This window comes from Podarcis melisellensis, assembly GCF_964234715.1.
Source record: "Podarcis melisellensis genome assembly, chromosome: 7".
Classification (NCBI taxonomy): Eukaryota; Metazoa; Chordata; class Lepidosauria; order Squamata; family Lacertidae; genus Podarcis; species Podarcis melisellensis.
Window position 1 is genome coordinate 31745758 of NC_138539.1, and position 144179 is coordinate 31889936.

The 144179-nt window shown below is 41.2% G+C and overlaps 2 protein-coding genes across 5 annotated transcripts; one reads left to right on the forward strand and one right to left on the reverse strand.

Annotated features, from left to right (window-relative positions):
- Positions 1–27301: 27301 nt before the first annotated feature.
- Positions 27302–40350, reverse strand: GDAP1 (ganglioside induced differentiation associated protein 1). 2 transcript variants are annotated; one of them, XM_081919830.1, is made up of 9 exons: positions 40265–40350; positions 37111–37148; positions 34908–35004; positions 33345–33607; positions 32380–32572; positions 30989–31162; positions 30220–30314; positions 29493–29607; positions 27302–29099 (listed from the first exon to the last, which is right to left on the reverse strand). In XM_081919830.1, the coding sequence occupies exons 4-9, from the start codon at positions 33459–33461 to the stop codon at positions 28717–28719; spliced, it is 1077 nt and encodes a 358-aa protein (XP_081775956.1). In that variant the 5' UTR covers positions 33462–33607; positions 34908–35004; positions 37111–37148; positions 40265–40350; the 3' UTR covers positions 27302–28716. The 2 variants fall into 2 exon arrangements, with proteins under 2 accessions (XP_081775956.1, XP_081775957.1); XM_081919831.1 differs by lacking the exons at positions 34908–35004; positions 37111–37148; positions 40265–40350 and having other exon boundaries at positions 33345–33609.
- Positions 40351–48652: 8302 nt separating this feature from the next.
- On the forward strand, positions 48653–112952 carry JPH1 (junctophilin 1). 3 transcript variants are annotated; one of them, XR_014170647.1, is made up of 7 exons: positions 48653–49173; positions 55533–56289; positions 97519–97637; positions 103314–103954; positions 107311–107392; positions 110376–110471; positions 110659–110887. XR_014170647.1 is itself a non-coding variant. In XM_081919738.1 (6 exons), the coding sequence occupies exons 1-5, from the start codon at positions 48795–48797 to the stop codon at positions 110454–110456; spliced, it is 1977 nt and encodes a 658-aa protein (XP_081775864.1). In that variant the 5' UTR covers positions 48654–48794; the 3' UTR covers positions 110457–110471; positions 112286–112952. The 3 variants fall into 3 exon arrangements, 2 of the variants coding, with proteins under 2 accessions (XP_081775864.1, XP_081775863.1); XM_081919738.1 differs by lacking the exons at positions 107311–107392; positions 110659–110887 and adding an exon at positions 112286–112952 and having other exon boundaries at positions 48654–49173; XM_081919737.1 differs by lacking the exon at positions 107311–107392 and having other exon boundaries at positions 48654–49173.
- The last annotated feature ends 31227 nt before the right edge of the window (positions 112953–144179 follow it).

A 144179-nucleotide genomic window follows, 5' to 3' on the forward strand; every position in this document is an offset into this window, starting at 1 on the left:
AGCCTGGACCTGTGCCTGGAAATGGGGGGAAAGTATGGATGAGCCCTTAGAGTAGATCTTTATCTGTATGATGTCAAAAAGGTTGAAAGAATTTAATTTTCAAAAATTGAAAGAGTTGATCTACTGAAATCAATGAGACTTAAGTAAGCCATGACTAACATATTTATTTCACTGGGTCTACTCTAAGTATGACTAAGCCATCTGGATCAAATATACAAATCACAACCTTACAATTTAACCTCTATCTCTGAAGGTTAGTTCAGTGTATCCCAAAAGCTTGCTTCCAGCAGAATAATGGATCCAGTAAAAGGCATTATCTCACGTCTTCAAGGTTTCAGATTTACAAAAAAGCATTTTATTTATAATATAATTTGTAGCCCACCCTCCAGAGCTGATTACAATCAATAAATTTGTATTTACTGCCTTTATATTCTTGCAACCCTTTTATTGTACTTGAGTAAACAGAACTTCTAAATAAGGTAGTTGAACTTATCAACAGATATATAATTTTTTTCATTTTATGGAGACTGTTGGCAGATGTTGGTTTTTTAAGCTAGCAGGTATATCTCTAGAGCAGTGTTTCCCAACCAGTGTTCCGCGGCACACTAGTGTGCCGCGAGACGTTGCCTGGTGTGCCGCGGGAAAAATTAGAAAATTCGAAAGATATCCGGAGAGGCGGCCTTCAGGCGAGTTTTAATTTTAATTTTCCTTCTCCCACTTAATGCCCCACGCTCGCCCGAGCAGCTTGCAGTCCTTGGTAACCACGGCGACCCGAGGGAGGGGAGGGAACAGGGAAGTCGAGGGCGGCGGCGAGCCGCGATGACGTCAGTGGGCCGCGCCGCCTCGCCCTGGCACGGTGTGAGAGCCCCGGCTAGTGGCGCGAGCTTCGGAATAAGGGGGATCCGCGTGCGCGAGACCGAGATTGCGGGTAAGGAGCTCAGCCCTGGGCAGGAGGAAGCGGGGCCGCGCGTGCGGGCCACATCCCTACAGAGAGCGAGCCTCCCCCGGCCCACCACTCCGGGCAGGTCCACTCGCATGAGGGGGCGGCAATGGCGACGGCCGGCAGCTTGCCTGCAATGCCATCCCTCGAGCAGGCGAGGAGCCCGGAGGCTACCAGATGCGAGTCCTCTTTCCCACCCTGCTCGGGAGTCCAGAGCACTTGGTCGCATTCAGGATCTAGAGTGGGGAAGCGGGGCTTATGTCTGGGCTGGACACATTGGGCTGCCTGTGCCGCTCGACCTGCGGGGAGAAATCAGGGTGGGAGTCACGACCGTGAGGCAGGGCTGCCAAGTGTGGCAGAAGAGGACACGGCCGTCGCACCTGTCCTTAGGTAGGAGCTTCTTCCGTGTCGACCTGCTGCCCTAAAGTCTTGGCTTTTTTCTTGGCTTTTTGGTGGTTGGCACAGAAGGAAGGCAAGGGGGAGGGGGAAAAAATTGAAACTTACACTTTTGTGCGTCCCTCCCAGCGTGACGCTGCGCGCTGACGTCACGGGGCTGTAATGGTGGTGTGCCTCGAGATTTTTTTCATGAAACAAGTGTGCCTTTGCCCAAAAAAGGTTGGGAAACACTGCTCTAGAGGATGTAGATCATATTACTTTAGTACTGTATCAGTGTTTTTCTATCAGTTAAAATAAAAATCAATTATGTGGAGCTGTTTGCACAGAGGGAACTTTGGGTGAACGAGAAAGCTGATAATCTGATGTTACTTTTGGAATAATGTACAAAAGCACAGCACTTGGCTTAAAATTCTCAGCTCAATAACACAAGAAGTGAACAGGTTGTTCCTTGCATGACCACAGCCAGAACTTTAATACTCTAGGAACCCCCTCCATTTAAACAAGTAAAGTTTAGAGTTCATTGGGTTTTTTATTATTAAATTATAGGTGGTTAACTTTTTAAACTACCTTTGGAGTGTTTTTATTATGGAAAAGCTGGTTTCAAACTAAGAAAATATTAGACTCTAAAGTGCTTGCCGAGAACAGTCAGACCTAGATATCTTCCTGATTACTTGTTTATCGGGCACCCATTCAACAGAGAGATTATACAATATTTTGATTCCATACCTTCTAGTGCTTTTCCTCATCACTTACCTTACTGCAAAAGGTCCAATGTTTTTTGAAACATGGAGTAGGAGAAGGGAGTTGGCAAGGTGTAAAGGGAAGGGGCTTTGAGCAAGTGTAAAAGGAGAGGGTTGGCAAGGGGTGGAGGTGAGTAAGCGTGATTGGAGAGCAATACAAGCAGGAGTGCAACCCCTAGTAAAATATAAAGACTAAATTGTCAAACCAAGCACAACCATATTCTGACCTTCATACAGTAAGCAATGGACAATACACCTGACCTGACAGGACTTAGGTAAAAATACAAAGGAAAACATCAGAGTCCATCTCCTTTAAAGCAGTCTTCCTCTACTTGGGGCCATGCAGATATTTTGAACTGCAAATCGTATCAGCCCCAGCCAGCATGGTCTGTTATGAAGAGAACCCTCTTTGCTCCTCTTGCTATAACACACTAACATGGCTAACCCTCTGTAAAAGAATCCCCATGTAAAGTGAAAAGGAAATATAATAAATGCACAGCATTTTTTCATCATTCCTGTGGGGTGAAGCCAACAACAAACCTGGCAGACTACAGTTTTATTAATGCATCAGATATGAAATACTTTAATGTGTCGACATGTTAAGAGGTCTGCATAGTGCATAGTGGTTTTATTCATATTTTATTGTCATTTGTAAGCCATCCTTACCCCCCAAATGGTCCAAGTGAAAGTATACACGTTTTTTAAAAGTCCTGTCCCTTTAAGGATTTGCCTGAGCTTTATTCTGTGCATGCTGCTCTATTTAGGGGGCTCCTCCTATAAAACAGGGAAGCTCTGACATTATCATGTATGCCACATTGTGCTTGTAATTTTTTTGCTTTCACAAACAAAAGATCAACTCCTTGTCTCCAGATTCTCATTTGTTTAAAATGGTGTGTCTCTCTCTGACACCAGGGGCTCAGGGGGGAAAACACACACGCTGTAAACGTTTCATGCAGCTTCATTCTAGAAGGTTGGCACCCCAGCCAAGATAGCGCTGGCTCTCTTTCCTTCTCCTCCTTTTTTTGGCAGCAGTTATGTTGCATGTTATGGTCCAGTTGCAGATGGGCTCCTTCCAACACTCTTCAAGAGCTGTTGGCTTATTTGCCTGTACTTCCAAGATCTCTGAAATCACCCACAAGGCCATTTGTTGCACAGGAAGGATTCTGAATGTTGAAGCATACATTGCTCTGCTCAAAGAGAAGGGAAGGGACGAAAGGGCAGGGGTTAAGATTAAGAGAGGTGCAATATGTCCTGGCAAACAGTCATGTTTCTTGCACATTAATCTGAGATTCAAGTAGATGATGTGCTGTTTTGAAATACTTTCCCCCAGCTGTCCAGAACTGTATTTGACAGTTTGCTAAAGCCATGAGTATTGTATTTAATTATCTAAATAAAGGACTGCTATGTCTTAAAATTAAGACTTTGGGAACAAAACAGAGAGGTTCAAAAGGAAATGGATTGTCTCAAAGTAGGATGACAGTATCCTGGACTTCCTGGATATTACAGCAGTGCTAAGCACACTAGCAGATGGGTGGATTCCTTTTAAGCCAGTGAGTCCTATTTCTAAGGAACAATGCTGAGGCTTATTCCCATCAGAGCATCGTTTTCACCATGCCACCAATGAACTAGTGATGCAATTGAGTTAGGAGCATTTGACTTGCACATTCTTTTTGATGGAGGACATCTGGTGATCAGAGACTTGGAGGTTAAGCCAAGGAGGCTGGTTTCAGATCCCAGCTTTGTCATAGATTCCACGAGTGATAATTGATTGTTCATTTGTTGTTTATTGAAATCTCTTGTAATCTCTCTCTCCAGCAATCAAGGCAGCATTCAGTAAGACATGAAACAAAATGAGCTCCCCCAAACCTGCTCTGGTGCATTAGGAGAACCCCAGACAAAAATCTGAAAAGGCAGCATTGGTGAAAACAAAGAAATATGCCGGCTAAACCAAAAGCCAAAGGAAATGAATGCCTCTTGCTCCTAGCCCTGCTGAAGTTTAATAGAGAGCAGGAATTATAGATAGAGGGAAGTACATTCTACAGTGTTGAGTGGAAGACCCACAACAGAGGGGTTTGAGGAGGTCAGAGCTGGTGCTGAGAAGTGGACATGAAGGATAGTATAGACAGAAGTGCTATCTGAGATTTGTGGAGCCTAGGCCATGGACACGTTTATAAGGAAGCACCAGGACCCTGAATGATGCTGTCAAGAAATGGGGGTTGAACTAAATGGTTCTCGCTGTCCCCTTCAACCCAGTAATTATATATCTGTAGATTTGATTCTGCAGAAAAAGAAACTGCTAAAGAAGTCAAACTGGTTAGGCAAGTTTAAGCAGGCATTCAACTAACCAGGTGTGCTACGAGAAGCCAGTGCAAGGTTTCTCACTAGCACAATAGGGCCTTCCTCACCTCCCCAAAACCTGCTCTGGTGCATTAAGAGATTCCCAGAACAATGTATGTTGGGAGGAAAGGGGAAATCATTCAATCTGACAAAAAGGAACACTGGTCAGAAGAATGCAGTTTTATATTTCCTCTTTAACAAGTTCCCTTTTGTTGGTGGAATGGGTCTTTGCAAAACTAAAGAGACGGCCAAGTACAGGTAATGTTATGCCATGGAAATTAAATAGCTTGAGATCTTTTTGGGGAGGGGATTATGTCTCTCTTTCTCCTGTCTCCTGTCTTCCTACCCCACCCAACTGGAAGTGCTTCTTTGTTTTGGGGAAAGTTATGTGCTTGTATAATGTGAATTTGAATACGTAGTGCTCTTGTGATTTTGCATTGTGTGCTTTGTTAGCACTTGAATGTTAAGCAACTAGGAAGGTGTATCTACAAATGGTATTTGCTATATATATGGCATTCATCTTGATTGACAGAGGCTTGCAAATTGGGAGTTCTCTTAGGCCTGCAGTTTGGATTCACCTTTGGTACTGCAGTGGATATACAGTACATTAAAGCACTCATATATCTTCTTGAGTAAAACCAGTGCTATTTTTGCTATTTCTCTTGGAATGGCAATGGTGCCTACCTGAGAGGTGCTGGAATTGAGTTCCAGTGAGTTCTGACTGAAAAAAAAGCCCTTCACGTGATCCATGATCTGGGAAGAAAAGATAAATCCCTTTTCTCAGGCACTGTTGTTCCAATTTTCCCCTCCCACCACTCAGTGTTGTCTTGATGCTGCAATCCTATACCATTTACCTGGGAATGAGACCAACTGTGGGACCTTCTGAGTAGACATTATAGGACTGAGTTGGTAGCGTCACATATTGCTTGGTCTGAAGTCCAACAACTTTCCCACCATTTTAAAAAAAAAATCCATGTGAACATTCAGTGTGATGGGTGTGTCATCTCCTATCTTCAACCACAAATCCACAGACATCTAAACAAACCTTACAGACCGTTGGTGGTCCACGGACCATACTTTGTGAACCTTTTCTCTGAAAACCATGCTAGTCCTTTGCTCTGATGTTTAATGTTTTGTTTCTCCACCTTTTATATGTTTTACTTTGGGTTATCAAAACCTGAAAGAGAACTGTGTAGTGAATGCAGAACAAATCAGATTGGGGTGGAAGGAGAGAGAAAAGAAGATAAGAAAAAGAAATGATGTAATTGACACAATTATGCCAAACTGTTTATTAATGGCTTCATGGTTACAGTATGAAATCAATAGCATAACATGCATACTTGCTCTCATGTCAGTGCCAGTATTTAATTAGTTGTGGTAAAATGTTCAGATTGAAGGACACGGAGCATACATTTTTCTGATGCCAGATATATTATTACTCTAGGATCGAAGTTTTAACAAGGCCTTTAGTAACCTCATACTTAAAGCATTTGTTTTGGAAGAAACCCTGCAGCTTAAAGTATATGTTGGAGAGATGGGATTTTAAAAATATACACTCCATAGTTTATGCATAATCACTGAAATCAAAATAGCCCAGCATATTTCTTTGGTTCACAACCTAGTTGTACAACATTGCTATTTACTGTGATTTACTGTTGCTTATGTAACCTTTATTGCCAGAGGTCAGCGATTTTCAGATGTTCTATGAAGAGGAGGCAGTCATTTCTCTTTGCCCAGGACACATGTGCCAGCTCCAACTCTTTAACATAGAAATCGCTGATATACGGCCCCAATCAATGGAACTCTTGTCTGTCTGCTGCAGATGACATCATGGTTCCAAAGCAATTGAGGGGCTACAAGAGTCTCCCCACCTTCCCTTGCCAGTGACATATTATTCTGCCACCTTCAATACGGTCTACTCTGCCCAATCGCTCTAACCCTAAATGAGATGTGTGTGTCATTGTCAAAATATGGGCTACTGGAGACAATAAGAAATCATCCTTGGCCTGAGAAAATTGAGCACACACCAGTCAGCCATGTATCCCACTATTGGAAACATCAGGTGAGTGATTAAATAGATGTGGACATATATCATGCTTTGCCAAAGGCATTCCTGCTTGGTTTCTGAGAAGGTGAGATGCATATTTTCTGCAATGCCTAGTGTGGAAGAAAAAAAATAATATGTTCAGCTGTTTTACAGATCAAAGAGCAAGACAGATATTTCTGGGTCAATCCCAGAAATATCTGCAAAACAGTTAACTCCAAGAATCAGTCACCCAACTAGGGATTTCAAGCTATAGTGACTTCTCTCTCTCTCTCTCTCTCTCTCTCTCTCTCTCTCTCTCTCTCTCTCTCACACACACACACACACACACACACACACCCCTCACTGTCTCTTTCTTCTTAATATTTTGTAGGTGCAATCCAAATATAAAATAACACTTTCAAAGGCCACAGTCCAGACGGTCAAGGCAAGTGCCCTTCATTCTTGTTGAAAGTCAAGTAAGGTCAAAATAATCCCACTCCAACATCATGACCGGAGTATCAGTAGTACGAGGCTTCCCAAAAGACAATAAATTGAATGCCAAGAAGATGAGAAGCATCTTTTTTCCAGGCTTTACTAATATTTCCTCAGAATATTAGAAGAAAGGGGATTTATTGGGTCAGATTCCTGGATGACAATTAACCTCTCTAGATGTTATTGGACTTGGAAGCAGTTCTTAAATTTTCCACCTGAAACAGTGAAATTCTGGGCAGTCTTCTGCTGTTAGTCCTTAGTCCTAGTCAGCCATTCTTCTCAGGCATACTTCTGAGGGCAGAGTAGGGTCATGTTTTCTGGACCTGCCTCCAATGTCAAATCCTTATTTTCCACCCCACCCACCCCTACACCATCCCTGTATGGGGGATGTTCTAAAGGGGGGAGGCTGGTGTACATACTTAGGAACCCTGCACTATTCAGAGTAGCGCAGGGTTTTAAATTGTGCAGGTCTGTCTTTAGGATTTAAAACACAAATCTTTCCCAGTCCTACTTGGAGATGTTGGGGATTGAACTTGGGAATTTCTGCAGGCAAAACCACTCAGCTGCAGCCCTTCCTCTTTGGAGATGAATTACCTCATAAGCAATTTCCCTTGAAATGAAGAATTGTGCAAAATAACCAATGTGACCTCCAAGTTCAGTGTTTTGATGTGTTGTATATGTTGCTTAGTAGTTTAAAGAACTTGGCAACTTACACAGCAATTTATCTATTTTATTTTATTTTGGTATGTTTTCAAAGTTGTAAATAATGTAATGGTGCTTGCTGTTATCTCAGTACGGTAATTCCAAACATCATCATCATTATTATTATTATTATTATTATTATTATTATTATTATTATTATTATTTCCCCCACAATCAGGACTCAAGGTGGTCCATTACCTTTTTTATGCAACTCTCAAAACTAATACAGTTGATTTTATTAACTCTGTTTCTCCATGATACAAGCAGGATTGTTCTAAAATGAATTCCTATACTGTATTAAAGTTGGATATTGCAGTACAGTATATGCAACCTTACTTAGCAACAGCCGCCGCCAGAGGGAGCCCAAAGATAGAGTGACAGCAAACATTCATTCAAACAAAATCCAGCAAGGGTTAGAGTTGGTGATGAATTATGGAGCTACATAGAATTCCGCCCCATTCCTGCCAATTTGGAGAAGGGTTTAAGGAGCTTGTGGTTGTCGGAAGAGTCGAGAAAGAGAATCTCAGGACTGTATTGCAGCATATCTATTATTTAGTCGAGGTTCATCCATCAAAGTGAACAGGACACTCCCCCAGCAACGCCATCCAGCATGCCTGCCTCCTTCTTATAACCACTCCTCAGCTATCAGCTTTCTCCTCCTTCCTTTGTGTCCCCCTTGTAAAACTCAACAGAGGAGAGGATGGGGGCAAACCTAGTATGAGTTGGCTGTGCCTGGCTATGGCTCTACCTTCTTTTGGCCTGCCAGTTCCAGTTAGCACTAGTCACCACTACTATTATTTACATATTTCTGATATTTATATCCTGCCCTTTCTCCAATAAGGCTTTCTCCCACCATTGTTTGTTGTTGTTGTTGTTGTTTCAATTTAGATCCTGCCCTTCATCCCAAAGGAGCCCAGGACAGCAGACACAGCAACACCCAAATTTATCTTTACCCTGTGAGTTGGCTTGGACGTTAGCGCTACCTAGGGATTTGTATCCAGGTCTTTCAACACATTCAACCACTATACAGTGGTACCTCAGGTTAAGTACTTAATTCGTTCCGGAGGTCTGTTCTTAACCTGAAACTGTTCTTAACCTGAAGCACCACTTTAGCTAATGGGGCCTCCCGCTGCTGCTGCTGCTGCTGCTGCTGCTGTGCCACCACTCAATTTCCGTTCTCATCCTGAAGCAAAGTTCTTAACCCGAGGTACTATTTCTGAGTTAGTGGAGTCTGTAACCTGAAGCGTCTGTAACCCAAGGTACCACTGTAGCAGGAATGGACAATCTCCCCCCAACCCACCCCCATCAAGGAAAATCTGTCAGGGGTTGCATGTTGATTGTGAGCCTGGCTAATAGCCAGAGCCAAAAAAAAAATTATTCTCTCTCCCTACTCACCTCTCTTTCCCCCCACTCTTCTTCTTCCAGGAGGCTGTCAGAGAGGGGACAGTTCACTCTTAACAGAACTGACTACTTGCAGAGGACTTTGGGAATTATGCTGCAGGCCACAAAAATCCCTAGGGCTACAAACTACCTATCCTTGCACTATGCCACCAGACTGCTGTTCTTTGTGCAAAATTGCAGCTTTTAGTCAGTATGTTCCCAAGCAACAATCCATTTGTTGAAAGATATGCACATCTAAGAAAACGTACAACCCAATTCAAAGTGGTATGTGTGCACTGATGTATATGTAAACTGCTGTATGTTCAGCAAGCATCCCATTTAATCCCGGTGGATGGAACCAAACTGGCATTACAAAGAAATAATATGTGAATGGATTGCTCTTCCAGCTGAAATGAATGGCAAAGCTATTCTGAGCAACACAGGTGTGTTTGAACTTATGGATCAGGAACAGATCACTTGACTGAATTGGAAACTTTCTGGATATCAACCATGTTTTCTACAAAATGCAACTGAGATGATTGCTACTTCAGTATCTTGAAAATGACATGCCTACTTGTCAACGGTGAGAAGGAGCTATTTAGCTATTCATCTGAGGTAGTATTGCACAGGAGTGGGAAGGCATGAGTTAAGTTAGTTTCACCCTTTGTCAGAGGATCACTCGGAAAACAATAGTCTGTTCTTAAAGCTAATTTTGAGGCCTTGAGCCAGGAGCCACACAATAAATTTGTAAACTCCCCAAAGAGGAGATGTTGCCATTGAAATATGCTATTTTTAAACGATTTGGTCATTTTAATTTCTGCAGTGACTAAGTACCTAGATAGACGAGGAAAAACAATGTTTTCAATAGCTATCCTCATTGGCACCATATGGTTCATTTATTAGGAAAGAAAGAAACCCTCAAGTTTCAGGGTTCTAGGCCAAAATGGGTAAGAGCCCATTGGCACAGAAATCAATCCTAACTCTTTTTTATTATTACTGCCCCAGAGCATCAGGTTATAAACTGCTGTCAGCAGAAGGTTTTGGGTTGGTTACAACATTCTTCAGGGAACTGTTATAGGTCTCAAAGTCAGAGACCATCAGCCAACCAAGAGCAGCAACAATTACCTCAATAGTTCTTCCTGTTGAACCACAGCACGATTGTGATTAAACAATAATTGCAACAGTGACAGCTCAACGGGACTCCTTAGTATTCTAAAAGGTTTCCATAAATGCAGATTAATTGGATAAGGTTGTGAATTAGGAGGCCAGTAATTCAGCCTGTGTATCTTTGGTGCCTGACAGGTTCATGGAATTATTTGCAATGTTTCAGAAAGCCCCAGGGTCAGGCCAAAGTAGTGTCTTGATTCCCAGCCTTCCAGTACCAAATACGATGCTTATTTGGGCTGATCAAATATGTTAGATATGTAGGAGTCCTATAAATATGTAGTATCAGATCCTATGGGCATTTTGGTTTATTTATTTATTTTGTATCCCCCATAATTTTCCTCTATGGAGCTGAAGGTGGTCACATGGTTCTCCTCATTTAATCCCCACAACAATCCTGTGAGGTAGGTTAGGCTGAGAGAAGTGACTGGCCCAAGGTCACCCAGGGTCAGGCGTCAGGGAATCTGATCCCTTCCACGGTGGCAGCCAAGGAGCAGATAAACAAGAAGAGTTCTTACCAAGTAATTTATTCCATAATTCACAGAGAGACACGAAGGAATGCAGTCTCCCTAAGATAGTGGCATTGCTCTGAGTAAAGTCCCACCCCCTCCATCTCTCCTATTCTGTGTCACCCCTGTGTTGAGCTTTCTGCCTCTGAGCTTTCTATTCTACTACCCTCAATGCCCACCTAGTCCTGGAAGCACTGGTGGAGGAATGGGGGGGCGGGGAGAGCCCACCACCCCCGGCACCGTCAGGGAGGGGGGATACCATCACGACTGCCCCCCAGACATGCGCCGTGCACCCCACCACCATGCTGGGCACCACACTCTCACCTGCCCTCCGCCCCCAGTGCCAGAGCATACAGCTTCGCCACTGCCTGGAAGGGGGGGGTCAGGAATGCTCTCCAAAGACACTGAGTCTATCCACTGTCTCTCCCCTGGTATTTCTTCTTCCTGCTGTTCCTCTCCCAATATTTCCCAGCTTCTCCCCTCTGCAGCCTCTGAACCTTCTGCAAACCACTGTTTTAAATTTATACTGTCCTCCTGTTCTCGGAAGGCTCAGGAGAAGGGGGCAGCCCCCACCATTCCTCCTCAGTCCAGCCCCTGACACCCAGTGAGCTTTATGTTGAGTGGGGATTTGAACCCTGGTCTCCCAGTTCCTAGTCCAACACTTCAACCACTACACCACAATGACTCTCAATCTGAGCCCCAGGTTGTTGTTTTTTATCTCTTGCCTTGATCCATGAAACAAACATCTGAAGGTTTCGTGCTTTCTGCCGGCGCAAAATTAGCCCACATGTGTGTCTTTGCTCACTCAGTTGGGCCAAATTCATACATTTCTCACCTGGGGACATCCTAGTAAATTAAAGATCTGTACAGCACAATGAATCCACCTCCCAAGGAAAAGACGTTTAAAATTAATAATATGCAGTGCTTTTTCCTTTAAAAAAATGTTTAGGGGTACTCTCGTTTTCCTACTCATATTGAAATCCTGCCTCTCAATGAGGCCAAACTTAGATTCACAAAATGTTTAGGGGTTTGTGTACCCCTGCGTCCCCCCAGAAAAAAAGCACTGATAATATGCAAAATACATATGTGCATTCTTCCGTAAAATATATTATAATGAGTTTGGAATTGGGCTGGACATCTTCTTGGGTTCCCTTCCAGCCTTTTTGGTTTTATAGCTGTAAGACTCTAGCCTGCAGGAAAGGGGGACTGCTAAAATAATCAAGCCAGTCTGTTTGCTATGTGAATAGCCTGGCCAGGTCCATTAACTATCTGCTTTGTAATGTAAGCTAGGGCAATGAATTGCCACAGAACCAAGCCAGAGATCCTTCTAGAAATTGAGCAGAGGTGGGAGCATGTGTTCCTTCTTCCTGTCCCTGGTTGGAGACGATGTCATTAAGGTATTTCTGTGTGAAGTAGAGCACAATAAACAGCAGTATGCTGATGACACTCAGCTCTATTTCTCCTTTAGATCTGCAGGTGAGGGAGTGGAAGTGCTGGACCAGTGTCTTGCCTCAGTAATGGACTGGATGAGAGCCAACAAACTGAAGCTCAATCCAGAGAAGACTGAGGCACTTTTAGTGGGTGGTTCCTCAGACAGATGGCTGGATGGTCGCCTGCTCTGGATGGGGTTACACTGCCCCTGAAGGAGCAGGTTCATAGCTTGGGGGTACTCTTGGATCCTTTGCTGTTGCTTGAGGCTCAGGTGGCCTCAGTGGCCCAGAGTGCCTTCCATCAGCTTCGGCTGGTGGCCCAGCTACACCCCTATCTGGACAGGGATGGCCTAACTACTGTTGTCTATGCTCTGGTAACCTCAAGGTTAGATTACTGCAATGCGTTATGCAAATGGCTGCCTCTGAAGACGGTTCAGAAATTGCAGTCAGTTATTTAAATTGACTGCAATAGCATGGTCTGTATACAGGTTGTTTAAAGTGCAGCCGGTGCAGTTTGACTCAAGGGGAGTCAGAATAATCACTACCTTGCCTTTGGACCTTTTCACCAAGATATGGTAGAGTACTATTGTTCTATATTCAGTAACATGCCATTTGGCTATTCTACTGTGGATTTAATATCAGTGTGAGACACTTAGGTAAATTGCCCAGATAAACTGCTAACCTGGGCAAACCAGTTCTTCGTTTAATGAATAACTCAGTCAAGGTATAAATTAAGTATATGCTTTGTAACGTAAGCTAGGGCAATGGGTTGCCCCACGGAAATTAAATAGGTAGAGATCCTTCTAGAAAGTGAGCAGAAGAAAGCGTGCCTCCCACCCCCATCAACAGTGGGTTTTTCATGAGGGTACTCATGGGTACATAGTACTGGCACCTGTTTTTTCTAGAAGAAAAGCTCTGCCCACACCCTTAGCTGTAAGTGATGTCAGCAGGGTGTTTTTGTATGAATGAGAATAGAAGACCATTCCATCTCAAAACTGGGCCTGGCTTCCTTTCTGTGCATAAGAACTTAAGAGCTGAATGAAGCCAGTGGCCCATCTAATACAACGGCCTGTTCTCACAATGGCCAGGCAGATGCCCGGGACTTGAATGCAACAGCAGTCTGCTATATGAATCAAGTTCTATGGCATTAGGGAGAGGAATTCCCCTAGAATCCTAATAGGAATCTGTTGGACTATTCATGTTGTGAGCCTTCCATCTCATGCACAGCCTGTCTATATGTTGTAAGCAATGGCATCGGTTTCTCCAGAGATTCCAAGGAACCTGGGACCCCTGAAGTCTCCCACTACTTGGTGATTGGGGTGTGCAATATAAATAGAGTCATACACACACACACACACACTGCATGCAAACATCTCACAGCATTCTAATATCTGGCTGAAGAATGGGTTGACTTGTCTCCTTTGTAGCTCTGTTGAGCAGACTGGGAATCTGCCCTCATTCAACTCACAGTGGATTGAGCCCATTGCTTTGCTCTGGAACAGTATTTACTTTTACTCAATACTGCACATGATCCTGTTGCTTTATCACATATTTCTGAACTACAGGTCCATTGCATTCTTTTTTGGAAAAAAATGTACACACATTTCAAGTGTGTTCTCAAAATGTCAAGTGTGTGCACTCCTAAGATAAGGACTGACTCAAGACAACTGTCAAGTGTTTGTTGATGTGTGAATGCCCCTCAACTAACCACTTCCATAGGATTACAGAGTTTGCATGACTTCAGGGTTTGCCAATGCATTTAGAATTCTGATTTGCCTACAGAGCTTGGCATTGCCTTCCAACGAGTCTGTTTAATCCTTCCCATGTTAACTAGTCCCAGCTGTTCCTGCTGGCTCACGGAGTTATTCTTTCTGAACTTGGGGTCCTCCTACAAAGAGCTGGACCATCCCTGGAAGACAATTTGCAAATTATCATTTATCATCTCTCTGTCCAAGAAAGTGTAACTGTTGATAAGTATCAGACTGCATTTCAAATGGCACATGTTCTTGCTCTCTGCTCTGAAAGAGGGTGGGTGGTGAAACAAACATTATTTTATAAGAGTATCCTAATCAACAGGCATAGTAAAGTGCAGTGGTTAGACCTAAACCCTGGCACTTCAAGAGATCCATCACAGCAATTATTATGCGGATAGGTTTGGTTCTAGGGAAAACCCTGTGAGAAAGAGATCTCTAGTAAGTTTAGAGGTTTAAAATGTAGAACTTTATTTTAGGTTTTAGTAGAACTTTCCTTTAGAAAGAAATCTATCCCTCTTCCGACAAATTTTTAGGTATTGGTTATTCATTTTTATGGCATTTCTTACCCGCCCTTCACTGTAAGGTCCCAACGCAGATTAAAAAATATATTATATACTAATAGAAAAGCAGATCAATCCAAAACAAGGAAAGCCATTCCAGACAGAGGAGAACAAATTGCATTCAATAGAAGAGTTGAGTCCCATAAGGCAAAATACCTTGGTCAAAGGCCAGGGTAAAGAGGTGTGTCTTTAGCATTTTGTGAAAGCTGTACAGTGAAGATGCTGGTCACACCTCTGTTGGGAGAGAATTCCACAGTTTAGGGTCTGCCACGGAGTAAGCCCTCTCCTGGACTGCCCTTCCCTGCACTTCAGAACGTATAGCTTATATGGATGCAGATATGCAGCCTAATTCACCCTCTGCGTAACTGTCCAAGGGCACGGTCTAAAGCTCTTGGATATCTCTGTATGACTAGTGCTGGACTGGAGCCCTAAACTTTGCACAGATGTACTTCATAAACCAAAGTTTGCAAAATTTGAGATCTAAGACATATGCACAACACATGCAAATGACCTATTTCCAGAAGCAAGCAGGCATATAAACTGTTACTGTGCTCCACACAAGCCCTTGTATGCGTTATGGAAAGCACTGTGCATATTAAAAGCTGCAGACTTTCTGTAATACCATGTTCACATGCAAACGTTTGCCTTTGGAGATAATCTACAATTCAAAGATGAAAAATGAGCACAGAAAATATTCGCTTCCATGCTTCGGAATAGGACTGTCCTGACTGTAGGGGTCAGGTGTTGGAAACCTGTGGTCTCCAGATGTAGTTGGACTCCAACTCCTATGAGCCCCAGCCAGCACAGCTAATGGTGAGGGATGGTGGGCGTTGGGACTCCAGCAACATCTGGGAGCCCACGGATTGCCCATCCTTCCTGTAAAACAACTCAAGCAGTTGCCTTGGGGGGCAATATGGGGGGCATAAGAATATAAGAAGAGCTTGCTGGATCACAACAGTGGCCCATCTAGTCAAGCTTCCTATTCTCACAGTAAACAACCAGATGCCTATGGGACGCCCACAAGCAAAACCTAGGGATCGTTCACACTTCTGCTTATCCCACCATTTTCCTCCAGGGAAACCCACTCTTTCACACTGAATCGGAACAAACATCAGATAGGTTTTCCATGACGTTTGTTCCAATTCAGCAGTGAAGAGACGGTTTTCCCAATGAAAGGAATGAGGCAAATAGAAAGCCGCTTGGACTTCTGCCTAGAAAGCATGGGACAAGTGGAAAGCCAATCAGATCCATGCCTTCTAGGCACAGGACAAGTGAATTTTGGACAACCCCCTAAAGCACAAAAGCATGCTCCCGTCCAGCAGTTTCCAGCAACTGATATTTAAAAGTATACTGCTTATAACAGTGGAAGTACAACATAACTATTAGGATTAGCAATCATTGATGGCCTTATCATCTGTTGATTGGGCCACTGTGAGCAATGTTTATCAGAAGGACACGTACCTTGAAATGTTCCAGATGGTGCCAGCATCAAATGCTCAGCAGCAAATGTTGTGTTTCCTCATCTGCTGTGGCGCTGCGAAAGGTTCTGGGGCACACCAAATGACCCATGTGGTGTATTTCCTTGAGGTGACAAAAATTGTTGAGGTACCCCCATTTTTGAAACTGACAGTGAAAATGCTTTAGAAAGAAAAGTTCCATCTTCTCAAGATGTGGGACTATTTTTGAAGTAGGGGAAATACTTTGTCATTCAGCAAATTGCAAAATCCAGCTGATCTAATTGGTTCCGAAAATGGTGAACAACCAAGGCAAAAACTTTGCACTACAGAGATTTCTGATAGATCTGTGTTTGAAAGGGCTCCATACCGTAATCAGGCTCAGAAAAGTTGCCTAATTACCACATTTAATCATTTACAATTAATTATACCTTGTATAGTGAATTAAAGAATGGTGGAAGATGTTGTGTGGCTTCTATCATTATGCTCCACCAGGGTCAGGGTGAGAACTGAGCTCATTTTTGGCATCCTTTCAAAATGGCCTCCAAAATGGCAGCTTGCGCGTGCAGACTTTATATCTACAAATGTATACAGTATAGAATTGTCTTCTTTAGGAAAATTCACTTTACTTTTTAGCACCCTTTTACTTTTTGATGTTAATTCTGTGCTTTTCTGAAGAGCAGTCCTATTCCCAGAGCAAACCATTTTCTGCACATGGCGTGAGCTTTTCCGGCAATGCAAATCACTTGTGACTTGCACTCAATTTAGTTTCCTGGCTGGATCTTGCTCAATATCTAAGGGAATTATAATTTTAGATGAGGATCGTTGGAGCTGTCTGTGCGTTTATATAGAAGCGTCCAAAATAAATTCTCAGGAATAGTAAATAAACAATGTCACAGAATCCCTGTTTTTCAATTGCCACTAATATAGACTCCATTTGGCAACTTGGATTGAAACAGGACTCCTCAGGTTGAGTTTCATTTCTAAGCATTTTGTCTCTGTTGTATTCATAAAAATCCATTGCCCTTCTATTTTTCTATGCCTTTTCCCATAACGATAAACAAATAATTAACAAATCTGTTTTATTAGCAGAAAAGAAGTAATCTGAGATGATGATTTACTGGACATCCTTCCCATCTGGGGAGAGTCTAAATAAATGGATTATAAGCCATCCTATGTTGGGGAGGGAAATGTTCTCAATAATCACTGCAGTTGATGGGATTTTTTCCACAAAACAATAACTTCATCCTGGTGGCCCAGTCCTCAAGAGTGCCATTTAGTTGGGATGTTGCTCTGCCATGCAAATTTGCTTCAGAAATGACAGCATCACTGGCCATTACTCTCTACCCCACAAAAAAAAATTTAAAATCTTACACAATGTTCTGGATTAGTGCTGTGCCGAACATTTCTCCCGCTTTTTTTTAAAAAAACAAACAAACCATTATCCATCAATTTATGAGAAAGGAACTTACATTTGAAAATTACAAAGGGAGGATATAAATTTCTGCAAAAATCTTGCCCACGGGATAAAGGATTTCTGTAGCGCTCACCTTAGTTTCGGGATGGCTAAGGGGTGTTTATGAGTGCATTTCCTTTCATTCTGCATTCTGGAATTGGTGGGGAAGATCTGCCATAACCTCTACATTCAGTGAAGGGATAGTATTTGAGAAAACTCATAAATACATGAATTTAGCAAGGGCTGGAAATAATACCAGCTAGCTTCCTCATGAGGCCAGCCTGGTAACATCTCACTTGAAGAAACCAAAACTTGATATGTCCTGGTTTGTTTGATAATGACAGTGCTTTTTTTCTTGGGGTACTTGAGGGTACACAGTACCAGCATCTTTCTATCTAGAAGAAAAGCACTTGATCAAAGTGCATCACTTACTATAACAACTTCATGGTGAGTACCAGCACCTTTTTGTCTAGAAGAGAAGCACTGGATAATGGTAAGCCACTGGAAAGACATCAGACTCTCTGCCCAGTAGATTTTGGAGTAGGATTACCATTGGCAACAAAGGGGGGAATGCCTCTGGCAATGGGTTAGAGACAATGGGCCAAGGAGACTGACAGGGTACTGGAAGCGGAAGGTGGGGAGCTGTTTTCTGCAAGTGTTGTTGGGAAGGAGGAAGTGGGCAGAACTCCATGTGGGAACTGAAGGGCAGCAGCCATGCTGGCTGGCTGGAGCAGGCTGTTACAGAGTCACAGGGGTGGCACTCAGGATGCCCCTGAATCCAATGCTATACTGCTGGGTAGAACATGCAAGTCTTCAGATGCAAATGCTGTGAAGTCTCTCTCCATAAAAACTCAGGTTAAATATGTGTGAACAAAGCAATATTTCATAAAGAAGCTAGTGTCCATTGTGCCTCATTTCCCCCCAAGGAAGCACAAACACCAGTTAAGTACCAAGCTCCCTTGAATCTTGCTACTGCTCAGCAGAGATTGAGGGGTGGGTGGGCAGAAACACTATATTCTCTAAAGTGGTCTGCACTCTGCAGACTTCCTGTGTGCCTGTGTGCCTGTGTTGCCAGGGAAAAAGTCATGGCATCTCCAGCTGGGCTTTCCTGTAAGCCCAGTAACGGAAAGTGACTCCCATGTGTTCATTGTTTTTGTTTTTAGGTGGTATTTTTATTGACCATCTTTGCTAAGGCGGATGGGAAACATGCTTTAGCAACATCTGGAGGGCCAAAGGTTCTACATTCCTGAACTCTATCTTCCTCTATACATAAAAATGTAAGGCTGTCATCATGCAGCCCCCATTAGATTTGTAGTGCCACATCACAATCCTGGATTTGCATGAAGAAAAACCCAAGAGGCCAAGAGAAATAAGCTTCATGGTTACATGGAGTCGGAAGGGTATCAATATAGGGTTTGTAGAGGCGAGGGCTATCAATTGCTATTAGCCATTATGGCTATTCTTGGCTTACACAACTGGAGGCAGAAATGCTTCCAAAATCCAGTAGCTGGATACTACAAGAGGGGAGAGTGCTTTTGTGCTTGAATCCCCTGCTTGCAGTTTCCCCACAGGCATCTAGTTGGCAACTGTGAAACCAAGATGGTGGACCATGGGCCACTGGCTTGATCTCACAAGCCCTTCTTGTGTTTTTATGGTCTTAATGTTGAGGAAATGGCAGTGGGGTTGGCAAGCAAGTGAGCTGGGACACCACCTAGTATATCTATAAAAAAAAAACACAACGGTGGCAATTGGGTAATGAAGCCTCTCAAGTACAAAGAATACTCTTCTGGATTGCATGAAGTGAATTCAACACAGGGGGTGCAAACCAGATGTATCCCTTGGGATTGTGTCAGGTTTTTGTTTTGTTTTTAAAGTCTTTTGTTTGTTTTGTTAGCTGTTAAGTACTCCATGCTGAAACCTTTGCTGAAACTTTAGCAATGTGCCATTATTTATTTTGATATTCTTCTCACAAGCATTTCCTGGAAGTTTTGAGTGGATCTCTCTACAAAGAAATCAAGGCCCTTCTCCCTGTGCATGACTACTGCTAGTACAAATTTTTTAAAAAGCTATAAACTACAGGATTTTTCTTGACAGCTGAAATCTCCCATTTATAGAGATTAGAGGTCTAGGATGCAGGTGGCGCTGTGGGTTAAAGCCTCAGCGCCTAGGACTTGCCGATCGAAAGGTCGGCGGTTCGAATCCCTGCGGTGGGGTGCGCTCCCGCTGCTCGGTCCCAGCGCCTGCCAACCTAGCAGTTCGAAAGCACCTCCGGGTGCAAGTAGATAAATAGGGACCGCTTACCAGCGGGAAGGTAAACGGCGTTTCCGTGTGCGGCTCTGGCTCGCCAGATGCAGCTTTGTCACGCTGGCCACGTGACCCGGAAGTGTCTCCGGACAGCGCTGGCCCCTGGCCTCTTGAGTGAGATGGGTGCACAACCCCAGAGTCTGTCAAGACTGGCCCGTACGGGCAGGGGTACCTTTACCTTTACCTTTACCTTAAACTGTAGCGTTCTGCTGTCTTAAAACACACAAAACACAAAATTTATGATGCTGTTCTGGAGACAATCCTAAACATACTCCGCAAACTCTTTATAAAAGGAGTCATTTTCCCAAAGAAATAACTCTGTGTTCCAAAAGTTTGGTTCAGTACATGATGCCCATGTTCAAAGCTTAAATGAGTTAAAAGCATCACAGTTCTATGCTTACCATGCAATCCCCATTTTTAAAAGAGACTATTATGTGGCTCTTGATGAATTACAAACAACTGGGCTGTTTTTAAAGGATGCTTTTTTCATGTGATGCTGTACTTTATGGTATAAATACCATCACCAGTCACATTCAGGCTTGTTGTAAGCAAATTCAGAAGGGGGGGGGGGAAACGAAGTTGCGTGAACATGTTCCAGATCTGATTATGAAAGCAGGAGATGTTCCGTGTCTCGCTGAATGTTTTACCATCACTGAAAATTGATTAATTAGGGATGTTGGTGGCTTTGACAATTCCCCCAAACACAGCATTCTGTCTTTCTTTTTGTCTGTTTCTGCCTGCCTGTCTGTCTGTCTGTCTGTCTCTCTCTCTCTCTCTCTCTCTCTCTCTCTCTCTCACACACACACACACACACACACACACAAAACTACATATTATGTCCTTTTTCTTTAACTTTTAACAAAAAGGAAGAAATGTTATGGCTTTGTCCTTAAATGTTAACCTACAAGAGGGGTGAAAGTGACATGAAACAGCCCAGAACGATATTCTGACATGGCACAGGCAGGTAGAAAGTTTTGGCTCTTTAATATCTCTTTTCATTTTAGTTGTTACACTCCAATGATGCTGCGGGGGGAGGGGGAATTTGTAGAAACCACTTGAATTCAGCATGGCTGGATAAGAGTCCCATCCATTACTTTGCCCACTTTTGCACCTAACCCCACACCTATCACTGGCACGGTGTCCCTGGAAAGTTTCCCACATCAGGATGTTGCCCTCCAGCTCAAAAGAATTCCTCACACCTGGATTAAGTGATTGATTTGTGGACTGACATCATCCCCACATAGCTTTCAAGTGACAGGCACACCACTTCAGTACACCTGACACCCACAAAACTTACCTGATGTGATATGAGCCTCATGGAGAACAGTGAGAGGACCTCCAAGAGTTGGAGCTGGATGCCCTGGGGGAGAGCCCTAGAAGGTTGGGGGAGCCAAGAGCGGGACCCCAATACTGTGGTACCTCAGTTTAAGAACAGTTTAAGCCCTATTTAAAAACTATTCGGTTTACAAACTCCACAAAACCAGACCTTTACCTCGGTCTAAGAACAGAATCCGAACGGTGGAAGTGCACCAGCAGCAGAAGGCCTCATTAGGGAAAGTGTGCCTCGATTTAAGAATGGTTTCAGTTTAAGAACAGACTTCCAGAACAGAATAAATTTGTAAACTGAGGTACATGTCTGAGCCCAAGGAGGGGAACAGTTTAACTAGACAGTAAGGAGCTAAATATAGAGGAGGTTTGACAGTGAAGCAGTACCAGATTTATGTATAAGCTAAACAAACTATAGCTTAGGGCCCCACTTTCTTGGGGGGAGGGCAAAAAATTTAAAGGGGAAAAAAACTTGGATAAAATACATATTTTGTTATGTGCAAAAGGCTTTAGGTACCTATTAGGTCCATAAATTACCATATAGCATATAGGTAAAGGGACCCCTGACCATTAGGTCCAGTCGTGGCCGACTCTGGGGTTGCAGCGCTCATCTCGCTTTACTGGCCGAAGGAGCCAATGTACAGCTTCCGGGTCATGTGGCCAGCATGACTAAGCTACTTCTGGCGAACCAGAGCAGCACACGGAAATGCCGTTTACCTTATCTACTTACACTTTGACATGCTTTCAAACTGCTAGGTTGGCAAGAGCAGGGACTGAGCAACAGGAGCTCACCCCGTCACAGGGATTTGAACCACCAACCTTCTGATCGGCAAGCCCTAGGCTCTGTGGCTTAGATCACAGTGCCACCCACATCCCATATAGCATATATTCAACACAAAAAGCAGTAACAATTTGTTGTTGACAAAGGACAGCTGGACATATAAAGGGCCCTATTAGCTTCAGTAGCTTAGGGCCTCATCAAACCTAAATCTAGCCCTGCAGTGAAGGGTTCTGCTCCTGCGATATCAGGTGCCTCTAGCCAGGCACCTACGAGAGTGGAGACACTACTGCTTCCCCTGGCATTGAGGAGCCTTCCCCTTTGGGGGAGGCAACAAAGTAAGTTGGATACTGAGTCACTGCCAACCCCACCTCCATCACCCAAGGCATGAAAATGCCAACACCAGTGCGAACAAACCTCAGAGATTCAACCCATTCCAAATGTGCCTGTTTGCTTGCCTAGTCTGGAGACTCTACCCACTTGCCATATTAAGAGCTGTCTCCTGCCCACTCTTCAAAAGGAAGCAGGGCAAGGGAGCATGTTGCTGTTGGATCAATGTCTTAGCTTGCACTTAGCCATGAAATTCACTTGCTGGGCCCAGCTTTATGCTTCCAAACGATACTGCCCTGTTATTGTTAATATGATTTTGCAGCCCTGCAGCTAAGATGGGAAGTGACTAGTCCACAAGAATTTTTTAAATGACCTTCATTTGTGGAACAAAAATGGCCATAGGAGCAGGGAAAGAAACTTAATGGCTAGCTGGAGAGGTAGTAGCCAAAGGTAAGAAGCCCATTGCTGTTGAGATTCAGGACACAAGTTACTCTTATTTCCTCTCTTTTTTCCTATTGCTTGTTATTGTTTGTGACTGGAAGATGGCTCAGGCCTGACCAACCTGTATATATGTTCTTGATAAATTAATGTACTCTTTTAATGAATTGCCTTGATCTGACCTGCCACAAAGAGGCACTTCTATATGCCTTTATGAAGATGTGCTGTATTGCTTTGGTGATTCCCTAGCCACTTCCCTGTATCTATTTTCAAAACACAAGGAGAAAGTAACAGCAGCAGCTGCTTTTAAAAAGGTCCCAAAATTCTGCGAAGCTTTCCGGCAAATGTAGGCTTGGAAAACACTGCCATCTGGTGGTATTTGGGGTTGTTGTTTTTTCAGAGAAGACAGTAAAGGTCACGATAAGTGAAATGACATTGTACACCCAAAGAATTAACTTTCACCGTCCAGAAGAGTAAACACCCTAACACAGAAGGAAATTGACTCTGGACAGATTTAGAAAGCATGAGAGAGGGCGCATGAAGTGTCTACTTTCACCACTGATAGTCAAATAGTAGATTTGCCATAGCAGATAATATTTGAATGTTGCATTTCAGAATCACATCAATATGGTGTGTCATTGTGGCTGTCCAGTTCCAGAGTTTCTGCTATGCATATGTATAGCAGAATGTTACAATACACTAAGTGCTGATTCACTGCAGTATATTAGCAAGAATGTTAAAGCAAAATTTCAGTCATTCATAAGGGCTTTTCTCCGGAAGTTTGGTCCATTGAAAATAACTAAGGTTACTTCCAACTAAAGCCAGTTAGCACTGGAGGGGAAAGATGCTACATATAAACAGTGTTGTGTGGTCAAATTAAACTATGTTTCTGCAAACAGAGCATATCCAGTTCATCAGTTTTGCCAAAATAACTGGGTCATGGAGTTAAATTATATTCATCTGTTTCTTACAGCCTCCAAATGTTTCCTAAATAAAAAAAGAAAAGAGTGTTTCTCATTATTGCGACTGAGCAGAGACTCAGAATATATTGTTAAATCATTATTTCTATGAAATAGTAACCAGAAATTTCAGCAAGTGAATTGCCATTTCGGTGTTGACAGTAATTTTAAATTGGCAGGGTGGTACCTCCCTGATTACATCTGGTACCTTATGAGTTGATCATCAGGCTCCATAACAACTGTTACAGAGACAATGGCCCATTCAAATTAATGGGTATAGACACTCAAGAATCTAACACTCCAATCCTATTGAATTTTAGGCAACAAATGTTTACCTAAGAAACAAGAGTTTCTCTGTGTTTGATATTTGGCTGGAATTTAGTTCCATCTGGGATTTAGTCCCGTCAAAACTAATTTCTTAATGTCTTTAGATGAGGTTAGGAGGGTTCAAAAAGTTCCGAGGAAAGGCATGATGCCAATAAATTTGGCATTTGAAAGGAAGAGGAAAATGCTAGATTATTGGAACAGTTTGGAGATGTGATTGGTGAAGGGACTGCTCATGTAAAACTAAGTCCTGCCCTTTTGCAGGCGTTGAAGAGTATCAATAATATTTGTTATTGTTTTGGCCCATTTTCATATACAGTGGTACCTCGGGTTAAGTACTTAATTCGTTCTTGAGGTCCGTTCTTAACCTGAAACTGTTCTTAACCTGAAGCACCACTTTAGCTAATGGGACCTCCTGCTGCCGCCGCACCGCCGGAGCACGATTTCTGTTCTCATCCTGAAGCAAAGTTCTTAACCCAAGGTAATATTTCTGGGTTAGCGGAGTCTGTAACCTGAAGCGTATGTAACCTGAAGGGTATGTAACCCGGGGTACCACTGTATGACTATTAGAAATGCTTTCCAGTTATTGGTACAATATGAAGCAATAGGCATTGTTGTGCCTTGAACCACTGTCCACAACACAAAACTTCATTTGAGACTTCATTTGAAACTTTGGTCATTTGGTAAGGAAGATGGTGGGGATGGATTCTTCATAGAATTGTAGAGTTGGAAAGGGCCATGAGGGGTATCTGGTCCAGTTCCTTACAATGCAGGAATCCTCTGCCCAATGAGGGGCTCAAACCCACAACCCTCAAATGAAGAGTCTTGTGCTCTACTGACTGAGCTAGATAAGTATGTAAGCTAGCATGTGGTGCCTATGTGCCCCTCCACACTGAGATTACATTGGAAAGAAGCCTCCCATTGTAACCAATAGAAGGCTTTTCTCAAGCCTAATTGCAGGACAGTGGTGGGTTGGGGGACTCACAGATGAGAATGGTTAACTCTCCCCTCTGAAGCTGTGACTGCCACTCCCACTGCCAAAAATAATCCTCCAGTCGCTGCATTAGGCTTCCAAAAAGCCTTTTACGGTAGCCAAAAGAAGGCTACCTCATGCCTAATTGCAATGGGGAAGAGGCTATTTTGGAGGTACTAATGGCTGCAGTGCTTGTGCAGTACCCATGACAGTTTCTCCAGATTGTAAATGGGCTCCAAAAAGGTTGGCAACTCTTGCATTATATGCTGACTTGGCTGAAAACCAGTATGGTCTTATGTGTCAGCTCGTGTATCCATGGCCAACACTGGCAGTTTCCCACAGCTGTTGCATGATAATGATGATGATGATGATGATGATGATGTCAGGTCCAAGAGAAGGATACAACAATTTAAAATACTGTATTAAATGTTTAAAAGTTTGCAAAGAATACAATCACCAAAAAATAGGGAAGGTCCTAAAACTACACAAGTAAACCTCAAGCACTCACAGAACAGGCTGCCCAGTTGGAAAGGCTGGGGTGCTCTCTCCTAAGTAAACCTGATCAGAAGCCCTGGTATATAGAGGGCCAAGAAACACAGGACCTTGAACAGCTCTAAGTGAGCCCTGCTGGCTGAAACGCTATCCTACTAAGGTAGATGTAGAAAGGTGTCACAGCAGTGAGATGAAGCCAATTGGAGCCTTATGCGCAGTGGCGTAGCGTGGGGGGCGCAGGGGGGCCGGCCGCACCGGGCACAACATCTGGGGGTTAGGGTTAGGGGGCGCAAATCCATGGGTTAGGGGGCACAAATTACTTGCCTTGCCACGGGTGCTGACAACCCACGCTACGCCACTGCTTATGTGGACTGACAAAACCTGTGGCATGGTTGCCTCTGCCCTTCTAGAGGAACCACATGGGTTGTTAAAGGATGTATAGTAGTAGAATTTGTGCTTCATTATTGTGCGTGTGTGTGTGTGTGTGTTTGTGTGTGCCATATTGCTTTAGAACTGTGTATTAATAAAGCATTAAAAATATGTCCTGAGTCTTTCTTGGGTCAAAAATAAGAGGGCTTCGTGTTCTTGGGCTGCCTAAAAAGAAGAAGACACCGTGCTGGGTAACATACACTGCAAGGTCCCAGGATCATGAGCCATTTACACTGCTCATCGATAGAAAGAGAACACTATACCAGCCTATCTCAAGTCTTTGCTTTCTGCTGCTTCAGTTTCTGTGTGCCTGCAGTACAAGAATACAAACTGGTCTGCCAGCAAGGTCTCTTTCAGAACCCCCAAAGGATGTCACTTGACAGTGACAATCCAGCCAAACCACAACCGCCCACCTAGAATGGAATAGGATATGTGACTAGCTAGCCCAAAATGAAATAAACAGCTGTCAGGAGTGGGATTTTTAAAATAGCTAAATCCTATCTCCTTTTCTGATTCTAATCATTAGTGAATTAAATTGGAAGATGTAGGGATGGGATCCAAAGTTTTCTCTGTAAACTTAGTCAGGCTGGTCATTATGGGACTAGCATGCTGGACTACATGGGCCATTGGCATGATCAGCAGGTTTGTCTAGGATGAGGAGCTTCAAAAAGCAGAGCATATGTAGGAAAGTCAAGTTTGATGAGTTGAAGAAACAACTAACAGTTGTGTGTGTGAAACCTAAGTTCACCTATGAAACCTGTAGGTGGCTTTGGGAAAGTTGCAATCTCTCCACCTTAGCTGTCTCAGAAGGTTGTTATGAGGCTACTGTTATATTTGGGAATAATTCCCATATCGAAATTGGTGATATTTACTTCTGGAGGTAATATAAGCTCTTGGAAGGAGGGTGGGTGCCTAATAAAACAAATATATGGTGTCATGCCTTAACAATGCCCTTTGTTAGAGCAAAGATTAGTGCAACTGAACATGCAGTATTGAACAAAAAGGTTTGGTGTAAAAATGCTGAGAAAACTTTCTCTTGGTTTTCGCACATACAGTCTGACAATGCAATGTTTGTGATCTGAAAACGAACTCTTTTCTAAATCAAATTTGCTGCAGGAGGATGGGGATTTGCATTTCCCTGTATCATATGGCACAGTATGCTTTCCTTGAGTCATCTGGGTTTGTTTTACTCAAAACAAACAATTTGTCCTACAGCCACCTCTGACACTGTGCATCTTGGTTCAACCTGCTTTATTTATGTAGCCTAAGGGTTACATACATATGTGTGAACACTTCCCCCTCCAGGGGAAAAGGTTGGGTAATACAAGTGGCTTCTTCTGATGTCCTCTGGAGATAAGGGCTGCATATTTGGAAGACCTGTGCCACAGAACAGAAGATCCTGTCCCAGGGTTGAATTCAACTGAGTCCTACTCAAAGAAGACCCACTGAAATTAATCAGCCGAAGTTAGCTGTTTCCATTAACTTCAGTGGGTCTACTCTGAGTAGGATTAGCAAGGGATATCAGACCCCAGTGCCAGATAGCCTTCACACCCTTTCCAGATCTAAAATATAATTACCCCACACTAATAAGACTTCATAACCAAACTGTTGGTTGGTAAACCAATTTTAATCAGAAAGCAAAATACAGTTCATTGGACACAAATCTGTTTACAAATGTGTGTGTGTGTCTTTTCTGAAGAAATTATATTTGTGGAGAGGACATTTTCTGAGGCACATTATGGGCTACATTCATACACAGGCACAGAAAATATGCTTACATTAAAAGAAAAGCAACACACCTATTGATTTACACTCACAATATCCAATGCATGATGCACAGTGCTTCAGAATAGACTGATGATGCATGACACTCCTGTGCGAAGAATAATCAAGGCACAAATTCCATCAAGGTGTCTCCTCCTAATGGACAATCCACAGAGGTCCAGTGCCTAACTGTTATTTGTGCCTTGGAAACCCGTCTGCTATGTTCCTAATAACAATCTACTTTTCATGTGCTTTCCTAATGTGATTTAAATGTGTGCTGCTCTGACAAAGTACATTCAACTAACTGGTGTTTTAGGAAAATGTGTTTCAATCCAGCCATGGTGCAACATATAATTGATGTAAAGCTCCTCATTTTTAGAAGGGCCAAATTTACATAATATATAAGTGGTGGATTAGCAGAGGGCTGATCACACTGAATGATGAGAAATGTTGAATTGCCAAAAGACCACATAAAGTAAAATATTAAGGAATGGCTTTTGAGAGAGAGAGAGAGAGAGAGAGAGAGAGAGAGAGAGAGAGAGAGAGAGAGAGAGATGGGAGAGGGGGGGTTGTGTATTCTTTCCAACTGCATATTGCCATATGAGCCACAATTTGAAAAGGAAGTTATATCAGCTAGAATCTTGAGTACTAGAAGCAGAAAGAAGCCTGGAGATTATCCCATAATTTTACCCCCCTGCAGCTCCAAATGCCCTCCTGAACAGCATGAGTTGAGAGGATGAGAAGTTGACCCAAATCATGTGGAAGTTAACCCAAGTCATTACATGAGCAGAGCACCATTTGTGCAATGTGTATGGTCCTTTCCCCTCCCACAACTTTGGGTAATCCAACCTTCTTCTGGCACTATGCCCCATCCTGTGCTGCTCAGAAGGGTCCCTCAACCATCCAGAGAGATTTTTTTAGCAGTAGAAAGGGAAATCCCATTCCATAGTTTTCTGCTCCCAGTACTCCAGATCCAAGCTATTCTTTCATTTTTCTTCAAGATTTCATTTCTATAAGTACCTGTGCGACAGCAGAAATCTACTCATATGGGGTAGCCAATATGGTGCCCGCTGATGTGGCTGGACTACAACTCTCATCATCCCTTACTAACGGCCATGAGAGTTGGCTGATGAGGATTGTAGTCCAACCACACCTGGAGGGTGCCATGTTGGCAACCCCTGTACTAATATATAACAATATTGTGGCCCATTACATCCTTGGTGTAATTGGTGGTCCTTTCACAGTTTGGCAAGAAACATCTACAGATAACTTTGCCTTGCTCTAATGGATGACAGCACATTGGGAAACCTCCTCCGGAGACACACCAAAGCAAAATACCCAATTCCAGCTAAGAAGCCAACCAAAAGAGTGGTGCCAAAAATCCTTGGTGCCCTCTTCTTGGCCACTCGAAATGCAGTTGGAAGAACTGCAGAGATTAATATGTTGTTGACATGTCCTAAAACCTTGTGGAATGCTTTTCTCTTCAAGACACGGTCATAATAGGCTTCCAAGTTAGGCCGCTTTCCGTTCCCCCAGTTTCTCCTTGCCAGTCCAATGAACTTCAGTCGATGCAATGTAACAGCAAGGGATACATCGGCCAGGCTGAAAAACTGACCACAGAGCCAAGGCTGGTGTCCATTTTCTAATCAGAATGAAGGTTAAAAAAAAGTTAGGGGTTAATAAAAAGTAATAAGATGAGAAGGACCTTGGGTCTTATGTTTCTGTCACTGTTTTCTCTATTATGCTCAAATAGCCACCAGCCCCAGATTGTTCCTGGAAAAAGCATTCAATTATTTGTTTATTTGCATTTCTAAATCTTCAATCTTAAAGCAACAAAAGTGCTTGAACAAGAAAACACTGGGAACCTTTGACTTAACCAATTGCAGTGCTTGGAATGAACTAGTTTCTTTTTTAAATGAACTTTCCATGTGCTGATCAAATGTCTGATGTGCAGTGCCAATATATCGAACAACATGCAATGCTTTAACTGAGACAGCTACACACTGACCAAGAACTAAATATGAAAATTTCCTACCTGGAGTCTCTTCATTCCTTCTTTGCAGCTCAGTCTCAACTTGATCCAAAACTTTTTCCAGCTCATCCAATATTTTCTGTAAATACTTTATGTTATCATGATCCATCAGTTTAGACTAAGGAAAATAAATAGATTATATATTTAATCTGCAGTCCTATTTCCTGGGAGTAAGCCCCATTGAACATATTGAGATTTACTTCCGAGGAAGCATGCATAGTATAGTGTCATAAACCAGGCATCTATGCATCCAGTAGTGATCAGTGGAGTGTCGTAGCTAGAATAGCACTGCTCACCTGACTTCCAAACACAGAGTGTTGTTGCTGGTTCCTGAGAGGTGGAGGGACAAGATATGGGCAGTGCAGTGTGGATGCAGCAACAAGAGTGTTCGTTTGGCATGATCACCAGGCAACACTCTGCTGAACTCTCCAGGCCTTGCCCCTCTCAGGAACCAGCAGCAATGCTCAGTTTTGGAAAGAAAGTGAGCAAAACTGGAACCCACTACTGGTTGCATAACAACACCAATACAAGCATAGAACAAACAAGCAACAGTAATAGCAAGGAGTGTGGCCACAAAAGCAGAGCTATTACAAAACATTTCCCTTAACCTTGACTTCTTCTGAAGATACATACATGCAATGACAAGAAATATATCACATTAATATCACATCCAAAGGAACAGTAGCATTCTAAGTTGGGTTTTTGACTGTCAGATATTGTCCATTCTTACTTTAAGACGTTTCTGCTTCGCTATATAGGCATCTTGAAGATCTGGGTTTTCTTCTGCAAGTTTCTTTAATTCAGACTCAGTATTGCCTATTTGGCCTGAAGAAACAATGAACTCATTAAAAGCTAATAAACCACATCCATCAAAATACTTCAGCACAGCTATTTTTTAGAACAGCTCGGTTAGAAACTCTTTGATTTAAGAACTTGCCAAATGTGCGTTGTCTGCCTGCTCCAATATCTGACATACTTTAGTATAAACACCTCTCTATCACTGATGCAGATTTAACCCCTAAATACACTATAATTAATTTGATGGAAAACAGTATTTAAAAAAAAAATGGTTTTGTTATTGTCAACGGAAATAGTTTTATGATAAACACACAAAAATAGAGTTAAAGCATTCTATCTAACACTGCGGTCGGCGGTTCGAATCCCCGCGGCGGGGTGCGCTCCCGTTGCTCGGTCCCAGCGCCTGCCAACCTAGCAGTTCGAAAGCACCCTCGGGTGCAAGTAGATAAATAGGGACCGCTTACTGGCGGGAAGGTAAACGGCATTTCCGTGTGCTGCACTGGCTCACCAGATGCAGCTTTGTCACGCTGGCCACGTGACCCGGAAGTGTCTCCGGACAGCGCTGGCCCCCGGCCTCTTAAGTGAGATGGGCGCACAACCCCAGAGTCTGTCAAGACTGGCCCGTACGGGCAGGGGTACCTTTACCTTTACCTTTATCTAACACTGCACAAGCAGAGTTCTCATCAGACAATGGTACATACTACGAATTCTAGTTGTGGCGTAAGCTGGGATCATAGAATCTACTGCTAATTCAGGATGTAGGATGCATCCGTGTGTATAGGCATCCATTGGCAAGGAATCCAGGAGCTCTCTGTAGTGCTGAACCCTGGGATAGTACATGCTCCCTTCTTCTGGAATCAGCCTTGGAATGTTTTCTGGGGTGAAAAATTAGATAGATTAGATGATAGATAGATGATAGATAGATAGATGATAGATAGATAGATAGATAGATAGATAGATAGATAGATAGATGATAGATAGATAGATAGATAGATAGATAGATAGATAGATAGATGATAGATAGATAGATAGATAGATAGATAGATAGATAGATAGATAGATGATAGATAGATAGATAGATAGATAGATAGATGATAGATGATAGATGATAGATAGATATAGATAGATAGATAGATAGATAGATAGATAGATAGATAGATGATAGATAGATAGATAGATAGATAGATAGATAGATAGATAGATAGATAGATGATAGATAGATAGATGATAGATAGATAGATAGATAGATAGATAGATAGATAGATAGATAGATAGATAGATGATAGATATAGATAGATAGGTGATAGAGAGATAAAGATAGAGATAGAGAGATAGAGAGAGAGATAGATGATGATGATAGATAGATAGATAGATAGATAGATAGATAGATGATAGATAGATAGATAGATAGATAGATAGATAGATAGATGATAGATGATAGATGATAGATGATAGATAGATGATAGATAGATGATAGATAGATGATAGATAGATAGATGATAGATATAGATGATAGATAGATATACAAAGATGATGGTGAGAACAAAATTACAGGATCAAAGTTTAAAGTCTTAGTCATTGCAATACTGTGATTGGAGAAGGCTCAATTGCAAACCTTTATGCTTTCAGGCAATAGTAGGAGAGCACTATTGCCTCATTCAGTGGTACTGCACAAGCTTTCTTTGCAGGAGATCCCAGGTTCAATCCCTGTTGCTTCTAGTTAAAAGGATCAGGAAACAGCTGATAGGGAAATCTCCTGCCAAAGTCCCTAGAAAGCTACTAGTCACAGTAGACAATAATGGGCAAATGAACTATGAGAGAGATGGGAGTAATAAAATTATAACCCGTGTCAAAGAGTGGCTATAATTTTTATCCCAAACCCATCCCACAAAGTTTCCTAACCCCATTTTTCAGTGTGCCACAAGGACTAAACTGCACATTATGTGACCCTCCTGGAAGCATTTGGGCATCTGTAGACAATCAGCAATATTTGGGCAATCGTTTGGGCACCTGTAAACAAATCCTCATGCAGCAAGGTGTAATTCACACCCAACATTTACATTACGAAAAATCACCAAAGTACTCTTCTTACCATTCACAAAAGTTTCTTCAAGATAGTCAACAATCTGAGTTGCATCACAAATTATGTTTTCTCTGTGGACGAGTACAGGGACTTCTCCAGATGCATTTAAACGCATAAACCAAGGCTCGTTGTGTTCACTCAGTGGAAGGCTTACATCATGCTCTTCACATTTCAGTCCCTTTTCAGCAATCACCAAACGCACCTGAAAAATATATATGAACATTCCTGTTGAAGATTTACAGCTGTCCTATTAAAAATACGCATTTCCTATTAATAGAGTTTGGAAATACACATGAAGAATCTGAAACTAACAGCATTATTAAAACATTATACATATAACATTAATTAATTTATTGTTGTTGCTGCTGCTGCTGCTGCTATTTTGAAAATGAGTAACATACTATTTAATTTGGTTCAACATTGCAGGTGGCTTCTGGTAGGGACATGCTCACAACATGGTACCCATTAATTTCCTAAGTGCACTCTGTGGTCTCTGTAAAGAAAACCATATATGAAGAAGCAAGCAAATATTGTTTCTTCCTTTTGCTGTCCATTTATTTATTCTTGGAAACAGCTAACCGTTTTAAAATGCATAAAATTCTATGACAGGTAGTCAGTGTGGTCCATTCTAGATGTTGTTGGGACTACAGGTCCCATCATCCCTGACCCTTGGCCATGCTGGCTTGGGCTGGTGGGAATTGAAGTCTAATAACATCTGAAGGGCACCACATTGGCTATCCCTAGACTATGACAATTGTAAGGGCTCTGAGGCCTGTTTAAGAAGCACACTGGCCTGACCTTTCCCTACTCTCCCCTCTGCCTGCTTTCTTCTCCAAATGCATTCTTACAGCTGCATTTAGATAAACAGAGTGTCCACACCCAGCAACCACCTTTTAGGTGGGCAAGACATACAGAGGGAGCTGTCCGGGTTCTGAAATCTGACATTCTTCGAAACAGCCACACTAGCTACTCACCTTTTGGGAACTGAAGGACTGAGTCCAATGATAGAGGATCAGTTTGTCATCTGTCTTCAAATATACTTCAGCTGGAGGCATTTCCCCTGCAGCCTGGTCCTCTTTCTCTTCTGCCATTTCACCTTTTCTCTCGGCTCTGCTCACCACTCCGAGATTCTACCTATGAGATTTTGTTCTCTCGTCGTTACTGAGTCTGCTCCATGGACTGAGCATGCTCACTGCTGACAGATGAAGCTGCTGTTCTGACGATGCCCTTAGACTCCCTTGGAACCCGAAATAGGAGAAGTGTTGAAATTGCCATCAGTTTGAACCTAGGGAGATTTAAAAGAGGCACAGAGGGAGAACATCAACAACAGAGGGAACCTATATAAATGAAGAACACAAAGAATTGGAAGAGGGTTCTCTTGTATCCTATTTTCTAATTTGCAAAAAATAAAAAATAAAAATTAAGGCAAGACATTGTGATTCCAGCCAAGAATTTAAATTTGAGGCAGCAAAAACCTGATTGCCAGACAGCCCTCCAAGAATTATTTGATTTGATTTTCACAAGTTGAGAAAGGAGGTAAGTTCCACAAAGAGAAGATTTTTAAAGAGCACAGGAGGCTACGCTAATCCCTTGCAAGCTCAGCCTTCCATTCCTCTACTTCTACAATTTGATTAAACTCTTTCCTTGAATTTTAATGGTTCCTCATTACACTCCATGTTGATTAATTTACCTTGCTTTTGTCAAAGATGGTTGCATATATTTTTTTTTTCATATTTCAGCATTAGCATGCATTTAATGATGTCAAATAAAATGTGCACTGCTGACAGCAGGGTGGAAATTACAAACAAAAATAAATATGTTTTAGAACCTAGGGAGCACAATTGTTTGTGTGCATGAATGAGATGTTTTCTTTTCTGTCGGCTACCATAGCCAGCCTATAAAGAAAGGTGGGGAGCCCTTCAAGAATATTTAAAAAAAAAGAAAAAGAAAAGTTAAGTAATGTTAAATAGACTATATGCAAATACAATAGGGGATGTATTGTGAGACATTGTCTATATTTGGCTACTACCAATGTTCTGAATAAGTGCAACATTCAGAAAGTGAAAAATGGTCATGCAAAATCTATAAATACAAGACCAAAATTTGGTGATAGAACTCCATATTAACCAACTTCCTTAATAAGAGTGTCAAACTGCAATCCTGTACTGAATTAATATGGGAGTAAGTCCTATTGAAGTCAATGAAGCTTTCTTTTGAGTAGATATGAATAGGATTGCATTGTCAGAATCAGAATTTATATTATTTATATTTATATTTATATTTATATGCAAGGGTATCACTAATCAGACACATTAAATCAAGATGAATAAATGATAGAAACGTAGCCAGAAAAAGAAAGAGTTCTACAACAATTTTAAACAGGGATTGGGAACCCTTGGCCCTCTGGATGTTGCTGTACTACAAGTCCCATCAGTCTTGACCACTGAGCATGCTAGCTGGAGCTGATGTCCAACAACCTCTGGAGAGACATAGGTTCTCCATCCCTGCCGTAAAGACAAATACATATATTGTGGCACTAACTTGCTTTGAGAGGAAACAGCTTCTGATGAAGTACACTCTTGTCTGTTATCAAGATTCTTCGAGATTTCTTGCTGTTTCTAGAAATCACACAGCCTGTAGGAGTGATGAACATGCATCCAGTAAACAACATGTCCCTGGATGACCACAAGAGGTCTCCATATTTCGAGAAATGGTTGGGGAAATGGAAGGGATTTGGGAGTTTTTTATCTGTGTGAAGTTCAAAATGAATGAGTTTTGATTTTTGTTAACCAATTATATGCTTTTTGAATCAATATATCTTTGTATCTTCCTCTAACTCAGGGTGAATTACAACAATGTAAAATCATAATACAATAATACATATATTAAAATGCAAGGCATACACACAAAGAGGAAAGTTTTACTTGAAACCCCCAATGTGCATATAAACTATATTATGTGGCATAATTATGAATCATGTGTATATGTGTAAAGCAACAACAACAAAACCCTGCAACTCCAAACACATCTCTATTCTACATGACACTGACCAATGTGGAATCTGCAATCTGCTTGGCTCTTTTCCCATGTTTCCCATGGGAATTTTCCTGGGGAAGAAACCCCAGCCATTTTGGAAGGTGCTTCCTGTATTCCCAGTTGTACATAATTCTGTACAAAAACAAATGCCTAGAGTAATGAACAGACCGAAGTTCTGGAGCAAATTGAAGGCACCTGTGATCATGATTTCTCTTTAAGGACATAAGGGCACTGCTTTCTCCCTCAGTGCCTCATTCGTTGGCAACGAAGGTGGCAACCATTTCAATTTAATACCAGAAGTGCCGAACAAATTGGACTGTCATATTGTGTGCTATCATATTGCACTAGGAGCGTAAGAAGTCACCATCAGATAAGTTCTTTAAAAAGAAAAAAAGGCTACTTTTACTTCTACTCACTGCTCCACTCAAATCATAAATGTGAAAATGTGATCTGGAAGCAGGGGAATACAAGGATGGACATGGAGAAACAACAGTAGGGCACACAAATACAATACAAAAGCCATTTAGCTGCTGTTATGAAACTTTTGTATCCCTCGTGATGCATAACATGACTTAAGTAGCATAATACTTTCCTAGTTGTCCATATTCAAAGTTAAGACCCTACCCTTCAAGTCCTAAATATACTTAGTAGTGAGATCCACTGGGACTAGGACTTTACCATGTGTTGTTGCCTTTAAGAGAGGGGCCAGGCAATTGCTTGGGATTTTTCCAAACTCCCTTACACACTTGCTTTGTAATCTCGGCAAGTCACATAAGGTCCTGTTATATCTGCAATGTGAGAGTGGTATGTAAAACTGGACATATTACCTACAGATCTGCTGCCTGTGTGAATTGAGCCTCAGATCTGATTACTAAGTACAAAATATGGGGACTGCTACAGTTTGTTTTAATAAAGAGATTTTATTTCAAAGACTACAACTGAAAAAGGATTTATAATGAAATTACATTAATGATAAATGCATTCTGCTATTCTTACCTTACTTTATCCTAGCCTTCTTTTTTTAAAAAAAATAATAAACACCCCAAACAACTACTGTACTCATTATGGCAAAGCTTCAAATTTAGATTGCATTTCATCTTAGAAATGCAGAACAACAAAAACAGAGTCATCCTATACATGTTTCCTCATGAGTCTCAACAAGTTCAGTGTAACATATTTCCTGGAAAGTGTGGTAAGTATTGCAGGCTGACTAACCAGACAAATGAATGCATGTTCTCTTAAACTAAAACATCGTGATTATAGTTAGATGAAAAACCATATGAGAGAAGTGACTATTGCGATTTAATTCTTATAGCAACTCAGCAGAAAACAGTTATGATCTCTAGGAGTCACCCTGCTCTGAAACGACTCATTTAGGGTGACAGTCTAAATTAATCCATGGATCTACTCTGTTTACATGCTCTCCCACTGAAACCCCATTGAGCTGTGTAAGTGATTTTCATGTTGCTTGTGTTATTATTATGCTTATATTAAAATCACACTGTCCACAGAAGAATCAGAGCTACCTAAAAGGACAAAACACTCCACTACCCCACAATTTTTTTATTTAAAATGTAATCACCACAAATCAGCATTTTCATTTGCAAATGAAAGTTAGCTAATTCAGATTTACTAATGCAGCATTTACTGAAGACTCCTTAGATTAAAAATATCCAGTTGGAAAGAGACAGTGAAAATACAAACCCTGGACTTGTAAGTGAGAATGACGTTGACTGTGTGCCCTGTGTGAGAATGGGAGGGAGAAATTAATAGAGCAGGCAACAGCATGTGTCTGAAATAACAACGTGCATTCAGCAATGCCACAGTAGACTATTATATCAGCATAGAAAGAAGCAAAGCAGAAAATCCTCAAGAGAACATCTAGCTATTTTTTTTTTCAAATTACATAGAGAAAAGTAAACCCAAAAGGGAAAACATTTTATCATATGCATTGTATTGTATTGTATTGTATTGTAAACAGTGAATTTTTATACATTATTTTATACACCAGGGAAAAGAAAGTTAGCAGGAGGAGAGAGGGAAAGCAAATCCCAGTTCATCCACTATCAGAAGAGGCATCTGCCCCCATCTTTCCCTCTGAGAAAGAATGAACTGTGTCCATAGGAGCTAACACAATAAAATATTTGAGGGTGATGGCCATTCCCGACCCTTGAAGTATCCCTATTCTCCAGGGACATCCCTGATTTAGAGAAGCTGTCCCAGTTTCTGATTTGATTCCAGAATGTTCCACACTTCCTTAGGATGTCCCTATTTTCATTGGATAAAAGTTGAAGAGTATGGAGTTATCTGACCCCCCCCCGAGCCATCTGAAGGCAATCCTATATAGGGAAGTTTAAAAAAATGTTTTATTATGTTTTTATATATGTTGGAAGCTGCCCAGAGTGGCTTGGGCAACCCAGTAGTAAGATGTGTGGGGTATAAATAGTAAAATTATCGTTATGGAAGGGGACGTCCCTATTTTCAACAGAGAAATGTTGGAGGGTATGCCATTCCCATTTAAATGGTTTGCGTGCACTATGTCATGTGATCATTTATGTGGGGCAGGGCTTACCCGAGCCCCCACAATATTTTATTCAAGTTGGCACCCGTGGCTGCGTCCAACAATGATGCCCACTTAGGCCAAAGCTTCATCTGTTGGGGAGGGGATGATGGAATTATGCATCCAATGCCTTTATTTGATTGTGTGTTGACAGAAGAGGAGCCCTGCTGGGTCTAATCTTGTCCAGCATCCTGATTCCCAGCACAGGCCGGCCAGGATATTCCCAGGAACCGGAGTAAAGTTACACCAGATCCAAACTCTATTGTTTGACTTACACCACCTTTTTTGCTAGCTTAATTTATGCTGGGTTTCCAGGTCACATGACCATAGCTGTCAAGTGTCCCTTATTTGAAGGGACAGTCCCTTATTCCAGTGCCATGTCCTGCTGCTGTCCCTTATTGATTGATGTCCCTTCAATGTCCCTTAAATGATGTCCCTTCAATTTCAAAGGAAGCAGCTCCTCTCCCTCCCTCCCTGCCAGCCAGGGAGGAGGGAGGCTCCAGTTGTGTTGCTTGGCTGTGTTGCTCACCCAATAAGAAGTCTAAGAACGACTGGGGGGTGGAGCTTGCATGCCTTGTGTGTGGCTAGTTAATGCAAGCTGAGGGGTTTTTTGAATGCTGGACGCCATTTTGTTGCACGTGCTGTTGCAAACTTTGCAGTGCAAAGCCAGGCCGGGGAGCCATCTTAAGTTGAGGCTGCGTAGGCCTTGTGGTGCATGTGATTCAGATTCTATTCAGTTGAACCTCTGGTTACAAAGTTGGTTGGACAGTGTTCTCGAAGCTACCAGCATGAGTTTGACCAGACTGCAGGAGGACAGGAAGACTGGAGTGCCTGGAACAGGTGAGGCTGCAGGTCCCTTATTTTGGCTGCTGGTCCCTTATTTTCAAATCTGTAAGTTGAGAGCTATGCATGACAGAGCTGAACAGGGTTAGAATCCAGCCTAAGTCCCCCCACCCCCTCTGGTCCTGCCCTCACCACACTCCTCTTTCAGGATTAACACCAGTTTGGGATCCACTGGCCCAACTCAGCCAGCTGAGTCAGGATGGGGGAGATATGCCGGCACGTGTCTGGCTGAGCCAAGAAGGAGAGAGAACATGAGAAAAGCCCTGCTGGATCAGTTCAAAGGCCACCATCCGGTTCTGACAGTGGCCATCCAGATATCTATGTGGGGCTATTTGTGATTCAGAAGCTGCTATTCAGAGGCATACTTCTGGCAGTGGAGGGAAGTCCACCCACGATTTCCTTCCATATGTAACAGCCAGTAACATTGCCAAAGAGCAAAGGAGACCAAAGCAGTGTGAGAAGATGGATGAGGAGAAGAAAAAAGACAAACAAGAGAGATAGCAAGGCTTATGGGCAAGACTGCATCATGACTGCATCCAGTCAAAAATTTGAACTGCATGCCATCAGTAAGTTTTGCAGTTTGTTGCTAAGAGCACATATGTTTCAAGGAAGATAAGCACGTCTTATCCTGCCCATTCTACAACAATATTGCTGAATGTCCATTTTCCAAATAGGTGAGATGAAAACATGTCTAGGCCACTCAGTGAGTCTGCGGCTGAACCAGGAATTCATTTGACATCAATTGCCAAAATGCTATTCACAAGACTAATTTCCTCTTCCAAAAAAACCCCCCAAAATAAAGGCAGCCTGCCCTTTGAAAAGTTGTCAAAAACCAAAATCTTTTCTCATGTATCACTGATCTCATGTATCATTGCTCCAAAGTCAATGCAGCTATGCTCTGTAATTTTCTGTTTACTCAGGGTTTTGTCTACACAATACAACTATGCAAAACTGCAGGTTGTATTTAAAAAAAAATCAAAACAAAGGAAGAGTTAGTGATTAGAGGTGGTGATATTTTAAAAAGACATATATTTCATCTTTATAGAATTTATATTTCACAGGCATTTCTCAGCCACCTGAAAAGATAGCTGGAAATATTTGTGCATGGTGGATAAATATAGTGCTCTCCAGTGCTTTTTTTCCTTTTTTTAAAAAAATGGTATTTGAAGAAGTGTGCATGCACATGAAAGCTGATACCAAGAACAAACTTAGTTGGTCCTAAGGTGCTATTGGACATATATATATATATATATATATATATATATATATATATATATATATAATCTCAAAATGGCTACCTACCTGAATCTTTAAAAAAAATGTTTAGGGGTACTCTCACCATTTTATACAGTACTTCAAATCGGGGAAAATAAAAACAGTAAATGGACAAAAGTACAAAGATTCACACTGGTGCTCTCTCATTTGAAAGCATTTTTAAATTAGTGAGAGAGATACATGGAATATTGAGAGGGTTTTGCCTACTCCATTTTGTGTTAACACTTTCATACTTCCACCACAGATGGTTGTGTAACACCAAAGAGAATATTAGAGGCAGAGAAAGAAGCCTTTCAGTCTTCGCTTTTCATTATGCAAGGAGTTGCATGCTTCTGTCAGTGCCACAAATAACAGCAAGCTCTCACGCAGAACACACTCCCATATCTTGAAACACTGAGTCAGCTGCTGCTTTAATATATGGCCCAAGAAGTTAACACTCTCTGCTCGGGGACCATATGCCCTCCTCCCGTTTTTGCTTGATGTCAGCTTGATCAGGACAGGAATTAAGTCTCTCTTAACCACAGCTACTTTTGCAAATGTTTTATCAAAGCCTTTGAATGCCTGGCAGCCAATGGCCCCACTGGGTACTGGGAATGTGATCTGGGTCTCCGAGTGGAGGAGCAGCATGACCATATTTACGGCTGTTGCTATTCTGGGGCAAGCATGCTGCCTCCTCTATCCTTGGCACCAGAAGCACATTGCCTGTCCCTTCGTCTTTCAACACTCACTTCTAGCAAGAGAGGATGAAGTGAAACATACAGTTTACTTGGGAGGAAAATTGCTTGCATGCATCAGTCTTTTTAATGGTGGGGGGGAGGGAGAATCTTAACTGGATACCCTCCCTAGGTATCCATTGTACACAATAACATGGTTTAGTGGCAATTTAATACACTTCTTATATTTAGGCATTCTAGATCTATAACTCTTGCAGCCTGTTCTTTGCTTATAAAATACAGCTAATCTCAAGTGTTGGGTCATACAGGTTCAAGGCTGTGTTGGGTTATCATCACCTACCACATCTTGGCTTGCCGTCATATTTAGCAAACTGTATAAAGCAAGCATCAGCATGCTTGTTGGGTGCTGCAAACACTGCAAAATTCCTACATGTGAAACACTTTTCTGTAGGTATTAGCATGCAGCACCATTGTAGATTTGCCACTGTTGATGCTCACCTGCACATCTGTTTTACTGGAAAGTTGCAGTGAGCAAGAGCTTCAAAAATGAGGTTCAGATCTGTGTGATTGCCATGTCTCATGCTCTGTTTAGAGGTGGAATATTAATTATTATCCCTGTTTGCATTTCATTTCATTTCATTTACAACTTCAACTTTACCACCAGATGAAGTGTAGCTGATGGGTCTCAAACCTTTGGTATTTGCCAACATGTGAATATAGGCTCCGGTGGATTGAGTCGAAGAGACCAATTGTGGGTGCTGTAGAGGGAAATGAGGGACAGATGGGACTCGTCAACCTGGGAAGGCAACACATCTAGAAGAAGGAAAACTCTGATCCTAAACCTTTCTGCCTTGTGGCTATATTCATTCATGAGAAAGGCTTGGGAAGTAAACTCTGAGGAAAAATCTGTACATGCTGCCAGGTGAATCTTCTTTGGGAGAAGAAAAAGCTAAAGTGTAAGTCTTACACAAATCCAGACTGGAGTCCCTAAAACAACGTCTTGTATGCCTCCTTCCGGCAACACCTTCAGCGAAGCTACTGCCAAACATTTTGCTCTGCTATCCTTTGGACCACATCAGTGAGACCGAGAAGGGGATACTGTTATCTGGGCAGCCCAGGACCTCCATACACACTGTCCAGGCTTGCACCCCAAATAGGTCACTTTGGTGCTGCTAACACAGCAAAAACAACACAGGAGGCAGCAATTATAAGTTACTGGTCTCCACAGACACAGCAGGCACTGTGATTCTCCAGCGGTTTGACTTCACCTCCAGAGGTGAATTCCATTGCCTCTTGAGACAGGTGAATGCCAACAAATTTGTGTGTGTGTAAGAGAGAAGGGTGTGTGAAAGTTAATGAGCTAGAAACCATGGTCCCTCATCTTCTTTTTCAGAAACCTCCACTGAATAGTAGAAGTGCAATGGACTTGTGTCTGTGTGGGTGCAGGAGGGGCAGACTACACACTTGCCCTATATCTTGACTTACTGGTGTATATATCTTATCTCCTCAAACCTTTTATTAGTGTCACATGCAACATCCAAAACAAATCAATACAGAATTACCACTTCCCCAGTGGCACAAAACATTTGCTAAAAGAAAGGAGGCAGAGCAGTCTATCGTCACATCTCTTGGTCTCCAGGGAGATCAGACGTCTGCAGTGTATTTCGACGACAAAAAACCAAATAGAGATATTTAGCCACTAACTTGGTGTGCTCCTGATCATTCCCCAATAATAGAAAATGTATGACCTCTGACTCTGGTTTCCATTTGGGGATACAGAGTTTATCTAGAAATTCCTGGTGGAGATCAGCATATAGTTTACAATTGAGAACCATATGTGTAAGGGTTTCCACCAGCTGGTCTTCACATGGGCAAGTTCTTTCTCCTTCCACCCTGCCTGAGAACCTTCCCCAAAGGAGGTTTGATGGATTTGAATTAAACTTGGCCAGTGAAAATGCCCTTCTTTCTTGAGGGTTAAGCAGAAATTCAAGATAATTATGGTTAGTTTCATGTGCCCAAGAAAGTTGAAAATAAAGAGAGGAACGTGTTTTCTCTGATGGTGTATATACCCATCACATCCTACAGGTTCAGTTCAGGACGTTTGTGATTATATCAAATTTAGGATGCACAGACAATCCCATGTTGCAAAGGACAACTGGCAGACTTTCAAGCACAGCATTAAGCCACCCTGCAATCATATGCACATTTATGTTCTGCTTGAGGGCTTCCCATAGGCATCTAGTTGGCTGCAGTGAGAACAGGATGCTGGACTTGATGAGCCTTTTAGTGTAATCCAGAAGGGCTCCTCTTATGTTCTTATAGGGCAGCACGGAGACAGTGTTGATTGCAGGATGCCAAACAGGCCTCATGTGCCAGAATAGAAGTGGACACACCTGCAATAAGGCATGTCATCCCAGCCCAGGAAAATTGGCTTCACATCCAGTAAGTCCCATTGAAGTAGCAAAATATACTTCTGAGTAAGCATGCTTAGGACAGTACTATTAATAAACAATGAAACTTCCTATGCACTAAGTCCTGTTGAATGCACGGGGGCTCAACCCAGAACAAGCATGTCAGTTCTCAATGTCAGAATACTTCTGTTCCATGTTTTCTAAAAAGCCTGTCGTGGCTGGGTCTTGGATATAATCTAACAAGAAATTAGATATTAGTGTCTGCAATGATGTATAACCATCTGCTCTCTGTGTAACCAGATGTTGTAAACTCAAGTGAAAATGTTGAGTATTAGCTTTCTGCATCACACAGAAAGAGAGTAAATATGATGAACTAGATGGTATAGTTCAATGCTACATATTTCTTTTCTTTTTTAAAGAATATTTATTAAGATTTTACAAAGTCATAAATACAAAAATCCATAAAAAATAAAAATAAAAATACAAAATACAGAAGACGAAGAAATAAGAAAAAAATTAGAAACAAATCCATTTTTTATAACTTTAAACTCATTAGCTTGTTTCCTTGACCTCCTCACACCTCCCCTTTTTGTGTTCCCATTTACATAATCCATTCAGCAAATCCTTACCCTCTCATTTATCTTAACTCTTTATCTTAACATATTATAACTCTATATTTTCATACATTATCAATTCATTTTTGCATATTCTTATTAACTTTGTTGCTAATGCCACTTATTTTCAATCCAACATCATTTTAACATTCATTAATTTTACAGTGTTGCAGAAACAATGCTACATATTTCTATCCAGTATTTATTGCTAACAGGTAAGTATCCTTAGGGTATTAGCCTCAATTGGCTCTAGAAAGCTCAATTATTGTTGCCCATCTCCGCTCATGAGCTCACCTGCAGAATCAAAGAGAAAAATAAGGGTTTGGTTCTTCCCCGCATGATATATACATGTGGGCAAACTGGAGGAGAGGAAAACAATACTTAACAAAAAGCATATGAAAACAGCGGGATAGCTGAGTGGTTGACATGATGGTTGATGCAAAAGTAGAACCCTATGTAATCAATGTGTTTGAACACAGTTGGCAGAGCAGCTGCCTTGCATGCAGAAAGTCTCATGTTTAACCCCCAGCATCCCCATGTAGGGCTGAGAGGGATTCCTGCTTGAGACCATTGAGAGCTGCTGCCAGTCAGTGCAGACATTACCGAGCTAAATGGACAGGTGGCCTGATTTTGGTATAAGGCAGCTCACTGTGGTTCTTATGTAATAAAAACAAATGATACTCATTTGACCTCGCGAGTTACTTCCCAGTTTTCCACCTGTGTAATTCTCCGCTCAAAAAACTTCAAGAAATATATCTGAATAAATATGTGTTGTAGTCAACTAGGTTCTACTCAGAGTAGACTCATTGAAATTAATGAAATTAAGTTCGTTATGTCAGTTACCTGGATGTAACCATGTTGTGCATAACCTTGGCAAGACCTGCCTTTCTGAGGAAAGGTCTTAAGTGCTACACTAATTATCTCTGTTTCCCTTATTCAAGACTTTTGTTTTTATCATTCTACTGCAAGAGGAGATGAGACTGATGCTGGCTTTCCTACTAAGTTTGTGACTAAGGTAAGATTTGAACTGAAGACTTCCTCGCAGCCCACACTTCTGGGAAATAACAATGCCAGTTCACATTGTTCTACAAAATACACATGTCTTCAACAGGGACTCTATTGTTTTTCCATTTGTGAGACTATCATTTAACCCTGGACACTGCTATTCCTCCTTGGAGAGAAGGACTGACATTTGACTGTCATTCCACTTACAGGACTGTCATTTAACTGCCATCCTACTCTGAACACTCAATCCTTCTCGTTCCCATGGCAACCTACATTCCAATGTTTCTCCAAGGCCCCCTTCCTATAGTTTTTTATTTCCATTTTCCCCCTTGCCTGTCATAGTGTTCCCTACCTTCCATTTTGGTACCCCAGTGCCTCTGTAATACCCCCTCTATTTTTTCTCTGACCCTTACCCATTCCTCAAGTCAATTCATCTTTCCATTTTGCATCAATTCATTTTTGCAGAATAAGCTCTGACTTCTGCAAAAATATTTGCAGTCCCAGAAGGAAGTACCAATGAGGTCAAGGTAGACAGACAGGTACTTTATGTTGTTTTGGCCATAGGCCACCATCAACAGAGGTTATTTCCAGTACTTATAGAAAGCCTTGTTCTCCTGACTTATCTTTTTTGTTCTACAGTCACTGTTCTAGCACCAAGTTGTTTATCAAGCCCTGTTTCGTGGGAATGCTAAAAGCTGACTTTCAATTGAGACAGAAACTATACTTCATCTATTTATTACTTCCAGATCTTACCTACATATGTAATTCGCCACCTGCCACCATGTGATTCTCACAGCAACCACTTAATTTTTTAAAAAATCTCTAAACAGTTTACTTGACAGTCATTTCACATGGAGAATGTTATTTTTAAATGGTCCCCATCATAAGAAACAACTGTGGATCTGTCCTGCGTGTTCCTATACATTTTACAGTTTGGACTTTCTTACTGTAAAACACTTTGATAAACTTCTTACATCAAGCAATTTTAAGAATGTAAGCATCTCAGGGGCGGACCTTGGTAATATGCTGCCCTATGGGAGGCCATTTGACACCCTCCCCCACCCCCAGCCCTCACAGGCTTTGGGAAGGAGGTGCAAGGCTCTGGCAGGGTCCTAGAGCCCTCCTATCTCCTTCCCAAAGTCAGGTAAGTGCCCCCTCCGCGTTGGTACAGAGGACTCTAGGACCCTGTCAGAGCCCTGGCACCTCCTTCCCCAAGCCATATATGCACCTACTGGGCTTTGAGAATGTGCTCTCCTCAGCTGCAGGCCCTGTACAACTGCACTGCGGACACTGCCCTAAATCCGCCTCTACCCATCTTGTTTAGCATACTGTTGAATCCCACAGGACATAAATGTACCGTAGATATGATTACAGGGTCCGATGCAGTGCCAGAAAGTCTGCAAATTGTTCTCTTTGTGGCAACTTTGGACTGTCTGTATATACTAAGTTTGTTAATACAGCGGTACCTCGGGTTAAGTACTTAATTCCTTCAGGAGGTCCGTTCTTAACCTGAAACTGTTCTTAACCTAAAGCACCACTTTCTTAACCTAAAGCGCCACGCCGCAGGAGCACAATTTCTGTTCTCATCCTGAAGCAAAGTTCTTAATCTGAAGCACTATTTCTGGGTTAGTGGAGTCTGTAACCTGAAGCGTATGTAACCTGAAGCGTATGTAACCTGAGGTACCATTGTAATCACAACCATTTCATGGTTTTCCCACAGCAAAGGACTCTACTTCCTACATTGCTCCATTGGGAGAACTACCTCTTCATTCCTGCTCTCTATTTGAGAACACATTTAACCCCTGACTGCTAAGTTCACTCAGGTTCAGAAGACACACTCATCCAAATATTGGTTTAACTGCTGCACCATGCTGAGATAAAAGGACTGGGAAGGAGCAAAGTGGGTGTGGGTCCTCTTCAGGAGCCCACACTTTGGCTTGGCTTATAAGAACATGAGACTGTTGGATCAGGCCAATGCACCTTTTCTAGTTCAGCACCCTGCTCTCACAGTGGCCAGCCAGATGCACCTGGGAAGCCCCGGCCAAACCAGGACCTGAGCATAAGACCACTCTCATCACTTGGGATTCCCAGAAACTGGCATTCAGAGGCAGTGGATCAAGAACAACATGGAGGCAGAGCATTTTCACCAGGCCAAGGCCAATTGGGGGACACGGGTGGCGCTGTGGGTTAAACCACAGAACCTAGGACTTGCCGATCAGAAGGTTGGCGGTTCGAATCCCCACGACAGGGTGAGCTTCCATTGCTCAGTCCCTTCTCCTGCCAACCTAGCAGTTCGAAAGCATGACAAAGTGCAAGTAGATAAATAGGTACCACTCCAGCGGGAAGGTAAACAGTGTTTCCGTGCGCTGCTCTGGTTCACCAGAAGCGGCTTAGTCATGCTGGCCACATGACCCGGAAGCTGTATGCCAGCTCCCTCGGCCAGTAAAGCGAGATGAGCACCGCAACTCCAGAGTCGGGCACGACTGGACCTAATGGTCAGGGGTCCCTTTACCTTTACCTTTAAGGCCAATTGGATCACCTCTGCTCCTATATTTGTTGACGCTCTCAGAGAATTAGTGCGATGGGTAACTGATTAAATAGTCAACAAAATGAGCACAGCAGGTAGAAGAGTTTTAGCCAACACAATCCCTGCTATACTCATTTTCTACTTGCAAGGAGGTGTGTTGTTTGTTATTTTAAACATTGGAGACCTTCACAAATGGCATACCTCACCTATAGAGTGAAGTGAGATACAGTGCATTCTGCTACCTCACCTTATTGCATCAGATACAGCGACTGGGGCACCTTCCTTTGTTGGGAAGATTGCAAGTGATTACTGATAGAGGTTAAAGGCAATGGACGGTTTAAGGTACGGTAAACAGAAATCGCTCTGGAATGTATGGAAGGGAAAAACCAGGCCATTGACAGTTTGGCTCCAGGGCTGGTGAACTTCCAGCACCAGTCCCCACCACAAGCTATCTTCACACAACTGGGGATTAAGCAGTAGGAGGATTCAAAGCAACTGTGAAACCTGTCATTTTAGAAATTAGCAGGTTGCTTCAAAAACCACACACAGACAAGTTCTCTCAGATGAAGGGAGGAGCCTATTTAGGATCAAGCTTGCTTGTGCCTAAAAGCTTCTGAACTGAAAGCTTTCCTTTTTGAGTCTTAGATGAGTGAAGAGAGGTTGCAGAGTGCGCATGGTGAAGGAAATGCACTCTGTGCATGCTCAGAGCTCCTAGCTTATTATTACTTGATATGCTCTCAGCCCAAACAGAGTCGTGCCCAGCATTGCAAAGCAGCTATGGGGGTCGAACCCACAGGTTGTTGTTTTTTAAGTGCTGAACAACTTTCCACAAGTGCATCTTCCTAGCCCATAAAGGATCTGCATCCACCATACATTGCAAGCACATTGAAAGCACCTGTCTCCTCGCCTCCAGAGAATCCTGGGAACTACTAGTTTACCTCACAAAGCTACAGCTTCCTTTGCAGGATGGGAGGCGGGGTTATGTGCTTTAAATGTGGTTTAAACGTATGGTATTATGGCTCCCCCCCCCCCGTGGTCTCCTGGTCGCTCCCTCACACCTTTGCCTGTGCTGAGGCGCCGGCAACACCCCCTTCCCCCTCAAGCCGGATCCGCCTCACGCGCGCACCGGGTTTTTTGTTTTTTAACCTCGTTTCCCCCGCTTCAAGAGTTCCGGAAACTGCGCGGCTGCCTCGCTCGCCTGAGGCACCTGCCCCGCCTCGCCCCCTCCCCTTCCCGCCTTTTTCCCTCTCCCGGGGCAGGAGCCGGCCGGCGGCCGGGCTTGGGTGGGGCAGGAGGGGAGGGCGGAGGGGAGGAGCGCGGCTGAGGGCGGGCGCCAGCGCCGAGCCGAGGAGCGCTGCCTGGGACGGAGCGCTGGCATTTGTCGCGGGAGCCTCAGCAGGGGACGCAGCGCAGCGCCCCGAGAACAGCAGCAGCGGCGGAGGAGCCGAGCTCGGCCCGGGCGCGCCCCGCTCCCCCTGAATGACGGGCGGCAGGTTCGACTTCGACGATGGCGGCACCTACTGCGGCGGCTGGGAGGAGGGCAAGGCCCACGGGCACGGCATCTGCACCGGGCCCAAGGGGCAGGGCGAGTACGCGGGCTCGTGGGCGCACGGCTTCGAGGTGGTGGGCACCTACACCTGGCCCAGCGGCAACACCTACCACGGCTACTGGGCGCAGGGCAAGCGCCACGGCTTGGGCGTGGAGACGAAGGGCAAGTGGATGTACCGCGGCGAGTGGTCGCACGGCTTCAAGGGCCGCTACGGCGTGCGCCAGAGCCTCACCACCCCGGCCCGCTACGAGGGCACCTGGAGCAACGGGCTGCAGGACGGCTACGGCGTCGAGACCTACGGCGACGGAGGTGAGTGCGAGAGGCGGGCGAGCAGCGGCCGCCAGGGGGCGCGCGGAGATGGCGCGCCACGGCTTCCACACGTGCGCGTGTCCAATCCCCGGTCGCCGGAGTGCAGCGCTTCGCTCGGCAGCTTTCCGAGTTGGTGCGCTCGCTCCCTCTTTCACTTTTTATTTTCCCGATCTTATGGTTTGACAAACGCGGGTAGCAGGTGCATTCTTTGAAGCGCCCCGCTTGCGAAAGAAAACGCGCGGCGCTCTAGGTTCGAGGAGCAAACGAGGAGGAAGAGAGCCTGCAAAAGTTTCGCCTTCCTCACCGCGAGGATTGCTCAGAGTCCCGTTTTCTGTAAAAAGTATAGATCCCACCACCGTGCATAGGTGGCAACCGCCGCGAAGCCGATGGCCTTTTGTAGCTTCATGCAAAAAGTGAGAGGCGGCTTGACACCCTGCTGCTGCTGTTGATCTTCCGCCTTCTGGGAATGAAACAGGCGCCGATAAGGGAGTATTAGCATATTTGTACGGCTTGTCTTGCACAGGCGGTTTGCAGCGCAGACAAGAGATAATGCCCCCCCCCCTTTCTTCTTTGCTACAATCGCACAGTTCAGTTCATCAGATACATCCGAGTGTGGGCTGTTGTCCACCAAAGCCTATGCCACAATATATTGGTTAGCCTTTAAGCTGCCATAAGGCTCTTTGTTGTTTTGGCCGCAGCATGCTAACCACAGATATTCCTCTGGAATTTCCAAATTGAATTAGATCCTCCCTTCAATTCTCCTATAAGCTGACATTAAAAGAGTGAGGAAAGTCCACCCTTTCTGCCACTCTGATTGTTTTGACAGTATGTTAAGTTGCTAAGGGGGATCTAATCTGCATTAAATCATTTTTCAGTAAGCACCCTGTTATCTGCTTGGGCACATAATTGCAGTAGGTGTTGTGGGATGAACTGAGTATGGGCTGCCTGACTTAAATTTAGATGGTTGCCTAGGTTGCCTTCAGACATCCTTTCCCCACCTCAGCATTTTCGTGCAATACAGTTGCTTAGGTCTGTCCTGAAAACCCTGAACGCAGTTTTTAGCTTGCTCAACATCATGAGTTTGAGGCTGCATGTATACCACACGTTTAAAGCACACACGCTCACACACCCCAAAAAAGAATTCTGGAAACTGTAATTTACCAATCACAGAGCTACAGTTTCCAACACTCTGAACAAACTACAGTTCTCGGGATTCTTGGAGGAGGCAGATGCATGGGGTATTTAAAATTAACTTTTACAAAGGAGAGATTAAATGTTACGGTACTGTGTTTTCAGGATTGTTACTTTTCTTCACCAGCAGATAGAAATATTTCCAATATTTTACCTTTCTGGAATGCAGAACCTTTTTGCAGTTTGTTCTTCTGTGCATGATGGCCAATTCACACAGTAGTGGTGGTGCATTAGCCCTTGACACCATGCTACTGGGTAAACCTCATTTTGGTTTAAACAGAAGCTGCGTCAAGATAGCGCTGGTACCCCAGAGTGGCATCAGGCTAGTTATCTTTTCTAGGCTACCCTCCCTTATTTCTTCTGGGGTGTTCAATCAATAATTAAATCTCAACAAAAGCAAGGATCAAATAAAAAGCTGTTGTAAAACAAATAAAATCCAAAACAAAACAGAAATGTGATGAAATGACAAACAGGAGTAGCTTGGGGCCAGGCAAGCTCACCAGGAGAGTGCATGCCATAGGCAGGGTGCAAAAACCAAAAGACCCCTCTCTGCAATTGCCATCCAGTTAATCTTGGGTAGTGGGCAGAAGGTCCTCAAATGAAGAATAGAGGGCATAGTCATATTGGTGTGGAACAAGACCATGTTCCCATGGCATTTAGGGATTCATAGGTGGTAACCAGGGCTTCAAATTGTACATGGCAATAGGCTGTCAGCTTGTGTAGATTTTTAACTATTGGTGGGATGTGATCACTATAGATGTTTACAGTCAGCAGCCTAGCAGCTGAATTCTGAAGTTCCCAATAAATGTTTTAGTAGTCCAACTGAAAGTTTACCAGGGTACGGAAGCAAACTGTGAGCAGGGCATCTGTATCAAAAGAAGTTGGTGCACCAGCCATAACTGATGAGTTTGACAAGGCCGAATAGTTATATTTTGAGAGCAGTGAAGATGGTTATTGTTCTGAAAGCACTTACAGCATATTTTACCATCGATATCTGAAATGTGAACCAGCCTTGCATCTAGGGGGGAAAGTTCCTAATTTCTTTTGGCAGCAAAGTGAGCATAACAGGGGGCATGAAACAGGAGTTCATTTAGGTCAGTTAAGAGTACATCTTGTCCATATAAATTGTTTCACTGACATACTGTACTTGTGTCATATTGAGCACTGTACAGAAAACAAAAATAGGCTGGATCCTTGCCATTTACAATTACAAAACTCATCTAAAGCTGTTGAGCTGCTTTTGATTTATTCCAGCCCAAATGTATAATTGGATCAATCTATTTAAAATTTCAGTGCACTGCATACATTAATCACACAACCACCTCAAGCTATGGGAGAGGCAGGATTTAAAGTAAATAAAACTTGGGCACGTTTATCTTGCTTGTGTTAGCAATTAATGCTGCATAACTAGTATGTAGGAAGTTTGCTGTGGTACATTATTCTGCAAAATGTGGTCGGCAACACAAAAAAGTCAGTGTTTTAATATCCTAATCCAATTGCCCTTCATTTGGATAGAATTGCCATTGATTTCAACAGAACTTGCTTTCAGGGAAGTATGGTTAGATCAGTGGTTCTAAAGCCTTTTTTTTATGAGCCACAGTTTCAGAATAAAAATTTCCTCATGCCACACCATTTTTAATTGATAAAAGTACACTGGAAAACAAAAGAAAACAACTCTTATAGTGCTTGATTAATAATAATAATAATAATAATAATAATAATAATAATAATAATAATAATAATTTATTTATACCCCGCCCATCTGGCTGAGTTTCCCCAGCCACTCTGGGCGGCTCCCAATCAGTGTTAAAAACAGTACAGCATTACATATTAAAAACTTCCCTGAACAGGGCTGCCTTAAGATGTCTTCTGAATGTCAGGTAATTCTTTATCTCTTTGACATCTGATGGGATTTAGAACACAGCTGCTTTATAACATGATCAGGGGGCATCCAGAAAGTATAAAACAATGCAGCTAGCTACAGAAGAACATGAATAATTCCCAAAACATAATTATAAACAAGCCTCTTACACATGTACCTTAAGAATGTATACAAAGGTATCACTTGATGCTCTCATTTCGAAAAACTATCCATATTTCGCAAATAAAAATAATTATTTTGATAATATACTACACTACACTGAAATGTTCAAATGTTTCTTTGATTGTCCTTGAATCTTCCTGCCACATTTGCTAGCCTCTCCTGCCACACCCTTTGACAACCACTAAGTTAGGGTATTAGAAGAAGATAAGAGTTTGGATTTGATATCCCGCTTTATCACTACCCTAAGGAGTCTCAAAGCAGCTAACATTCTCCTTTCCCTTCCCCCCCCCCCACAACAAACACTCTTTGAGGTGAGTGGGGCTGAGAGACTTCAGAGAAGTGTGACTAGCCCAAGGTCACCCAGCAGCTGCATGTGGAGGAGCGGGAAAGCGAACCTGGTTCACCAGATTACGAGTCCACTGCTCTTAACCACTACACCACACTGGCCTAACTGCCCTGTTCTCTGCATGTTTATTGGCACACAGTGGGACTTACGTAATTCAGCGAAGAAGCGAACTGCATATTGCATATTAATGCACACAACATTCCCCAGAACTTCTTCAAAAAAGAAAAGGCTGTTTCTGGAGCAGGAAAGTGGCCATTGGGGGGGGGAGGGCATATGGCTCTTCACTTGCCCATCATTTTCCTGCTCTACATCATTCCCTACATGCAGCTAGCCTACCTGGCCAGTGTGGGTTGTTTTCATCATCACTCAGGGAGAATGAGTGGTAGAAGAAGGACAAAAGTCCATATATTTCCAGCTTCAAAATATGACCTTTTATTTTAACATTGCAAGACAAAACCTACATCAATTTTCTGGCAGATATCTCTAGATTTAGAGCATAAATATGAGTGGCGCTTCAGCATATCCTTTGTGTTAAATAGAGACTAGCAACATTTTTAATGGAAAATGTTCGGCACAATCCTCTGTGCAGGTTTACTTGGAAGTTAGTTTGACTGTAGTAAGGTTTTCTCAGTGCAGGACTGCAGCGTCAGAGTTCTTTTGTCAAAAGACCAATTCCTAATTCTCATCCAACTAGCTATGCAATTTTATTTGCAAGACTGGATTGTATAGTCATCTGCAGGGTGGGATGTTGTGTGCTTTAAAATCTAAGGTTCGTGTGTTAGACGTCATTAACGAGAAGTACCAAACATGTCTTTCTGTCGTATTTGTGGGTGGCCGCTTTTTCTCAGCTGTTGGAAGAACAATATGTGAGAATAAAAAGTAAATATTAACTATGAAAGATAAATATTTTATTCCTAAGGAATACATTTGCTAAAACATCAAATGTTTATTTCAAATGGGTTTTTGTAGTTTGTTGACATTGTTTTAAACAAAAAAGAACCCTAATCTGCATCTTGCTTGTTTTAATATTTGTAGTTCATATATTTTATACACTATATATATTATAATCTTTAAACTATGGATTATATCCAACTGAGGTATGGATATTGAAATCAATTGACTTATTTGCATTGTTAGTTATTTCAGTGTGTCTGCTTTGAGTATGATTCATAATTGGCCAGGAGTGTTCAGATCTGGGTACTGGAATGTTTCTTAAAATACTTTTCAGGTGACACAAATTTTATTTTTTTCTGCACCTAGGATATGCAATAAAATATGTGTGCTGTAATCCTAAAGCCTGCTGTATATTAAGTAACAACTTAAAGAAATGAAATACAAAATGTATAGCAAAAACATTTTAAATATAGGCTGAAACTTTTTTGATAAATGTTGTTGCGTTGATTGATGGTTTTAAAAAAATGGGAATGATAAATCAGCACTGTCAACAGAAAATGAAATAGGAAACCATATGTAAAAAATGTACGCCAAGATATGCCGAAGCTAATTGTATGACCACTCAAAATCACAGGCAGAGAGGCTTCATTGCTCCAAGAAAGTGTCCGACAATACATGTTATCCCCAAATTGTCGAAAGTTTGGGATGAGTAAGGCTGCAATTGTATGCATGCTCATATGAGAGTAAATCTCTTTTAAAATCGATGGGCCCAAGTGAACAAGTGCAGCATTGTCTTTCACATATCATTGAAGGCAATAGAACATGTTAGTTGCAACTAACTTAAATCCCAGTGCTTTAAATTAGTTGAATTTAACGGCATTGGGGTTTAGATGCAAGAAGCTTACTCAATGGCCTTGGGAATGAAGCTTCAGACATGAAGCTCACTGAGTAAATGTAATTACTTACTTGCTGTTACACCATGATGCTGTTAACAGCAATGGTGATCCTGTGGCCCATGGTTCAAATTAGGCCTGCCAGGCCTCCAAATTTGGCCTGTGAGGCTCTTTGGGGCAAGCCATGTGTTAGGTGTGGAGATCTGTTATCTCAGATCTTAGAACTTACTACTGCAGTGCTAAGATGAGAGATAAGCCCCTGCTCTTTGACAGTAAAAGGCAGCAGGCAAAGGCTTATTTCTTAATGCTGTGGTCCCATAGCCAAATAGGGTTGTTATGAGGGCATAACAAGTTAATGGCTCATATACATTCACTAAGTTCTATGAAGGGTGCCTTTGTACATGAGTCATTCCCAATGGATGCAAATATGATAAATTTGATACCTCATTATCATTTGCCAACATCCAGTGAGATAATTTAGGGTAGCCTGTGGATTTCTAACCTGGTGGCATGTGTCGTCAGGAACAGGAAAACTGGTAGGCCTCGCTATACCATAGAGTTCAGCCTGTGATGCTACCATTAGACTCAAGGTAAAACCATCCCAGGGTTCCAGACTGGGGACAAAATAGAGTGAATACTATCTTCTGGTGGGCATGCTGAAATGAATGTCCACCAGTTGAATTATCTCGGGTTTGTGTTTGTGCTTATCACATAGGAAATAATTTTAAATACTTTGATCAGCATATTCCATGCCACATTAGAATAAGCATTTGAAGCAATGTATATGATATATATAGATCATGGATCAGTTCCTAATTTGTTTAGGCTCTTTGTTATTTTCTATTTAAATCACTGGGAGGGGGGAGAAGCCTTTTCAGGCTGTGCTTATATAGTGGTGAAAATACGCAAGATGAATTTCCAGGGCTGCTGACAAACTAAAATCGTTAGATGTTTATTCATTTTCCTTGTTTTTTCTTATTTCTTTGGAAAGGTACATACCAGGGACAGTGGACAGGAGGGATGAGGCATGGCTATGGCATGCGGCAAAGTGTCCCCTATGGCATGGCAACTGTGATCCGTTCTCCCCTCCGGACATCTCTAGCGTCACTGCGTAGTGAGCAGAGCAATGGCACTATTCTACATGATATTACTTTGGACAGCCCTGCTGGAACAAGAGGAGGGTTTGTGTTGAATTTTCACAGTGATCTCGAAGGAATTGGTGGTAAGAAGAAAGGAGGCTTGTTCAGAAGAGGATCCCTTCTTGGTAGTATAAAACTTAGAAAATCCGAATCAAAATCGTCGATTTCTAGCAAACGCAGCTCTGTCAGGAGCGATGCTGCTATAAGTAGGATTAGCTCTAGCGATGCCAATTCTACCATTAGTTTTGGAGATGGGGATTGTGATTATTGCCCAGCGGAAGACCACGTTGATGCCACCACAACAGAAACGTACATGGGCGAATGGAAGAATGACAAGCGCAGCGGATTTGGTATTAGTGAGCGCTCAAATGGTATGAAATACGAAGGGGAGTGGCTAAATAATAAGAGGCATGGATATGGATGTACCATGTTTCCAGATGGCACCAAGGAAGAGGGAAAGTATAAAAACAATGTTTTGGTCCGTGGAATAAGGAAGCAGCTTATACCCATAAGAAACACAAAAACTAAAGAAAAGGTGGAGCGTGCCCTCGAGGGTGCCCAGCGGGCATCTGCCATGGCAAGAACTAAAGTGGAAATTGCAATCTCAAGGTAAGTCATTTCAAAGCATTTTATTCCTTGCTCCAGTGACACAAGCCAGAAACATTTTGTTAGCTAATATTCATATTGGCCAAAATGGTGCAAGTGCAGGTTTCAATTACATTTTTTTTACAGTGGAATTGCATAGTGTGACCCTTGGAAGATAACTCGGTTGAATAGTTTTGAGGAGGCACTGGAATGAAACAGGCTTATTGAATTGAACTAGATTGCTGTGGCACTATAAGCATTTATTTTAGTGTGTCTTGAGTAGACAGATCCAGTTAGGAACCATATATGCATTCCCCATCCACTGATTCTCAAATATTCTTGGAAATGTTTCTAGCTACTGGCCCCGTGATCACCTATGAATGCAAAGTGTATCTCATCTTTTTTTTTTTTTTTTTTTTTGAGGTGCAATGGTCTATTTCATAGTTCTTTTTTTTTTTTAATATAATTTTTATTAAGTTTATAGTATACAAAATCCAACTTCCAAACACTTATTTCCATAAATCTAGTGGACTCCCCCCATCTTCCGAACACTGCATTCTCTGTAAATTTAAAACCTCAGCAAATTGTTAACTTATTTTAAACATAATAATATATCTTCCATTTTATCGTGATATCTGGTCTCTAGACATTTCAATCCAATTCCATTGTTTTAGTTTCAGCACAATAAAATTATTTCATTACACCACTTCTGTCTTATAGTTCCTTATTTTCCAATTCAAAAAATTAACCGATGCTGAAGCTGTAATTTCCTAAAAAGGAGCATTTTTTAACATTCATACAACTTATAATGCTTTTTCAAATAATCCTTGAACTTTTCCCAAACTTCCTCCGTTTCTTCTTCTCCCGAGTCTCGGATTCTGCCAGTCATTTCAGCCAGTTCCATATAGTCCATCAGCTGCGTCTGCCATTCTTCCAATGTGGGTAGATTTTGTGTCTTCCAGTGCTTTGCCATCGAGATCCTTGCTGCTGTAGTAGCGTACATAAAGAAAATTCTATCTTTCTTTGCCACCCTCTGGTCCACCATGCCCAGGAGGAAGGCCTCCGGTTTCTTGGGTAAGGTAAATCTAAGCACCTTTTTTAGTTCATTATGTATCATCTCCCAGAAGGCCTTCACCTTCGGGCAGGTCCACCAGAGGTGTAAGAATGTCCCTTCCTCCTCTTTACATTTCCAACATTTGTTGTCGGACAGGTGATATATCTTTGCAAGCTTGACTGGGGTCATGTACCACCGGTATGTCATTTTCATAATATTTTCCTTCAGGGCACTACATGCCGTAAATTTCATTCCGGTGTTCCATAACCTTTCCCAGTCTTCAAACATAATGTTGTGCCCCAAATCCTGCGCCCACTTTATCATGGAGGATTTAACAATCTCATCCTGTGTATTCCATTTAAGCAACAAGTTGTACATTCTCGAAACTAACTTAGATTTTGGCTCAAGCAACTCTGTCTCTAATTTCGACTTTTCCTCCTGGAAACCCACTTTTTTGTCCGCTTTAAAAACTTCCTGAATTTGAGCATAATGTAACCAATCTCGCACCTTGTTTTTTAACTTTTCCATACTCTGCAACCTCCAATTATCTCCAATTTTTTCAATTATTTCCCAATATTTAGGCCAGTGGGCCTCCATATTGAGTCTTTTCCGTGCTTTGGCCTCCATCGGTGAGAGCCACCTCGGAGTTTTACTCTCCAATAAGTCTTTATATTTTGACCAGACCATAAAAATTGCCCTTCTGACAATATGGTTTTTGAATGATCTATGAACTTTAACCTTGTCATACCACAAATATGCATGCCACCCAAAAGCATTATCAAATCCTTCCAGGTCGAGGACATCAGTGTTCTCCAATAAAATCCAATCTTTCAACCAGCAGAGGGCTGCAGATTCATAATATAACCTCAAGTCCGGCAGGGCAAACCCCCCTCTTTCTTTCGCATCCGTTAGTATTTTAAACTTAATTCGGGGCTTTTTGCCCTGCCAGACAAATTTAGAAATATCCCTCTGCCATTTTCCAAAACATTCCACCTTGTCCACGATCTGGAGGGCCTGAAACAAAAATAGCATTTTCGGCAATACATTCATCTTTATAGCAGCTATTCTACCCAACAAGGAAAGTTTCAGTCTTGACCATGTTTCCAAATCTCTTTTGATCTCTGACCAACATTTCTCATAATTGTCCTTAAACAAATTCAAGTTTTTGGAGGTCAAGTGCACCCCCAAATACTTTACTTTTTTAACCACATTTAATTCCGTTTCTTTTCTGAACTCCTCTATTTCAATAGTTGTCAAATTTTTTGCTAGAACTTTAGTTTTTTGTTTATTCAGCTTGAATCCCGCCACCCGACCAAAGTCAGAAATTAATTCTAACGCTCTTTTAGTACTAGAGGCTGGCTCCTGTAGTGTTAATACCAAGTCATCTGCAAATGCTTTCAGTTTATATTGTTTCTCTCCGACCACAATTCCCTGTGCCAACCGGTCATTTCTAATCTTGTTCAATAGCACCTCCAGGACTGAGATAAACAACAGAGGAGACAGAGGGCACCCCTGTCGTGTCCCTTTTTCAATTTTGAACTCCTCTGTCACCACGTTGTTCACTATCAATTTAGCTTTTTGTTCTGAATAGATTGCTTCTATTCCATTTTCAAACCCCCGCCCTACTCCCATCCTTTCCAAATTTTTCTTCATAAACATCCAAGAAATGTTGTCAAAGGCTTTCTCCGCATCAATAAAGATCAACACCGCTCTTGTATTTGAATTTGTCTGTAAAAATTCCAGAATATCAATGATGTTTCTTGTGTTGTCAAATAAATGCCTACCAGGGAGAAAGCCTGCTTGGTCCTTATGGATCACTTCATTTAATACTTTCTTAAACCTACTTGCCAAAATGTCTGCAAAAATTTTGTAATCCACATTTAGGAGTGAGATAGGACGGTAGTTTTTAAGTTGAGTTTTTTCAGTTTCTAATTTTGGTATCAACGTGATGAAAGCTTCTTTCCACGTTTCCGGTGCCTTCCTCCCCTCCATAATCTGGTTGCAAACTTCCAACAGTGGTTGTATCAAAGAGTCCTTCAATACCTTATAGTATTTGGAAGTGAGTCCATCTGGTCCTGGAGACTTGCCTAGTTGAAGATTCTGAATGGCGCATTCAATTTCTTGGAGCGTAATGTTACAGTTCAGGGTTGCTCTCATTTCCTGAGGTATTCTTTGTAATCCATTAGTTATGAGAAATTGATCCACCTCCGAATCTTTTTGTGGCCTTTGTGAATAAAGTTCTCTGAAATATCTCTGGAAACACTTTCTAATTTCCTCAGGTTTCTGAACCATTCTCCCTTCAATCTCTAGATTTGTAACTGTATTAAGCTTTTGTCTCTTTTTCAACTGCCAAGCCAACAGCTTCCCACACTTATTAGCTGATTCAAAGGATCTTTGTTTCATTTGTTTAATTTTCCATTCCACCTCTTGATTTATCAATTTCGAATATTGTGCCTGGAAAAACTTCACTTCTCTCAACACTTCCTTCGATTTAGGCCTGGATCTCAGTTTTTTCTCTCCTTCTCTTATTTTCTCCAAAATCTTCTCCTTCTTTTCATTCCAGAGCCTTTTTTTAATCGTGTTCTGCTGTATTAGAAACCCTCTCATAACTGCTTTACTTGCGTCCCAGATTGTTCTTTTTTCCACAGTTGTCTTTAAATTTATTTCAAAATAATCCTTTAAAACTTTTTGGGCCTTCTTAACAATCTCCTGATCTCTTAACAAAGCGTCATTCATTTTCCATCTGAAAGATCCGGTTGTGTTTAATCTCAGTTCCATTCTCAAAGCATTGTGGTCGGAGCAGGTTTTTGGGCAGATTTCCACTTTTCTGGTCTTAGGTGCCAGTCCTCTAGTTATCCATATTTGGTCGATTCGCGTCCATGTCATGTGGGCCTCAGAAAAGAAAGTTCCTTCTTTCCCTAGAGGGTTCTTGATCCTCCATATATCAGTCAAGTCCAAATTGTCAGTCATTTCAAAAAAAGTTTTTGGTAGTCTGCCGTCTTTCGTTATGTTAGCACTTTGCGACTTATCCATATTCACTGAGGCGACTCCGTTCATATCTCCCAACATGATAATGTTGTTGTAATCCAAATAGTCCAGCATAGTCTCATGCAGCCTCTTGAAAAATTCCGATTTCCCTTCATTTGGGGCGTAGATTCCTAAAATTAAAAACTTTTCTCCTTGTGTCTGAATTTCAACCGCCAAAATTCTGCCCTGTTCATCTTTAAATACAAATTTTGGTGACAAGTTCTCCTTTGCATATATCACCACTCCTCTTTTCTTGACTTTGTCCGATGAAATAAATTCTTGGCCTAACCTTTTATTAATTAACACTTTTCTGTGGAGTCTTGTCACATGTGTTTCTTGCAAGCAAATAATGTCCAATTGTTCTTTTTTCAAAATATGAAATACTTTTCTCCTTTTTTCTGGAGAGTTCCCGCCATTTATGTTCCAACTAAGAAGCTGTAGAGACATCCTGGTCTAGTACTTGAGTATCACAGTTGGGTATCTATGTTATCCTCCGTTCCCGAAGGATGTGGTGCCGGTCCGCCTCCAGATGGTACGTGTCCTGGTGGTAATCCCGGTGGTGGAGGCCAAGAATCTGCGGCTCTCTTTTGGAGGTCCTCCTCGTTGTCGTACAGGAACTTCTGCTGGTCCTCTAGTGTTTTAATTCTTACCTTCTTTCCTTTATAGGTGAATGATAAACCTTGAGGGAATTCCCACCTGTAAGGAATTGCGTTGTACCTTAACAGTTTGGCCAAGTCTGTATATGAGGCTCTAAGGTCTAACAGATATTTGGGAATGTCTCTATAAATTTCTGCTCTTTTGCCTTCAACTTCCAGAGATTTTTTAAAATGTTGGCCTAGTATCTTGTCTCTTTCCTCTCTTGTTCTCAAGCAAACCAAACAGTCTCTGGACTTGTCTTTCTTAGCCGATCTTCCCAATCTGAAGGCCGTCACAATTTTGAAGTCTTTGTCTTCCTCAACCCCCCAAAATTTAGAAAATAACTGCGTCAAAAATTCCTCTAGGTTGCCCTGCTCCAGTTCTGGGACGGCCCTCAGCCTAAGATTGCATTCCTTACTTTTCAGTTCCACCATTGACAGGTAGGCTTGCTGTTCTCCTACCTGTCTTTTCAGAGGTCTTACTTCCCCTTTGATCTCCTCAACCTTTTTGCACGCTTGCTCAGCTTTTTGATTGGCTTCCGCAGCTAATTTATAGTTCTCAGCCGTGGCTCCTTGCAATTTCTCAATAGCCTGAGTGTGCTGGGAAACCTGATCTGATAACTTACTGATAGTAGATGTAGCTCTATCAATTTTAGATGACTGATCGTCCACCTTCTTATTCAAAAGTGCCAATTGTTCCAAAATTTGTTTCAAGACTGGATCAGTTCCTCCAGTTGCCATTTCTTCTGTAGCAAGCGTTTCAACTTCTCCCTCCTGTGCCGTCAGCACAGTTGGTACAGAGGATCTACGTTGATGTGTTAACGTTGTTTGAACAAGCTGCCCAGCTCTCTTACCTTTTTCTTTAGCTTCCTTAGCTTCCTTAGCTTTGGCTGCTCTTGTTTTCCCTGGGCCGCTCATTCCCCAGCTGCCTCTGTTCAAGGTCAAGTAGTCTTTCAATCCATGAGAAAGGCAAGTCCGGAATGTAAACAATTAAACCACAAAAAATCTCGATATAATACAGTTCCCAGGCCTCTATACCTCTGCAAATCCACCAGGGGGGGGTGTTTCATGAGAAGGAAAGTTTCTTTTCCGCCATCAAAGTTCCTATCAACTTTTATAATCCCCAAGTTCAAAAAGGAGGTTTCCAGATAGTTCTGTTTCAAAATAGTGCCACAAGGTGACAGAAAGGTTCCAGTATCAATATTAAAGCGATAATGTATCCATCCATGCAACAATTTATACTTCAGAAGAAGTTTCAGCAGCCTGACAGTTCTCCTTTGCAACACTGGCAGCCCGACAGCTCGGTTGTCCCCTTTAACTCCACGTCACTCCGCAGTAGGGGGAAGGTTCCGTAGCAAAATAAACCAAATGATTTAATCCTTCATTCCTTTTAATTTCTAAAAACACAGTCTATTGATGCCCCTTCATACTGTTTTCAAAGTCTCTTTTTAAACGCTTCAGCCCACATCAAATTCTTTGCTTTGCTCTGATTAGCAGGGTCGGGAGACGGACTTCCTGTTACTCGCCTCCCGTTTTCAGCCGAATTAAATAAATTTAAGTCAATCTTTAGTACCCCTTACTCACGGGTAAATTGCAGCCAATTCCGATACTTTTCAAGAAGAAAGGTCGACGCTCATCAGCAGCAGCAGCGCGGCTTCACTTCCGCGAAAAGAGCGATGAACTCACAGCGCCGCTCCCCCTTTCACGTTCCGGAGCCTCTTACGAGGTCCCTTCCTCGCTTCTGGGGGGGCTTCTGGCACCCGCCGAGTCCCACGGCCGCAGGCTCGCTCTGCCTGCGGTTTATCTTAATGGGTCTCCGCTTTGCCGTAGCGGACGACCCTTTTTCGCGGAGCCCCTCTTCACTGGGTAAAGAGGACCGCCATTGCCGTTTTGCGCCGCCTCCGGAAGTCCGTATCTCATCTTGATCAGATACCATAGGATCCTCTAAGGATTCTCCATATGGGCAAGGCCCATAACTTCTGAAGGAGACCCCATCATGACAAAAGTAGTGGGGAATTGGTTTGACATTTGGATTGGTTTGCTATGCTGTTTCAGGAAGTATGTGGGACGTAGGTATTTGCCATAGATGTGACCTGACAAAAGTATCTCTTGAAAGCCATATTGATTTGTTACATGAGGGCTCTATAAATGCAACATTGTATTGGTTTTTAATCTTTTATTTTGTAAGCAGCTGCTTTGGAAGCGTTATTGCTGAAGAGTGGGATACAAAATGAAAAAGAAATATATTTGGTGTACAAATTAATACAAAGCTTCCTGAGTATTTATTTCAATACAAATTGTTTTTGAGGGCCAATTCATGCTTCTCTCTAGTTGCAGCTGCCACCTGCTGGTTTTATTTATTTATTTCATTTTCCAATAGCTTTCCCATTCTTTTCTCTCTTTCAAATTCCCTTATGTAGGACAATATTTCCATGATTGTAGAACCTATTAATGGAAGATAAACATTTCAAACCATAATCCTACAATGCTCTAACGGTATTCTCAATTGTAAATTAATTCTTTGGTTAGGAACATGGAATTGATGAGTTCTAGGAAAACCCGTTTTGCAAGAATGATAAGGATAGATTGCTGGAAAATGATACGGATTGCACTATCCAAAACATATTTTCATAATATTATGTGAAATTATATGGTGGGGAATATTATGGAGTACTTGCATTTCAATCTTAGCAATAAAATATTCTATAACTGAATATGAAAGGATGTATTTGTATTGCACTATTTTAAAAAATGACCTTGTACAATTGACCCCTGACATTTAGAGTAAATCATCTTGCTTGTGGGTAATAAATCTTTAGTGGTACACTCACTGTACATGCAGCAATGGGTTTGGGGTTTTTTTAAAGTAAGAGCTAGGCAGAAGGTTCATATTTGAATTATGTGATGAAAAGCAATTTTTAACAAATCTTAACAAGCAAGTGCATATAGAACTCTGGTTTAAAAGTCTGCACCTTGAAAGGAAATGTACACGATTATGCAATTTGCCCTCCAAGGAATGTTGGTACTTGATTCCCTAAAGAAGTAAGGAAGAACTTGGCAAGCATTATCAGCTAGCAAAGTGTTGCATCAATAGCTTAGTCTAAAATGTGTTCAAGGAACCATCTTATTAGACTTCAGATTAACAGCTCAAACCACCTTTTTAGTTTTCTCTTAGTAATGTATAATTTGAAAAATGGCCTGCTCTCCCATTACCTTTGTAATGTTTGCATTTTTTAAAAAGAGGAATTCAGTTTTTGTTGCAAGTTTTTTAAATTTTTGTCACCAAGGATTTGTGATGGAAGGCCACATTTGCAAGTAACACTAATGTATGCTTTATCAAGCTGCGCTGTGGATGAATTCAGTGCTGTCCCATGTAGCCTGAGCAGTCCCACTTCAGTCCTCCCTTTGTGATAAATAAATTACAAAGAGGCTAGCTTACAGTTGCATCAGAACCCGAAGTGTGGTAACTATGACCACTAGCCAGCTTGAAGTCATGGTTTGTTGTAGACTTAGCAATCCTGGATTTTTAGGGCAAAGCAAACCACAGTCCTGGGTCTGGAAGTTACACTAAGCTACCCTCTGCAAGGTTTGTTTACCTGCTCATGGAAGGGAAGAGCAAAGTGTGGCTGCATGCACAGTATGGTGCAATAAATCATGTTTTTACATCTTAGTTTTGTGTACAAATGCAACCATTATTAGTTTTATATGTCCTGAATCAGGTCATTAATTCATCTAGACCACTGCTGTCTGCTTTGACTCACATCCACACTCCTGGGTCTCAGTTAGTCTATGCTAGTCCTGCCACAAATGCATCTCTTTCAAGTGGATAGGTCAGGAGTTGGAACTGTGGACCTCTGTATGCAAAGCATGTGCTCTATCACTGAATGATGGTTTCTTCTTCCCAAAGACATAAAAGGTCCCCCTATGGACTTACTTTTGAAAATACTAGATATACAGAAGCAGTATTCAGTGGAGCAGCAATCCTTGAATGTATTCCATACCTCTGGTGTGAGACAGCTTCTTTAGTGCTAATAATGGGTTGACTTGAAACAGAATGATTATAGATGACTATTGAAAAGTTGAATTGAGGGCCAAACTAGATGTTGCACTGTGTCTAGTTTTTGACAGGTATCTGTGTGTGTGTTATTTTAAAAAGCTGTATGCCGCATGCTGAGAGTTTGGCCAAAGGAATGGCAGGGGTGCTGATTAACCCTTTCACACCTAGCTGTTGTTTTGCTTGAAATTGCTTGTGGAAGAAGATATGGAAGCTGCTTTTATATCTATCAGTCACTTTTCTATGATGTCTGGAAAAGCAGCATGGGGAGAGTTTGTTTCTGACTGGGTAAAAGGGCAAGTGGGTGAAGGTGTTAGTAAGAGTAATAATCTTAGTAATAGGAAGATAAGAAGTAACCAATTGCTTCATTAAAAAAGTAATACTAGGGCACTTTTCCATAGCCTATGAATATGCATTAGTTCAGGGGTTGCCAGTATGGCTCCCTTCAAATGCTGTGTGTAGGAACACTCCTCAGCCCTTGCCAATGGTCAAGGATGATAAAAAGCTTGCAGGCCTTGCATTATGGCTTGCAGATTTTGGAATGTAAATGTGTATACTTTCAGCTCTTGTCTCCTTCATTACGTATTTGCCGAGTATTACAGTGATAGGCATATTACACAAGCTGGTAAAAATAACTTTACTGGGCATCTTGGCCCAGTAAAGTCCAAGTAAGTTTGAAACATGACTACAATATGAAATTAAATACTGGGGTTTAACGGGATTAAAAAAAAGAATCTTTCTCTGATTGGAGTGTTCCATATGCAGGCAGGTGTAGAGTACAGCCAGACAGAAGACATTCTGAACCCAATTCACTAGGGGTAATAGTGGAGGATGAAGGGTGCTTTATGCAATAATTATTTTTATTTCTATAACTGTCGTCGGCATGGATATTCTAGCCTTGCAATAACAGTTCTTGCTCACACAGAGACCAGGAGATGGAGTGACATTAATGACGGAGAAAGACCCCCAGTTCTTTGCAGTTGGGGATATGTGAGCTGTGTGTTCACAGTTTTGTGGCAGTGCAAAGATTCTTACTGCTCTGTTAGGTCTTGGTGCCAGCTCACATATTAAGCAGAAGTCCAAGATTGCCACAGAGTGAACACTCAACAGGAAGCTGCAGCCAGTCACAGGTCTCTGACAACGGCACTTATATAGCAAGTGTTTGCCTTGTTCACACAGAACATAATTAGGTAGAAACATAAAAATATCTTAGGTGTACATCTGTAAGAAATAGTGTGCAGATTTACCTGTGAACATGACATGTGAAATCATCAGTTTACAACTTATGTGGCAGTAGATTCTAGTCAGCTAGTATATAATATTTTTGCAAAGAGAATATATAATATTTATTTGGAAGCCCAGATCTGTAACTTCAAGACCCTGCAGCAAGTTGATGTAGATCTTGTTACCATATAGCTAAGAGAGACCACAGCACCACCCACAACCAAACCACTGAGCCTCGTGGGCCTGACAATCAGAATGTTGGCGGTTCAGAATCTGCGCAACGGGGTGAGCTCCCATTGCTCTGTCAGGGCATCTACCAACCTAGCAGTTCGAAAAAAAGCATACCAGTGCAAGTAGATAAATAGGTACCACTTCAGCAGAAAGGTAAGTGGCATTTCCATGTGTTCTGGCACTCGTCACGGTGTCCTGTTGCACCAGAAGCAATTTAGTCATGCTGGCCACATGACCTGGAAAGCTGTCTGTGGACAAACGCTGGCTCCCTCAGACTGAAGCGAGATGAGCGCCGCACCCCATAGTCACCTTTGACTGGACTTAACCATCCAGGCGTCCTTTACCTTTACTTTTTACCTTATAGCTAAGACAATTACTATATGTAAAAAGTGAACCAGGATGAAATATTTAGTGGTAAAAACAGGATATATTAAGGATCACCTGATTCCTTATATCCTGGTCTGATCACTGATTTTTTTTTGGGGGGGAGGGATCTTAAATATCCTTAGAGCAGGATAAAAATATCCTAAATTATGGTTAGTATATTAGTATTCCTTAATATACCGGTATATATAATTACTGCACGTTTTATGGCTCTTTAACATCTAAGATTTTAAATAAATGTGCACTTTTTATTTCAGAGCAAGTAAACCATGGACACTAGCTTTCATTAAAAAGATCCTTCTCTGTGGTGACACATACCTGTAAGGCTGGAGAGAGAAAAATACTCCACCAAGCAGTGGAAGCAGAAATTGCAGAGAAAACATACTGTCTGAACCCAGCACGTTACACTAATTTGCATGTTGGATAGAGTTGCACTTTTGTGTTTTAATGTAACTGTAGTAGGTACAGTGGTACCTTGGGTTACATACGCTTCAGGTTACAGGCTCCGCTAACCCAGAAATAGTACCTCAGGTTAAGAACTTTGCTTCAGGATGAGAACAGAAATTGTGTTCCGGCGGCACGGCAGCAGCAGGAGGCCCCATTAGCTAAAGTGGTGCTTCAGGTTAAGAACAGTTTCAGGTTAAGAACGGACCTCCGGAACGAATTAAGTACTTAACCCGAGGTACCATTGTATAAAGTAATGAGCAGAAATATGACTAGGCCACTTCTGCTTTCTCACTCAGTAAGAGTGCTGGTGCTAGTTTGCCCCAAACATAACTGACCCCTAGTGGAGCAAGGCTCGGAGAGCTGGTGTTTTTCTCTTTGTGAAGGAGAGAAGATTGAAGGGCTGAACTAGTCTCCTGTTGAATACTACAATTACTGGCTGAAACACTACTGGCTGAATTCATTATTGTTGAAATCCACCTAGGAGGGGAAGCTTGGAGCCCCCCTTGGACCTTGCTTAGCAATTCCTTTTAGCTTGGAACTTGCAGAGCCACAGAAACCATCCTCTCTTGCCACCTGCTGAGGTCTCCTCTTGAGGCAAGCCCTACTGATTATACTACTGCTCCCTCCCTGCTTCTTTATGGAATAATCTCCCCTTGGTGATTAGGCAGGCATCAGTCGTAGAGTACTTATAGCATGCTATTTGCTCAGGCATTCCCAGGCCATTAGTGCCAGTTTTAGCACCCAAATATTAATATATTACTAGCATGTTTTTATGGATGTGTTTGATGATTTGTTATATTGTTATATAACAATATTTCTTATATTGTTTTGGTTGTAAATTACGTTGGTATTGTCAGGAGTGAAGGGGGTATAGAAATAGTTTTGTAAGTACATAAATGTAAGTTTGCCAACTTTTTTTTTCATTTTTAGAAAAGAGGCCTTGTTCCTTCACTTTTGTACAGATCCTATATTAGGCAATTAATAACTAATTCAGCCTTTGGCAACCTGGTGCCTTGCAGATGTTTTAGACTACAATTCCCATCAGCCCCAGCAGGCACATGCTGATGCAAGTTGTAGTCCTAATTAGGAGGGCACCAGATGAGTGAAATGTGTTTAGCACAGCCCTTAAGCATGATGGTTGGCTAAAATGAAAAGAAAATGGGTTTGAATCAAGCCATATTTATTTTAAGCATCCCCCTACACAGCTTTTAATATAACATTCCTAAGGCAGCTAACATATTTTAAAACCAGTAACAATTGTTTAAAGCAATACAATGCTTGAGACATTTAAAACCCCTAAAAGTCCAAACGAAAAAAAATTGTTTTTTTACTGGATACTGAAAGTCATCAGGCATGGTGTCAATGACAGGAGCCAGGATGAGGTCAGTAATAACTCACATGGTGTCAGTTGTTAAGTCTTAAGTCAAAGAAACAAACAGCTCAGGAGGCCAGGTCTAGTGAGCACAGCAACTCTTTGCGTTAGCTCTTGCTTCCCAGTGCTCTTTAAGACTACTCCCCTGGTTCCTTCCCAAGCAATCTGAGACTCCTCCATCTTGCTTGTCTTTGCTCCACCCTCTTCATACCTCTTTGGGTTCTAGTAGACCAGGGGGGAGGGGAGCTGGTCACCGCAGGAGTGGGAGACAGACTGACTTCTTTACCAGCCTGACTTTTCTCTGCCTCTTGGGCCCCTTCCTCTCCAGCCTCTTCTTCTGTCTCTGATTCTTGACTGCTTTCTGCCATAGAGTCTTCCTGCTCAATAAACCCCGTTACCTTTTCAGCTTCCAACAGCTCCTCCCAGTCTGCTCCCTCTTCTCCCTCTGACCACTCATTGTCATCCCACCACCAATCCCCTGGCTCTGAGCCTTCTTCCCTTTGGGGTTCTCCAGCTAGTACCTGCCACCACCACTCCCTGATACATGGAGCCAAGTAATTAGATAAGAGTGGGAGCACCATGAGTCAGTCCTCTAGCACAGCAGGTGCATATTGAAGCAAGACATCTGTCAAATGTACATGTCTTAGACCAGGTGTGTCTAAATTGTGAGCTTCCAAATGAATCCCCTCATCCCCTAAAATTGGCAATTCTGGCTGGGGTTGTTGGGGGTTGGAGTCCAACAAAATCTAAAAGGCTTCTGCTTCTCCACTATTGTCCATTTGTGGCTCTCATAATTAAAACAAATGGGTTGTATTCAATGTGGTGTTAAGTAGATCATTGCATAAGTACAAGGATTTCTTCTTGCACTATTGAAACATCTCCCTATCTCCTCCCACGTATGTCCCTTAAATCTGTTCTGGGGGTTCCTTCAACCCTCCAAAATAGATTTGGGGGCGGCACAGGAATTTTTGTTGTGCTAGTGGTAATCCTTGCATTAGTGCAACCTTTTACTTACTTCTTGAAAGCAAGCTGTTAGTCAGAACAGACAAAATGTACTCATTTCTACATGTTTCAGTTAATTCCGTTAGCAGTTGCAGTTAACATATGAGCCAAAATTGGTTCCAATGCTCGGAATGTCAGCTGCAAAGCAGAATCAAAGTTATGGACCTGAACCCCGATTTTCTGGTCAACTCCATTACCAACCAACTATACTTCAGTCTTGTGTGGAGTGAGCTTCAGTTTGTTGGCCCTCTTTCAGAACTTTACTGACTTGGACACCTGTTCAGAACATCTTCCTCACTTGAATTTGATGTAAATGAGAAATAGAGCTAAACATCATCAGCATACTGATGGAACTTCAAATCCCCAAACGACCTCTCCCAGTGGTTTTATGTAGCTGTTAAACAGCAGGGGAGCCAAGGTGGAAACCTGCTGAACCTCGCAGCATTAATGCCATCAGGCAGAGCAGAGCAGCTGTCGTGCAGCACCATCATCTGGAAACTATCATTCAGGTAGGAGTGGAGTCATGGAAATGGAGTGCCTGCAATTACCGGTATTTGGCCCTCCATTCTCAGATGTGGTGTGCTAAAATTGCAGATGTATCAAAAACTGTATTTTCAGTTGCCTTGGGCAATAGCATTGAAGCTGATTGTTTGAAGGAGGTTTGTAAAAAAGACTGGGCAGTTTAACTGCTGATCTACCTGCATTTTGGCACACCTGATTTCTAAGCCACATTATATCAAGCTGTAGTCATAGTAGCAGACGTACCTCTACTTCCTAGCTGCCATGTAACTATAATGCAGGTTTTGGCAACAGTGCACCCAAGTCTTAAGAAACTCATCCGTTCCCTCAATTTCAGGATAGTTTGTTAATTTTAAAGAACTAGCAAGATTTAAAATGGTGTTGCTTGATAACAAATTTCTGTTTGTGAACTTAGATTTGTAACGTGCATTCTACTTGAGATTCAGTCACCAATAAACATTAGCAACCAACCCTGCCAACCGTGTGGAATTATGTGCAGGGCAGACAACTTTCCACTCTGGATTAAGCTGACGCTACGAGTCTCACTTTACGCAAGAACTAAACTGGGCACTTGTAAGACTAGTGCCTAGCAAATCTTTAAAATGCTTTACTTATTATAGATGCAATATGAATTTTGTGTTTAGGAATAGGATTCAGCTGATGCCGATGGTATTAATATAAGTTCGCTTGCTTTTGTACCGAGCTGATAGAACCTTTGAGCACAATGCTTGTAAGATATGAAAATGCCAAAGTTTACCCACTTTGATTGGTGGGACTGAGAGCAAATGCTTTATTTTATTGATTTGTTGTAACTTTTAGATGTCATATGCCCTAATAGCTGGGCTAGAATTCCTTTAACTATTGCTTGTTTATTTTAATACGGACATATTGAATGAGTCAGAAAACTGTTTGACAACCAGTGCAATTGATTATCCTAGTAGCTGCATTTTGTACGAACTGCAATTTCTAATTGGCCTTTAAAGGCAGCCCTAAGTAGCTAGCATTGCAATAGCCGAATCTGCTATAACAAGTACATGAGTAGCTCAGACCAGGTAGGGTCATATACTTAACCAATGTAAACTCATTTGATTGAGCTGCATGGTGTATAATTGAATTTGTGGTTCTATTGATTGTTTGTGGTTCTATTGATTGTTTGCCAGTAAGATCCAGTGGAAAAATGGTAGAATTTCATTCCAGTCCTAGAACAGTTACAGTCGAACTGACTGACCTTGGGTAGAATTAGTTCCCTTTTCTTCAACAGGAATAACAGTGGCATACTTAATGGAGAATAATACATTGATACCATAAGCCTAAGCAATAGAGTTTCTGAATAAAACAGAAACGTGGTGTAAAGTGCAAGCACCTTTTGTTTTATTTTTAGTCTGACTTTTCAGTCACATCTCAGTTCATAGAGTTTACAGAATCAGGTCATTGACTTTGTACTGCCCTGGTTCCTTTAATGTAAGTGAAAACGGCTGATTAATCTCATCTCCAAAATTGTATATAAAGATATTGAAAACAGAAGGTACTGTTGCTAATGTGGGGGGGGGGGAGGGAATGGTAAGCTCACACTTTTGACTGAGAGAGCTTAGCTATTTGAATATTTACTGCTATTTATTCCTTCCACCTCTTCCATTTGCCATCCAGATCTAAACCACTGTGTTATAGGACTGTGAGAGACTGTTGTGCCCTCAAGTATATTTGTGCAGTTCCCATTGATTTCTGTGGAAGTTGGTCATGCATATGTCAGGACAAAATTAGATTGATTTGAGCTGCAACAGCAGAACAAACAAAAACAGAAAACATGTTCACATTATAGAAGTCGAGGAATTTGCTGGTTGAAGTGCACGTTTTCATAAATAAAGCTGACTGCTTGCTAGATATTTTGTAGCTGTGCAACTCAGGCCCACATTCCTCTTCCTTCTTTTATAAGTTTTTATCTTAAATCCCAACCCCCATTTTAAGCTTTGACAAACTGTCTATTTCATTCAGAATCCAGTTAAAGTCAAAGGGATATGAGTGAGTACAATGCTCAGCACATTGATCAGTCTCTTTGGCTGGTTTGAATTCTTTCTCAGTAAGGGGGTCAAAAATGTTAAACAAAGGGATATGTCTGTTTTAAACTCAGTGTTCAAGGTGACATTTTCACTATTTGAATATTGGCTGTCCAGAGGTCACTAGGCTTTATTGTTCCGCCACATTTATATGGGGTGTTTTCTGGGGACTAAAGTATTGTTCTGGTTATGATATGAATGTCATTATATTCAGAGATGAGTAGAATCTATGATCTCCTGGAAACTAGGGCACCACTGGAGTAGAAAGGAGCTGCATCACCAGAGTAATAAAGAGCTGATCATTAACTTTTTTATTTTCGGGGGGGGGGGCAACTTCATTACCCAAAGAGCACAACAAGTACATCTACATAACAAAGGAAATGCACAGCATAGGAAAGACATGCTATTCATATAATGTGGATTTTGTAATCAAAGTGTCGTGCAAACATGTACAGCATGCTAACAAAGCTTCCATCACATCACCTACTTCAGGGATAGGAAACCTGCGATCCTCTAGCTGTTGTTGGACTAAAACTCCTATTATTCCTGACTAGCTGGTTAATCTGCTTAAGGCTGATTAGATCCAAACAACATCTAGAGGGCCACAAGTCCCCCCTCCCTGTCCCCACTAGATCATAATTAAAAAAAACACCAACCACTTTTTAAAAGTTCAGTGGACAATATTGTAAGAATGTTAGCAGAGGAAATTTTCTTCACCACCACTCATTGCTGAAGCATAGATTCTGTAATGAGCTCTTATTTGTGCAGACAGACTCTCCACAAGACTTTCGTCACTTCCACTCTAGCAGTCTGTCAACTTCCTGTATTTTCCTCAGCTCAGATATGTATCAAGGAGCCAGATGGACTATGCTCAGGGGAAATGGATGCTTAGGAATGATCATGTCAACTATGAGGGTCATTCTTGCAATTCACATAGTGACTAGGGATTTGACAGGTGCTTAATAAGCCTTACCAACAAAAAAAATCTCATCAATGTCTTCCAGCCCTGCAAAGTAGAATAGTTTCTATAGACCCAAACTTGAACAAGAAGTGATCCAACCATGAAATTAAAAAAACAACAAAAAACCCTTCTTAGACCATCATCTTCTTGCCTGGTAGGGGGGAAAAAACACAGATCAAGAATATGTCATGAAAGCTATGAAGTCTTGAGTCAACCTGGAAGTGGTGGTCTTGATTATGGATGGTGAGTTTCTCCATAATAGTCATATTGGAAGTTTTTAACACCAATCCAGAGAGCAGCTCCATCAGCTTAGTCAGAGAAACTGGTGGACAGTGATGTGAGACATAGTTCAACAGAATCAATACTTGTTGTAATAATCTTTCGTAAACCTTTTTGAGTGATCTGCCTGAAGAGTGGTATATAAATACCTTAAATAAATAAATAATCTGTTTTGTGCACTGATCAAAAGATACACTCCTGCTCTCCATATAATAGATGGTACTTGCCACTTGCCACTAACTACATTTTTGAACTTAAGAAATGGGTGATAAATAAACTAAGAAAGCAAGTGACTGCTACAGCAATTTGCAGTACTTAATACATAAATAATGTACATGAAAACGTAGGAGCACAATTTTCTTTTTCTTATTGCATAAATGGTCTTGAAGGATGCTTATTAAAGACCCTGTGTCTTTAATTGGCTTCCCATGAGATAAACAAACAAACTTGGAACTTTGGGTATATTTACATAGTTGCAAAGTTCCAAGTTTCTTTATCTCAGGGGTCAGCAAACTTTTTCAGCAGGGGGCCGGTCCACTGTCCCTCAGATCTTGTGGGGGGCCGGACTATATTTTTTTTGTGGGTGGGAGGGAATGAACGGATTCCTATGCCCCACAAATAACCCAGAGATGCATTTTAAATAAAAGTACACATTCTGCTCATGTAAAAACATGCTGATTCCTGGACCGTCCATGGCCAGATTTAGAAGGTGATTGGGCCGGATCCGGCCCCCAGGCCTTAGTTTGCCTACCCATGGTTTATCTTACAGGAAGCCAATTTGCCTCTTAAGTACCACAAATGTTGTTGTTGTTGTTGTTCACAGATGAAAATATGAAAATAGCCAGTGAAACAGCTACAGAAGGCAAACACATTTATTATGCAAACTCATCCTTAACAATTGGCACCTCCATCCTACCAATTCACACAGCGCTTTTGAGACATGGGCCAATAATAGTCAATGTAGTTATGGAAGCATCCTGTGTAAAATAACATAATACCATAATTACACTGTGGAATCAGAATATGTGTGTGCATTATTATTGCTTTCCGCTTTTCCTATGTTGATAGCTGCTTTGATTCAATGGGATTACATAGCACTCCAGTGTGGATGAAATACAAATAGCAATGGGTTGTTACTTGTTTGTCAGATGTATTAAGAGCACCATCATGCTTTATCACAAAGAAGATTATGTTAGAAAAAGTGAACTCTGGATTAGCATGTAACAGAATGAAAGCAATTAGCTATTTAATGGGATACTGATAATTCTAGATATAGCAGCCCAAAATTCTAAGTAAGGAGTGTTTAATTCCCGTGCTAATTAAAATAAAAGATGAAACATGAGGTCATACAAAAGAACACTGGGTGGTCTCCAGTGTTAGCCATACTGAAAGTAAACCCACTAAACACAACATATTTGCTAATCTGAGAATGTCTTAGTTGAATATTATTCAAAACCTATCAAACTATCAAACTTCCTGCTAATTAAAGCCATTCTCACACAGAAGCATGGTTTAACTATTGTGCAATGAGATATATCTTCCGGGCATTTATCCCCTTCCAATCCCCTCTTTGGTAAAGTTCCTTTGGCTGCAGCAAGCACATGTATGGCAAACAAAGGAAGGTGTGTGTGTTTGAAAAGTGAAGGCAGCAAAGCTTACAGGCTTCTGTGAACATACATTTGCACCAATGACAACCTTAGAAACTCCTTTAATAAATACAGATGGACTCTTATTTTGATGCAGTTACAGATAGGTAGCCGTGTTGGTCTGCCATAGTCAAAACAAAAAAAAATCCTTCCAGTAGCACCTTAAAGACCAACTAAGTCAGTTCTTGGTATGAGCTTTCATGTGCATGCACACTTCTTCAGATACACTGAAACAGAAGTTTCCAGACCCTTCTAGATGGTGAGTTTTGATGGTGAGTTTAATTTTTCTTCTGGTTCCTGCACAAACTTCGAATAAGGTTAATTATTACATGACTGCAAGAAAAGACTTTGCAAAACTCTGCAAAATAATTAACTAGATATTTGTATATACTAGGTATTTATATTTAACATTTTATTTTTTGAAAGCAATGATAAACATCCCTCTATATCATCTGTTTTTCACCCCAACCCCCAGTAAAGGAATTTCCCAGCTACCATAAACTCTCAATAAACTTTCAATATATTGAAGTAAGCCAGTTATAGGGAGGGAAATAGACGGTGAAGAGAGTGGGGATGGGAAAGGCCTGAGTGACAAAGTATGAACCAACCCAGACCCTACACTCGTCATCTGAGTCCGCCCTTATTGTGCCTCCTCCACAAGAGGTCCAGAGGGTGACAACATGAGAGCAGGCCTTTTCTACAGTGGCTCCCCCACTTGTGGAATGCTCTCCCCAGGGAACCTTGCCTGGCCCCTTCATGACATATCTTTAGGCACCAGGCAGAAACACCCCTCTTCTCCCAGGCCTTTGGCTAATTAAACAATCATAGATGCCCTTTGAACTGGAGGCAGGGTATTGTTTTGTTTGTTACTGGTATGCATTTTTGTGCTTTTATATTGCAAACCACACTGTGATCCTCGGATGAAGGGCTATATAGAAAATTTAATAAGTAGTAATAAAAATATATGAGACAGATGAAAGTAGTCCATTTCATAGTTACATGTAATGGGAAAAAATCAATTTCCACCTTGTGGGGAACCTTTTTATCCTATGAGCTGCATTCACATATGGGAAGCCTTCTGAAGACTGCAAGCCACTGGTGGCAAGAGGCAAAAGCGGGTGGAGCAATGGATGTGACTCTTACCTTGGTACAATAAATAGGCCATGGAAAAGCCAGAGGTTTCTGTGCACGCAACCACACACCAGCCAAGCGACCAAGAAGCATTATCACAGTTCAAGAACACGTTTCAGCCAGCAAAAGCATTTAAGAGCAGCATGGAGCAGGGCTGTTGAAGGGTGTGGCCTGGGGAGAGCTCTGAAGGCCAGAGGGATGCGTTTGGCCCCCAGACCTCAGGTTTCCCATCCCAAAGGAGTAGCCAATGATGGCATCCTCCAGGTATTGCTGTATGGAACTCCCATCAGCCATGGCCATTGGCCTTGCGGCTACGGCAGATGAGATTTGGAGTGCAACAGCATCTGGATGACACCACCCTGGCTATCTGTGATGCAGATGTTCAGGAATAAATGGTGTATTTGTTCTGTAATCTCCACCGCTTGTGTCCAGAGGGGCTCCCCCCCTTTTAACTGACAAAACCAATACAGTGGTACCTCGGGTTACATACGCTTCAAGTTACAGACTCCACTAACCCAGAAATAGTACCTTAGGTTAAGAACTTTGCTTCAGGATGAGAACAGAAATCATGCTCCGGCAGCGTGGCGGCAGCAGGAGGCCGCATTAGCTAAAGTGGTGCTTCAGGTTAAGAACAGTTTCAGGTTAAGAACGGAACGAATTAAGTACTTAACCCGAGGTACCACTGTACATCTTCAGTCCATTGGTATGCCATTGGGAAGGTTTCTGTCTTCTGGTGCTGAAATATCAAATGCTTAGCTACAAGCTAAGGAGTTCATATGCCTCCCACAAATGGAACAGCTTATGTGTACATTACTGCTCTCTGGTGGGTCAGCAGAGAAGTCTGTCTAAATAAGGAAATGAATGAAATTTACTTATCAGCATTCAGCAGGAATATAGCTCACTGGCAACTGATACAGTAACCCATCTGGATGTGAGGGCAATCTGGCTGCGACATCTGTCACCCCATCGATCGCCAGGGTTGATTCGGCTGATCCGGCTGGCTAGGCTCCATGTGCATCCCTCCCAAAGCTGTGCGCTCAGTGGAAGAGGACGACTATCCCAGATAGGAGAGTACTGTTCTTCGGTCAAGGGTATACGATAACTGCACTCCCCTGCTAGAACCTCCAAACAAGTAACCCCTATCACCAGCTGACTTACTTATGCCTCATGTACATTTATCATCCAACTGTGTTTCTGGGTTCGATGTAAAACATTTATAGTCTACATTCTAACTTCTAACTAAATGTTAGTATTCTTGCCCTGCAGGGGCCGTACTAGATGGCGTTTGGGGTCCCTTCCATCCCTACAATTGTATGATTCTGTCTCAGGTTTACCTTATATATTTATCCTGAAAATCTGGCAGAACTGGATTGTTACATATATCAACTGTATGGCTGCCAGTACCAGCTAAATCAGAATACACTCTGTTCTAATATCCATAGTGCACACTGCTATAACACAAAGCAAGTCAGTGATGGCAGTAATCTGATGCTCTTACTTCATTCCCAGGAATCTTGTTGTCTAGCCAGCAGCTTCCAATGAAATCAGTGACAGAGCTTCTGTAAGGCCTCCTTTGTTCTGTTAACATTAGGAAGGTTTTGTTTCAGATTGCTGTTTAGTGCCAGAGTTCGTTCCACTACCCCATCTGATTTGTGTGAATGTTCTATTTAATGCAAGAGTTAGGCCAGAGTAACTTCTTTCTCCTCCTATTCCCCAAGGTGGTCAGTTCCAATGCTTAATAATTTGTTTATATTTTAAATTGTAATAGGGTGGTTTTTAGTCATAAGGATCTCAAGGTAGCTCACTGATTATGCCAAATTCCATTGTGTTGCTTCTGGTGTTTGTTTTGTTTTTCTTCTATGCTGTCTCTCTCCTTGACGTATAATCAGGAGCCTAAAGGTTATCATACATGCTGTGGAGTGCTGATGATTTGAAACTTGCTGCTATGTTTAAGACACAGGCGTATATGTGTGTAAAACATAGTATTTGCATTTATTTATTTTTGCTTGGTTCTTAATTTTTGTTCTATTTTTATTATTGTTAGCTATCCTGGAGCTCTTTTCTACAGAAAAGGATAGTACAAAAAATGCACAAATAAAATACACCCACAATATTCATGTGTACAATACACTTCACTGTGTTTCGCCATCACAACAATCTAGGATTGGTCATTCTTTTCCCTGTTTCACTAAAGCCAAAACAGTGACTAAGGCAGGACCATTGGATTAATGCATCCATGTGTGGGTTGAAATTAATTGTGCCCTAAACATACAAGTGTCTAGCTATGCTTCATAATTTCTTGGACGATGAAACCTTGGAATGGAATTATTGTTGTTAGTAGTTTGATTGCTTACCTACCAGTACCTTTTACCATTAGGTCCCAGGGTGGGTTACAACAATTAAAAAATGCAAAATGGCAGAGCTAGTAAAGAAACTGGCCGGTGTGATTTTAGCTATTCTGGGCTCAGCCACTTTTGCCATGCATTTTCTAGGCACAGATCTGTGCTTACATAGTTGTGTCCAAGGGTTGGTTGGTTGGTGCAACTCAGGCCCACATTCCTCTTCCTTCTTTTATAAGTTTTTATTTTAAATCCCAACCCCCATTTTAAGCTTTGACAAACTGGGGATGAGCTATCAAGAACACACTGTTAAGCAGTCAGTAGTATGCCTTTTTATTGTTAGTTTTGCAGGGTGAGGATGCTGGGATTACAAAAAAAAAGGCACTTAGCGTTTTGATAAAGTTAATTAGCCTGGTCAAGCAGGTGTATTATATCTTGATTTTAGCAAGGCTTTTGACAAGGTCACCAATGGTATTCTTGTTGGCAAGCTGGCAGAATGTGGGGAATTATTATTTTTGGGGGGACTATACCCAAAGAATGCTAATGAGTGGCTCTTTTTAAAGCTGGGCTTCACATGATGTCAAGTGATTAAGTTCAAGCCACAGCATTTGCAGCTTGAATTAAGCTATGTCTGCAAGTGAAGAATTAGAAATGCTTCTGGGTCTTCCTTAGTGTCTGCAGCTTGAACTTTCCCATGCTTGACATTGTTTGATATCAGGTATGAGAAAGAAGGGTTTGGGTCTCACAAGACTGCCTGGTGGGTCAAACAGCTAGGGCTGACACCTAATCAGCACCACAAGCTAAAGGTTCTCCACAACTGCTTTAGCATCTGCTCTGAGGTCAGCTTGCAACACAGAGCTATCTATAGGATTGTTACCTTAAGTTATTATAATATGGCAGCAAAACATCTATTTGATGTTCCCACCGTCCCTGACCATGACTGGGGCTGGTGGGAGTTGAAGTCCAACAACATCTAGAGGGCCACAGGTTCCCCATCCCTGCTAAATGCACACATTCTTGTGAGTAATGCTGTGGTCATGGTGTTTCTAGCTGCATTTATACATCATGATCAGCCATGGTTTACCATGACAGGAACAAGCCTCTGCAAGCAATGGATCTGCATTCTCCTTCCTCTCATGCTTGTCCAGTGCAGCCATGAGGAGTTCACTTCCATTTTTATTTATGCAGACCTTATTGATACAGCTTGGACAAACTGTTTAATCTTAGCTATGATTTGTTTGAAACAAGCCAGCTTCAAACCATGGGTTATGAAACTAGCTTCTTTAGGTTTAACTATGGTTAAAGGTTCAGATAAACTGACAATTCACATGTAACACTGAGCCAAACCATTGTTTAGCACAAACCAGCAGGTTTCTAACAGAGAAATAATCACTGCTTATAAGACTATGCACAATTGAGGAGGACAGAGATGGAGACTGTTTTTAGTGGCTCAGAAACAGACATTAACTGATGTACGGATGTGAAGAATCTCACCTTTACAAGTGAAGTGAATTTATTCTGCTCCATCTCTTCCCCAAAATATACCTTAACAAACTATATCTTCCAATCCTTGGCAAGTTCCCCCCCCCCCCTATTTTGACATACAAATAAAGTATTTTTGAAATGAATTGTGGACATCATACTGATAAGCAGGATTTTTATTCTCTACCGCTTCACAATGTTCAATAGATTGCTTATGTAAGTGCTGTGAATACCTCTTAAGACAACTGATGCGTACAGTGAGCTCTGCGATTTACGTGACTAGCACACAATACCATCAGTGTAAATGCAGACTTAGTTCTAGCATGGCACTAAGCTAGATTTAATATATCCCAAATGTCAGAGCTGGATTTTAAAGTAATTCTGCTTTCCCTGTAATACATATTGAGGATTTTCAGTATCCAGAGGCATCATCAGATGAAAAAACACAAATATTTAGCTAGGCAATATCTAGAAGGGTTGCTTCCAAGATCAGGCTTGCTGAGAGAAAAACACCATAGTTGAAGATTCTGTAAGCTTATTGCCTAGAGAGTTTAAATTATTTTAGCCAGAGCTCAGCTGTGACATTTGGGCTATGTTAATTGAAGCGTGGCACCATGCTAGAATCTGGCCTGCATTCATACAGACTGTGTTGTGAATTCAGTAGGACTTCTGCTACAGACTTTAATGTGATCAGTTTCTCAGCCGTGGTCCTCTGCTCCGAATATGAATCCATTGTTTCAGATCAGCATAGGTTTTGATCCGGAACAGTTGCCTTGGGGCAACTGCCATTTTGCTATCCAAAAAACAACTTCAAATGCTTCTCCATTGCCATTAATCAAATGGCAATCCTTAAATCTCATGAACATAGTCTTAAATCGGATAAGCGTAATCTTTTTTTTTGTGTGTTGATGTGTGGGTTGCTCTTTTGTGCTGAGCTGTGGTTTGTTGTATAGTTAGTGCAGTATTGTTGTATATGCAACTACATAGGAAGCTGCCATGCCTTACTTTCCTTGCCCAGTATTGTCTCTTCTGACTGGCAGTGTCTGTTCAGGATCTCTGGCAGGTGTTTTCCCATCACCTGTTACATTAATTGGAGGTGTGATGGACTGGCCCTGGGACCTTCAATGTGCAAAGCATATGCTCCATTCACTGAGCTGTAGTTGATACACTGTGAATTAGGTCAGTACAGAGGATTGCCTATGTAGGCTCTTTGATAAACCACAGTCTCATCATGCTGGGTGAATTTAAATGTTTGCCAGCCATCAGGAAAACAATTTATATCCCTCATAAATATTTGAAGCTTAAAGATGGTGCAAGAGTGCTTATCAATTTAATTTTGAAATAATTTGGGGGTTTTTTGCATTTGTAACGAGGCTAATGAGGGGTTTAAACAAAATCTTAGAAGTTGCTTACATACTGCAGCATCTTTTCTTTTTAATATACAGCTGTTTTAAAATTAAATAAATCTAAATGCAACTTTGCAAGCTGTTCTGCAATTACTCCAAAATTATCAAGCTGCTGGGTAATTAAAGTGATTTCAAATATGCCTTGCTGTGCAGTGTCTTATATAATTATGTTGCTCATCAAGCATGAATGTACATCTAGGTATGTGTGTTCGTGTGTGTGTGTGTGTGTGTGAGTGTGCGCGCGCGCACACACACACACACACACACACACACACACCTTTATAAACTGTAAATGTATTTTCACATTTTCTGCAGGCTTCATTATACCAACTGCATAAAGGCAGGAAGAGACCAAGACAAGGGAAATTATTTATTTAATAATCTGGGTTGGGGAAGGCATTTTGATAGTATCTATTTATTTCAGTTATATAATTCATTGTTACAATCTGTTAACAATACTCCCATGGCAGAGAACATGAATCTAGATGAACAATGTGTTCCATTTGTGTTTTTGAAATGAATGATAAAATGTAAAATAGGGAATACCGGTACTTTTACATTAACTGCCAGTGTGTCATGTATGTATATGTGTGTGCATGTGTATGTGCATGTGCATGTGCATGCACCCAAAAAATTTCTGCAGTTACAGATAACAGTATCCAGCTTGGTCTTTTGTGTGAATAAACCAAGAGCAACTATTTTGAATGACTAAGCAGAGTAAATCTAGCCTTGCAAATAATTGTGGGAGATGCACTATCATCCCATGGCTAGTGTATAGTGGCTGCGGGGCATGGGGCTGGGGGAGATATTGTGTAGCTTGCTACATGTTCACTGCCACCATCCACCAAAGGTCTTTAAAATAACACATTTGCCCTGATGTATTGCTGACTGACAGCAGATTATCTCCCATTCGACCACAACCTATGGAAAGGACTTTCCATCACATCCAGTCCAATGAGTTCTCTGGCCATTGGGCAGATAGTGGAGGCAACAGACTTTTATGATGAGGTCTTTCTACACATCACCTCTATGAAGGCACTACTCACAGATACCAGCCCAAGCAGCATGGGTTTCATAGCAGAGGCAAGGCAGCAATCACTAAGTACAGTACCTCTCTGGGATGACTCAAGTGCAGCAGCTTGGGAGTTGGGAGAAGAGGTATAATGGAAATCAAGATTTATTCCATGCTTTATTTAGACCCACCCCCTCCACTTGCATCAGGTTTTTAGATCCCCACTTCCTATTCCTGATTCCTTTATTGCTATTTGATATATCTACTGTGAACTTTTTTTCTTGGGAATGCTAACTGTGCAATTGCATCCATTTATTTCAATGAAACTTGCATGGCATAAATTCCATAAATTTGTGCCCTGTTGTAAAAATAATTGATGCTTCTACTTACATATTTAAAAACACAGTTTTTCTTGGGTGTTGCCAACTTGTTTTGTTTTTTCGTTGCTTCTTGTTAAGCAAGTTCTGGTCATTTTCTTTATAAAGATATGCTTCAGATTTTTTTCTGGAATTGGTATTCCTATCCTACCTATTTGAAATTAGCCTCTCCCACTTCTGTTGTTGCTGTTCCTGTGTTGTTGTTTTTAAAGACTGAGTGCATAACATTTATTCATATTTTTAAAAGATTGTTCTGTTGTTATTTAATGGAAAGTACCCATACCTGCCCTCTCATCATCGCTGGCGCACCACACCTCCCAGTTGGGCACCCAATCGGGTGCCACCGCAGGGGGCATGGTTTAGCCGCTCAAATGCAGCCGCGCCAGCTCTCCCCGCCATTGCACTTCAGATTTCCATGAGTCATAACAGTCAGTTACATCTGCAGCTCATTTTAGCCAGCTTATTTGGATTTAAGACATTTCTGTTTGTTGGTTTGTTGGTTTAAAAACACCTGCATTTGTTACATGTGTTATTTTGACTACAAAATTACGAATTTGAATTCAGCTACAACATTGCCACACAGAAGGTTGTTGAAAAAGCTTCAGTTAAGCACATAACCTACATGAAAACTCAGTTTATCATCCTATAGAAAATAGCAAGTTTGGGCAGCATTGGAGAAACTTTATTCATCAGCGCAAGGATATCTGCTTGTGCAACAGAACTCCACCCCTCCTCTCTCTGCACATATCCTGTGCCATCCCAAATCTGCTCCAGAGGGTTGAGGGAACTACCAAAACATATATGGGGAGGCACGGGGAAGGATAGTGGGAGAAGTTTCCTTGTGCAAGCAGAAATCCTTGCAGTGTCAGAGCTAGTTAGTTGGATACTGCCGCTTATTTTTAATTGGAACAACTCTGAGAGTTTACCTTCCCCATCGTGGTATTTGCCTGAATAGCAACTCAAGGATATGCATGTTTGTCCTTGCAATAATACCCATATCTTTTCTCTCACCTTCATGCCAAGGTGAATAGTTATTTAAGATCCCTAAATCTAGGATCAAAACAAAGCTGTTTAGATGGGCAAGGAGAGATATCTAGTGCTTCTCCCCACTTTCTCTCTTAAGAGATAGATGGTTGCTATGGTGATTGCTGCTCCCATCTCATCAGCTATAACCTGGTTTTCCACATCAACTGAATCACTGCAAGCAAAACATTATCTTTATTCAATCATTAGATATAATATTGTTATATTACTTGTCTTAAGCATCAACATATTCACTTTAAATATTAGCTTGCCTAGCATATGCGCATATATAGCATGCTTTTATTCAAATAATCCCAGGTTTATATAGAAAAACTTACACTAGAGCACTTAAAGAAGAGTTTATGGGTAGGAAGATCAAACCATTAGCTGTAACTTAAAAAACAAAAACAAAATATAATCCCCAACAGACAATATTGTGTAGGGAAAACTACACAGGAAGCATTTTCCCCATTACTTCTGGTTCATCTCTACCGTTTTAGGAAGAATTATATATGCACACACAGAGACACACATAAAAATCTAGAATTTTCAGTTCAAATTTCATTGGTTACATTTCTGGGATTTGTAAAGTGCATTGAATTGTTGTATGAAAATAAATAACACAGCATGCCAGTCATCATCTGTGTTCTACAGCTTGAAGTCATTTCCATCAACTTAATCTTCCCTCTTGAACTGGAGTACTCCTTATCACAGATTCCACTCTTTGCTTCCAGCAGTATTTCAGAAGAGTTCAAAAAAGGTTGCAATTCACTCCAGTGCACTGACGGTGACTTAATAACAAGACATTCAAATTACAAGTTATCTCTTAGTGGTGGTGTGTTTCACTCAAAGTTATTTCCTAGCAAGGCAGTGTATATCACTTGTCATTCAATAAGGCAAAAAATATTTTTAAAGGTAGATGACTCTGACCTTCATGGGTTGATGCTATTTTCCTTCTTAAATATTTAAGGTGGGTTGGTGCAATTACATCTGAATTACCATAATTGGGTGGATCTGCCCTTAGCTGCCAAACTGACTGGTGACTGGTTGATGCTGTTTCAGACTTGTAATGTGTGTGGCCTCTCCTTTCTGGTGTGGCCAGTTGCTACTATGAGCCAATTAGGCAAATACATACTGTAGTTTATATATATGCAGGCAATATGCATGCTAACTGGGTGTATTTGACTGTCTGTGTGGCTAATTTTTTAATAAACTGCAGAACATGTGATTGGAAGTGTATATTAAAAGATGCTGCAGTCTTAGAGAGTCAGTCACTTTGTTTTGCTTACATTTATACATTAGAAACTGAATTAAAAGTTAAAGAAAATAGAGTAAACCATTCAGCTTAAGTTAAAATGAAATAATGCTTCGGGTTATTATGGAAAGGTCATAACACATCTCTACAAAAACACATCATGTATAATAATGATGCTGATGATAATGAATATTTTTGGAAATGTATGAATATCAAAGCAAGCAAGATTTGATGCATTCTGAACCCAAACAAGGAACTAGTAAGTGCACGATTATTTCTTTTTGCATGCATGGTATGTTTCTGTAATTTTAATTTCAATTTTCTAACCATAAGCTATTTAGATATGCTACTTAATTACTGAACTTATTTCACCTGTGACTTCATAAATACATTGGGTTTTTTATATCATGAAACATCTGGAAAGTATGATCCTGTGACTGAAATATTTCAGGATTGTGCTTTGCGTTGTAGATTAACTACTGACTGGTTTGTAAATGATTTCTTGCCTTGCTAAAAGGACCAAACCCTGTAATATAAATTTGTTGTTGTTGTTTAGTTGTTTAGTCATGTCCGATTCTTCGTGACCCCATGGACCAGAGCACGCCAGGCACTCCTGTCTTCCACTGCCTCCTGCAGTTTGGTCAAACACATGTTGGTGGCTTCGAGAACACTGTCCAACCATCTCATCTGCTGTCATCCCCTTTTCCTAGTGCCCTCAATCTTTCCCAACATCAGGGTCTTTTCCAGGGAGTAATATAATTTAGTGTTGTGCTGTTGTGCTGTCTAATGCCAGCCTTGATTGAAACTAGTGCCACAAACCAGTGGCATTGAACAAACTTACTGTGGAAGAATATCCTGATCCTGATCCTTCAGTTGCCTCTTTGCTTTCTCTTGTATGCAGTAGAACCACCTAGAGTTTAGGGTTATTACCTTTTCTCCTGGCAGAACTCTCTTGCTTTCACAAGTGCCAGCAAGAAAATGATTAGCCAGCATAAAGATGCAATGTCTACATCTACTGTCAGAGGCAGTATGCCTCTGAATACCAGATGCAGGGGTTCTCAAGAGAAGAGAGTGTTGTTGCCTTCAGGGACCTGCTTTCAGGCTTCCCATCAGCATCTGGTCACTGTGAGAACAGGATGCTGGAATTCCACCAAAAGGGATGCAGACAATAAGGTAGTGGTGATAAACTGGACCCAATCCGCGAGCTGAATCCTTACCTACTATGGATGCTTTAGTGGAGATGCCTGCATTGCAGGTGATGGGACTAGATGACCCTCATGGTCCCTTCCATCTCTATGATTCTATGAAGGGCAGATTAGAATTTTTATAAATAAGTAATACTGTCAAAAGGCTATCTTTTAGCTGAATATTTCTTAGCTGAGTAATATTTCATAGGCTATATTATGGCTCATCCTTTGCACAAACATAAATAGAAAATTATTCAGTGTTGTTTCAACAAAATTCTCTTGGTGTGCTTTGATTCTAAAGAAAGGTATTTTGAATATCCATAATGTTTTGATCTTTTGGGCTGTTCGTTGACTGAATTCCCATAGCTCAATTCTGCCATCTAGCCATTGCAGAGTGGGGAAGATCTCCAAAGGATTTTTGGATATTATTGCATAGACTTCCATTTCAGATTAATTGTGACAAGTTGCAGTTAATCTAAAGCAGGCTTCCTCAACCTCGGCCCTCCAGATGTTTTGAAACTACAATTCCCATCATCCCTGACCACTGGTCCTACTAGCTAGGGATCATGGGAGTTGTAGGCCAAAAACATCTGCAGGACCAAGGTTGTGGAAGCTTCCAATTGCCTCACATCTGCACCAGAAGAGGAAGAGGAGGCATACTAGCCACAAACTCAGTAGAGCTTTTTCCTATAATGCTGAACTAGGGATTACCAACAAGTTGTCCATGAAGCTGCAGGGCCCCCTCCTATACAGAAATTATACATGAAACAAGAACTCTATCATAGCCAATAGAATTGGTTGCCATGTGTATGTTTTGTGTGGTTGCAGTGTATGTTTGGTGCCCTCAACAGCTTTTCCCATTTGTAAATGTGTCCATTTACAGTCCCTGTCAACTATTCCATCCAAATAAGGCCCATATCTCAATAGACTACTGTGATGGAAAGTGGAGCTTTCATGTTTATGAACATTAAGATAATGAGCATTAGGATTTAATACATTTTAAAACTGAGTGAGGTTCAGATGGAAAACACTCCCATTAAGTGTAAGCATAGGGTTATTAGAAGCTGCAAGCATTTAGCTGATAAATTACAGCAATAAATAAATCACTAATTAAGACTGTACTTTTCACTCTTTGTGAATAAAAATCTTGGATTGAAAAGGAACTTCTAGTGTTATGCTTATTTTATTTGTTAAAGTTTTCTTTCAAACACACTCGAGTTTGCTACAGGTTCATGAGATTAAGTATAGTTGCTTTTTCCTTTAACCAAGAGGCAACTGCCCTGCTTACTCAAGAGGTGCATATTACAAAATTGGAAACAGAGTTCCTATTATCTGTCTTTCCATTTCTGTCTCTGGGCCATAGTCGTGGCTGATTTACCATATTTTTCTGTGTATAACACACACACGCACCATGTATAAGACGCCCCCTAAAAATTTAGAAAATGGGGGGAGATTGCCCAGAGTTGCTGAGCTTTTGGGGGTGAGGGTGGCCCCCAGAGTTGCTGAGCAATTTTTAGGGAGGATTGCTGAATATCACTCACCTGCCTAGCCGACGGTAACACTCGCACACGGAGTAAACAGCCTCCTAACACCTGTCCCCTCACCAGCAGAAGCAGCCTCTTGCCCGCCTAATTGCCGCAGCAACACCCAATCAACGCCACCCCTTGCCAAAGACACCAGTAACACACTGCAGAACATCTCCGGTTTGCGCCATCATCCAATCCCAAGTCTCTCCTAGGCACTACCCATGTATAAGACGACCCCCTATTTTAAACATAGTTTTTCAGTAAAAACAAACAAACATCCCTATACTCAGAAAAGTACGGTAGTTTGCTTTTTTGTTATTTATCCAATGTATTCTTAATATTGCTGTATTATCCAGCCATGCTTTATTTAATAATTTGTGATTGTTTAGTTGGAGTTTAGTTAGAAACTGATTTATGGTTATAGACATTTTTATTTTTTGCAATAGTGGAGACTGACGATAATTTCAGTTCTGCATTTCTTAAGGGCAGGGTTGCATGTAAATGCCTCTGTTTATTTTTTTGGTCTCTATGTTAATAACTTTTAGTCAGTCAATTATATGCATTTTAATAGATTGAGTAATTGATTTAAATTTATGAATGAGTTTATACTTGACTAAAACCAATAGGTCTGAAACACAAATCATACTTCTTTGCTTTTTAATTATAGAGGTATGCTGTCCTGCTAAAGTAAATAATCTTACCTGTGTTTATCACAGCCTGAAACAGTAAACTTACCCAGATGTCTTATTCCCTTTTCTGTTTGTTATTTCTTGCTCTGGGTGGTCAGCCATGGTTTAGTCTCTATTTTAGAGCCAGTACTGTATATGGTTAACCAATTTGGGCAGAACAACTTTGGGTCTCTGTGCTGAAAAAAATTAATCACACAACAGCTTTGCTTTTAGTTATACTTCGCTTCTTTACCTTGTCAAGATGTTGATGTCATCCGCATAAAGGAAAATGTTTAACTTCTGTGGCATTTCACATTTGCAAAGGTGCTCCTTAATTGGGATATTTTTCATTTGTTTTATGTTCCTCCCACCCCATCCTTCCTCCTTGAGCATTCATGACTATTATTATTTTCCTGAAACATTTGAGTGTAATCTTTTTTACACATACTGTCTCTACTTTGCTGGATTAACCCACTGAACAAAAAAAAATTATGAATGTTTTGTTTTACTTTTGCAAATAAGTGGAGGGGGAAATGGTCCACACCAAGCTTTCTCTATCCCTGTTAAGTGTACCCCTTGCTATAATTCCAAAACATTGTTCCCATATTGGATCTCTTGTTCTAGCTCTGCTCTGTAAACCACTGTTGTTCATTTTAATACTATGATGTGTTCATAGTAGTGGAGTAAAGATCCATTTTTTTCAGGATCAAACTTGGCCTCTCAATCTTTCAACATGGTGATTCATTTAAAGCCATCACGCCTCTATGGGCTTTTATCCTTTCCAGGAATCAAATTAGCTGACCTTTTTTAGATATCCTAATCACCTCATGAAAATCTTTCAGGCTCAAGCCTATTAAACATGAATGCTTTCCAGAGTCAACACTATGCAGCAATCTCAATATTCATCGTTTCCCTTTTTAGGATCTAAATCTGAGCAACTTCATAGAATTGTAAGAGTTGGAAGGGACTCAGAGAACCATCTAGTCCAAACCCCTGTAATCTCTCCACTCTATGAAAAAAAGTGAATTCTATGTAAGGAGTCACTAGAAAGAGGACTTAAAATAAAATTGCCAATGTCGTAAATGCCTTATACACAGTCTTAGATGTATAACTCGAGTGTGTTTGAAAGAAAACTTTAACAAATAAAATAAACATAATACTAGAAGTTCCTTTTCAATCCAAGATTTTTACTCACAAAGAGGGGAAAGTACAGTCTTAATTAGTGTTTTATTTATTGCTGTAATTTATCAGCTAAATGCTTGCAGCTTCTAATAATAGGGAAAAGACAAGTGACGTTCAAAGGAAATGATAGAGCTGAATAGAATTATGCATAGTGTTGAGAACATGGACAGAAGAAACTACTGTACTGTGCTTCTTTACATAGACCATAGTTAAAGTATGGGATTTGCTCCCACGAGCTGTAATGATGGCCACCAACCTAGAAGGCTTCAAAAGCAAGTTAGAAAGGAGGTTCTCCCATACTCATAGAGTTGGCTACTGCAAGAAACAGGATGATGGCCTTTGGCTTTATCCTCCAGGGTTCATCTTAAGAGATGCAACTGATCTGCTTGCTAGAGAGGCCTCAATTTGAAGATGAAAACTATACCCCTACCAGCTAGCAATGCTGATGGTCTATGCAGTGTCTGTTCAAGCATCATGTGGAAAGCAAATTCTCCTTGGAACTTGTGGAAAGGAGAAGAATATGCCTGTTGAAATGGAGCCTTCCACATCTGGCAGATTTACTAATGCCTCCATCAAATACACTAGCTGTCCATGGCTTATCATTACACGTAAACACAGCCACAGTTAATGCATTAGAAACATCTGCAGAGACAGAACTGAGTCATGAAATCGTTTTTTGATTAACAGGTAAAAGGTAAAGGTAAATGACCCTGGACAGTTAAGTCCAGGCAAAGGCGACTGGGGTGTAACGCTCATCTCGCTTTCAGGCTGAGGGAGCCGGCGTTTATCCACAGACAGCTTTCCGGGTCATGTGGCCAGCATGACTAAACCGCTTCTGCTGCAACGGAACACTGTGACGGAAACCAGACCGCACGGAAATGCCATTTACCTTCCCACCTATTTACTTGCACTAGCGTGCTTTCAAACTGCCAAGTTGGTAGGAGCTGGAACAGAGCAACAGGAGCTCACCCCATTGCCAGGATTCGAACTGCCAAACTTCTGATCAGCAAGCCCAAGACGCTCAGAGAGCCACTGCTCTGTGCTGTTGCATCCTAATAGAGAAGTAGACTCTTTAAAACTCATGGTATAATGAATGTATTACTCTGACTCTTTGACCTAAAGTAGATATTCATTTCTGAACAATTTTGGGCTCTACTTCGAAAATAATGCTAATGTGATGATAGGCTGGGTCACTTTGTACCTGGTGTCTCTCTAAAGCACATTAATCATTCAGCCATTTGATGTAGGTTGATCAGTCCACCGGCATAACTAGGTATAGGTCATGTGGTGGTCATGTTTTAAAATTCAGTGAAGCGTTTCAATGAAAGTGTACAGGACAGAGCTAAGTACTCGCTTAATTCGGAACGTTAGAGTTTGCTTTAAAGGATCTACTTGAAATGTATTTGGATTTCTGACAAATTTTCCATTTGCTTAATGGTAGTTAGTTTGCAGTGTGTTGCAGTTTTACTTTACTTGCTGAAGAAAAAAACCTTTCCATCATCCTATCCAAACATAATGTCTTTTCAGATCGGTGGAAATTATGTGCTTGTGAACAAAGGCTAATCATGGGAAATAACACTTTAAAATATTGATATTCAGCGTTTGATACCAAGGCTTGAGTCATTTATCTCAGCTTGGAAAGCATGCTTTATTAGTAGAACTTTATTATAGGGAACAAACTGGACTTTTTGGAGCAGTGAACACCTGTTAAAAACAAGTGAGCAGACCTACAATTCCTGTATACAAAGGCTTTTAATATACTTGTTATGATCAGGAGTAAATTGAGGTATTGTAATATTTTTTGCAATTCAATCACCAAGACATAGGTGTCAATGTTTATGTTTGGGAAAGGGCACAGGCTTAATCTGGCACCTGCAGGTAGAGCTGGGAATGTCCTGTGACTGAAATCCTGGAGAGCTGCTGCCAGTCAGCATAGTCAGAACTGAGATAGATGGATCAGTGCTCTGACTCCATATAAGGCAACTTCCTATATTCCTGTTAGGCAGGTAAGGATAGGTTAGACTGGAAATTGTCTATAGGTGTTCATGGGGGACAATACAACCATGAAGGTGGAATTCGTTAGGCTGTGATTCTTCACATCTTTTATAAAAGTTACATTTTGCTTTAAGTGTCAGGTAACTATAGGAAATGTTAATAGATGATAGATATAGGTAAGTTGGTAGGTAGATGATAGCCAAATAGATAGACAGATAGATTTGAAGTTGTATTGTTGCATGTCACTAGGCTCCTTAAATTTCACTAATTTAAAGAACTCAGTACATATTCTGTTGTGGCGTAATAAATAGATGCATAAAATGTAAACACTACCCCCCCCCAATTTTCTTTGTTTTAAGATTAAGTGCTTGTGAATTACGTGAAGATTCCTGCAGTAGTAAAATTCCCACCAAGTGTACAATTAAATTGGCTTACATTTTGTTGTGCTCATCATGGCGCATATGTATGTTTACTCATATTGTAGTAAACCACGCCCAATAGTTTGCTCTCAAACCCATTACACAATCGGAAACAAGAGAAGAGAAATGCATTCTTAGGATACTGCAAGCTTTTTTAAAATGTGAAGAAAGTGGATGAGCTCCAGTGTTGCTCCATTCATAGATGCATAACTCTCTTTCTCTGACTGAAAGCTTACACCGTGAACAGTGGATACTACTCAGTAGCAACAACTTTTAATAAAAGTTTTATTTAAGGCTGTTGGTAAGCTAACATTTGGTGAACTGAACAGCCAGCTTGCCAATGACTAAATCATATGCCTTATTTCCCACAAATTCTTTCTCGGCTTCTTGCTTTGCAATGCAACCCACCCTGTTTTCACAAGTTCTGTATTTCTTTCTCCAACCAGCTCTTCCTTCCCTCTTCCCTGAATCTCGTACAGTGGAACCTCGGGTTACAAACACCTCAGGTTACAAACACTTCGGGGTACAGACTCCGCTAACCCAGAAGTAGCCCCTCGGGTTAAGAACTTTACCTCAGGATGAGAACAGAAATCGCACGGCGGCGATATGGCGGCAGCGGGAGGCCCCATTGGCTAAAGTGGTGCTTCAGGTTAAGAACAGTTTCAGGTTAAGAACGGACCTCCAGAACGAATTAAGTAGGTAACCAGAGGTACCACTGTGCTTGGAGGTCGACTTTGCAGTCACTTAAGCCTGCTGCCAGCAGTCTATACTTGCTGCTGCTCTCTCCTTTCCTTTTCCCTGTTTGCGAAAAATCCATGCTAACAACAGAGGTAGCATGTGATTCTGTAGAATTAAAAGAATTATCACTTTGACACTGGTCAGTCTTTCTCTTAATTCATTCACTGGAACTTGCCTCCTAGTATCAAAAGATGGGAGAAATGCTATGACATCATGGCCCTGCAATACTGTGAACAATTTAGGGGTGGGGGCATGCATGCACAGGGCCAAGCAACAGCTTGAAGGAACAACTCCAACCCCACCTAGTCTTTAGAATTGATTTCAATGGATTAAGGTGAAATTTTAAGCTAGATTTTTAATGATATATTTGATCTTGCAAACAAAAGCAGGAAACAGAATTGTGAGTCTTCTCTTTCTGCCTTGTTAAAATCTTATAAAGAAGTAAATAAAATTGCCACCAAGGGATGGAAACCTGGACTAGGAGAAACTGCTTCTGCAGCAGCATTGATGAAGGCAGTTAATGGAAATATTGTTATTTACTTACAAGACACGGTGGTGTGGGGAGCAGTGCAATTGATAATTTTTGTTGTCTAACTGGCTTTCTCCCCTCCAAGTAAGTATTGGGCCTTTATAGGATAACACAATTTAATTATTGTTACAGGATTACATTATCATAATGGTATTTTACCTTAGGCCATTTATATATTGTTCATTGTTAATGTTATTTGTTTTATATTTTTTGGCACATTTGGAACCTTGATGAGACTCAAGTATACTGGAAGCGATATATTTATGTGCTAGGCATTTGGAGTTAGGTAATGCTTTTTAGTGTATCTTTAATTTTGATATTTACCTGTGTAGTGTTGCAGAATATATGTCATTTTCAATTTTATATGGATTAACTTATCAAAGTTTATACACTGAGTGTTAAAGGGTTGGAGCAACCAAATTATGGGAATATGGGTTTCAGATTTTATTAGAAAAGATAGCCCTCACATTATTTTTCTAAAAGAGATACATAGATGTAATCCACATACACAGGACTGTTTCGATTTCTCAAACCTGGTGTATGTATGGCTTCACTCGTCTGTGCTGTTAAGTAAAGGGACTTGGCCAGCATTGAATTCTGGGTGCGTATTTTAACCCCCAACAAAGGCATTCAGAATCTTAATTCATACCTGGAAATTTCATTCCAGGTTCTCTTAGTGAAATGTGGGAAATAGCTCAACATACTCAAAATGATCAATTGATTTTAATATATTTTAATTCCGGAGCTATTTTAAAAAGTGAAAACTGAAGAGGTTCTTTTTATAAGACGAGTAGATATACCCATAACAGTGATGACAGAAGCAGCACATTCTTATTCCATCTGTCAGTACTTTCTGTACAAAGATGTGACGCACAAGAGTTCTGATAAATGTCCCACTGTGTAGGAGTCTGCACTTACCAGAAGGATGATCTGTTCAACAGAACACAGCATCAGTAATCCCTTGCTGGTGCTGCTAGACTTAAAGAAAAGGCCTGGCATTGGACCTAGAACCATATTGTCCAAAATTCTTTATTCTCTAAATCACTTCTCTCCCAGGAGCTTGTTTAGGCTCAGGATAACTCAGTCGGTACAGCATGAGCATGAGACTCTTAATCTCAGGATTGTGGGTTCGAGCCCTGGGTTGGGCAAAAACCCTTGTGACCCCTTCCAACTCAACAATTCTAGGAGTCCATGTTTCTGTGAAACAGCAACTGCAGCTCTGTGCATGGAGAAGTAAGGGTCACCTTACCTTTCTCCTTACATCATCCAGCAAAGTCTGAGGCAAAATTTGTGCTTTTCATTGTTTACCAGCCATGCATACACCTGTTCGCAAGTCAGTATAGACTGGTGCAAGTGGTTCTCTGCAAGCAAAAATTTCCTTCCTTTCAACAGAGAAAGAAAGAATTTTTCAAACTCTAGTATGAGTATGGAAAAATCCAGTGAAGGTGAAGGGAAATCATCCAGAATAATACATATATTATATTGTTATGTAACAGTTTGAGTAAAAATCACCTGTAAAACATTGAAAATACCAGTCTATTGTATGCACATTAATACTTTATATATAAAAATAGACACCCAGGATTGAATTCTTGTACAAGGGAACTTCTCCTCCCCAAATTTTGTTAGCATAAGAAGCCTTCTGAGAAAGGAGGGACTCTAACTTCCAAATGTTACATGCATGCAGAGCAAATTACATGTGTGTACAAATGGTTTTACTTAACAGTGGTAAATCCTTAATGTGTGAAGCAGCTCTTGAATGAAAGTAATTTGCAAAATAACTCAAAACACACACACACACACACACACACACACACACACACCATGTATAGCAGAAGCAGCTGAGATTCAGAATCAGAAGGGAGAAAGGAAGTCTTACGGAAAGAATGGCATAAATTATAACAAACCTCAAATGCCACTCTCTACTTGCTGGTTTGGCAGAGAGTGAGAGGACAAATGTCAGGAAGAATGGGTGAGAGCCAAGTGCTATGGGAGGCCATAGAGGGAAAAGAGAAAAGCAGAAGGCAGGGGCCCAAGCATAGGGTGAACAGCAGGTCAGGGCAGAAAAGAGGGACTGCCAGAGCTTGAGAGTTTTAGCATGTGTTGAATTGGCATAAGTGTCAATGATAGTTAGAAGAACAGTATAAAAAGATAAAGAGTGAAGATAAATGGGAAATGGTGTGATAACTTATTGAAGCTAGGTTTTAACATAAAAATCAAGACAAGATTTGTGTTTATGCGTGCAAAAGGCTGTTCCCTTGCTTGCATATGTGATGACATACTGCTTCGGTATATGTATTTTTATATGTATTGTTGACAGAAAAGGTTGGTTACACACAAGTGCGAGACATGAAAATGTATTGGAAAATGAAGTGAAGATAGTTTGCTACGTGGATGGGAAATAAGGAACTCTTGTGTTTGTGGGCAGGGTGGGAATAACAATGCATCTTCTTTTTCACACTGAAGGACTGTTTTTGCCTTTTGAGAGATTTGTATTTTGACTGGCTTTGCATCCATTTACAATATTTATTCAGTCAAGTTTCAAAAGCTTTCATACCTGGAACAGTCTAATGTTGTTCCTTCCAGACATTTTGGACTCCCATCATTGCGGCTATTGGCCATGCTAGCTCAGGCTGATGGGACTTGTAGTCCAAAAGATCTGGAGGGTGCCCCAGTAGGCTAAGCCCACTTTATACTATATGGGTTACAGCTAGGAAGCCCATTGATGAGCTGGGCTTCTGGATTCTGCCCAAAGAGAAAGGAGGACCCTCCACTCATCTTCTAGTTGGAGCTCTGGTGGTTTCTCCTTCATACCACACTCTCAAGGTACTTATCACAATCTCATTTGCAGACATGGAGATGTACCCACACAAATATGTATACTAAAACACCTTTCAGGCACTCTGCTCCAAAAATTATTGCATGGAGGGAGGGAGAGCAGAATCACATCCCTGTCTGCAATGTCTTTCATGCACAGGAAAGTAAAGATCAGAAGAAGGGACCATGCTCTGTACATGTAAGTGCTTCTGTAATTTAGAAGCCTCGTTGTGCAGAGTTCTCCATCAAATAGACTATCCTCTTCAAACCTCTCACTCTATCCACATACATACACATAGATGAAGGGGCTGGGTGGGATAGGCAAGCTGGCATCATGATGTGCTCGCTTGCTCGCTCTCACTCTCCAAGAGAGCTGCAATTCCTAGCATCCTAACAAACTTCAGTTCCCAGGATTCCTTTAAAATGACTCACATGGAGAAGAACAAAAGAAGGCAAATTATTTTTACATTTTGTGATCTATTCACATGCTTCTTGGGGAAATGGTATACTGTTATATAGTCTCATACTGTCTGCCTCTCACCTTTTATACTTTACCTGTGACACATGTTACCAGTACAGTTCCTCCTGTTATTCTTCCTTGATCTTTGGACCGTCTGTGTCAATGTGATTGAGGTAACAACAAATGCAAGCAAGGGCAAATAAGGTTTCAGATGTGCGCCCATCTTTGCTTATGTTACTTTTTCGGCTGTTTTTGTTCTTCAAACTGATGCCCAACTATTTATAGCTCTCTGCCCCCATGAATTTGATCCATGGTGCTGAATGGTTTGTAGCAAATGCTCGGGGGGGGGGGAATCCAGGGGGCAGTAGCCATGTTAGCTTATTGTAGTAAAAACGACACAGTGGTCCACATGAACTTTTGGCATAGTAAATTTGTTAGCAGAAACAACAATATTGTGGCATTTTAAGCACTCTGCTACCTTTACATTTTGCTCTGCTTTTTTTCCTGTAGCGGCAATATGCCTTGTGTGGTATATTGCATATTGCCTTTGAAATTGGTGTGTTGAATTTTCTGTAGTAGCTATCAGTGACTACTAGCCACAATGACTATGGCTTATTTCCACTGTTGGCAGCAATAGGCTTCTGAATACCAGTTGCCAGGAATCACAAGTTGCTTTGCTTTTGGGCTTCCCAGGGGCATGTGGTTGCCCCCTGGGAGAATGATGCTGGACTAGATGGGCTTTCTTCATATTTATATGAATTACTTGTATTGATACAAAGGACAGCTGTGCTCATACACATTTTTAATGCCTTCTACAGAACTGCGCACGCAAGGGCTAAAGCTGATGCTGCAGATCAAGCCAGCCAATCTGCTCGTCAGGAGTGTGACATCGCCAGAGCAGTTGCCAGAGAACTTTCCCCGGGTTTCTACCAGCCAGGTAACATGGGAATTGAGTGAGTTTGCAGGCGAATGATGTTTTCTGCATCATTTTAAACAGATGGATGGGGGGACAGGGAGAAAACAACCCAAAATTCCCATTGTACCAGTTGATTTTTGTTGCACAAGCAAGTGGACATTATGTCACACCTTCCACAACATTGCAATGCTCTGGGTTTTGTGATTTGCAGAAGGCATGAGGATTTACAGAAATAAACATATTAAGGCACTGCTCAACAATCCCTGCAAAAGTGATGCTGCAATAGATACAAAATATAACCATTTCTTCACTGGCCCACATACTGATCCCAGTGACATGGCAGGAGGCTCTTTAACCAGCAGGTCAAAGATTTGTGTCATGAAACTGGAACATGGCTTAAAGAAATACAGTACCGTGATAAAAAAATGTTCTTATCCATGTCTTCCCCTGAATACCAAAGAGCGGCTTAATAGTTCCATTTCAAAGGCTAACATGGAAAGGAAAGAAATGACATGTTCTACAGAATAGCTGCCTGAAAGGTTCATGTGACCTTTGGCATATATTCTTGGGTCCTGATTCATATTCAGCTCCTTAATCCAGATATTAAGCAAGATACTTAACGTGTCCTCAGAGGACTGTTCTGTCTAAGTTTATGCATGTTTGAGGTGTTGCGTTATCTGAAAGAGAACAAGCTAATACAGTGTAAGGTTTCCATATCTGTTCCATCATGAAATCATTTTTAAAAGGACATTACTTAGGACCCATATTATTGAGCAATATCATCTTCATACTAGGGTAATGCAGCATGAGGCTGAGAGATAGTTTGTCTAAGGCCAGTGAGTTTATAACTGTCCTGAGACTTGAACTGGAGCCCTCATTCCGAATGCTACACCAGCTGCCTGAATGTATATCGGCATTTCTACACAAGAAGATATATGAGCCTGTAGTAATGCCACTGTAAAGCTCTTGTAATTTAAAGCCCTTGCCATGTTACTTATTTATAGATAGGTGCTTACTTTCTTCATGTTAGAAGTTTGAAATATGTTTTCACCTACATATAATAATATGTAGCTTAAAACATTTCTGATGTAACATATGCGTAAATGATGTCACCTGTTTAACAGACTCTTATTTACCAAAAACAAAAACCAAACACCCAGCCTTAAGTACTTGGCAAATAAAAAAGTTTTTTAAAAAATGGAATTCTAAATGTTTCAGAAGAAAGAAAAGAATTTCAAAGTTGTTATCCACAGATAACCATTTCCCAGTTGTTTCTGTTTCCTAAGTCAGTTAGATTGTAATAGCTCCAAAGCTTGCTGATAGGTGCTACAAAAAATTCAGTGATGCATCAGATAGCCCCAGTCCTCCCTGCCAGTCATAGACCTTAGGACAAAACTAGATGAGACAGTGGAAATGTGTGAGCATATGCTGACAAATTGGTGCTATGGGAGTGAAGCTGCTAGAAGGAATAGTAGATTTGATCATGGAACCTTGCCATATTGCCTAGTTTAGACCTTAGGCAGCTGAATGCTAATAAGCTAGAGCTAGAAGCCAGAATGTACATCTTCCACGTAGGTAAGCATAGTCCAAGCCTTCGTATTTTTTTCCAAGTCAGGGGGACGCAGTAGGTTTGCTGGATGGATTGAGCTGCCCTGAAGCTTAAATACACATCACACCTTACCCATCAACCTGCTCTTCATTTGTGACATCAGCACAAAAATCTGACAGTTCCCATTTCTAGCCATGGCAGCTCTCTGCACTTCCTGACTGTAGCTAGGCAACAGTCTCTTGTTGTGTCAAATTGTCCTGAAAGACAATATTGTGGGGAAATGTAATTTTACCCTTTTCTTGACTAGAAATGCTTAGCATGAAAAGCAAGCAATCTGTCCTTTAATGAGTACACATCTGCACATAGGAACTCCACAAGACTGTGGGTTTTTTATGGAAAGAAAAGAAACTGAAGGCAGTTAGCATCTTGCCTTATTTGAGCGTCTTTTTCCCCTTGAATGCAAGTGAGCACAATCCACTTAAAGAGTCCACATATACTGAAATTAAAACAGTCTCCCCAGTTTTCAAAGTACCAACATCAGTTAGCTCATTGGCTGAAAATATTACCTATGAAACAAATGTGTCAGTTCTTACACTAAACTGTGTCAGTTCTTACACTAAAACTGAATATAAGGAATCTCTGCCAGATATTATGAGTGAAAAAAAATTTATTGGTCTAATTTTTACAGCTATACAACTGTTTGTTGCTTATGCCACCCTTGCTGTAGTTTGTCATGTTTTTACTGTTGTAATCTTTTTACTGAATGTCAGAAAATGTTGCATAACTAAAGTGAGCAAGAGGGAGTTACTTATTTTTGTTACTCAGCTATTTGAATCATTAGAAAAAATATATAAACTGCATACGTGCTATGTGATAATAAATATACAGTCACATCAGGTGTATTCTAGGGGCAGGATGTGGAATCGACACAGTAGCAAAGAGCTCGCTGAGTTGTCACAGTAAGCTAGCTAGGGTTGCCATATTTCAAGAAGTGAAAATCTGTTGACCTTTACTTAGGAGAAAATCCCGGATGAAACGCCACTTTTTGGAAATTCCCCCCAGATGTCACTTCCGCCACTGAAATCCCACTAATGTCCGGGGAAATCCGAACATATGACAACACTAAGCTAGCCATAAAAATGTCAGTGCATGTGAACTAAATGTGGGGAGGAGTGACTGCACACAAAGGTTTTGCAGTTCAGTCCTCAGCACAGTGTCGCTATCAGTCAGTACTGAGACAATACTAAGCTACATGGGCCAACTGTGATTTGATACAAAGTCTTATTCTCCAATGGTTTGTGTACATTGAGGCTCCTAATGTCTCACTGTCCTTTAACACACAATGCCATGGGCATGTTCAGTTTCTTGAAAATGCTGTCTGATAATTGCATTCACAAAATATGTCTCTTCGGCTTCTCATGAAAAATAATGTGCCCTTTGAAAGAGTGCAGTTTTAAACAACATCAATTCTCTTCTTGGATTCTGAGCCTTTCAAGGAACATCACATTCTAGTTTTCTTTAGTCTTTTCTATGAAACTCTGGAGGCAAGTTGTGTGTTTTTTCAAAAGCTACATCTCTAGGGAAAGCATTAAGCATCGTAACACGCAATTGAAACAAGTTGCCAGAACTTTTCTATCCTTTCTTATACTGGCCCTTTAAAATGCTCAGAAGATGAGTAATTAGAGGCTTCTGCATGGAGTATTGCCAGACACATTCATTGTCTTTATTATAAATATATATTTATAGCTGCCATTAATATTTGTCCTAACTGGGAACCTTGCTTACAAACTCTGTCTGTGAAGAGGGTTTTCGTGTTATATTAATTTGTTTTAAGAACACCATTTTAATTGTGATTCCCAGAATTTTCCTTTGCATGGTTAGGATTTATTTCTGTATTTGTTTTTCTCAATATGCTTTTAGGTTATGTGATGAGACAGATCTGGTATACAGTTATAGTGCCTTTGCATTCTCTCAGCATTCTTTCCTGTTTATGGGAATTATCTCCCCAGGAAGCCTGTCTGGCACCTACAATAATGTATTTTTGGCACCGAAAGGTGATTTTTCATTTTAGCAGGCCTTTTTTATTTGATGAGCAACTCTTCTGCTGCAGTAGTTTTTAATCTGTTGTTTTATTGATGTTATTGTGTGTTCATTGGGGGGAGGGGTGAACTCTCTGTAAATAATCACTGAGGCGTGATATATAAACATATGAAAATGTAACCTAACCTTGAGGACCAGGTCATTGTGGCCATAGCTCTGGGGTAGAGCATGTGCTTTGTTTGCAGCAGGTTTAAGATTCAATCCTCAGCCCCTCCAGGTAGGAATGAGAGTGTCTCCTTCCTGAATCCCCCTGGAGAACTGCTGCCAGTCAGTGTTGACAGTACTGGGCTAGATGGACCTGGTAGTCTGACTCAGTATAAGGCAGCCTCCAATTTCCTATGACTAATGAATGTAAACAAATAAATATTAAATGAAACACTGAGGATTTCATTCATGGTATGTCCCACAGAGGATCCTAGGGTCCATGAATAATAATAGCTTGAAGGTCCCAGGCCCTAAGGAAGCCAGACTATCCTCTACCAGGGCCAGGGCTTTTTCAGTGATGGCTCCAACCTATGTTCCACAACTGTTGAATTTCAGGGCTATGTGCTGGAAATTATTATATTGTTCATAAGTCTTTAGGTCTAGAGACTAATTATGAGACCTTGTTGCCCTAACCCTAACCCTTCTAAAATTATGCTGGTTGTTTAAGATAGGGCTTCTAGAAACTTTAGAAGAATCAGGCTATGGTAGATGCATAGGAAATGAAAAAAATGAATTTTTGTTGTTCTTGTTTATTGAGAATGCATGGCAGAATTTGTATTTGTTTAAAAACCAAAATAAAAATGTGTTTAAAAAAATGCATGGCAGACATATGTAGCAAAAGGTTGATATAAAAATTGAAATTTGATTGTGGTTTTCACCAACCGTCAGAGATGATAAGACGAAAAGCCCAATGAGGGATAGAGAAGTACAAATGGTACTAGTAAAGTCTCCTTTGGAGAAAGGGTTCACTTAGGTCCCTTTTCTTGCAAGCCGGTGGTAGAAAATTGGAGTAAATGTTGCTCAATCTGAGTTAAAACTGCCAAAAAGCAAAAGAGAAAGAGATAATAATCAAATGGAAGGAAGAAACTTGATCAAGCGTAATACTGTGAAACAAACTTAGAGGTGATAGGAGTCAGCAAATTAGATGAGAGACGTGATCCTACGCCCATTGAAGTGAACTGGCAAACACTGCAGGCTCAGCCCATGTATTTGAAATGTGATACAGCCACAAAAGTGCTAATGCTATTTTAGGCTGTGTATGCAAACGCAAGACATGGAGAAGCAAGGTGATAGCCCTCTTCTTTGCCTGCATCTACTGGCTCTGCATGGGTTACTTGGTACTTCAGTACTGGACAGATGCAGACAAGAAGGAAATTCAAAGAAATAGTAATGCCAGAAATGAAGCTGCTTGACCCTGGAAGCTGCTTCGGGAAGAACTGACTTTGAAACTTGCACATGTTACCATAAACAATGCTTTCAAGTGGTGAAAACTTGCAGTGTAAAAACACTGGGCAGTTTGCCACAGTTCTGTTTCAGGTTGCCCTCAACTCACTCACCTGTTTTAATTTTGGTATACATGGGCTTACTTTTTGAAATCAGGATGTAGGAAAGAAAGTGTCATATCAGAACTTGTGTCCACATTTCTTTTTCTGGGGTGGAAATGGGAGCAGAGTCCTGGGTTTCTCTGATGTCTTGCTCACTGATTCGATTTCAAAATGCAATTTCTGATGAAACGTTTCCAAGTGCATTTGTTGACAGAGAACACAAAACAAGGAAGCAGCAGCATTTGAAAGCTGCATCTGTAAATACAGTACTAATGAAAGCTTTTCCTATATTTTAGCTGAAAGAAGGGCATAAAAAGAAAACCACTAGTATTCGTGATTTTATTTCTTCAAAAAAAATTGTAAAAGTGATTAATCCAAAAGCAAAATATCCCACAACATCAAAAGAGAGTAAAAACTATACGTCTGTTGGATGGAAAATGTTATTGATCTCCTTATTTTTGTTTCAGTAGCTTGATACAAGTTCTCAAGTTTAATTGCTTTTGTCACTGTTAAATTTAGGTCCTGATTATATCAAGCAGCGATTTCAAGAAGGTGCAGATGTTAAGGAAAACCCTGAAGAAAAAGCTCCGGAAAAAGCACCTACACCAAAAGAATCTCCCCACTTTTATCGAAAAGGCACTACACCTCCTGGGACCCCGGAAGAGAGCCCAAGGCAAAGCCCCCTCCCCTCTGCTGAGCCTTCCCCTGCAAAACAAGGCAAAAAGCAAAACTCCTCCTCTGAGGTCAGACTAATCCAAGAAAAAAAGAATTTACCTAGTGAAAATGTGACACCTGTGGTCAACAAACCTCTTTATTCGAAAGCACCTGTGAAGGAGGATATGATGGTAAAGCCCCAGCCAAAGTTGTCACCCCACAACAATCCTATCCACACAGAGAATGGGGAGTTGCATGATCATTACCATGGCTATTACGTGAAACCGAATCCAACAAGGTACCCATTTGAGCTCGGGGAAGACGAGGACCATGCCAACCCATCATCTTCAGCACTTGCACTAGTAGCATCAGCTCAGAAGCCAAGCCCCAACAAATCTGGGATTCAGTTAGATGCCAAAGAATCATTAAAGAAGCCTGAATCTGTTGCACCAAAGAATCCCGCAAATAATGACTTCTATTCTTCAGTGGAGAGAGAAGTCAGTATGGTAGGTACTGGGCATTGGGAGTTCAAGTCTGGGCATAGGCCAGAAACCATGTAAGATATTGCTGTTTAGATGAGTCGCCCTCTGAGCGACCAGGCATACTCAGTGTATTTGGTGGTATTTGCCTGCTATGTTTTCTGTTTTCAGTTTAGTTTACATCTCCATCAGAATTCTCTCTCTCTTTCTTTCACCACACTTCAATAATACTGATAAAGTCAATGGTGACTCTTTCACTGAAAGGCTTTTACTTTTCATACACACATTAACCCTATTCAGGCACCCAAAAGTCTGCATGGGGTCTTAAACTGTAGAAGGGGGTCAGAGCACAGCTGTTCACACAGCTTGGCTTCACTGAAGCCTGAAGAGGGCTTCTAAATTCTGAATGTGCTTTAGAAGTCTTCCTAAGATGGAAGAACCTACAATATCAAGGTCACTGGGCGGCTTCTAAGTACCCCATTCAGATATTCTTGCAAATTCCTGCTCTAACAGCACACCTGATACCTGAAGACTGGTTGCAGTTTAATGTAATCCCCATTTTGATTGCTGCAAGTCTAAATAGGCTAGCAGGGTCAGCATAGCTTGCTCAGTGACAGTACTGGCAACCCCACCACCACCATTTCTAAACCTGGTGAACTAGTAAGTATTTCGTTTTTCCTTTGCCACTACTGTGTCTGCAATACTTAGGACTCACTGGAGGTCTGCCATCTGCAAATGTCCTAAAAACACTGAGTTACTTCTTCATATTACTAACATGTCCTTCAGACATTGCAGCAGCAGCAGCACGAAAGCTCCTTACCCATGACTCCATCACACACTGCCACTAATGGGTCTGCCCATGTGCTGTAAGGCTTATCACATGGGTTTGTCCCATGCAGTTGCCACCTGGTTAAAATTAAGGGTGACAGCTGGAGGGGAAGGATCTGTGTGTGGTTGACCCCACTCACATAGTGACAAGCTTTTGAATGCTTTGGCAGCAGTGTGGAATAAAGTCACAGATAAGAGGCTTCTTGAGATTTCACCTAAGGAAGGGCACCTAATGCAACATGGACTGCTGAACAAATACTAATTTTATCATCACTGATAAGCATGGCCATATTGGCAATTCAACACCAGTTTTATGGGCAACTTGGGGAAGGGGGAGGAATCTGCTTCACACTTTAAATTGGAATTACATTAGCTGGTGCTACGCCAGTGTTTCACTGGCATTGTTTGCATTCAGCACTGGGGATTGGCTTCATTTTACTAAATAGTTTTCTTTAACAGCAGGTTGTGCTCATAAATCAAAACCAGAGATTGTTTCCCCAATCAAGATTTACTGGCTATCATTTTAGGGGTGTTATCCAGTGAAAACAACTTCTGTTTTCATGAGCAAAGATTCATTGGGTTTTTCACACACTCACACCCTTGCTGACTACCTTGGTTCATTCATACATTACTATGTTTATGCTGTAAATGAGAACTTGCCCATCAAAGATTATCAATTTCTTGTCTTTCACAGAACTGCTAAGGAAGCTTCTCATGTTATATTTTTATATGTACCCATCAAATATTTCACACCTTTAAAATACAATGTGTGAATTGAAGAAATGTATGTTTGTAAGCATGAATGAGTGCTTTAGAAAAGAATCTGAGATAGACTATAGCTCCCTTACAGTGCATCCTTTTATAGCAAACATGGGGTTTGTACTGTGCAACAATTGAGGAAACCTTTATTTCAGGATGTGAGAAAATAATCCAAAGGCTATAATCTTATCAGAGATGTTTGACTCCTTCTCCTTCCTGAAATTTTGGATTAACTTTTTGAATGTGCAAAGAAATCTGTGGCTAAAGCGAGTTCAGGAGTTGTCATCCTAGGACGGCAGATCGTGTAAAACTGGTTTTCAGGGCACAGTAAAAGGACACCAAACCCAAACTACAGCTAATATTTAGAAGCATAAAAGGGAAAGGAAAACAGAAATATTAACTTAATGGTCATTTCACAGATGATCATTTTCTTACATGTAAGTTGCCTTACAAGGGCTTTGCCCTAAAGGGCAGTCTAGAAATTTGCTGCAACTTTTGTATAGATAAAAAATACACATAAATACAGAAGTGATACCAGTTTAACATGATGATAGTGAGACGTGGCCTTAGTTACTGAGTTAGCAAAAACATTGACAGTTCTTCTGCTCTTTGAGTTCTGTTCCAGAAAGTCTCCCAAATATCCAGATAAGGATGCAATTGATTCTTTGTCAAGTAAATGAATTTCCTTGATTGTTGGTTTGGATTTTGCCAAGTGAAATACCTGTCCTCCACCAATATAGGGACTAACACTGTGTGTTTTTGATTCCACATGCACACACAACCCACCACAGCCCAAAGGGTGTACTTATGATTACCCCTTCAACCCACTCACACACTTTGCCCAGAAATATATATATTGAAGGGGTAATCATAAGCATTTTTCATTAATAATGAAAAAACAATAAGTATAAGCAGGATGATAGAAAATTTAACAGTTTATTATAATGTTATAGTAACGTAATAATATTATTACAAAAAATACATGCATCAGGCTTATATTTTAATGTTCACAAAATGCAAGAAAATCTCATTTTTGGTTACTAGTTATTATAGATTCACATGAAGCTGTAAGACGATGACTGTGCCTTCTGTATGCAGTTCTGCTGTGTCACAGAGGGCAAAAAAATGAGAGAAAGTCTAAAAATAAAACAATTATTGGCGGTTAATGAGTAACATTAGCACCTCAGTGAGACAGAAGTTAAAATGATTACACATTTTAGCAGTAACCCAGTTAAGTTAAAATGTTGATGATGGTAGCTGACTGAATTATATTGGAATAAATGTCATCATATTTAAAAAAAAAAATCAAGAACAAAAACAAGTATCAGGGAACTTTCGGAAAGTCTTCCAGCTAAACTACTTCAGAGAGAATGGGCAAGTGGACTTTTAGCAAATTCCACTACCATTCCTACGTCCAGAGCACAATTGTGGGTGGGTGAGGCTGCCGGGAACATTAGGAGGGGAAAGGTTAGTGCCATTATGCAAGAAGGGTATTCTGCTTTTACACGGACACCATTGGATACAATTGAATGTGTGCTACAAATGAGGTAGCTCAGTTTGCTTTTTACTTATTTCAAAGCAAGAGATAACCTCTCTGTCCTCAGCATATCTCCTGTGTAGCTTCCAGTTATTTTGAGCATCTAAAGTATTTCCAAAATGATTTGTGTGCTATCAAGGTCTAGTTGGCACAGAAGTTTTGTATAATGTTGCTTGCAGATTTTCCTTTTGTCTTCAGTACTATTTCAACCCTTGGGGGGCGGGGGGAATTACCTTCCTTATTCTACCTCTTCTCCCAGCCTTTTCAGAAACAGAGAACCTCCAGTGAATCATTCCGCAGAAATGAGAACCGCAAAGCTATTGGAGATACTATCTGATGAGGTTTGACAGCTTAATCAGAAGTGCTAGAAAATGTTTTGAATAAGTCTTGGAGTACTGAAATGATTTTTTGTTTATATGACAATATATTGGTAAACTACTACGTAAGTTTATAAGGGATACACAGATTCTAAAAGAAAAAAAATAGAACTATGTGAGTAAATCACATCATTGGGTTACGGGGCTCCCTTATATCAAGCCAAGCAGCTGGTCTACGCAGCCCAATGCTGTCTGCTTTCATAGGTAGAGGCTTTTGAAGTTTGGAGCCGGATATCCTTCTTGTCCTGGTACATGATGTTCTTTTAGCCAAAGAAAACAGAGACTGGCCATGGGATCAATGAGCAACAGCCCTCCCCCTTCACTGTGCTCCATAAATAAGGGATATCTGCATGAAAAATAAGAACTACTATTAGTTATAATAGTAGACTAATCAGAAACCAACATTAGCTTTTTATAGTTGATCGTCTTTTTCTTTTAATATGCTGCCTCCTAACAGTGAGCCAATATGTCACTGTATTATACCGCGGTGTGCTTTGTTTTTTGTTTTTTGCTTTTAATTACTTCTTCATTTTACATGCTTCCTTTTTATGCCTTAAGCTTGCTGTTATATAAGAGTTGTACGGACAATTGCGGGCATGCATAACGCTTTTCTGTTACAGCTTCTTTCTAACACCTGTTCAAATCAGTCATGGAAAGCAGAGACTAATTTTGCCTTTTTCTATTTTAAGCCCTTGTAGAAAGCTGTGAGGCCTTATTTATGGCGCTTCACCCTAAAGCATTTTGAAGTCTCACTATTAATGTTTTAAAAGCCAGAAATAAGAGTCACATTTTTAATTCCATGGGTGGAGCAAAGTTCTCTGCAGTTTCTTTGATCAATCCAAAATGCCTAAGCAATTCAGAGCGGGGTTTTTGGCATTGCTCAAGGTTCCCCATCCCATTCTCATTCTCACTCCTTGAAACTCTCCATTTACCTTTCTTCATAATCCAGTAAAGCAAAACCTTTTTATTTGAGCTTAATCCATAAATTTAGTTCCATGGTAACATTTAAAACTGCATTCACATGGTAGTTAATTTCATTTTCCTAACTGTTGATTTCCAAATTACATTTGAGCTTTCACATGATATAAAAGACACTTCTGGAATTCTAGTGGAATATAGTGCAAGTTTAGAATCACTTGGCTGTTAATTGGCTCCAAATATAATGCATTTGTAGCCCCATTAACCCAGAAAATCACAGGCATAATGTGACAAAATTTTGGGTAGCATACTGTCATATATCAGTTCCATGCTGTTTTTATGGGTAAGTCGTGAGGGAACAGAAGCATACATGATATTTATTTATTTATACATACATACATACCCCGCCCATCTGGCTGGGTTTCTGCAGCCACTCTGGGCGGCTTCCAACAAAATATTAAAAATACAATGAAAACATCAAACATTAAAAACTTCCCTAAACAGGTGCAAGAGTGGAAGAGTTGTGAAGTTGTCTCCAATGGTGTTTGTTGTTGTGCCACACCGCACCCACTGCTGTGAATGGAATTTAGCTTGACGTGCCAGTATATTGGTCAAAAAGCCACGGTTCCATAACGCAACAGATACTGCGGCATGAAAGGAATGTTAGAAAAGGATAAAGTGCTAGTCAGGAAAACTAATTCAATATCCCCTGAATCTGAATGGACCCTAATAATGCTGGGATCATATTGGGATTGAAATGTGCCTTTGAAGGTTGCTCTGAGATTATGCATATGGTGCAGCAGAGGCTGCTCTCCTCAGGTTAGAGCTGAGGTCTTAACTGCCACGGCAGCAATGTGTGGCATCATCCCAAACACAGCCTGTTGTGGTGAGTTTCTGGGCCACCATCAGCCACCTTCCAGAACGGGTAGTTGGTGGTATGGGAGTTTTCCACGTTAGGCCCCAGATCAATGTGCTACACATTGCAGGCACAGAGGACTAAGTCATCCTAAGGATGCCATTTCCAATACCTTCTACATAATGTGCTGCTCCAGCTGTTTGAAAGGTGAAGAAACAGCACCTCTTCATGATCCACTTGAGGAGATTAGGATAACAGATGACTATATGCTCCTTTTTTGTGTTAAAGGAAAACCCACATATTTTAAATTGTGAGAAGTCAACAAGAAATACATTTTTTAAAAAGATGAAGAAGCAATTTTTTACCTTTTTATGGGCCAAGCATGACCTGCTTATAATAATCTTTTCACTTTCACTGAAACCATTAAAATGATGTCTATATTTCAGGCAGAGGTGATGGTTAAGTTGGTTGTGCTTTCTTACCATTTTTACATCTATTAACAGCAAAACATCTCAAAGTGAAATGTTCCTCTGCAGAGGATTTGTATAATCTGGCTCAGATGAGGGAGGGGAGAATGTGTGACTGACATTGCAAGGGCTAACATTTCAATATAGTTCTTTTGCTAATCTTTGTTTTCTTTTGCAAATGTCAGCAAATTTTGTTTTGTTTTTTCCACTTGCCACGAAGGCAGAAAAACCTTCCTTCAAAATATATTATTTATGGTATTTGTATAGCAAATAGATATCAAGGTGAAATGGGGTTGAAGCCTTCCACTTTTTTTTCAATCTTCACCCTCACTTCTAAAACCTATACACTGTTTGAAGCCCTTAGTGTTGCTCTGTTTTTCACTGCATAACTAGATTTCTAGGAAGAAAACTGCTCAATCCATATGATAATCACACTTTTATTTACTTTCTCCTATTTTAGAAGATGTTGCATAGTTGGGTGTCTCAAGAAATCACACTAAAGATGTGTTGAATCAGGAACAAAATTTATTGCTTTCAAAATAACATTTCAAGAGGGCAAGAGGGTACAAAGAAGAAAGAGTCACATCTTGTGTTTTTGCTATTATGACAAAATTTAGAAGCAGCATAATGTTCAAGGTTACAATTGATCTATTCATTATCTTGTTTTTTGTGAATGTAATCAAACTCCATTTTATTTCACTTTCAGGGTCCTAATTCAATCATGATTGTCCTCGTAATGCTGTTGAATATTGGTTTAGCCATTCTTTTTGTCCATTTTCTAACTTGATTGGAATTAGGAAAGGTAAGAATGGTCTCATGTTTCACCTGAAATTCTCTCCTCCCCCCAAATCTCAGTTCTAATCCTTCCCATTTCAAATGACAAAGCTTTACTATTTGCAAAGTTTAATGTTATTGGCACTTTAATTTTAGCTATGCCTGAATGTGATTCAACATAGTTACTTAATGATATAACTGTTTTGATCCTTCAGTGAAGTCATGACAACTAGTGGCGTAAGCCCACAATTCTCGGCAGTTGTGTCATCAGCCTTTTAAATGGCACGAGTCATGTTCAGACACAGGGAAGGAGGCATGGAATTAGGATGGGACACAAGAGAGATGAAACTTGGAAAACTCAGCCAGGGGCCTGAGCAGCAGTTCCTCTGCTGAGGATTTGTGGCTTTGAGGTCCTCTGAAAGCTGAAGCAAGCAAGCAAGGTGGGGGGAAAAAACCCTCACACACGAGCGTGCACACACACAAGCTTGCGTTGGTTACTCCATCTGTTCCAGCAAAGAGTGTGACTAAACTGGAAATGTACAGAGCTGCACTTTTGATGATGGAAGCTAACAGCTGCCTTACTATTTTGCCGTCTGATGTTTTTGGTGGGGGAGATGGGAAAAGCGACTGCCAGAGGAATGTGGTCAGAGGATTCTGTTGCTGTGGAAGCGATTCCAGTATTCACTCCTATCTCATTAGAAGAAATAGTTAGCAGCATCACTCACCAGTCTTATTCCATTACCTGCTGCTTTTAAAATCTCCTTGCAGTTTTCTGGGAGATTGTGTTTCATTTGCTCATGCATGATTCTGTTAATTTACTATTTATTTAAAATCATTGTACAGCCATAATGTAATAATGTAGACCAGCCTGGAAAACTTCAGTAGTTTTCACCTGCTTCAGAAAAACAAAGCCTGTAGAATATGTGCAGTATAGATATTTTCTTAGAAGGCTCAGTTTCTTCACAATTTTTTTTTTACCTAAGCTGGTAAAATCATCTTCCTCGAAGGCTTAGCAGGCAATATGCAACAGTGTTTTAAGCCATCATTTATATCTTCCTAGTGACAGTGGCAAGCAGAATTGTTTTTTTATGCTGTGAAATTTATCGGGATGTATCGACGTACTGGATGAGCAAGGTAGAATATTTTGATAAGTGTGCCACTCAGCAGTTTGGATCTTAACTCAATATTGCAAAATTTTGCTGGCATTTACAGTCTTGCCTGATTGCACAATAGAAACTGTTCATTAACATAATAAATAATTATTTTTAAAGGTCAGGATTCATGTTGAATACATTCAGGTAGAGCATTTAAGTCTGTTAACAATGACTGATTATCAGTTTGATGCCTTTTAATGTTGTTAAAATGAGTCTGTAATCTTACCTCAGCCAGTTAAAACTTAAGCCTCAAACTTTCATTTGGATTCTTTGTCTTAACTAGATTTACAGTCCTGTGTTTGATGATGTGATCCATTTCCCCCCTCCCTGCTGTAGTTACTGTATTCCATATTACTCAAAAGCATGCTTGTTTACTTATAGGAAAATTGTACGTGGAGTGGTCATTTTGAAAGTCATCATTTTAATTAGAAATAAAAAGTAAAGGGTTTGGGTTTGGGTTTATCTGAGAGAAAAGAATACTTTTCAGGAGTTTTATCCTATTTGTAAATTATAATTATAATTATTGTTGATGTTACTATTATTATTTGCATGGTTTAATAGTGAGTTTTCTTCATAACTACATTAGCAATTGTAAGAGGCAACCCATAAAATGGAAATGAATAAGGGATGGTTTTTATAGCCTGGAACAGCTCAAAGCAGGGCAGTAATACAGTGGCATTTTTTGCAGAAGTGGGTTTGAGAATCCTGTGTTTTGACCAGTGTGGAAATCGCGAAGAAAGCAGAAAGGCAGCAAATGAAACGTTTAACAACTTGTGTTTGTATGTTTGTTAAGGAAGGAAAACTTGTTTTACTTTTAAATTTAGAAAACTACTTCTTAATTGAGATTCAGGTTTTTAAAATTGTAACAAGCCTTGATGTCCTGTATAAACACACTTTCTTATCTACAGTTCACCCCAGTTAAGTTATTGCTTAAAATAATTTTGTAACTGACATTTAAATTTTATTACATGTTTATTTAAAAAAGAACATGGCTTTTGAAAATGTTTATAAATTTAAGCATGCTATTTCCATTTATAAATATGTATGATTTATAAGCTTTTTTAAAAAATGAAGCTCCAATCAAAAATTGTTGGTATTTTTCTAAAATGTGCACAGCTGTATTTTACATAAAAGGCTATTTATAGATGGTTGTATACTGTACACTACATTTTGGACAGCTCATTGATCTGCCAATGTACTTAATGATATGTCACTTTGTCTATTTAAAATTTCTTGCTGTGAATGAACTCTTTATCTAATGAGCTTCTTTATTTATAATTCTGGAACCCAAAATGGATAATGTACAGTTTTCTTAACTGTATTTGCTCTAATAAAAAGAAATTGTTACTAATGTGTATATGGGTCTTCTCTTTATATATATTTGAAAGCCTGTGGTCCCCCCCCCAACTTAACAAATGTGAAATTGATTAGCAAACGATATGTATCATTTACAAATGAAAATCTCTTGTCTTACCTGCCATGCTTTCTCATACAGATTAAATGCTTTATATAGTTTCCAGTTCAATGGTATGAATAATGCTTCTTTAAAGTGAATGAGTGAAAGGCCAGAGTTAACATTATAAAATTGTTCATTTATTAAATACAAAGCACCCCACAGCCCTCATTTCAGAGGCATTATGTGGGCTCAAACCAAGTAGCATAGTAACTCACCAAAATTACTCACCCTAGCTATATCTTTACCCTATGAGCACATGTAAAGTTACAGATCACATCATAAACTAGAGAAAACTTCCTTTAATTCAATGTCATTTTCTTTAAAGTGCCATTGGAGTTATTTCTATAGAATAACCCCTTTCTAATCTATATTTCCATTTCTTATCTAGAGGCACAAAAAGAGTGAGAGCATTACAGTAAGCCATATAATTGTTAAAAGCACACTAGTCAAACGTTCTATTTGGCTATAGTACTCATGGCTGTAATGAAATTTCAGGTCTTTCCAGCATGCGTTTGGAATGAAATGCAGTCCTAATACTGTGAATATATCAGTTTACAAGGAGATTCAACCAGTGGCAAGCAAAGGATTTACCTTGCCTGAAATACAATTATGCCAAATTTGTTTTACAATTATAAACTTTTATGTTTTATTAAGCTTCTCAATATCCACTGGGTGTTTGAAACAGAAATTGTTAATATGTCCTATTTAAATTGTGTTAAATGGTGAGTTTGCCCCAGTAACACTCTTGTCATGCTGAGAAAATGAAAAGTTTTCTTACTTATTTAATTAGGTAATTTTCATGCCTGCTGACAAATTGCATAGATGCACACTAGCTATCCAACAATATAAAAGCACAATCAAACAGGATTTGTCATTTTAAAAAAAAGTATTCAAGCCAGTTTTCCCTTCACTCGAAACATTTGCTAACAGATGTTCTTCATTCCCATTCTTATTCTAGAGACAAAGAGGATGTTAAATCGGAGAACAAAATTATTGTGGTACTTGGAACAAAGTTGTAATTGAAACAGCTAATAATAATGCTGAAAACTGTCAAAAGCAGGCACGATCTTCAGCCTGCTTTACTGAATTGGCACTTGCAATATACATCACTGTGAAGATATTTCTGTGTGCACATATATATGGCATGCATAAATGTGATTTGGGGGAAATGAGTGTATACAGTAGAAGATAATGAAGCTGTATAATGTCTGATTCCGATGGTAGCCTGAATTCATTGTAACCTGCCTGGAGGTTTCTTGTTGTACAGAAACATCTTAGGATGGGGGTGTAACTTGTGAAAGTGGTCACTGAATCCTTAATATATAGACTATGTGAGAACAATGGTAACAAGTCACCAATTAGTGCAATGCATTCAACTAAAATAGATGGTGCAATGTAACTGAAATATACACAGAGGATTTTAGCATTCTGGGACTTCTGTTTTCAACAGTCTGTGAAATGGTGAATAACAAGCAACATGTTACAGGTAGTGTTTCAATTTCACAAGACTTTAACCCCTTTTCACTATATAATCAGTTTCTTAACAAGGTAAAACAGTACTTGGAAACTAGGAGCATAGAAAGTTGCCATAATAAATCTTAGTCATTATTGCTTATACCAGCATTAGCCAGATGTCCAACTTCAGGTCCACTGATTCCTGTCTATTGGCCATGATGGCTGGGATTGATAGGAGTTGTAGTCCAACAACATATGAGGGCACTACATTAGTTTTGTCTACACTGACTGGTAGCAGTTCTCCAGGGTTTTAAGCAGGTGTCTCTCCCAGCCATGCTTGCAGAAGCCAGGGATTGAACCTAAGACCATGTAGCCTTCCCTTACAATCTTGTGCCAATATATTTCATGACGCAAAAAGAAAGTCAAATGTAATTTGGCTTGTGAACTATACTACACAATTTCCTTCTAGGATCAGAATGCAGAGGTACATACTGCTGAACATGGATCCTCTGGGAATTCTTGTCTTACTGTGACCTGATGGTGCAATCATTATTTTAGCACTTGATATATAGGCCCGCAATCTCCTGGGGGAAGAAGAAGCATGCGCTGCAAATTTCTCTTGCTGTTTATAAATTCCGCCTTCATACCTTGAGCTAGGTCACTGGAACTATAGGAAGTTACAGATTGTACTAAATGCCTCCTGATTATTTATCCTCCGTATTTGAAGTTCAGCCCCCTTCACAGAAATATAGCCTTTCAGAATGAGGTGCCAAACTTCAGAAAAGCTAGGGGTTTACACAGTGTGATGTGCAGGGAAGATTTTACAGTTGCAGCAGCTGTGACCCATTTAACATATCCAGAAGCCCCTGTGCAATTGTAACCAAGAATATGCAAGGTTGTCCAGCTGGGATTGTATAAAAGCACCTGAAGCATATACTTCATTTGAACAATCATGGCAAATTTAAACAATCCTTGATAAGTCCATCAATGGCTACTAGCCACACTGGCTTTCTTCAAACTGTTGTTAGAGGCAATATGTCTCTGAATACTAGTTGCTGGGAATCTCACGTGAAGAGAGCACTGTTGCATTCAACAGTGGACTTCCCATAGGTATCTGATTGGCCACTGCGAGAAAAGAATGCTGGACTAGATGGGCCTTTGGTGTGTTTTTAATCATAGTGGTTCCATGTACAACCTTCACATAAACCTGTGGCAGTCCCTAGACACTCTCAGACACAATTATGTGGTTATTCACTAGCTATATGAACTAGGACCTATGATTTCTAGAAAATACACTAGTTTAACAGCCTTGCTGGTATATCCCTGCCTTTATTTATGTATTTATGTACTATTGGGAATCATTTGTGGCAGATCAATGACTTGAAATAATCAACATTCTCCAATTTAACAAAATAACCTTTCCAACTGGTCACCTGGAAGTAACTGTTGCTTGCTATAAGCATGTAGCAAAGTGGTTCTTTGCAAACATGGGGTAATAGTGGGCTAGATTTAGCTGCTTGATTTCATATAGTAATTTCATACACAGCTATTTTAGCCTTTCCACATGCCATCAGAACCTCTTTCTGGATAGCTAGGTGAAATATGCTAGCCATTAGAGTCCAAGTTTGCCAAAGTACACTTCAAAGTATACTTCATTCTTTGTTGGGCTGTGGTTAGGATGTGAAGCAGAGTTAATGGGATGGCCCGAAGATGGTGGATGGATGGACAGTAAACCTGTTCATGTCAGACCTGCTGCTCTGGAGATGCCTTGCAACCTGAATTGATAAGCAATCCCCCCCAAAAAACTACACATTTATAATACACTACAGCCAGTGGTTAAATAATATTTCCCCTTTTCACCCCAACCCCATAATAGTTCCTCCAGTGCTAAAAGTTTAATGTGCTAGGTAGGGACTATTCACATAACCATGTAACTAGGTTACCTAGGCTGAAACCACATGCCAATTTCACAATGCAGTCTACAAAACTAATGGATTGGCTGTTTTGTGGGTTTAGCTGCAAGCTCATCATAAGGTGAAGCTATCATGTAACCCTCTCATCAGAGGCACAAATCAGTCTCTAGGGGCACATTCTAGACATGGTAACTAATCATGTGGCTTGGCCCCACATCTTAAAATATGTAGGAGACATCCTAGGCTCATCCCATTACCTAGTCAGAAAGAGGCATACTTTTATCATTACATTTGTCAGGAACGGAACCTTTATACCAGTGGTTCCCAAACTTTTTTGAGTTCCATAAACTCAACTCCAGTGCCCCCTACCCCACCCTGTAAATAGCACTATTCAGGAACCACTAAGGAGGATGATAACACAGCAAAATTCAAAACAGTAACAATTAATTGCTCATTCATTCAGAATCCAATTGAAACTGTTTAGTTCAATGAAATTGATAAACTTGACCCAGCAATATCAGCTTTTCAAAGTCTGATAGTCATTTACCTCCAGCACCTTCACCCACCCCCAGGGGGGTAGGACCAACCATTTTGGGGAAAACCCCTGTATATCAAAAACCACCAGATTCCCTAAGATTTTGCTTTGCAGTTACGAGACTGAGAAAGTTTCCTTCTGTGTGAAAGACCTTGAGAACCAAATTGGCCTGCATAGTGATGCTGGTCATGTTTTGCTTTGTCTTTAAAACACACACAAACCAGTTTCTTTGCTTTGGTTATTAAACCAAGGCCATGATGTGAGCACTGCATAAGAAGGTCAATTAATCACAAACACACATGACTAAGATGGTTTATATTGATTGACTGCATAAACCACTGCAAGGAAAAGGCTTTCCACTCATGAGATTTTCCTACTTCTAATATAATGGGGGTGGGGTGTCTGAATGAAGAGATAAGACCATATTCTGAATAACAGCTTCCTAAATTCATAACTGCAAATGTCAAATAGAAACAATACATAAATCACATCAGAAGACACACAGAAATGTAGCTGTTCAGGTTGTTGTTTTTACCAAACATACCTGCTTCTTACGACTAACAGTGAGTTGAATGCAGAATTATGTAAAGTTTAGTAGTGACCACAAGCAGTTCTGTAGTAAAAAGCCATAGCAACTGAAATTTCTTTCTCCAATCTATGCATTACTCTTATTGTTCATTTTTCTCCTTTCCACATGAATGACTTCCTGATGATGATTCATAGCTATAGAGTTTATTTGGCGCTGGAAGGCACCAAATGGCCATTTATCCTGGGGATCCAGAACTGTCAGATACTATCTGTAAGAAGCTAGGCCATCAAGTGAGGCTTATTATTGTGTTGTTTTGAGAGAGCGCAAGAAGTACTATGCATGCTCCAGAAACACTAGCTGGTTCTTGCCTGATAGTGGACCAAATGAGGGGTAATTGGTATGTAATATGCAGTAGATAGACTGTATGAAGTCCTAGGCTTCATACAGAATTTTTAGCCATACGCAATTTTGAAAAAAAAGATTTCCCCACACACACACGGTACCGTTTTTGTAATACCAATCCCACATTTTTGCACATTGTGACCAGTAATTTTGATGTACTAAGGAGCTCTTCCACTCATTATAAGTTCTCTCGTCCCCAGATTTGTAAACCAGCAAAAGCTGTGGCCTAAAGCAGCAGAGTGGAAAAATCAGTTTTAGGTATGTACATACATCCTAACAAACACTTTTTGCCTACCTAAATTAACAGCTCCCAAATTGCAAAATCCACAATTGAAAAGTTACACCAAGGTGTTTTTTCCCTGCTTGCCAGATTATTTTTTAAAAAATCTACTTTTCCCTAACCACCCTATAGGCATCTAAATGTTTATTTGTCTTATGTTTAGAGCTATTTCAAAAGTATTGATCTAAGTCTTAATGGGAATATCAAAATATGCAACAAGAGGGAAAGTGTTGTAGCAGTGCAAGATCAACAGTTGCTTTTTTGTTTTTAAGGCATCTTTTAAGGGGAAAAGGTAGGGCATATCTCTCACTACAAACTAATTTCCCCTGAAGCATCCTGGGAATTGTAGTGCTGGTGAGGTGAAGTGTTGAAGTTTTTTCTTTTCTTTTAGAAATGCCTGACACCCACCTACACATACATAAACATAACTACAGTTCATTTGGAAAAAGGAATGACTAATTTATAGTTTAGGTGTGCCATAATTACTGAGGTGCCTCAGCAACTTTGTTTTCATGCTTCTAACAATCAAACTAGTTAGTGCTCTGGAAACTAATCTTGGATCTTCTTAATTAACTATAATCTATATTAAATTAGTAAACACATGCTTTCACTTTAAGCCCAGACATTCTACTGCAAATAAGAATTTCTTTTGCCTAACCACTCATAAAACCCTCTGCTCCATTGCACTGCTTGAAGAAAAAGGTGAGGGGATTGTGGTGGTCCTGGCATGCCGGACAAAGTCTTGCACTCTGGTGAGGCCTTGGACCTCATCGCTGCATCGTGAGATTTTGAGCACAGCCTGAAGGCACTTGAAGCCAGAACCAGGAATGTGAGCTATATCAGCCCATCTGCCGCTTATGCACATCATGAGTTGCCAGGCTTCTGCAAATTAGAAGCAAACAACCCACTAGCCCAGCGAAGCACAATGGACTGGAAATCATCATCATCTCTGACAGGCCATTGGCTGGTCAGTTTTCACTGTATCTGGGGTAGTCTTCCTCCTGCATGCAACTGAGGTCCATAAGCTTCAGTTAGCTGCATGCGGCTATTTCAGTTCATTTCTTTTATTACTGTTTGTTTATACCCTTGGCAGAAGGGGTTGTTACCGATGCAGAAGAGCGGAGGGGAGGAGCCAGGGAGCCTGAGTTGAGACCCAGAGGATCTCAGCAAGAGGGAGAGAGGCAAGGCATTCATGGATTATGCTGTGGAGCCGACGCGCTTGACCCTGTGTTTTCTTTTTCCTTTTGATCTTCTTGTCCCCGATCCAGACAGAAGACGGAGAGCTGCCAGGTGAACTGTCTATTTTTATTTTGGCTTAGTTACACTTCAGGCGGCTTGGTTGTTTTTATGACTTGGGGAAACTCTCAGGTTCTGCTTTCAGGACTCTTACTCTAAACCACGCCCAAAGCTAAGGCAGGTTACTTATGTTCAACAGTAGCTTGCAAAGACTCAAGCCATACATATGGAAGGAGAAGTCTGGTGAGCTATCATCAGGCCATTGCATCATGGTGTTGCCAACTGTCTGCCCAGTGCTAATATGCTAGAGGTGTTCCTCGAGGGAAAGAACTACCTGCAATTAAGAAGAATGTCCAAAATGGCAGCCCCGCATCAAGTTTTCCCTCCCCTTCCATGATGTGCAATATGGCTTACTGCATGACCCCAGATCGGCTTTTCCATGCAGCAGCCCATGGTATCACACAAGGGCAGAGAAATGCACGGTGTAATTACATTGCTATGCAAACAAAAGTTGTACTAGACACTGGCCACATTCACCCCGTACATTGAAAGTGCTAGGATACCATAACAGGCATGGCTTCCTCCAAAGAATTGTGGGAGCTGCGGTTTGTTGCTTTGAGTTGTTAGGAGGCCTCTATTCCCCTCACTTCACTGTATGGAAGTGAGAGCTGGACCATAAAAAGGCTGATCACCGAAGAATTGATACTTTTGAATTATGGTGCTGGAGAAGACTCTTGACTGCAAGAAGATTAAACCTCTCCATTCTTAAGGAAATCAGCCCTGAGTGCTCACTGGAAGGACAGATCCTGAAGCTGAGGCTCCATTACTTTGGCCACCTCATGAGAAGAGAAGACTCCCTGGAAAAGACCCTGATGTTGGGAAAGATTGAGGGCACAAGTAGAAGGGGACGACAGAGGGTGAGATGGTTGGACAGTGTTCTCGAAGCTACCAGCATGAGTTTGACCAAACTGCAGGAGGCGGTGGAAGACAGAAGTGCCTGGCATGCTCTGGTCCATGGGGTCATGAAGCGTCGGACATGACTAAACAACTAAACAACAACAATTCCCCTCACAGAGTGACAATTCTCATAGTTCCTTATGAAAAGGAATTGATTGTTAAATCACCCCGGGAACTGTAGAACAAACTACAGCTCCCATAATGATTTGGAGGAAGCCATGGCTGTTTAAAGCGGTATCATCACACTTTATGTATGTAGTGTGAATGTGGCCATGACTGGGGGGGGGGGGGGGACAGGACAACTTGGTTCAGAAACCTTCGCTAATATTTGGTTGAGTGGATGGCTTCCCTCCATGGACACTGGACTACAGTTCTGTGCCGCTCTTTTTCTAGCCTGATATTAGTTGCCTTTGTGGCTTTTACTTTATTATTTTAATTGTAGATTGTGTTTGTTTTAATGGTTATGTTTCTGTAATTCCCCCTCAAGCCGTTTGGTGAAAGGTGAGCTGTACATGAAAATAATCCATGAATAAAGCTGGCTCCTGCCCAATGTGTTGGACTACAACTCCCAGTGAGTGGCTGTGCTGGCTGGGAGCTTGAGTTCAAGCATGTGGAAAGCACCAGGTTGATGAAGAGTGCAGTCTGGGACTACTGGTTTTGCAGCAGCCCTGCATTTGTCATAGCATGTGCAGTGCTTCACAGAGCGCAGATTCATGTTTAACAACCTGAATAACATGGTCTGGTGTTGCCAGACCTGAAAAACACCCAAGGATACATATTTTTCTTAGCGCATTTCATAGGCAGCAGACTGGAAAATCATACTGTGCAAGAGAGTGATGATCAAGTGAATATTATACAGTGAGATATGCAACAGAGGGTGTTTTCATATTCAGAAGATATGTACTGCATGCAACTTCATTTCTTTGTCTTATCTTTATGTGGGAACACAATCTGTTTGGAATCTGCTTGTTAGTTAATAGCATAAAACTAGAAAACTATTGTATCGCTCTGTGTACACCACCTTTCTCTTTCTCTGCTCCTCACCACCCCCTTCCGCTGTTAAGACAGGGATGGAAAACCTGCGTCTTTGGATTGCAGCTCCCATCAGCCCTAGAAAACATAGCCAAGGATGGTGGAAGATTTAGGTCCACATCTGGAGGGCCATAGGCTATCCATCCCACCATAAGACATAGATGCCAGTGGCTTATACCAAGAGTTCTGTGTCACAGAAGCTAAAGATCAGCTCACACTTCCACCGTAGGGACCTCCATCCCATCAGAAGCATCTCCGCTGGACTTTCTTTTCATTGTTTGGTGCCACTTACAGGAGTGTGACATTGGCCAGGTTAAAGGCAGTGCGCAAGGCACCAGTCCCAGTCTGAGATGTTGGTGTACCTGGATGTGCTTTTCCTTTACAAGGGCAAATGCTGCATTTGGCTTCCACTCTTTGGGGATAGGTTTCATTACATATGGGAAACACTTCCATGACAAAGGAAATACAGATGATTTCGTTTTTGCTATTGACCCATCTAATACCTAGTGTTCCAACAACATCTGGAGGGCCACCGGTTCCTCATTCTTGGCTAAGAGCCATCCCCTACTAGGCATCACTTTATGTGCTTCAACCTGGCTTCCCACATTACTGGAAGTCATTGGCATCACTGACCTCTTGCCATATTGGACGATGCAGGTGAGAACTATTGTAGCCAGGAACTAACTTCAAACCATGCTAGATCCACCTCAGATAATGTATCCGGAGCCTGCCTGATGCTTTTCCAGAAAACATTCCTACCCTTTTAAAACCTAGAGTTGTGTTCAATGTTGGGGGCAAAACAACATTCTTAATTCTACTGTTCATATTTTCCATATCTGCACTTCCAGTTGATACGCTACATTGACTAGGACAGCATTCTCTTGCCTGGTGGTCTCTAGATTTCCTGTTATTGTTGTTGGAACATTTATGCCCTACCTTTTCTCCAAGGAGCTCAAGGTGGCATACATGGTTCTCCCTCTCCCCATTGTATCCTCACAACAACCCTGTGAGGTAGGAAAGTGACTTGCTCAAGGTCACCCAGCAATCCTCATGGCTGAGTGTCGATTTGAACCTGTCTCTCCAATACTCTAACCACTACACCACCTTGGTCCTCTTTTTGAACTACAAAAGGGTTTTTTTTAACTACAAGTCCCATCAGCACCAGCCAGCATGGCCAATGGTCAGACACAGTGGGAGTTTGTAGTCTACCAGCATCTGATACTGTTCAACAACATTTGGAGGACACCAGGTTGACTAGCCTTGGATATGCATTCAATTTCTAAATGTCTGCCTTCTGCTTTTCCATTCCATACTGTCTATATTCAAAACCAATGTATCCCAGAATTATTTATGCCAGTTGTGAAATATATCATCGGTTCAACTCACAGATCTTGCCATCGCATCTTATTAGGAGCATGAGAATTAAAGAAGCTTTTCCCACATTACTGCTTTAAAGCCTTTTGTTTATGTTTCCATTGCCCTTCGCCACTTACTGTATATCTGGAGGAGTTGCAGCTCCAAGCTAAGTGAAGAGGAGTAATATTGGAAAAAGAGTTCTTGACCTTTAGCTCAAGAGGACAGTGTGCAGGCTTGTGGACATAAAGAGCAACACTCCACTAATTCAACTAGTACTGTATCCACGTTGATGTTTGAATTAAACTCACTCCATGGATGTGTGCATGTAGAGCACTTGACAGCCTACAGGGGGCAGTGATGCATGCACAGATTGGTGCATGCGCAAGCACATCAATTCATCACAGTTGCAACCTCCTGAAACCTTAGGTACATGCCACAAATACTTTGCATGCCGTAGTGGGAGTCAGTTGTTGTGTCTCTGCTCACAAGTTATTTTTGATAATCCAGACATGCTTCCATCAAAGCTCAGTTGACACAGCATGTTGCATTGGTAGGAATGGCTAAAAGAAACGACGCAAGGCTCTCATTAAAAAGTTGCCACATGCAAGACAAAAACAGTAACAAGGGACGGCTTTGTTCTTAAAAGTTTGCACATTTTGACAGAAGACTGAAAGCCCAATGCAATTTGGTGGCACCTCTCAGGATCGAAGCTGTTTAGAGGGAATGTCTGAAGAACGTATAAATTGTCATTATATTCCAATGATATTACAGCACTATATTACAGCTGGTGGCTGTTATCCATTCTTTTGTACAAACTAAGTAGCAATTTAGAAATTGGTTCTTTGCAGGGCTTCCAGAAACCTGTGACTTGCAATCTGCTGCAGCATCATTCTGATCCTATTACGACTAGAATATAGGAATCTAAACTCTGTACATACATTTTCAGTTGCTCTTCTGCATTGTTCTCTGCATTGGCATTTTTTCTTTGCTTAACATAATCATTCTAAAATCTAAAACGGCATAATCACTGAGGCCACAGAACTTGCTGGTTAAAAGTAAAGATTTCTGCCATGCTTCCTAGAAGCCTCTCGCTTTCATTGTTCTCTGCCTGAACTGGAAATAGCAGCACTATTTCAGAATATTAGAAATGCTCTCCATTGGTTTCAATAGGACAAACAAGTACAGGCTTAAATATCACCTACTGGCACCAGTGGGTTGTAAAAATGCTTAACTTTGGGTCACATTCTAAAGCTGAAATCCTAACTCCACTTACCTGGGGATAATCACCATTCAATAGGAGTTGCTCCTGAGCAGACATAGTTAGGACTGTGGTGTAAAGCTACAATCCTGTATGCATTTACCTGGGAATAAGCCCCAGTGGACTGAGTAGAACTTGTTGCCAACCAGACAAGCATAAGATTGCACAATAATATATTTCTTGTGTGCTCCTCAGCAGCAGGAAAAGGTGTGAAACACCCACACCAGATTCTCAAATAGGCTTCAAGGTCCCCAGGATTTCATTTCCATTTTCCTCATTAGCAATTTGAAAGTAATACATGATAGACTTCCAGTCTGTCCTTTGGTGCTCAACACTTCTTTCATCTCTAAGCCTCCCCTCCATTAAGAAAACTCCCTGATATTTTACAAAATGTACAGGTTGTTTAAGGACATGCAAATGCTAGGCATTATTTCTCCTTGACTTCACAGGACCTGCTCTTGTCAGGCTCATATGACATCAAGCTGAATACCAGTCCAAAAAGCTCAAGTAGAATAAAGTTGAGGCGTCTCATTCCCACCCACTGATAAATTTACAGGCGCCATTAGGAATACAGCAGAAGATCATCGGCCAGAAACACACATCAGCATCCTAATTGCTTCATAATAGATTAAAAGGCATACTTTTTTCATTACACTCGCTCCAGTGCATTAGGGTAGATGTTCTTTTAAAAATTATTTCAAAGTAGCATAAATCATGGCTCAAGAGAAAATAATATCTGCCCAGGACTAGGCCTAGTCTTGTGGGGAAAGGTACAAGATATCAATTCAAAACCAAATTAATGATAATGTTGCTGAGTGTTCAGTTCACTTTTAATTAATTTTAATTCGCATAACTCTTCATACGAGTCCATTCATACAGAAAGAAAATGATTCTTCTAAGGTTGACATCTTCTGTGGGAGCTGAGAATAAACCATGGTTTAAAATGTGTGGGCAACCACATTCTCTTGGCTATAGTCCATCAGGCACCACATATCAACTCTGGATGGAGCTGAAACCAGGCATGGATATAGGTGGAACCTGGTAAGTGGAATCATCCCTTCTCCTCCCATTCTTCCTCTTCTTCCCAGCCCACCAAGTGAGGAATAAATATTTCTTTGGGAAATTAACCTGGGGGCTGCATAGATCTTGAGACACAACATCCAGCAACCTCAGTTTGTCCATAGCTAGCGCCCACCTGTCTGCCTTCTTATAACTACTGTGCTACCTTGGTACTCAAACAGCTTGGCTCCCGAACGCCGCAAACCCAGAAGTAAGTATTCTGGTTTGTGAATGTTTTTCAGAAGCTGAATGTCCGACATTGCTTACGTGGCTTCCTTTGCAGGAAGCTGCTGCTGCCAATTGGAAACTGCGTCTTAGTTTTTGAATGTTTTCAAGAGTCAAACAGACTCCAGGAATGGATTAAGTTTGAGAACCAAGGTACCACTGTAATCCGGATGGTGGTCACCTTCCTCCTCCTCAGTCACAGTGCTGCTGTTGCAGAATTTAGCAAGGAGAAGGACAGGGGCAAAACTAGAATTAGTCACCTCTTCCAGTCATTGCCTCTGTCTTGGCCTGTCATTATTAGAGAATCATAAAATTGTATGGACCCAAAGGCTCATCTAGTCCAACCCCTGCGTAAGAACCACAGCTAAAGAATCCTTAACACATGGCCATCCAATCTCTGCTTAAAAACTTTGTGTGAATGAGAATCCCCCAGATCTAGCTTCACCTACTATTGGCCTTCTCTGTCTCTTCCACCCTACCAGTTCCAGTGGGCACCAGCCACCAGTGAAAACAAAGGAGACTTGGTTATATGAAATCAGCATGCTTAGATGTTCATATGTGTTTGCATCCCCTTTGGTTGAACAGGAAAGGGAAATAAGTTCAGTATTTTGGTTCCCTAAAGGAATGAACAGTAGAACCAAACAACAGTGAGATTGATCAGTGACTATAGACGTCTCAACATCTGATCAACTATAGTCACCCACTGGACCTCATTATTGGTTAGTTTTACTAGTCACCTCCTCTGGTAAACATTGACATTGGCTTTGTTGCTGTTTCCATAATCAAAAGACATACAAGCATAGCTTAGCACTGTACAACCTGTTCACCCAAGTTTCCATTCTTTTCAAGTTGTGTCTGACATCAGTCTTGTTATTTATAGCTTTATATGCAGCAAAATATTTATTCCAAGCTCCAGTAAGGGTGGTTGTTGTAAATGCCAGTGGATTATTTACGAGGCATAGCTAATTATTTCTATAAATGCCTCTTTTAAATAGGTAGGATTATTTGGGTATTAAGATCCTTTTGAAGTTCCTTGGTATTTTTTTCCCTAAGGAGCGAAGCTATGAAGAAGTGTGTGTAGCTAATGATATGAGAGCACATCTTTATGTGTGGTTTTGTTTAATTGTAGTATTAACAATACTTGGATAAAATGAATACATCAGATACTACTGAATTACATTTTAATTTCGATGGAAGTATACAACAATCCCCCATGATCAGTCTCTGAATGTATTTTGATAACGAACAACAGAATAATCAAAGACATAAAATATTTAAAAACTCGTTTTAAAAAGAACTATTTTAAAAACATACAGATATATGCTTATAATGCTGGGATGTGATTCATTTGCTTCACTATTAGGAATAGCAGCCATATAATCAGGTTCAACTAAAATAGTGTTGTAAGATGGGGGTGGGTGAGTAGGAGAAGGTTAATAGGTTGAGAATGACTGTAAATGCTCCTTAATAAGGAGTGGCAAAATTGCCAGGCATATCTTCTCTTAGGGGAATTACAGATGAATATCCCTAGAAGCCAAGGAGATAGTTGAAGAGCATGACTTACCCTGCTGCTTCAACTCCAGCCAGACAGGTGGGACAAGCCAGATGTGAGGAGAACAAATAAGTATATTCAGAAGTCAGGCTACTGTTTTTGGAGAACACACACTAAACCTTTAAAGCAGATTCGAAGCACATTCTTTCCCTCAAAGAATTCTGGGCACCGTAGTTCGCCGCTCACGGAGTTACAATTCCCAGCACACCCAACAAACCACAGTGCTCAGAATTCTCTGAGGAAGAAAATGCACTTTGAATGTGCTTTAAAGGTATATTATTTACACAGCCACTGAGAAAGTGACAAGAAGAGAGCAGGCTATAGGGTGTGCCTTCTGAGGGACTGCTTCTTTCTGAAAATCTGATGTGCGTAAGTAGATCTGTTTGAATGCTTAAGCTGGCTGTCTCCCCCTATGATCAAGCTATATATTTGTAAACAAACTCAAAAATTATGAAACGTCATCAGCCTCCAGTGCTCTCCTTCCAAAAGGAAACCAAATCAACAGAAGCATTATGCCTTGGAATTGCCACACCAATCAAAGTGGATTGAGTGTAACACTATAAAATGAGTGCAGCTGCTTCTCTCCCCAATTAAAGTGCCTGTTTTTATCCATCAGTTGCCACCAAACAGAATGTTAAAAATTAGGTGGGTAAGTACTGCTGTGTTTAGCTTATTTATTTATGATCTTCAAACCTACCCTTTAAAAACCTCTAAGCAGCTTACAAAAATACAACATAAAAACAAAGAAACTGTATCATAAAAATAGATACCACATAAAAAACCAGAACAGCAGTACTGTAAAATCAGATAAAAACAGGAATTCAGTAATCACAAAGTTACGGGTCTGGGGAAAGATATGTATCATTACAACATGTCTGAAAGCAAATGATGGATAATGGAAGGGAATAGTATTCGCCCATTTGGGGTCAGCGCCCTGTGAGGTGCAGCAACCCAGAAGAGCTAATTCAGGAGAATCTGTGGCCAGCCCTCCAGATATTGTTGGATTCCAAGCCCCATCAATCCTTGACAACATTGTCATATCTATAGAGTCATAGATCCCTCACCCCTGATCTAAATGACCTTACAGGTGTATAGAGGAGGAGGCTAATATTTCTGTATATCAGGTGGCCCTTATCTTGTGAGGTCTTCGGGTGAAGGGCAGTATATATATTTAATGAATAATAAAGGTAATGATAACATTTCTACCTGAATAGTCAACAGGGTGACCAGACACAAAGTAGTAGCTTGCTATATTCTTGAACAACTGAAAATAATTGAGACTTTTAGCCCTCAGTTGCACAGCTACCAAAGGGTTAATAACCTGAGCACCATCTTCCTTTTCCCTGGTCCCATTCATCTCCCTTTCAACATTGACCTATTCCATATACAGTGGTACCTCGGGTTACATACACTTCAGGTTACAGACTCCGCTAACCCAGAAATAGTACCTCGTGTTAAGAACTTTGCTTCAGGATGAGAACAGAAATCGTGCTCCGGTAGCGTGGTGGCAGTGGGAGGCCCCATTAGCTAATGTGGTGCTTCAGGTTAAGAACAGTTTCAGGTTAAGAACGGACCTCTGGAACGAATTAAGTTCTTAACACGAGGTACCACTGTACCGTTCTTTACTAAATATGAAGTGGTGGTTATTAATCTCTTTTTAATGCATGGAGTACAATGGCCTTATCTGGTTTTCTTTGTGTCTCATTTATATAATTAGAACATATTTTCCTATTTTGTATCTCCCATTGTGCAGACACAGTTTGAGTCCCCCCCCCCAAAAAAATGTTGTTACCAGACACTCATTTAGATATCTCATTCCTCTCAAAGCCCATTGAGCTTCAGACATTTTTTTTACAGTCAGTGAATATTTTTAATGAATTGCAGTCTGCCTAAATTAAAATGCAGCACATGTGTAAAAGGACGTCAGTGATACCATCAAAGATATATTCAGTATACTATGATATTTCTGTCTCTGAGAGAAGTTCTGTTAGCTGGCTCAGGAATTCCTGTTTGGAATGGGTATTTGCAAAGTGAGAAAGAAGGCATTAATCATATCATCTGTACGCAGGCTGAGATTCTACCTGCCTGCAGACTGTCTCACCAGAGTGGTGGATGCTCTGGTTATCTCCCGCTTGGACTACTGCAATGCGCTCTATGTGGGGCTACCTTTGAAGGTGACCCAGAAACTGCAACTAATCCAGAATGCGGCAGCTAGACTGGTGACTGGGAGTGGCCGCCAAGACCCTATACACTGGTCCTGAAAGACCTACATTGGCTCCCAGTATGTTTCCAAGCACAATTCAAAGTGTTGGTGCTGACCTTTAAAGCCCTGAACGGCCTCAGTCCAGTATACCTGAAGGAGCGTCTCCACCCCCATCGTTCAGCCCGGACACTGAGATCCAGCGCTGAGGGCCTTCTGGTGGTTCCCTCACGGTGAGAATGAGGTTACAGGGAACCAGGCAGAGGGCCTTCTCGGTAGTGGCCTCCACCCTGTGGAACGCCCTCGCATCAGATGTCAAGAAAGTAAACAACTATCTGACTTTTAGAAGACATCTGAAGGCAGCCCTGTTTAGGGAAGTTTTTAATGTTTGATATTTTGTCGCTTTTATTATTATTAGTAGTAGTAGTAGTATTCTGTTGGGAGCTGCCCAGGGTGGTTGGAGAGGCCCAGCCAGATGGGTAGGGTATAAATGATGTTTGTTTGTTTGTTTGTTTGTTTGTTTGTTTGTTTGTTTTATTACTACTACTACATAAGAGCCATACTGGAGCAGACCAAAGGCCGATCTAGCTCAGCATCCTGCTCTCACAGGATTTGTGATAGGGGCTTACAAAAAGTTGGTGCTGATGAGTCAGAGAATACTGAAGCAGAAGAAAATCATCTTGCACAGAATGAACCAGCTTGCATCGTAAAGAACTTTCTCGGCAGGTTTGCAGCTTTTGGCAGTGGGACGTATTAGACAATGAAGAAGTAAATTGGCAGCCTTTAAGGAGGAAATTACCCTGAAAGGCAAAATCCAGGTGGAAATTCACACGGCCCTTGACCGCTGCTCCCCTTACATTTCCAAAACAAGTGTTCACTTTTTTCACACTTCTGCACTTGGCGTCAGCATGATGGCACACACACCCTCCTGTAATACATCATCAGATAGCATTTCACAGTATGCCAGCATACCGGAGCATAATATCTCTGCAAGCCTAAGATCTTTGAAGATTTATGACTCTGTTTTCCAAGCATCAGAATGTAGCTTTGCTCCTTGCTTAAAAAGTGATGCCAGCATGAAAATTATATCTGCCCATGAAGCTTGGAGAGTGGGGGGGGGGGCAGGAATACTGTTCCATCATGCTAGAATTTTCTATAATAAAAGCCTCATTCTTCTAACAATACGGTAATGTGATAGATGCTATATACTATATTGGCCCAAATATAAGACGCACCTGCAAATAAGCCACACCTTTAAGACTGAAGGAGGGAAAAGACAAAAGACAAAACCTGGGCTGCTTCCTGGGGGGGGGAGATGCACTGCTTTGCCAACGGCCTTCTCCCCTTCCCCCATCTTTCTGGCGGCTTGGGGGAGGCTTAGGAGTAGCGAGCAGACTGCACACCGTTGCCCCACACTCCCGGGCTGCTCTTGGGGGGGGGGAAGGCCACCAGCAAAGCGGTGTGACTCCCCCCCCCCCCCAGAGCAACCCAGGAGCACAGGGCAATGGCACGCAGCCCACCCGCTGCTCCTAAGCGTCCTCCAAGCTGTTGGGGGAAAGGGAAGGTCGCGAATATAAGCCACATTTTTAACTTTTCGCTATCAGAATTTGGAGAAAAGGTGCTGCTTATATTCAGGCCAATACGGTAAGTAGCAGCTTGGGAGTACTTCTGGACCCACTGCTGTTGCTTGAGGCTCAGATGGCCTTGGTGGCATATAATGCTGAACTACACATAGACATACACACACCTCTATCTCAATCCTAAGTGGCCAGAGAAGGACTATATAATAGGATGTATTTGGTCTTTTTACTTCTCTCTTTTTCTTTTTACCAAATTGTCTGGATTCTGATTTATCCATGATCTCATACCCATCCTGCGTTTGGGGGGGGGGAATAGTGTTTTGTGTGGTTTTTTGTATGTATGCATTGTCTTTTTTTATATATTTTGGGAACTTAATAAAAATAATTTTATATTTTATATTAGGTCTTTCCTAGCCCCTTTATAGAAACTGCCATGCAAGAGAGAGACACACACCCATCAGAGTTATTAGGGCAGCGCCTATCGTTCACTGGGGTTTTATTTTGTCTGCCTTCTAGTGAATTGGGAGGGAGAAGCTTAAACCTTGCATAAGCACAACAGCTGTACATGCAGCCTTCCTTTGTTTGAGCACTTCTGTGAGGTCTGATGCAAGTGTGATGTGGCCCAGTGTGCCTGAACCCCCCAGTGATGTTCTCAGCTCTTTCTGCAGCTAAGATTTTCAGGGAGAAGTGCAAAGGTCATGCATGTTTATTTTGAGTATCTAGAAAGCTGCAACTAGCCAGGGGAGACATGTCTGGCACCAACCTTTGCTCTTCCAGTGTTTCCTACGTTGCATTATAGTTTGAAGGGGCCCCAAGAGCTGGAGGATATCCGCAAGGGAATGCACACATTCACTGCTTCGGGAGGTAGCATTTTATCCTGCCCTTTATGTTTTATTTACAATGCACCAGATGATGCATTAATCTAAACGCTTTGATTTTCAACCATGCAAGGAAACACAAGGAAAAGAAAAGGTAGAATGACTATTGTGGTTGACTGCTGAGACTAGTGTTTTTGGTGGCGCTATAGGATATAAAAGGTAACATTTTAAAGACTTCTAAAGCTCCATTGTGATCAAGTACAATTAATTTAGGCAGTGTCAACTGGAATTAGAGACTATGCTTTTCTGCAGAGCTGCAAAACCCTATCTCCTAATTGCTATGTGCCACAGCAGCTGAAAGACATACCTTGTGCTTTTTAAAACAATAATATATACTTTTGTCATTCCTACAATAATACATAATGACACCCAATTGCTAAACCAATTGTTCAGTGCAGCTCTTCCTTGACTTTTTGGGCTTGTCCATTCATTCAGCAGTTGCACACTTGACTCCCTTCCTGGTAACAGTGGGTGGTTATCCTCAAGTTATACAGGTTACTACAACATGTTGTGTTGCTTGAAGCTACAGTGTTATGGAAGAAACAATACATTTTCCCAGTTCATTTGTTTCAGGTGAATTTGACTGTATTTTACTCATATTATAACGGGGGGATACCTGTGGGTACCTTCCAAACCAATGACCCTGTATCTATGAGGTTAAAATTTAGGAAGGATAAAGCTGCTGAACCAGCCAAACCAATTCCTTTGTTAAGGTATTAGTCTTATTTGGCTAGTACAGCCATGTGCATGTCCAAAGAGGTTGCGTAGTTGCTATGGAGATAAATGGGTGAGATTCTTTCCATCTCACCTAGCTGGATGCCACAACATTCTAGGTTGGAAAACAATAAGGCAAGAGGGCATCTGTGTGTGCACACGATTGGGTGCTTTGTGCTAAACCCAAAGCTGTGACTTGGTGTTTCCCTGGAAACCTAATGGGGAGGCAATGGGGAGAGTGTTTGTGCTGTGAACCCCTGCCTCCTATGCTCAGGCTGTATGTATGTGTAAGAAAACACTGTACAGTATGTTAGCAATAATACTAATAATAGCAATAATAATAATAACACCACAGTCTCCATTGGCATTCATTCCAAGGAAGTTGAATCCTGGACAAACACTGGAACCTCTGGAGTCTTTTGCTGCTCAGAGATTGAGGTGCATGCAGCAATAATATATAATATTATAGAAGCAGAAATAGTGATGGACAAATAGTGGTAATGGGTGTGGATGGGTGGGTACACACACACACGTTTGTTTCAAATTCTTGGGAAATAAGTAGGTTGATTTGTAACTCATGTATATTTAAAAAATAAACCTAACACACACAGAAATCCAGGGCTGCATTCTGTCTTGAGCTACATTTTTGAGCTCGTGTGTGGTATATCATTGAATTTTTTCTCCCCTCATTAATGCCAACATATATTCCCCTCTCCCAGAAATGGAATATCTGGAGATATTCATTATCCATGTTACTTCCCACAGATTTATTTAAAGTAGGCTACAAATTGCCTCCAGGCTTGCAACATCAGATTACAGGGGCTATCGGTTTGCATTAGTCACAATAACAGGCATTCCTACGACTATGAGCCTTGCAGGGCACTGGTTAAGAATTGATGCTACCCAACTGTTTCGTTTTAATTCCTATTCTCTGCACAGGAATCTCAGCCAAAACAACTTGAATTGGGCTTCATGATGAGTAGACCGCCTGCCTTAAAGAAAACGGAACATTCTAGCTTTCTTACGAATGCCAAATTACATATGCCAGTCCTGAATCTATAAGTCTGGGGTGCCAAAAGGAAGGAGGAGTTTCTACTCCTGTTCCTGTGGACACATATTTATAGATGTTTTAAACCAGAGAACATTGGTGCACTATACGAATAGGACCGTGCAGTTTTAAACACGGGGTGGGTGGCAACTCCCACTAACCTCCCTACATTTCTTGTCTCTATTTGTATAGAGGCTGTACAAGCCATTTTTCATATGGCTGCATTCCCTTGTGACATCATCCTCTCACCCTCCAGGTGTCCTTTCTTTTGGATCAATAACCACAGAAATCCACAAAGGCTTCTCTTCAGATTCTAGGCATGCTGATTCGAGTACAGTAGTACTCTTTGCTGCCTTTGCTCTTTTTTTTACCCATTAAGCTACATATTCATTCTGACTGCACATGACTTGTCAAGAAAATGCCAGTGATTCTATTGAATTCCACTACATTTGAAGTATCTTGTAAGATGGAGCTCCCAGGCTTGAACATTTACTCAAACAAGTGGGTTATAGCTACAAAGTCAATATGACATCTAGAAAGTCGGAGAGTCAGGCATTAGGTCAATTTACAGTGCAGTCCAATGCCTGTTAATTCTACAGCAAATACACTGTTCAGTGAGGTTTACACTCAGCTTAGTGCATAGATTGTGCTGTAAGGATTACAGCAAAATCCTATGCATTGACAGGTGGGTGGCCTTATGGATTTGTCATAAATGGTTCACAGGTGTGGGGAGCACAGGATCCAACTTGCTGGTCAGATTTTGTTCCTCACACCTACTCTAACCACTACAGTGGTACCTCGGGTTAAGAACTTAATTCGTTCCGGATGTCCGTTCTTAACCTGAAACTGTTCTTAACCTGAAGCACCACTTTAGCTAATGGAGCCTCCTGCTGCCGCCCGAACACGATTTCTGTTCTCATCCTGAAGCAAAGTTCTTAACCAGAGGTACTATTTCTGGGTTAGCGCAGTCTGTAACCCGAAGCATCTGTAACCTGAAGCGTATGTAACCCGAGGTACCACCGTACATGGCTTTAGGGCTGGGCTATGTATCTATACATCATCCCAAATCGGTTTGAAGTCAACATCATGGTAATGGTTTCATAATACAGTGGTACCTTGGTTTTCGAAAGTAATCTGTTCTGGAAGATCGTTCAACTTCCAAAACGTTAAAAAACCAAAGTATTTTCTTATAGAAAACTCAATACGGAAGCCACATGGCACATTCAACTTCCAAAAAGCTTTAAAAAACTGAAGCAAGTTACTTCTGGGTTTTTCGAAAACCAGGATCCCACTATATTCAACATAATAATATATCACGAAAACTATATGTGTATTTGCTGTGTAAAAAAATCACGATGTGGGGGAAATCGTGAAGCCGGTTATTGCTTCTCTCATGATTCATGCCACCCCTGTTGTTTTCTACATACCGTTGGAGGTTGGATTTTATAAACCTCAGGTCACTTTAGACTTTGCAACTCTATAGCCCCCAATCACAAAGTCTCCTGCACATGTTCGACTTAGCACTACAGTATATCCAAACCACCCATCTTGGTCTGTTTCTCCTGGAGAAACCACAGACAGTAAGCCATACCTCAAAGCTTGGATGCAGCTCATGGTTTGACTGGTGCAAGATAAACCATGATCCTGGGTTCAGACATAATGCTAAATGAATCAATGGCTTAGTTTACAGCAGCACAGCCAAAGAAGATGAAAAGTAGCTGTAATGTTTTCCAGGGAAACCAACATATTTGCTCATTTACACTAAGGCTATGTAGTTGTTAGGATCTCTGTCAGATTCCTACTCATGTGTAGGACCTCCTGACAGTATTCACCATACATTTAAAGCACCTGACCTTCCCCAAAGAGTTCTGGGAACCCTGGCTTCACAGAACTACAATTCCCAGTTGCCTTTAAAAAAAACTACGGTTCCCAGAATTTTTTGTTGGGGAGGATCACGTTACTTTCAATGCATGATGTGTATACAGCCTAAGCCATGGTTAGGCTTAGGGGAGAGGGAGGTATTTATTGGTTTGTGGTTTTCGTTCTTTTTTATCCTTATGTATTTCGTGCTTTTATATTGTATTGTATTTTATGTTGTGAACTGCCCTGATATATATGGATGAATACAAATGTACTAAAAGAAATAAATTACACAAGAACCAGGTCATAGGCTCTCTTTCAATGCCATGCTGAACATGCAGGTGTCAGGGAGGTCTTGGGCTGGTGACTTTCCTTCCATGCATTTAGCCTAGACACCTTTCCTTTGTGATATCTAAAATATCTCTCTTTGGCAAAAGAACAACACCACCACCCTCCTTGCTCCTCTACAATTTTCGTTTACAGAGCTTGCAAAATCTACGCCAGGCTCGATCACTGAGATAGCTCAGAGTCAGTAATAGACTCTACAGAACACCCTGACTAAAGAAAAGGACTTGATTACAAACCAAATTTGAAGCAGGATGTTGGATGAAAACTGAGCTCAGAATGCTACATTTGCTCCTGGCTGTTTGCCCCATTGCTCTTTATAGTCAGCAAGCCGGCATGGAAGCATTTGACTGGATGCTGACTGCATAAAACTTGGGGCTTGCTTCTCCATTAAGTTTCTGCCTGGAGAATTCTTACCCTGTGATATCATTCCATGAGATTTCAGTTCCCTGCTTTGGCCAAGCAAGTGCTACATTCTTTTGCCCAGCCGGAGGGAAACGTGATGCCCACAGAGCCCACACACTGCACTGCTGACATCACCCACGTAGATGGCAGCTGGGGCAGTCCAGAAGGATCAGGGCAGAAACATCGCCACTGCATGTTCTTGGCTGAGGCTGAGAGTTAAAAAACCTTCTCGCTTCAGGAAAGCTTAGATTTAAACATGTCATTTCCCTTTTGTTGTTGTTGTTTAGTCGTATTTGACTCTTCATGACCCCATGGACCAGAGCACGCCAGGCACTCCTGTCTTCCACTGCCTCCCGCAGTTTGGTCAAACTCATGCTGGTAGCTTCGAGAACACTATCCAACCATCTCGTCCTCTGTCTTCCCCTTCTCCTTGTGCCCTCCATCTTTCCCAACATCAGGGTCTTTTCCAGGGAGTTTTCTCTTCTCATGAGGTGGCCAAAGTACTGGAGCCTCAGCTTCACAATCTGTCCTTCCAGTGAGCACTCAGGGCTGATACGACCATTTGAATTTCAACCCTTGTGGATCTGCCCCACTTGAACATTTTACCTTCGGTGAACTGTGGCTTAAGTTCAGACTTGATGTGCCCACAAAACTAGGCACTGGATTTCCAAACAGTGATGCAACCTCCATGTGCTTTGCGGATGCAGCCTGATAAATGTTTAGATGGAGGTGCTGCTTGGTAGTAGCATCTTTGGAACTGTTATGACACCCACGGCAAATATTTATCCATGTAAAGATAGAAAGGGGTGGCAGCTTTTCATAATCAGTACTTCTCTTCAAAAAAAAAAAAAAGGTCGCCTGTAATGGCTAAACCCCAAGATGATCAGGAATGGAAGGGCCATGGCTGAGTTCTAGGGCATCTGCTCTGCATGCAGAGGGTCCCAACATCAGTCCCCAGCATCTTCAGGTAGACCCAGGAAGAGCTTCTGCCTAGATGCCAGGAGAGCTGCTGCCAGTCAGTGCAGACAATATTGAGCTAGATAGAATCATAGAATTGTTAGAAGGGACCCCTAGGGTCACCTAGTCCAACCCTCTGCAATGCAGGAATCTCAACTAAAGCATCCATGACAGGTGGCCATCCAACCTCTGCCTACAAACCTCCAGAGCCAGTGTGGTGTAGTGGTTAAGAGCGGTAGACTCGTATTCTGGTGAACCAGGTTCACTTCTCCGCTCCTCACCCCACTCACCTCACAGAGTGTTTGATGTGGGGGAGGAAGGGAAAGGAGATTGTTAGCCGCCTTGAGACTCCTTCAGGTAGATAAAGCGGGATATCAAATCCAAACTCTCCATGAAAGGGGAGTTAACCATCTCCCAACGGAGGCCATTCCATAGTTGAACAGCTCCTACAGTCAGAAAGTTCTTCTCGATGCTCAGTCCGAATCTCCTTTCTTGTAACTTGAATCCATTGGTACAGATCCTACCCTAGATAGATGGAACAATGGTTTGACTCAGTATAAGACTGGGTTCCTATGTTCTTATGTCCTACAAAATGAAATAGGCTTGTAGACTAAATCAGTAGTGACCAGGGGGTCAGTGCAACTGGGGCTGTGTTGCTCTGCTTCCCAACATCATGCTTTGCTGCCAGTTACTTCGGGAGGAAGGGGCAAGGTATCGGGGAGCTTGGCATGATGCAGTGCAGCATCAGCAGTGGTGAATTGGCTCTGCCACTGCACCGGACGATGCCAAGCTCCCTATTGGGTTGCCCCACCTCTTCTCCCTCTCGGTAACCAGCAGCAACATGAAGCATTGAGAAATCAGCAGAGCAATGCAACTCCACCCACTCTAGCGCCACTGGCCGCTTCTGAGCTAAATGAAAGAAACATGTAAATACAGTTCTTTTAAAAGATTTGTCATTGATCCCCCCCTCTGCAACTATTCCAGTGCCATGCAGAATGCCTTTATGTTGCCTGAATTGTATGGAGCCAACAAAATCCCTTGGCTGAAGCAGAATTGCCTCTCCTTAAGATTCCTTCGCCTGGGTGGGGCACCCAGCCCACATGCTCATAGTTATCACTGCAAGCAGCAAATTAGCCCAGCAGACATGCTGTCCTCTCACTTGGCAATGAAATCCCTGCTAAGAATACACTTTGCTGGCTTGAGCTTAATAAATCTCTGGACGTCTGGGTGTTCAAAAGAGCCCCCAGAATTTGGTTCATGTAAAACTCTAAAACTGGTCATAGAACCATGCTGATGTTTTCAATCAGAAATCCCCATGTAAAATAAAAAAATAAAATAAAAATTGTTACCTAAAGATGAGGATTTGAATTTATCCCCTGCTCTGAAATTCATGACAAAACTCTCAAAGCTTAAGTGATCTAAACTAAGGGTACTAAACCAGAACCTTAGCAGCAGAGGAAGAAAAGTCATGAACCTTATACTAGAAGAAGGTACGAGGAAGATTCAGACTAGGGTCTGTTGAGCTACAGAGACACTCAGAATGCATGTCTTGCCTTGCATCCTTTGCTAATAGTTCTGCAGTAATTTGGATAGTGCTGTGGATCTGTTCTCCCCCCCCCCCCCAGATTGTAGGGCTCCACTGATATAAAACTTCTCCCCAACAGTGGGGTGTTCTGCATACACACACAGTTGTGTAGCATGTTGAAGTCTCAGGCACCTCTTTTTGCCCTGTTTGTTTGTTTGTTTGTTTGTTTTGCTTTTGCATCACTTTATTCCTCTTTCCACCTGAACATCGTCTGTTCCCTGTGGGAACAGCTCCTTAATTAACCCTTACTTTATCTCACAACCATCAGATGTAAATTAATAGTCCCTTGGGAGGTCATCTTTCCAAGGTTAATCAGCACAGCAACCACCTGTTATTGCCTATCAGATTTAAATCTGCAGAGTGCTGAGTTGCTTGGTAATGTACGTCACTTGAAGAGTCATCTATACGGCAAAGGGTGGCTTGGATTTTTGGACTTGAATGGTGCAAAATACATTTGGGTTAAAAAAAGATCTATAAGTAAAATCCCTTGTCTGAAGCAGAATAATTATAAACATAATAAGTTGATAACGCTACTTAATTCTCTTAGACCCTGCATGATCTAAGCTCATATAAGAAGCATGATTACTCTAAATTATACCAAGCCCACACTGCTTCCAGGAGTTGAGTGATATGTTAAAAAAAAAAAAGCAAATAGGAAACCTCCAAGCCAACTGTGTATAAAACAAGCGACTTTCTTCATTTTTCTTTCCTGAAAAAGTTGTTTCACTAAATATGTTCATTTGTTTAAAGGAACATTTATAACAGCCAGCATTTTTAAAAATTTACAATGAAGTATAAAATAAAATCATTGAAACATCATAAAATTATAATATAAAATACAGAACAAATTATTAACTCTAAATCAAATTAATTCTGTAAAAATGCTAGTGAAACAAAAATATTTTAAGCAGGTCAGAAAATATCATTATGGCCATGTGGCTAAATGACAATTGTTGATTTTGATCACTTCTATGTACTAGGGCTTTCCCTTCCAGCAGCCCTTATAAGAAAAAAGGGTTAGAATCAGTGCTTCTTTTCTTTAAAAAAATGTTTAGGGGTACTCTCATTTTATGGATGTGGGTGGCGCTGTGGGTTAAACCACAGAGCCTAGGACTTGCCGATCAGAAGGTCGGCGGTTCGAATCCCCGCGACTGGCTGAGCTCCCATTGCTCGGTCCCTGCTCCTGCCAACCTAGCAGTTCGAAAGCACATCAAAGTGCAAGTAGATAAATCGGTACCGCTCCGGCGGGAAGGTCCCTTTACGTTGACTCTCATTTTGACTCAACATCACCATTTTATAGTTCAAATCAGGGAAAATAAAGACAGTAAATGGACAAAAGTACAAAGATTCAAAAATGTTTAGGGGTATGCATACCCCTATGTCCCCCCCCCCCGGGGGGGGACTGGTTAGAATACATATGGCAGGTATGTATCAAAGCTTCAGTTTACCAATATGGAAGCTTCAATTTGCCAGATCTAAAATTATATCATGATGCATTTAAACTTAAATAGCCGATCCATATTGTTAGACTTGATCAAGGAATCCCTTGGAAGTCTCCCTGGGGATTCTCTCAATAAGAGCCTTCCCTTTTCTACCACTCATGTCATTTAAACAACAGAAAATCCAGATCATATAACACAGTAGGTGCTGTCTTTTTGCCGTTGGGTTGAGACTGCACTGTAGCACAAGACTTGGTGGAAAGCTTTTTAATCAAATCACTCCAATCACCATAGGACGTTGCTTTCTATCAGGTCAGAAGATTGCCTCTTATGTCAGTCCTACTCACAGTAGACCCAGTGAAATCAACAAACAACTAACTTACCCTAACTAACTAACACTAACTAACTAACTAACTAACTAACTAACCCTAACCCTAACTTAGATCCATTGACATCAATGGATCCACTGATCCAATGAGACAAACCAGATTCTTTTTTTATCAAGACTAGTAGTGTCTACAATGACTGCAGCTCTCTAGGGTCTCAAGCACACAGAGAAATTTCCATCACCTCCTACCTGACCCTCTTAAGTGGAGGTACCAGGAAGTGAACCTTTAGCTTTCTAAAGCAGTAGAATGTATACATCTCCCAAGCTGTGGTTTCTCCCCCTATCGTTCAGAGCACTATTGCTAGGAAGGAAAGAAGGAGGATTGTTGGTTTGTTTTCATTTTCATTTACTGTATTATGTCTTTTGTGTTCTCATTTTGTATTTTAATGTTGTGAACTGTCCTGTGATCTTTGGATGAAGGTCAGTATACAAATTTACATCATCATCATCAATAATTGCATCTGTGGGGCTGCTTCTCAGTCAACAAGGTTAAGGTAAGGTTTATTCATACATGACATGGCATCAGAGCACTTCCTTTGTTCCTAATTAATTTATTACAGCTCATAGAAAACCATGCAAATGCTTTTTTAAAAAATTACAACCTATGCTTCTGATTAGCACAGTGCAATATGTGACAGGATCTGAGGAAAATAAACTTCCTCAGTCAGGCTAAAGCAAGAGTTATTTTGAGACAGGCAGGATGTTGGAGCCAGACTGAAACATCTTGAAAAATGTCCTACTATTTCCTATTTGCTCTGCAGTGAAAAATAAGGGAGCTCAAATTAAACCCATCCTGCATTTTCAAACTCTAAGATAATTTATCAGCATCTTTTTTTCTAAAATGAGTTTTTAAATTCTAGAGTATTCTTCTAGACTATTCTTTCTTTCTCTTTAAAAGAAACTTCACCTCCCAAAATCAGTGTCAGCCTGGTTGAAGCTCAGAAAGCTCTATGGATCCTCAGTTCAAATTCCACCTCTGCTGTGGAACTATTGGGCATGTTGTTCTCTTGCTTTGCCATCAAATTAAAATTGCCATTATACCACCCTACTTCACAGGGTTGGCAAAGCCAGTACTTTTTTTCTAGGGGTACACTGTACTGGCACCTCCCCCCCCCCCCAATGTTAAAAGTGTGGCTCTTACTGTAACAATTTCATGGTGAGTACCGGCTCCTCCCCCCAAAAAAACCCCACAATTATACTGTAAAACACTGTGTAAATGGAAAGCGCCAAAGGATTATAATTTGTACATTTCCCCCTGATGTTATATGCATTTCTTGAGAAAATATCAGCATATATTTAAGGAACACAGGTTATGTTAACAGGCTCTTAAAACTACTTTCACATATGTGAGAGCCAATGTGGTGTAGTGGTTAGAGTGGCAGGCTAGCAATAAGGAAAGTCAAGTTCAAATCCTCTCTTAGACATGAAGTTCACTAAATAACCTGGATGTCCCATTGAGCTACTTAGAAGAAATGTGGGCAATAAATGAGGGTTGTTGTTTTTTACAAGCTGTTGGGCAGATGGGACATTTGCCCCTCTTCTTTTAGTCTGACTTGATAATAACCGATCTTAATGATGTGAGTCTGATATCATTGCTCCCCCCCCCTAAAAAAATCAGGAAGTTTTCTAAGACTTGAGTGACATTTATGCACTAACCCTGAAATGATTGGTCCAAAGTGATTCTATGACTTCAAGCAAACTAAAACAGCATTACATATGCCAAGTATAGGTGCAGGATGCCATAAGAGGTGCTTATAAATATAATCTCTAGTGTGGAAATTGGAAACTCAGCACCATAGTGATGTCAGCCTCCAACTCTGGAATTCTCTCCTGCTGGGTTTTCTTTGCTGCTTTGGGAACATGGTGCATGAAGCTGCCCTCAGGCATTTTGTGCTTAGCCAAGGATGGCAAATCTAGTAGATGGGGAGAAAAATCCATGTACGGTGGCATACAAGGATCCCCAGAGAATCTTATAGAAGATTGTAAGCCCCCGGCAACAAAATATATGTCTGAAAATGCTTGGCCTTATGTCCGGAGATGACCTGGATCTATTCTGTGCAATTCTGAAAGGATTTTAGAAACTAGCAATTATTTTGAAGTAGGGCAGGAACTCAGTGCCAAGTTTCCCAGGCATATATATTCAACTGAATTTTACTCAGAATAGAACCACTGAAACTAATGAACTTTGGTCTTTACTTTCAACAGGTCTATTCTGAATAAAACTTAGTTAAATACTGCCCATTGTGCCTGAATAGTAGCCATTGGTTTGTTATGAATTTATGTGGAATTCAACTACTGTATAGTAGAGCTTTTCCATACTTAGACCACATTCACACCATACTTTTCGAGCAGTTTGATATGGCCAGAAGCAGAGGAAGCCTCTCGGGGCACCTGGAGAGGGGTGCTCAGGGGCGGGGCCCGCACAGCGCCCATAGGGACGGCTGCTAGCTGCCTCCCCCCCCCCCAGCTGTAGGGCGGCTGAGGCCCCATGGCACGCCCCGTCCCTATGGGTGTCGCACATCCTGTCCTGCCCCTATGGGCATCCCTATTGGTGCGGCAGTGATCCGCCCGGGGAGGAGGGATTTTGTCACACACACCCTGAGGGAAGACACCCAGGGCGCACCCCCCCCCACACCGCACCCCCCTTTCCCCACCACTGGATATGGCTTCCCCCACAAAGAATCTTTGGAAATGTAGTTTGTTTAGGGTTTAGAGAGTTGTTAGGAGGCCCATGTCCCACTCACAGAGCTACAAATCTGAGTAGTTTACCAACCAATCCCTCTTAATGGGGAACTCTGGGATTCGTAGCTCAGGGGATGGAACAGGTGTCTCTTCACAACTCTCAGCACTCATAACCAATCTACAGCTCCCAGAATTCTTTGGGGGAAGCCACGACCATTTAAAGTGGTATCAAAGTGCTTTAAATGCTTGGTGTGAATGAGGCCTGTATCTACATATGTAGATTGCAACAGAATATATAAGCATTCAAAGGCAAATACAAATATCTTCCTTGTCACACAAACTATAGCCTTGCAACTCTGTACACATGAAACTATACCGTAGCTACAAACGAGGATATTGCCATGGGCATAAAGGCAAGGCTGTGCCCACAATCAGTGTGTGTGGGAAGTTTGCTGTACACTTTCCAAGTATGTCCCCTGCTGGGTAGACTCACGAGGGGCCAAATGTCTATCTCCCAGTCTGTGGCCTGATATTACGTCTCCCTTTTGTCCTTCAGTTGAACTCCTAGGCATTATCTACTGCATGTGCCAAGCTCTCCCCCTTGATCACTACACACCACCAATTCATCTACCCAGCAGCCAGGATTCTCAGGAAGACACGCTCCTGCCAAAAGCTTTTAAGTGGAAAGCAATGTGTGTCCAAATCGAAGAATTATTCAGAGCAGAGGGACACCAAAAAGGAGAAAATCCCTGCTTCGGATCAGACGCGATGAGGGCAGCATCTTTGAAGTTGGCTGCTGCCAGCTACAGACTGGCTGGAGACAAGAGAAACTTATCTCAACTCCGGACATGAAAGACCTCATGTTCACTCACTCTCTTCCCCATCCCCACTCGGCTGCCTCATTTAGGAATGTACCTAGTGATTTCTTTGGACACAGCTCAGCTCATACGATAGTTAATTCTGGGTGCAAAGCAGCTTTTGAGATATAAAAGATCAATGAGCAAATTATCGATCCTGTCAGAGCTCTTTAGAGCTAATTACAACACACTCCGGCTCCTGACTGTTCACCACAGAAACATATTAAGATCACTAAGCTGTAATAAGGTCACACAGTAATTCAACTCACATCTTTCCTTGTGGCTAATTAAATTAATATGACTCCTACTAATAATAGTGATAGTAGTAGTAATATTATAATAATAATAATAATAATAATAATAATAATAATAATAATAATAATAATAATACACTTTCAT

Excerpts from the sequence above, each read along its gene's own strand:
- GDAP1 (XM_081919830.1), bottom strand. The coding sequence starts at position 33,461 with ATGGCAGAAGAGAAAGAGGACCAGGCTGCAGGGGAAATGCCTCCAGCT. Across the intron at positions 31,163-32,379 it reads TGAAGAAACTTTTGTGAATG|AAAACATTCCAAGGCTGATT; the intron begins GTAAGAAGAGTA and ends TTTTCACCCCAG. Across the intron at positions 29,608-30,219 it reads CGAAGCAGAAACGTCTTAAA|TCTAAACTGATGGATCATGA; the intron begins GTAAGAATGGAC and ends TATTTTCCTTAG.
- JPH1 (XM_081919738.1), top strand. The coding sequence starts at position 48,795 with ATGACGGGCGGCAGGTTCGACTTCGACGATGGCGGCACCTACTGCGGC. Across the intron at positions 97,638-103,313 it reads CCCGGGTTTCTACCAGCCAG|GTCCTGATTATATCAAGCAG; the intron begins GTAACATGGGAA and ends TGTTAAATTTAG. Across the intron at positions 103,955-110,375 it reads TGGAGAGAGAAGTCAGTATG|GGTCCTAATTCAATCATGAT; the intron begins GTAGGTACTGGG and ends TTTCACTTTCAG.